The 144,179-nt window shown below is 36.3% G+C and overlaps 6 protein-coding genes and 1 long non-coding RNA gene across 64 annotated transcripts; 5 read left to right on the forward strand and 2 right to left on the reverse strand.

Annotated features, from left to right (window-relative positions):
- Positions 1-17,638: 17,638 nt before the first annotated feature.
- On the forward strand, positions 17,639-42,608 carry dnmt3ba (DNA (cytosine-5-)-methyltransferase 3 beta, duplicate a). Of its 16 annotated transcripts, none has more exons than XM_087262778.1 (26): positions 17,652-17,708; positions 19,434-19,563; positions 19,656-19,801; positions 22,168-22,366; positions 22,527-24,247; positions 24,484-24,652; positions 25,354-25,422; positions 25,726-25,790; positions 27,230-27,361; positions 30,649-30,714; positions 32,117-32,266; positions 32,547-32,654; positions 32,745-32,874; positions 33,043-33,156; positions 34,311-34,355; positions 36,045-36,124; positions 36,214-36,326; positions 36,420-36,603; positions 36,749-36,833; positions 37,033-37,178; positions 37,979-38,069; positions 38,214-38,362; positions 38,632-38,717; positions 38,833-38,902; positions 39,138-39,256; positions 40,546-42,608. In XM_087262778.1, exons 2-26 carry the CDS (start codon positions 19,440-19,442, stop codon positions 40,685-40,687), a joined length of 4,503 nt encoding a protein of 1,500 aa, XP_087118904.1. In that variant the 5' UTR covers positions 17,652-17,708; positions 19,434-19,439; the 3' UTR covers positions 40,688-42,608. The 16 variants fall into 16 exon arrangements, with proteins under 16 accessions (XP_087118903.1, XP_087118904.1, XP_087118905.1 ...); XM_087262779.1 differs by having other exon boundaries at positions 19,437-19,563; XM_087262781.1 differs by having other exon boundaries at positions 17,652-17,697.
- A 755-nt stretch (positions 42,609-43,363) lies between these two features.
- Positions 43,364-50,054, forward strand: mapre1a (microtubule-associated protein, RP/EB family, member 1a). Of its 4 annotated transcripts, none has more exons than NM_199864.2 (8): positions 43,364-43,496; positions 43,935-44,103; positions 44,607-44,752; positions 45,287-45,485; positions 45,766-45,807; positions 46,924-47,030; positions 49,510-49,662; positions 49,749-50,050. In NM_199864.2, the coding sequence occupies exons 2-8, from the start codon at positions 43,983-43,985 to the stop codon at positions 49,797-49,799; spliced, it is 819 nt and encodes a 272-aa protein (NP_956158.2). In that variant the 5' UTR covers positions 43,364-43,496; positions 43,935-43,982; the 3' UTR covers positions 49,800-50,050. The 4 variants fall into 4 exon arrangements, with proteins under 4 accessions (NP_956158.2, NP_001268962.1, XP_087118948.1 ...); XM_087262822.1 differs by having other exon boundaries at positions 43,429-43,762; positions 49,749-50,054; NM_001282033.1 differs by lacking the exon at positions 45,766-45,807.
- Positions 50,055-50,797: 743 nt separating this feature from the next.
- si:dkey-16n15.3 lies at positions 50,798-51,651 on the reverse strand. Its single transcript, NR_104072.1, has 2 exons — positions 51,485-51,651; positions 50,798-51,397 (listed from the first exon to the last, which is right to left on the reverse strand). It is a non-coding gene; the product is annotated as a si:dkey-16n15.3 (long non-coding RNA).
- Positions 51,652-52,539: 888 nt separating this feature from the next.
- Positions 52,540-56,389, forward strand: si:dkey-16n15.6. Of its 2 annotated transcripts, XM_087264648.1 has the most exons (8): positions 52,540-52,642; positions 52,780-52,856; positions 53,520-53,671; positions 53,746-53,819; positions 53,917-54,072; positions 54,152-54,263; positions 55,603-55,855; positions 55,948-56,389. In XM_087264648.1, exons 2-8 carry the CDS (start codon positions 52,793-52,795, stop codon positions 56,379-56,381), a joined length of 1,245 nt encoding a protein of 414 aa, XP_087120774.1. In that variant the 5' UTR covers positions 52,540-52,642; positions 52,780-52,792; the 3' UTR covers positions 56,382-56,389. The 2 variants fall into 2 exon arrangements, with proteins under 2 accessions (XP_087120774.1, XP_087120775.1); XM_087264649.1 differs by lacking the exon at positions 53,520-53,671 and having other exon boundaries at positions 52,582-52,642.
- Positions 56,390-56,968: 579 nt separating this feature from the next.
- Positions 56,969-68,532, forward strand: suv39h1a (SUV39H1 histone lysine methyltransferase a). Of its 15 annotated transcripts, none has more exons than XR_015497007.1 (7): positions 56,969-56,996; positions 57,184-57,329; positions 58,769-59,428; positions 61,919-61,954; positions 62,144-62,290; positions 68,145-68,218; positions 68,331-68,532. XR_015497007.1 is itself a non-coding variant. In XM_087263154.1 (6 exons), exons 1-5 carry the CDS (start codon positions 56,978-56,980, stop codon positions 68,202-68,204), a joined length of 1,032 nt encoding a protein of 343 aa, XP_087119280.1. In that variant the 5' UTR covers positions 56,969-56,977; the 3' UTR covers positions 68,205-68,218; positions 68,331-68,532.
- Positions 68,331-115,530, forward strand: foxp3b (forkhead box P3b). 24 transcript variants are annotated; one of them, XM_087264706.1, is made up of 20 exons: positions 68,374-68,532; positions 68,657-68,698; positions 76,490-76,830; positions 97,869-97,908; positions 98,435-98,474; positions 99,357-99,414; positions 100,796-101,045; positions 101,134-101,173; positions 103,731-103,876; positions 106,880-106,957; positions 107,033-107,147; positions 109,131-109,257; positions 109,336-109,440; positions 109,525-109,612; positions 109,799-109,873; positions 111,829-111,967; positions 112,485-112,561; positions 114,358-114,459; positions 115,184-115,305; positions 115,438-115,530. In XM_087264706.1, the coding sequence occupies exons 9-20, from the start codon at positions 103,733-103,735 to the stop codon at positions 115,526-115,528; spliced, it is 1,263 nt and encodes a 420-aa protein (XP_087120832.1). In that variant the 5' UTR covers positions 68,374-68,532; positions 68,657-68,698; positions 76,490-76,830; positions 97,869-97,908; positions 98,435-98,474; positions 99,357-99,414; positions 100,796-101,045; positions 101,134-101,173; positions 103,731-103,732; the 3' UTR covers positions 115,529-115,530. The 24 variants fall into 24 exon arrangements, with proteins under 24 accessions (XP_087120828.1, XP_087120832.1, XP_087120816.1 ...); XM_087264690.1 differs by lacking the exons at positions 68,657-68,698; positions 76,490-76,830; positions 100,796-101,045 and adding an exon at positions 79,881-79,977 and having other exon boundaries at positions 98,435-98,508; XM_087264693.1 differs by lacking the exons at positions 68,657-68,698; positions 76,490-76,830; positions 100,796-101,045 and adding an exon at positions 79,881-79,977 and having other exon boundaries at positions 68,393-68,532; positions 98,435-98,508; positions 101,103-101,173.
- Positions 72,386-88,091, reverse strand: gpr173 (G protein-coupled receptor 173). 2 transcript variants are annotated; one of them, XM_087263820.1, is made up of 2 exons: positions 87,025-88,091; positions 72,386-77,978 (listed from the first exon to the last, which is right to left on the reverse strand). In XM_087263820.1, exon 2 carries the CDS (start codon positions 77,745-77,747, stop codon positions 76,584-76,586), a length of 1,164 nt encoding a protein of 387 aa, XP_087119946.1. In that variant the 5' UTR covers positions 77,748-77,978; positions 87,025-88,091; the 3' UTR covers positions 72,386-76,583.
- Positions 115,531-144,179: the final 28,649 nt, after the last annotated feature.

Consider the following 144,179-nt stretch of genomic DNA (forward strand, 5'->3'; position numbering starts at 1 on the left):
ATGTGTGTGTGTGTGTGTGGGACACCATATGTGAAGACTGACTGTCTGACTGTCTCTGGACTACAGTACACCATTATAACCAGCGGTGACAACTATGACGCATGTGGTTACAACAAGCAGGGAGAGAAAGGTGTAATGCTTAAAATGAAAAAGAAAGGATAGATGGGGGAAAATGGATAAATTATTTTTTTGTTTGTAAAATGTTAATATTTCTATTCAGGATTATGATTGAATTATTTAAGGATTCACTAATTTGTGTAAAATGTTAATATTTAATCTATTTTATAAAGGTGTGATGCACATAAAGATGGGGTCTTTCAAATACAAATGGACACTTACATTTAGATTTTTTATGACAATTAAAATAAGTTAATATATTGGGATAAATAATTATAATAATTAAGGTTATTACACCAAATATTGGTTTCTCAACTCTTCTCAAGTTAAAACATTAGAATTATTTTGTCCAAAAAAGCATTAGAAATGTCTAAAAACATTGCAATAGTTTTTGTTTAATGTGAGAAAGAGCTCTAAATTTAAATGCATAAATCTTATATATCTGAAACATATACCTATATACACATCACACACAACAGAGAAAACGAGAGGGAGGGAGGCAGAGAGTATCACCTATACCTATAAAAAATGTTTCATTAGTATTTCACATACCAACCCACTGAAATAAAAATAGCTTTTCTGTTTACAGGATGATTTATAATGTTCAAACCCACTTAATGATAAGAGAATCATATGAGGATTCAACTTAGAGTTATACTTTATTAGAGGAAACTTGTGCTGTTCTCAGAGTTCATATGATGTACGGCGTCATACAGATTCCTTTAACAGCAACATAATACAGAAAAGTAACAAATATAATCTGTCATGCAGGGAATTTACATTCATTCAATAATTTTTCTTCAGCTATATTACACAGTTGCCCTTTCAGCTGCTACCCATTACTGGGAAACATCCATACACACTCATACTACGGCCAATTTACTGTAGCTTATTCAATTCACCTGTACAGTATGTCTTTCGCCTGCGGGTGAAACCGGAGAACACTGAGGAAACCCACACAAACACTGGGAGAACATGCAAACTTCACACAGAAATGCCAATTGACCCCAATAGTAACTGGATGCAGCCTTTGTGATGCAAACTGAGATTGCATCACTCAGCAATGCAATGTCAGACACAATGCACTCAGTGGAGTGAGTGACGTCACTGTGAGGGGTAGGGTTATCGGTGGGGTTAGGTGAGCACATTAAAAAGCATTGGATGCAGCTCAGATTGCACTGCACCAGGTCTGCATCCAGACCCCCCTCACTGACCCAGCTGGGACTCAAACCAGCGACCTTCTTGCTGTGAGGTGACAGTGCTAACCATTGAGCCACCGTTTCGCCCCTAATTTTACATAAATTAACAAAAAAACATTTGTTTTTATTTCACTTTCTAAAACAAACTTATATCTTCCTAAGACCCAGAGAAAAGAAAAAAATCTTTTTTTTTCTTTGATTTTCTTCATCCACAAATTCTTCAATTTAGAGTTTTTACGATTTGTTTTTGTTTTTAATTTTACAGCATGTCCACTGTAGTGGACCACAGGACCATTTTAGTTCAAAACGACAGCCACTCAGACAACAAAACTGTACAGGATAGGGCTGTAAAGGGATAATAATCCAATAATAATGTAACAAAAACAAAACAAAAGCTATTTTATTCTTTTGTATTGAAATTCCCGAAACAGTTTAATCTGAAAGAGCCGAACTAAAAAAAAATAATAAAAAAAAAACATGATGAAAAAGTGATGTTAATCCAAAACAAATTTAACATAAAAGTGATTTAAAACTGATTGTCATTCTCTAATTGTCTCTGATTATCTAATTTTCTGATTGTCAAACTCTAAATCAGAGTCTCCCTCAACTATCTTATAAAGAATCTTAATTTCTGTCCCCTACAACATGCAGATATTAATTACATTAAGATGGTCCTGCATGGTGTCCACTATAGTGGATATTTGAAAAAGGATGATATTTTAAAACACAAACAAATTAACAGCTTTGAAAGTTAAATGTATTGTTCCTGACACTTTAATAAACAAATATGTGTGTAGTAATAATAATAGTGAAAAAACATTTGAAAAGCTCAATTTTACATACCTCTCTCCTTCCCATAAAATGTTCTTGATTGTATGTCTGCCATTTTGGATTCAGTGTAGGAAGTAGTTGCTAGCATGCCAGCCAATCAAATGACATATCACCAGAAAGCTCAGCATGTCCTCTGAACAGTACAACAGGACTTGAAAGAGTAGCTCAAAAAATTCAAAGGAATTTCATGAAAACGCAATGTCCACCACTAAGGACACAAGTCAATAGGTGGGGTCTCAGAAGGATATAACTGAATGTAGGTTTGGTCCTCTATTCAACACACTGTTAACAATTTTTGTAAATTATACACAATTTAACTGTAATATGAACTTTATTTTACTGTAGTTATGCAATTTGTTACTGTATTTTAAAGTCACATTGTGAAAATAACTGTATTTTTACAGTAAAAGTATACAATATTGTAAACCTGGTATTTGTGCTGTAATTGATTTACAGTAAGTTACTGGTGAACTGCTGCCAGTAAGTTACTTTATTCTACAGCAAATTGCTAACAGTGCATATGAGGAAAACTTGCTGTAAGGCCATAAAATGTTTTTATTATTGCATATTACAGTGTTTTACCATTAAAATAATGTAATAATATAGTAAGAAAATGAAACTGCTTACTTTTATAAATTATCTAAACACCTTCCTATTGATAAATCTTAATCAAGCATTTACTCAGCAGAATAATGAAAAACGTTTTTGCACATCCAAATCATTTTATTTTACATTATGACAACATTTTCATTCATTCATTCATTTTCATCAGGGGTCGCCACAGCAGAATGAACCGTCAACTTATCCAGCATATGTTTTACACAGCAGATGTCCGTCCAGCTGCAACCCAGCAATGGGAAACACCCATATACTCTCACATTCACACACATACACTACTGCCAATTTAGCTTATTCAATTCACAAATGGGCTGTGGGGGAAACCGAAGCTCCTGGAGGAAACCCACACAAAACAGGAGGAGAACATACAAACTCCACACAGAAATGCCAACTGGCCCTGCCGGGACTCGAAGCAGACCCACTTGCTGTGAGGGGACAGTGCTAACCTCTGAGCCACTGTGTTGCGATTTTTCAAATTTAAAATAATATTTTTTTTAAGTACAAAATAAATAAGATTATTAAAATCATGTTCAAACAACCGTTTTCATTACTTTGTTTGATTTCCTTTAAAAAGTAAACATCTTCAGCTTTTCAACTTTTCTCCGTGTACTTTCCCTGGTTGGAAACAGTTATTAAAGGATCAACCTTGTCGTCTTGACAACATGTTCATATTGGCTTTCAGAGGCAAATATAGTTCTGAACAACCACTCGCTCTGCAGTCCACAAATACAAAGACTCTCCCTAATGAAGACTGACTTGTGTTAATTAAGTTGAGGAAAATAAACAGAAATAACTCCTCATATTCTGCAGTAGCAACAAGTTCCTCCATCTCACAGTGTCCCCATGGAACATGAACAACATAGAGTTGTACAAATTAAATGTGAGCTACTGGAATCATCAGTAAATCAATGAAATCCAAGAGCATTTTCATTTTCTTCATAAATGGCAGCATCACTTAACTCATTTAATACTAGAGCAGCTTTCAAAATTATGCCATAAATATTGTCCTGATGAAAGACTTAAAGCAAATATTCCATGATAGCATGGAAAGAAAGAAAGAAAGAAAGAAAGAAAGAAAGAAAGAAAGAAAGAAAGAAAGAAAGAAAGAAAGAAAGAAAGAAAGAAAGAAAGAAAGAAAGAAAGAAAATTTCTATTTTCTTTAAGGGAAATGTCATGGTCTGATTCAGAATAACAATGAACCAACATCTAATTGTGTCTAATTGTTTTGTTAGACTGTAAATAAATGATTGATGCTGTAGAGACATAATGTTCTTTTGGAGAAGTTTTGGCAAGATGTGCTTGTTTTTGAAGAAGTGCACAACAAGACTTCTTTTATACCTTCATTAGTTTCAATTGTTTTGCAGATCTCACAAAAATGTACTGCAAAAATTCAAAGGCGTTGACCACATTTCATCTTTATTTTTTAAAGTTATTTGAGAGTCAACACTTTATTGAGACAGCAACTACATTCTTAGATGTTTCACATTGGCAAGGTAATGTTAAAGAAAAGTAAAATACATAACTGTGTGGCCACAGACATATCACCCTGCAGTGCAAGACCAGTTACTCACTGAAGCTAATTAGGGCTGAGGCTGGTCAGTACCTGAATAGGAGACCACATGGGAAAATAGGTTGCTGTTGGAAGTGGTGTTAGTGAGGCCAGTGTGAGTCCTAATACCCCTAGTGAAGGAGATGCTATACTGTCAGTGAGCACTGTCTTTCGGATGAGATGTTAAATCGAGGTCCTGACTCTCTGTGGCCATTAAAAATCCCATGGCACTTCTGGAAACAAGTCGGGGTGTAACACTGGTCTCCTGGCTAAATTTCCACCCCTTGACCTCCCATCACTCTCTTTCCACTCCACCTATAGCTGGTGTGTGGTGAGTACACTGGTGCTAAAGTCCTGTGGCTGCCGTCACATCATCCAAGTGGATGCTGCACACTGGTGATGGAGTGGAGAGACCCTCCCCTCATGATTGTAAAGCTCTTTGGGTGTATGGCCATACACGATAAATGCGCTATATATGAATACACATTACAATAAATTATATGAACTGATTTTTACTGTAGGACAGTTATTCAGTATGTTAGTGTATTTTAAAGTTGCATTGTGAAAATGACTGTATATTTTACAGTAAAGATATAAAATGCTGCAAATAAATACAGCAAGGTAAAGGGTAAATCAAACTGGTGCCAGTAAGTTATTGTGGATTCTAAAGGAAACTGTTAACAGTGTGTAACTCTGTCCCTTGGAAAGTTGTTCATTGTGGGAAACGTCCTTTGAATATTTTTTCAGATGTATTATTCTTGTTTTCTATTTATTTATGCTTTTGAACTTCATTATGGGTCCTCGATCACTGCTGATTTTTTTTTTTTGGCTTAGACCCTTTATTAATCAGGGGTCGCCACAGCGGAATGAACCGCCAACTTATCCAGCATATGTTTTACGCAGTGGATGCCCTTCCAGCTGCAACCCATCAGTGTGAAACACCCATATACTCTCTTTCACAAACAAACACTACGGACAATTTAGCTTACCCAATGCACCTATTGCGCATGTCTCTGGGCTGTGGGGGAAACCCGAGCACCTGGAGGAAACCAATGCCAACACAGGGAGAGCATGCAAACTTCACAAAGAAATGTCAACCAAGGCTCGAATTGAGCCACCCCATTTAAAAGATAATTTATAGCTTTTGTGCTTTTAAGATTTGAATTGTCATCTGGTTTTACAAGCTGACAGATTTTTTTTTTTTTTGTTATTTAAATATTTATTTAGATTATTCCATATAGCATTCAACAACTGACAATGTCAATAAAAGTCACTTTGTTAAAAGTTTAGTTAAAACCCAAATTAATATTCTGCCATCATCACTCACCCTCCACTTGCCTTCTGTTATACATAAAAGAAAATATACTGAAGAATGCTTGGGAAAAAACAGCCATTGACTTCCATATAGTATTTTCATTACTGTGAATGTTAGTGGCTGATTTTTTCCCAAAATGCTTTAGAATATCTTTTATCAGAGAAAATAAATTAATAAATGTTTAGAAGTATCTGACTGTGAGTAAATGGTGAAGATGTTTTCATTTTTGGGGTGAACTGTCTGACAGAGTTAAAATTATAGCATCAAAAGTCTGACAGAGCAGAAATGAATCAAACAGAAAAGCCCCTGCTAATCATCACACGGGAAACTGTTAATTAACCTATTTTTTCAGTGTCGGTTCAAGCCCAAAACCTCATCTATCACTCTTCTGTCAATCAACATCAAAATTTCTTCTTCAGAAATGGAGGTGGTTGCTTTAAGAGTGTGTTAAATGACTGTTTCCGACCTTATTATTCTCTTTATACACTTACTATTATTATAGTTAGGGGTAAACAGACTTTACATACCAATGTGTAAGTCTTTATATGCATGCCTGTTTACTTATGTCAAGCTTCATGTGGAGCAGTGAGGTTGCCATGGAAACTCAAGGTCAGCGTGTGTGTGTGTTTGTGTGTGTGTGTGCGCGCACGCGTGCGTGCGTGTGTGTGAGATAATGTGTGAGTGTGAGTGTGTGTGACTCCTGGGGCGGCTGCAGTGAGGGCCGGTGCACGAAAGGGATCCGACAGAGGAAGTGTTCTAAATTAGCAGACCCTTTTATTAAGCGACTAAGAAATGACAATAAAAGTAATCAAACCAACAACAAAAACAAAACTTGACAAAATCAAGAAAAGAGGACTAAAATGGCATACCAATGTGCTTTTTAATAATAAAAAGTTGAATACAAAATACCAGTGTTGATGTGGATTGAAAGCATTTTATCTGTTTTTATTGATAGATATAAGTCAGATATTTACACAAGAAGGTTACGCAAGAAGGTCGCTGGGTCGCTGGTTCGAACCCCGGCTCAGTTGGCGTTTCTGTGTGGAGTTTGCATGTTCTCCCTGCCTTCGTGTGGGCCAAAGACATGCGATACAGGTGAATTGGGTAGGCTAAATTGACCATGTGTATGAGTGAGAGTGTGATTGTGTGTGGATGTTTCCCAGAGATGGGTTGCGGCTGGAGGGACATCCGCTGCGTAAAAACTTGCTGGATAAATTGGCGGTTCATTCCGCTGTGGCGATCCCAGATTAATAAAGGGACTAAGCCGACAAGAAAATGAATGAATAAATCAGTTATTAGAAATGAGTTATGAGAAATGTGTTGAAAACAAACACACACAAACACACATAGTCCCCCTGTTTATTTTTTCCCATAATTTCTGTTTAATGTAGAGATTCTTTCAACACATTTCTAAACATATTAGTTTTAATAACTCATCTCTAATACCAGATATTTACCAGATATTTTTCAAGACACTTCTGTACAGCTTAAAGTGACATTTAAAGGCTTAAGGTTAATAGGTTAACTAGGCAGGTTAGGGTAATTAGGCAAGTTATTGCATAACGATGGTTTGTTCTGTAGACTATCGAAAAAAATAATTTAGGGGCTAATAATTTTGAACTTAAAATGTTTTTTTTTTTTTTTAATTAAAAACTGCTTTTATTCTTGCCAAAATAAAACAAATAAGACTTTCTCCAGAAGAAAAAATATTATCAGACATACTGTGAAAATTCCTTTGCTTTGTTAAACGTCATTTGGGAAATGTTTAAAAAAGAAGAAATGGTTCAAAGGGGGGCAAATAATTCTGACTCCAACTGAATGTTTATGTCATTCATTCGTTCATTTTCTTGTCGGCTTAGTCCCTTTATTAATCTGGAGTCACCACAGCAGAATGAACCACCAACTTATCCAGCATGTTTTGAAACATCCACAAACACTCATTCACACACACTCATACACTAAAGACAATTTAGCCTACCCAATTCACTTGTACCGCATGTCTGTGGGGGAGACCAGAGAACCTGGAGGAAACCTATGCGAATGCAGGGAGAACATGCAAACTCCACACAGAAACGCCAACTGAGCCAACGATTAAACCAGTAACCTTCTTGCTGTAAGGCAACAGCACTACCTGTGCCACTGCTTCACCCTGTATGTATACACACACACACACACGCACACACACACACACACACACACACACACACACACACACATACATTTTTATTTAGATTTCTAATTTTATTTATTTAGAATAAAATATAAAAGGAACAGTAGACTCTAATAGAAAGTCTTTTGTTGATGAAAAAGTTTATGAATCTTGATTAAAGATAAAAGAATTCAAGAAGTGCAGTAATTATGTAGGCCTATATATATATATGTGTGTGTGTGTGTGTGTGTGTGTGTGTGTGTGTGTGTGTGTGTGTGTGTGTGTGTGTGTGTGTGTGTGTGTGTGTGTGTGTGTGTGTGTGTGTGTGTGTGTGTGTGTGTGTGTGTGTGTGCGTAAAATAGTTTGGGCAAAAATAAAAATAATTACTATTTACTCACCCTCAAGTGGTTATAAACCTTTATGACTTTTGCTCTTCTGTTAAACACACACTGAATAAAAATTCAAGCTGTGAATTCATCCAATTAAAAATGTAACTTTCATTTCAGTTTAATATTATTTGTTTGAATTATTTTGAGTTCAATATATAATAAAATATAAATGTTCATCTAAGAAATGTAACCAATGTAAGATTTTCACAGGCCTGTGCATTTATATTAAACAGAAACTCGATATACTTCGAACTTTTATGGACTTTCATGAAAATATATTAAGCAAATGATTTATTTTTCATTGGCTCAAGTGAGCAAATTTAATGTGAAATCATTACCCTGCATTTTTTTATTGGATGAATGAACATTTTATTAGAAGTGTTGATTTGATTAAATCTATATCTTCTTTAGTATAGAACAAAAAGAGAATTTAAATAAATTGATTTTTTTTTTCAACAAGACAAATATGCTTTGTACCAGGTTATGTAAAATTTTTCTCATGGAGAGAGAAAATATTGTTTAAGGCAAATTATTTATTTTTGGGTCAAGTGATAAAAATTTAGTTGTGAACCATTACCCTAATTCTTTTTTAATTGGATGAATGAACGCTTTTTTCCAGAGCAAAAGAGGATATTTTGACGAAAGCTGAAATCCGGTAACTATTGATATCATATGAAAAACATGGAAGTCAGTGGTTACACATTTCAGCTTTCTACATGATAGTTTATCATGTGTTCAACAGAAGAAGGAAACCCAATCTGGTTTGTAAGTAAAGAGTGCGTAAATGATGACAGAACATTCATTTTTGGCTGAATGATCACTTTAAATAATAGTCAAACAAATCAACAGAACGTGCACATGAAAAGGCGCTAATAAAGGTTGTTGTAATGAAAACTCATGTCCAGTAGAGGCCACTCTATTCATATATTAACCAGGCCTTCCATACATTGTGCTTCTCAAGTAATTTTTTCCCCCAACCATGTGGAGGTTTCTGTGAGGAAGTAACTTTTTCACAAGCCATGTGTTTGCCGCATGGCTTTAGACAAAGATATATGCCTGTTATTGGATTTTGAATGTTAAAATAGGACAATATATTTCCAAAGGAGAAATTTATAAGAAAGAGGTTAAATGTATTTATGACTGGTAGCCTATCTGTATTATGTGGTTACTCAAAACCACATGGTGATCAAGTGTAAGAATACAACTGTGACTTCACACAAAGCCAAAGTGTGTTTATGACCTTCTTGACCTCAACAAACACACCCCCATCTCTATGTGAATACGCTCAGTCACACATTAACAAAGTTCTGTCTGCTTTAACTAGAAGTTACACACTAGTGTGGCAATTAAAAGATTTGCATGCACACTCACAATAACAGCTTTATGGTGTTGATTTCAGTGGCAATAAACAGGTTTAAATAAACCTTTTTTTTACTAGGGTTCAGCACCAACTGCTTATTGTAACCCAACATAACATGGATTGTGTTTAAATAATATTGAATCAAATTATGTGTATACAAACAACCAGTAAAAACTTTGGAAACATTTAATTTTCAAGTCTTTTTTGCTTACCAAAGCTGCATTTCACACATATACAGTAAAATGATACTGTTTAAATTTATTTTTTATGACAATGAAGACTTATACATAAATAAATGGACAAATAAAAAAATAGACAAATAAATTCTGTTTTGAATTTTGTCAATTTTTTCATCCAAAAAAATATAACAGATTTCTTTATAAAAATAAGAATTTTAATGAATTATTTAACGATTAAACACCAGAGAGAACTGATCATACATATAACAAAGAAGCAAATCATAATGTTATATTTTTTTCAAAGGTTAACATAACAATGAAAAAATAAGTAACTATTCTGAATATTCTGCTTTCAGTCACAGGAATAAATGGCTTTTATAAAATATATTCACCTAAATACAGTAACTAATATTAAATAACCTTTCAATATATCACTGTTTTGTCTATAAAATTACAAAAACTTTAAAACTAAAATATAACCTAATGCAAAATATTAAACATAACAATTATGACACTGAAACAAAACTGAAAACACTTACGATTGAAGACACAAATTTTATCTTGTAGAAACACATGTCTAGAGCAGTTTACAAAACTACTTCCAGCTCCACTGACCTTTATTGCACGCTTTGCAATTCTCTCCTCATCCCTGTCAGTCAAACCCAGAATCGATGGAGATGATTGGCTAGAAAAGTCTCTCAGTGAGGAGACACAAACACAGGCAGTGCTCATGCTGGGGTTGTGTCTGATTGGCTGTGACAAGTGCAGTGTGACCCCCTGCGGTGGCTGTGAGTTCCTTATCCTGAGAGGCCGTGATGAGTTTGATCACACCTGTCAGGATTTGACCTCTAGTATTGTGTTCTGTCTTTTCCCTGTCGCAGCTGCTCTTCGTCTTTCTTGTAGGGATTTTATCTCCACCTTTCTCTTTAAAAACACATACAACTCCCTAAAGTCACACATAAAGCTATAGCAATTGGGAGACTAAAGATTCTCAAGAATACACTTGAATTTTTATACTTATTTAGAAGTCTGAAAAAAATCTTCTTACCTTCAATTTCATTCATTTATTTTCCTTCAGCTTAGTCCCTAATTTATTAGTGGTCACCACAGCGGACAGAACCACCAACTATTCTGGCATTTGTTTTATGCAGCGGATGCCCTTCCAGTACTTGGAAACACCCATACACTCTCACATTCACACACACACACACACACACACACACACACACACACACACACACACACACACACACACACACACACACACACACACACACACACACACTACAGCCAATTTAGTTCATTCAATTTACCTACACTGCATGTTCTTGGATTGTGGTCGAAACCGGAGCACCCGGAGATTGTGCAAACATAGAAATGCCAACTGGCCCAGTCAGGACTCGAACCAGTGACCTTCTCGCTGTTAGGGGACAGTCCTCACCACTATGCCACCATGCCGCCTCAATTTCAAATGAAATATATTGTAATTAAGAGCCCTTTTCCCCCCAGAAAATGACAGTTAACAAATATTTTGTTATTATTGCTAATTATTTTTATTTGTTTTAAAAGAAAATCAAGGTTATTCCAACAAATACTTATTTCACAATTCTTCTGAATTCAAAAAAAGTTGTATAGTGTTGTTATTTTGTCATTTTATGCAAATGAAATGCTCTAAATGACAATATTCTGAAAGCAATGTTTTCAAAAATTTGGAGAGTAAAACAAAAATTATGTAAACTAAATATTTGTTATAGAGAATTTTCAAGTGGTCTCACTTTTTTGCTCCAAATGTTCCCAAAGTACAACTTAGATGTTGTGAGACTCCTCAACGAATGTTCAATGACTAACTTAAAAACAAAAACAAATTAATCATTAAAACAAATGGCCCTATCCATGGAAGAATATGTTACTTATCTCCTGATTTACTCAACACTTAAAATTAAGATGCATTTTGATCAAACAGATCACAACTGAGCAATGGTAAGGTGTGCACAGGGTCTAAAAAATGTTGAGCTTTTCCACTTTTGAGCACTTCAAGAGTAAGTCGAAACAACCAAAAAACTTCATTCATTCTATTTGAAAACATGTCATTATTATAAACTTATGAGCAAACCTATCAACACAAACTTCACTAATTGACGAAAGTGAAGGAAAACAACCTCGAGAGAAACCAGGCTCAGTTGGGCATGACTATTTCTTCTCTAGAAAAACTTCTTGTGCAGAGCTACAGTCTTTGGAATAAAAACAGACCAACATAAGCGCAAATGGCGTTCATATTCTAATGTCTGTTGGGAAGTGTTCCCGGCTCCGATTGCTCTAAATAATACAGACTAACAATCCTTTAGAGGATTTGGATTCCAAAAGCATTTGTGTTTTATGCGTATGCAAATGCAAAGAGATGTGTCTCTAATCTAGTTTTAAACTGACAGAGTTAAAACCGAACTGTGCTAGAAAGGCTGACTCCTAGTTTTTAAACTAATTGTTTTGTCCCTTTAAACTGTTTATGCCATTTGCATGCTTTTGTGATCAGCGACATAAAATGATCTTAAAATGACAATGATATCACTTATTGCAATATTTTCAAAAATATCTATCATGACAGGCCTACAAGTACTTGTGCATTGCTACTTAGCACTCCCGTAAACATAATGCAAAGTGTGATGAAATCTGAACACAAATGGTCAAAAGACACACATTTTACCTTGTGTTAACGGGCTCCTAATTCACCTCTTTTACAAGATGTAAGATTAGTATTTAGTTTCTCCAGAATTTCTTTGTAAACTTTCAGCTCAAAATATACATCAGATCATGTATTATATGATGCTGATTATGTGAAATTTGAAGTAAGATTACAGTGCAGCTGTTTTGTTGCCTATGCCTTTAAATGCAAATGAGCTGGTTCTCGCTGCCCACCATTCACATGTGCATGTCTTCTTTCCTGCTGTGTCACATCAGCACAAGAGACAGCAATGAAACAGATATTCAGTTCAGAGTCAAAATACCAAGTAAGGTTACTTGATGTATTTATTGTGGAGTTTATTCAAGCCTTTCTGCAACAATGATGCACTCACAAATGTGATTATGAAGTTTGCAGTGAACACACCTACTTTGCACTTTTATACGACAGGATAAAAGTTTACAAACACTGCTATATTCATTATGCTACTACACAAAATAAACAAGATTTAACGTCTACAAACTGGGACGTTTTTGAAACATCCTCAGATGCAGCGGTGGTAATTCCAGCGATTATGAATTACACAGCGAATTTACTTTCTTTTCATTGCTGACAGAAAGTTGCATGTCACAATAATAAACATATTTTTGGCCATGAACTTTAACGGGAATTTTGCAAGTTTAAATCAAGAATTCTCAGTTATGATTTTTCTCCTGGCTACAGTCTAATGTTTTCAGCATTGCAGCTTTTTTCAAGCAAAACTTTCCTTTTGTGAAGGTAAGAACCAGACTCCTGCTGTCATTCAAAGGATTTGCTCCTTGATAAATAACAAAAGCGTACCTTGACCCCAATGACCCTGCTGTGGTAGACCAGGCATGACTTGTACTGAGCGAGATAGGATTTGCCATCTCAATAGCGAGGTCAGTGATGTGATGAGCTGTCTGGGTTCTTGGGTTCATCTATGGCTGAAGGCGAGACATGGGTGTTTGTGTTAGGAAGCATTTGCTATTTTTAAAGCAAGAAAAAGTGTGCACTGTGGTGTGCGATGATGCTTCAAAAAATATTTTGTAACCTCATATTATCTTAAAAATATTTGTAGTTTTAAAACTATTTTACACCTACACTAAAATATATGACTCAATGCAAAAAAAGATTTCAGTCATTTTTTTTTTTTGGCTTAGTCCCTGATTTATCAGGGGTCACCACAGCAGAATGAATTGCCAACTAATTTTATGCAGCGGATACCCTTCTGGCTGCAACCCAGTATTGGCGACGACCACGGCGAATGAAGCTCTGCACAAGACTTTTGGCCAGCGGAGAAATTAAAATGGTCGTGCCCAACTGAGTCTGGTTCTCTCAAGGTTTTTTTTCTTCACTCCCATCAGGTGAAGTTTTTTTTTCCCTCTCCGCTGTCGCCACTGCCTCGCATGGTTCAGGATTGGTAGAGCTACGCATCTATGAATTTGCTCTTCAGTGTTTGAACTCTCAGTAATGATTAAATCACACTGAACTGAGCTGATCTGAACTGAACTGAACTTAAACACTAAAACCTGAACCACACTGTTCCAGTTACTATGACCATTTATGTGAAGCTGCTTTGACACAATCTACATTGTAAAAGCGCTATACAAATAAAGCTGAATTGAATTGAATATTGGGAAACATCATTACATTCTTGCATTCACACATGCACTCATAAACTACGGCCAATTTTAGTTCATTCAATTTACCTACGGCATGTCTTTGGACTGTGGGGGAACCCAGACAACCCGGAGGAAACCCACACAAACACATAATTTTTTAATTGTTCATATTAGAAATCAAGTAATAGTTTGAAGACATCTCCCATGCAGTTATAATAAATAGTTTTTAATGTTAGTTTATAGAAAACATTCAAGCTTAAAAACCGATGTGAAACCATAACCTTACCCAGAACATTTTTAAAAACTATTTATACAATCAGATGTTTACAGTTCTAAATGATTATTTAACTAATTTGGCTGAACAGGTTTCTAGACATGACTTAACAAAATTTGGCGTACAGCACACAAGTAACTTTTGAGGCATTATTGTTGATTAATACTTTAATATCCTAAGATTATTGTGTTTTAGAATACTCTAGAGTAACACAAGCAACTAATGGCAAAGCTTTCATTTTATTATCACTATTAGGAATGTGAAAGACCAGGTATCCCAATTGTTTCTATTTCCTCTTAGCATTCTTTCATAAGACAGCTACAAATAAACACAAGAAACGGTATGTCACAGATAAGTTAAATGGTCACTTTCTCGAGCATGCCAAAAGACACATTGTGAAATATGCATGAGAGTGATTTATGTGTGGGTTTAAGCTTGGTCATAGTGAAACGGTTAATTTCAGTTTCAAACAGCAGACATCTGGAGGAGACAGGAAGCAGAGAGGATAACGTCTATAGTGTTCTTTTGTAAGTGGAAGGTGTGATAGGGATCACTGACAACTTCTTTCACTTCTGATAAGGCACTCACTTCCGTGTTTCACTGGACAGTCAGCTTTAATAAATTAACAAAATTATTAAAACAGATTGCATAGAGTGCCTTGTTCATGCCCTGTTTTCATCTCTTTTTCTGATGAGCTGTCAATGTGTTCAAATAGTAATTAAATGTTCTGCATATAAGACAAAAAAGTTTCATTATATAATGATTGAGAAGCATTAAGATTTCATACAAGAAATAGCCTATAGGCTACAAAAGATTTTATTATTTTTTATTACTTTTTTTCTGAAAGAAAGATATAGAACAAGGACTAATTGAAAGAGACCATGAGAAAGAGAAAGAAAAAACAAACTAGTCTATTGTCAGCTGTTGTCATGGGTGGAGACTCACCTGTCCGGTCTGTCCAGAAGCGGTTTTGACTAAACAAATATTTCCAAAAATATGTTGAATTGCAATTTAAAGGGACCTCTAAACCCGAATTAACCTTATCATATTAGTAGGCTTTACCTCATTTACAAAAATTTTACAACAATGATTTTTTTTTACTTTTCTGACTTTTTTTTTTTTTTGCTCCGATATATTATTACTCTAGGGCAGTGGTTCTCAAAGTGAGGGTTGGGACCCCCTGGGGGGTTGCTAGACAACGAGAAGGGGGGGGGGGGGGGTCGCTTGGTGATACTTGGTCGCTGTCATATTTTATCCATAACCTGCAGAATAAAAAAAATAGTTTTAACTTATAATAAATTTAATATATACTTAATATTTAAGATACATTAAAAAGAACATGGAAATAAAAAGTCATCAGCCTTTCAAATTAATTTTTTTCAATTGGACTGCGACTCCTGAGGTTATTATGCTAACATCACAGCAATAGTCGTAACAGATTGATTTTACGGTACAATGTTAAACTTTGACACCTTTACGGCACTCACATGCATTAAAAATAAAGGCCACTCCTGAACAAGAGGACAATTTCCAAGTGGCTCCAAGTCTTCAAATATAAACCAAGAATAGTCTTGTGCTGTAAACATTGTTCTCACCATTCTCATTAAGTAATATTAGTATTAGATTAAACAAATGAATAATGATGATAAAAAAATAGACTGTTGCACTTTTTGTGTCGTCAATAAGCTTGTTTTTATAGTTCCTATTGGTGTGTGTGCACCATTGTGTGCAATCTTTGTATGCTTATAACCACGTCCGAGCAAAGAGGGGGTTGCAAGTCAGTAGTGTTGTTATTTTATGGGTAGCAGGTTGAAAAGTTTTAACCCCTGCTCTAGGGCGTCACGGTGGCGCCTCACAGCAAGATGGTCGCTTGTTCGAGTCCCGACTGGGTTAGTTGGCATTTCTGTGTGAAGCTTGCATGTTCTCCCTATGTTCGCGTGGTTTTCCTCTGGGTGCTTCTATTTCCCCCACATTTCAAAGACATGCTGTATAGGTGAATTGAATAAGTTAAATTGGCTGTAGAGTATGTGTGTGAATGCAAGAGTGTGTGGGTGCTTCCCAGAGTTGGGTTGTGACTTGAAGGGCATTCGCTGTGTAGAACATATGCTGGACAAGTTGTCGGTTCATTCCACTGTGGCGACCCCTTATTAAAAAAGCGACTGAGCCAAAATCGAATGAATGCATGAATAAATTTAATTACTTTAGGTAGCTTATATGCTACTATTTCTACAAAAGGCTTTTGGTGCTGCTTGCAACAGTTAGTGTAAATGAATCAGTATGTTTGGTTGAATGTAGGCTAACCATTTTGGTCCTAACAGCTCTGGAATAAATTATTTACAAACTTACAGCTTAATTATTAGTTGCTTTAAGTGGAATAAAATTAACCAATTAGTAATAAATCGCAGTATTAAAGCTCACAAAACGACTCATTTGCAAGTAGAATGGAATCAATTCAAATTACTCTGGCACTTTTGGTGATGAAAAATAGTCTCTTCCTGATTCCGTTTCATGGCGCCATATTAACACGCAACGCGTGTTGCACCGCCCGCCATTTCAGTATCTCTGAACTTATATTGTTGATAGCCATTTACATCATTCATATAGGCTAGTCTTAGCCTTACGGACGTAGGCGCCGTGTGCGTTCAACAGTAAAAACGCCTTCTAATTTGACCACTGTGTAGATATTTAAATATGTAAAACTGCAATGGTAAACTATTTAATAATTAAATTTTAATGTCAGCATTTTAACTGGAGCCACGCGCGTGCCCGCCACGTGGCTTTCGTTGTCGATTTTTAACGCGCCTCCACCCATGTAATTTTTCCATCTCTCAGAAAAGGTCGTCAGTTTGTTTAAAAAGATAAGGTCAAAATTGTGTAATTTTGTTCTTTACTAATTAAACGATTGCTCAAACGAGCTAACATCACTATAACCGCCATAATTATAGCATGTTTATATATCCTACGTAAACTTTAACCGAATTTAAATATCCAGAATACGTTTCGACAGTTTAAACTTAACTGAACAGTAGGCTAAAACACTAACGTAAACGGGTAACGTAATGATTTTATCTGAGCGATAAACAGAATGGCGATTTGCATAAGAAGTGACCTGTGTGGTTTACGTCTAAAATTAAATTCAATTAAATAAGGTAAAGCTTTTAATCCTATCTTCATCTCAAAGTGAAAAAGTATATTAACTCTTCGTCAAGAAAAAAATAATCGCGCAATTTCGTTCGTGAAATTTAACATAGCCAGCAGCTATAGTGCACTAGTACCTCCCACATTTGGGTTCTACTACAGACCAATCCTCGTGCACAATGCATGTAGTGGGGGAAGGCACTGGGTAGGTTTGGGATTACCTTCAAGACTGGGGAGTAGCGAGGTCTCCGGGACCAAGGTAAAAATAAGGTAGGACATGTAATAATACTAAAACATTTTTCGATTTGTCATTTTCGGTGAAGACTTACGAATGTGCTGCACTAGAAAGCACTCGTCTTCGTTTCATGGTCCTAACGTTATACAATTTCACTGTATTGCAAGCGACCATTGGAGCTACACAAAGACATACTGACAAAGGCAACCAGTCTTAATACAACGAGAACAAAGATCTGACTTATAAAAAAGTGTTTACCTACTGAATTGCCATTATTTACAAAACCTGTTATGCACCGCATGTTAGCTGTTTACCTCGTTAGGTTGAACCGACTTGCAAACTTAAAACTATACAATGCTAATAAAGATTCCAGCTTCGTTAGCGTTAACCAATTGTTTGAAAACGTTAAAACAGACAAAATCGCTGATAAGATTATAAAATAATCGCATGTTAAATACTACTACATCATAGTGATAATGTCATCCCACACATATACCAAGCGCTAAAGGCTAAATGTATGCTATGTGTTTTATATCATGTGTTGACTTCAAGCTTTTAACGTTACTTTAGATGTCGTTAGCAGACTGAAGTGTATTGTCTATCAATTTGTCGACACCGTTGAAACCTGTAAAAGTGAAAGCTATTTTTTAAGTGTGCCTCATTCGCGGCAAAAATTACCCCGCGAGATTTTCGTGACCTGGTAGGAGTTGTTTAACTCAACACTTACGCAAGAGTGAGGCTGTAGTCTTTTTAGTTTCGCGGAAATTCAGTCTGCTGCCTGGTTACTCTTAGGAAACAAACCATCACTAAAGCACTAACGTTACATGATTTTCCCAAGTACGATGCGATCCTGGATTAACACCCGTGTTGGTCCTGGAACATCATTTTTGTTCGAAAATGTATGTAATACATATTTATTCCCCACCCCTAAACCCAACCATAACTGGAAATGATTTCCAAAATCAGAGGGGAATATTAGTTGGATAACAATCATGTAGAACAGAATAAACGTTTAAACTTGAACTTAACATAAATGGTAAACATATCTCTTAATTATGTTTTGCTGACTGGAATGTTGTTCCAGGATCAACATAAATGTGAATCCAGAAACATGTCCTTCATGATGAAATCAGGTTGACGATAAGTAAACAATGTTGCTTTAAGATCAAAATATGCTAACACATACATACAGGCGTTTCTTTACTATACAATCTTATCTGGTTGATAGTTGGCATAGTATAATCTAGTTGGTCTACTCTTTCAGTAAACATAGGATTGCAATATGTATGTCACATGCTTTACACAATAATATAATTTTATATACTTCACAAGTTTTTGAGATTACCAAGCATATACTGTAAGAATAACTTTAATTCTCATTCAGCATTAAAAAGTAGATTCAATGTCATTTTTATCCTCATACACTATCTCTATCCTGGGTCTAATGTCTGATTTCATCATAAGAAACTTAGCATGATCTCAAACAAACGTCTTTACTGCTATAATGCATGTCCCCTAAAAAAAGCCAATAAATATGCTAAAATAAATAAAGGATTACATTGCATGCTGATCATCATCCACATAATGGCAAGTTGACATCTTTTTCATAGCTATGAGCTGGATCATATAGCCTTTTCTGTCTTTGTTTAGTTTTGTTTTTTGTGCACACAAAAGTCAGCTGCCTGATCTTGCTTTGTTTGTGGTTATGATCTATTGTCTCTGGGTATTGCTGACATGCATTATTCTTTTCCCTATGAAAGCAGAAGATGGCTACAAATGTTAGTCTGGAACCTAACAATCCTGATGACAAGTGCAGTCGCTATGAGGTTTTGGGTTGGATCAACGAAACACTACAGACTAATTTTACTCAAGTGGAGCAATGTCGTTCAGGTACTGTTTACATTTTATTCTGTTGTCTACATATTGAGAAAATCTCTAAGATGAGTTTAAGAGAAAATAATTCTGTTTTGTCTTGTTTTTAGGTGCATGTTTTTGCCAGCTTATAGACCTGCTATTTCCAGGGACCATCAACTTGAAGAAAGTAAAATTTGAGTCGCAAAAGAGGTCTGATTTTATGCAGAACTACGGTCTTCTTCAGGCAGCTTTTCGGGATTTAGAAGTGACAGAGGTTAGATTCACCCTAATGAGTTTTGTTAATCTCTTTGTTGCATAAAAATTGTAAATGTTATAACATTGTTATAAGTAAAAATAAACATATTTACATTTTTTACACTTAAGATCTTTGCACACTGAAGTCTGAAATGTTCATGTGCGTTTTTTTTTCGTGTTTATATGTGTAAAAATTTGTCATGTAAACAAACCTTGCACACTAAGTTCTATGCGTAGTAATTAATCCATTATGAGAAAATGCAAAACATTTTAGAGTCAGTTCAAGCAGTGATACTTTGTTCTGCTTTCTTGTCCAAAGTAGAAAAAGGGTGCTTTCACATCTGTAGTTCGGTTCATTTGTTCCGGACCAAGGACAACAAATGATACATTGTATCATTTTCTGCTATCGTTGGGTCCTTTTCACCCCACACTAATTGCTTTGGTCCGAACCCTTTGAAAAGAACAAAAATGCAGTCATCTGACAAAACCCACATCACTCATTGGCCAGATGTTATTGAACATATTTCCTAAACTGCTTATCGATTGGTCAGAATATTACTAAACTGCGACATGGTCATTTTCTGGAAATATTACCAACGGTCTATCAGCTAATGTTTTTCCCTTTCTCTCTCTGTTTAAAATTGTTGGTAAAGCGCTGTCAACAAATATATATCCTCCACATCCCATAATGCACAGCGCATCGGCCTACGGCAGCTTGATTAGTCCAAAAAAGTGCAGTACTTTTTGCGGTTGGGTCTGTTTTAATTTGTATCATATTCTCACCACTAGCGAACTGCTCCAGGGTTTGTTTGAAAGCGTACTCCTCTTCAAGGAGGTCTCAGTACACTTTTTTGGTCCGCACTCGAGTGGGATTGTTACATTCACACTTGCCCAAACGAACCGCACCAAGAGGAAAAACGAACTCTAGTGCGACTTAACCTAACCAAATAAGGCAGGTGTGAAGCACCCAAAGAAAGAGGAATAGGCTGCATATTGTGTTCATCTAATACTGCACAGAGGAAGCAGAGCATAGTTCACTATCAAAGAGCTGCTGTGGCTTATCCCAAAATGCAAAGTTTATTTCAGGAAATCACAGGAATTTTTAATTTTTTTTATATTATTTTTATTTATTTATTTTTTTAATTTAAAGATTTACAATGACAGAACAGTGGTATAGGTGTCTCATGTCATCATATACAATAATATAGCAATCTATTATACAATTGTCCATCTGCTAATAATTCAAGTCTTTTGTGAAGGGTAAAATTAACAAAAAATTAATAAATTAAAATAAAAATTAAATAAAGATCAAGATACATTCTCCAAAAACTCCCATAGAGGATTCCAGATATGCCAGAAATCATCAGATTTCTGACGCAAGTCACAAGTCAGTTTTTCCAAGGGTAAGAAAATGGCAACCTGATTTATCCACATATTGACAAAAGGAATGTCAGGAGAGGACCACAGCAAAAGAATACATTTTCTTGCAAGATATGTACAAAAGTGTAACAGATTCTAGTCCATGACTAAGTTGTAGAGCAGTTTTACAATTCAGAAGATAAACAGCTGGAGAAAGAGCAAAAGGTTTACCTATAATCTTCTGAACTAATTTGTGAATTTTTGTCCAGTATGTCTTAATCATGTCACAGTCCCAGAATACATGCATCACAGTACCAACATTGGATTTGCACTTAAAACAACACTGAGAAACATTAGGGAATATCTTAATATTATCTTTAAACGAACTGGCGTTAAATAAGTTCTGTAAAAGAATTAAAAATTTTGCTCATGGTTTGATATTGTGGCCCCTTTAAATCACAGGAATTTTAATACATTTAAATGTTTGGACACACACATACATGCACAACAAACAGCAGCAGAGGTACATCAGTCACTGAATCCAGCATAGGGGATCTCAGCTGTCTGCCACATTCTGTCTTTTTTTATGCAGTGTCATTAGGTTGTCTGTAGCTTAAATTATGGTTTTTCTGTTTCTTTTCACTTGTACAGTGGTTCAGAACTGTCAAAACACCTGTCAGATTGCTTTTTGGATGCAAAAAGTTAAATAAATTTAATCCGGTCTGAATTTTTTTTATGACGGGTGAATGTTTCGGAGACAGTGTGTCAGTGTGATTGACACAATGTGAGGTTGAATTAATTTTTTACATACAAAATTTATGGAGAAATATTTTGGATTCAGTGTGCAATAACCTTAACTTACAATTTTTTATGTTGCTATCCTGTTTGGTCCTAGTGGATACAAATGCAGTAGAAATAGTACACTGAATATTTAAATATGGCTCTTTTCTTAGAAAATCTGAGAAGTATGTTGAAAATCAACTTATTAACTATTTTCATTTTCAATGTTTTTTATTCCTCTTTTAGCCAGTTCCTGTGAACGAGCTTCTCTCTGGGAAGTTTAGACCCAATTTCACCTATTTGAAGTGGTTTAAGAAATTTTTCTATGCCAATGTAAAGCAAGAGAGGGTGTACAATGCATTTGAAGCTCGTGATGGTCAAGAAATCGTGCCGGTAGATGATGTCATGAAGTCTCCAAAAGCCTTGAAAAGTTCATATGAATCTGGTAAGACTTAATTTTTTCAACTTTTTATTGTTTTATAATTTTTTTTTTTTTTTTTGTGAATGATGAATTTAATTATTTGATTAAACTATACATAGGTCTGGGAAATCAGCTTGGCAGTGAAATGCAAACTCTAATGCCATTTGTTTTTCTTTTTATACAGGCAGAGCAGGAGAAGAGTCTGACATGGAAATAAATGGAGGGAGGCGTTCTGCAACTTATGATCCTAAGTGGCAAAGAAACTTGAAATGGATCAGAGCTAGCGATATGGGAGACAACTATGCTTACTGCACAACATGTGATTACAATATCATCCTACTTGCAGGTTTTCATGATCTGAAGCGCCACCAGCTGACTCAAAATCATATGAAACATGAGACAGGGAGAACAAATTTACCTGGGAGAAAGCAGATTGAAGAGTCTATTTCATGTAGTGAAACCATGCTGCTCTTTATTCAATCGCATTGTCTTTCCAGTTTACCCTCAAGGATCAACAGGGTCTCCCAACGCACTGCAAGATGCATCCTTGGTCTAAAGTATCCAAACGACATTGTTTCTGCTTGTAAGCTGAACCCGTACTGTATCTACATATATGGGCAGGTACCACTTGATGTGAAGACTGGAGACAAGACCAACTGTCATGTGGTACTTGCTGGATTTTTTGAGGAAAAACAAGCAAGATATTGTATTCGTTTCCTTGATGTCTTTCAGCCTGAAGACTCCGCTAGCTCTGTATCGGGAGGATTATTTAGCATACTAAAAAAGTTTGAAATTCCTGCAAGCAACATGGTAGCTGTTTATATTAATGACCACGAACTGACCTCAGAAAGTGTAGTGTCTCAGATCCGGGAGCTCAATCCACAGGTGATTGACCTTGGTGGACTTTACAGCATACCTGACACTGCCTGCAGTGCTGGCCTACAGACTCACTCTGTTCAGGTTCAGGAGCTTATTGCCAACATCTACAGACACTTCTCTACTGGTTCCACCAGCAATGACAACCTCAAGATGCTGTTTGCAGGTATTGATGGACTAAAAGTCCACAGCAATCCCCTCTCAAACAGTGAGGAGTTTTGCGTGCTTGTCAAAAGGATTCATGAAATGTGGAGCGATTTGGTCTCATACTTCTCTTCCTGTGATGAAAATAATGACAACGTTAAGCAAATTTGTTCACAATTGGAGAACCCTAAAATCAGGCTAACCTTGATGTTTCTTGATCAAGCTCTTGGTCCACTTCGTGCCTTTGGGCAGCACTTGCAGCAAAGCAAAAGCTCTGTTCGTGCTGATCTTGTGGAGATCCTTCGAGAAGCAAGTGGGCTTTTACGATCGTATGCCTCAAGCTTTCTCCGCCCTCAAGCGGTCATACGCTATCTGAAAGAACAAGATCCAGCCATCCTAGACAATGAAGCGTTTTGCCTTCCCGCAGCTGAGCTCAGTCTCGGTGGTGTGCTAGAAGACTTCATCTCTGCCAGAGAAGAGGAACTAGCGGATTTCCTTAGCACATTTTATAATGAATGTTTGGCGATCTACAAAACTCTTACTACCTCCATCGCCGCCAGTCTCCCTCTGAGTGATAGTGTCTTGAGGGCTATTTCACAGCTTCTTAGTCCGGCTGGACGATTAAAAGTCACAGGAAAGAATATAGTTGACCTTGCTGTACGATTTGGCTTCTGCTCTAAACCTGAGGATTCTGCAAAACTCAATGATGAGTTCTTGGAGTACCAGCTTGCTGAGGAAGAAAACTTGTCTTCAACTCATTCAATTGAGCGATACTGGTGTACTGTGCTCAAGACTTTTCCACCAACATCCGTCTTTAAGAGACTTGTCCTCTGTCTTTTGGTTTTGCCCAGTCCATCCCTTGATGCAACAAAGATCTTTGCTCAGGTATAGAGCGTTATTTATTTATAGTTCTGTTTTCCATCTGTTGTTCCATCGTTCGCTCCATATATCATACCAGTGGTTCCTTCTATCATTCTGTTTCTTGCTTCATCTTGCTTAAATCTTTCATTCTGTCATTCCATCTGTTGCTCCTTGTGCTGTTTATCTTTCTCAACACCTATCGTTTTATCTACCAGTCTCAATCAGTTTGTGTAAAATTAAAGTGCTTGTATTGCTCACAGGCTATTGAAAATGGCGATGCTGATCAGTTGGATGATAGTTCAAGTGAAAGCGACACAGATATGACAAAGGAGCTGGATTCCAATGATGACAACTCCTTAGATAACTCTGAACTTCAAATTTCACCCATCAAAAATGGGATAATGAAAAAATCCAGACGGAGCACATCAGGTAAGTTTTCTTTTTAGAAGAATGAAGCAGACAATCACAGGAGGAAAATTAGCATGAACACAATTTAATACGAGATTGATGTAAATCCTCAGTTCAGCAGCAGTTAAAATACCTGGGGAACAATCTGAGAAAAACGAATGAAAAATTGGGCTTGCACATTAGCAATGATGAGCATGTTTGAGGAGGAACCTAAAACCTTGAAAAGTCACTGGATTTTAGGTGCATGCTATTCAATTTTATATTCAAAGTTCTTTTGCTGCAGAAAAAGTGTGAATCAATGTCAGAGCAGGCTGACAATGGCGGAAAACTGTTCTTTATCATTCATCATTTCTAAATGTACTGATGATAGCATTTAGTGGGTGGTTCTTGGTCAAAATAAGCAGCATGGTGAACTTTGTGGTGACTGCTTAAGGTCCTGCTCTGCAGGACTAATATTGGGAGCAGCATAATCAAAGTTTTTAAAGCATATGAAGATCCTCTGACTTACTGGTTGTTAATATTAAGTTTTTGTTGTGTTCCTCAAATTACTTGATTCATTTTTTCAATAAATTGGCATGGATTTAATTTGCCATGGAATTGCAATTTAGTGCTATCATGTGATAAGTACAATAAAGTTGTTATTTTTATAGCAGTTAAAATTCTGTCCAGTCAGATCCAGCAGAGGCTGGTTAGATTGATGGAAACAATGTGTTGTTTTCCAGAGACGGTTCAACACTCAAATGCAGTGAAGCCTTGTGTGGTGCGACTGGAGAAGATCACCAGTCAGAGAGGTGTGAATGAAATGCTTAAGACCAGTTAAGAGGTTCTAGAGCAGCTATCAAATAATGCTTTACAATCTCAACTGCTTCTCTTGGTGTCGAACATCTTTTGGTGTTAACCTTTTTACTTTGCCTCCGCTCAAGAAAATGATTTATTGCATTGAAAATACTATTTTTATTTATTTATTTATTTTTTTTGTGGGGGAAGGCAATTTTAATTGTTGCTTTTTGTGTAGACACCACAATATACAGTAGATACATTTATTCCTGACTGTTCTTATCAGTTTAACTGTTTTATTTGGTTATGCTCTGCAGAAGTGAACCTGAAGAACGATGGAGCCAAAAATGATGGCACCTTGACTAGTAACACATTAAAGGAGGTAATATTATTATTTTTTACAAAAAAAGTATTCAGACTTGTTTTTAAGCAAGGAATTAGTCGTATTGTTATTATTTTATAGACTGATGCTTACTAAAGACGTATTGTATTCTTGAGATGACAAAGCAAAGTATAACTGATTAAATCAGCTTCACAGAAGACAAAGCACTGGCACACACATGCAAAACAACCATATCATCACACTCATCTCACTTGATGTAATATCTTTATAGAGTTTTGAAGCATCAAAACAATTAAAGTATAATGCAGCTTTTTCATTACAAATGTTCAATAAATAGGGCTGGGTGATTAATCGAAGTGTAACAGTCAGAACCTATAATCGATAAAAAAAATGTCCAGGTCCGTTTTTTCAATTACTTTCCCTACCCCGTGTGGACAACGCATAGCACAAGCTCTATGATTGGTCGGCTTGATGGCTTTGTCGAGTCCGGGTTTATAAAATTAAAAATAAATAGATGAATAAAAGAATCGTTCATTAATCATAATTGAGATAAAATGTTAAATTAATTGATATTTAGATTTTAGGCCCAATCGCCCAGCCCTATCTATAAATCTTTTTACTTGCCACTATTCTTCAAGCCACTTGGTTTTACTCATTTGCCAGTGAGAATAATTTTCATATGCGTACATTTATAGTTGAAGTCAGAATTATTAGCCCCCCTTTGCTTTTTATATTTCCCAAATTATGTTTTGACAAAGCTAGGAAATTTTTACAGTATGTTGATAATATTTTTTCTTCTGGAGAAACTCTTATTTGTTTTATTTTGTCTAGAATAAAAGCAGTTATTATTAAAAAAAACATTTTAATATCAAAATTATTATCCCCTTTAAGCTATATATTTTTTCGATAGTCTACAGAACAAACCATATACAATTATACAGTTATACAATAACTTGCCTAGTTAATCTAATTAACCTAGTTAAGCCTTTAAATGTCACTTTAAGCTGTATAGAAGTGTCTTGAAAAATATCTAGTAAAATATTATTTACTGTCATCATGGCAAAGATAAATAAATCAGTTATTAGAAATGAGTTATTAAAACTGTTATGTTTAGAAATGTGTTGAAAATCTGCTCTCCGTTAGAAATTAGAGGAAAAAAAATAAACGGGGACTAATAATTTAGGGGGACTCATCTGACTTCAACTGCATATACATACATATATGAATCATATTTTAAGCTGAATGGCAATGGAGAATTATATCACCAAATTTTGATACTTTCACAAAAGTTATTTGGAACATTGAAATGGTCACATTTAATTTGCGTTCTATAAAATCTCATTCATATAAATGAGATGTTTCACCTCTGAACCCTGTACTTTGGATCCTGATAGTGATTACTTCCTTGTAGGTGTCATGTGACCTGAGTGATAGCGTACTTGTATGTAATTTATATGCCTATGTATGGGTCTGTATAGGATTCTATTAGGGGAATACACGGTTGGGAGTGCAGTTTACGGCAGAAACCACAGGCTCGTACAGTCTTTCAGGCCGGTGCAGGTACCTGGAGCAAACCAGCGATTCAAGACGTGGACCGCAAACCAGAGGCGGTATGTACCTGCACAGGTCAAGATTCTGGCTTTATCGCAGGCGTCGAGTGTCCACTTCTTCGTGTCCTTTAGTCATTTATGCTCTCTGTGTTACATTGAGCCATTTTTATAAGCGATTTAATGCCGCTTCATGAATGTGTGCATGAGTCCTGTGGTTTCTTTTTTAGTTGCTAGATGAATCTTATGTTCCTCCTGTAGCTGTGTGTTGTTGTGTTTTTCCCCTGCAGTTTCATCGCTAACAATAGCCCCTTTCACACATACAGACCTTTCCGGAAAATTACCGGCAATTTTCCGGAAAGGTTGTATGTGTGAACAGGTCCTTTTTGAAAATACCGGTAATTTCGTTCTGGCTATTTTCCGGAAATAGAAGTTGTAACATTACCGGTAATTTGCCGGAATGCTGCGCTGTGTGAATGCAGAAGGAAGATTGTCGGAAAGAGCGCGTGCACGTCTAGAACGTGCTGACGTGAGACGTCTGCTTTAGCCAATCAGACGTCTGCTTTAGCCAGCCAGACACATTCACGTCCGCGCGAATTATTAGAATAAATGCCTTTGGATATTTTTCCAGACACATTTAGCTGCTAGATGTTAGTCAGATCACGTTTATATGTTCTTCTTAATGCCAACTGTGTAAATAATCATCGATAAGATGCTTCTGATAAGCCGCTGTTTGTTTACCTTCAAGCTTTGCGTGTGCCTGTGAAACAGCCGTGAACGCCTGCACACACATATTATGAACATCTCGACATGCGAAAGTGATCCTCCATATGTTTTCATCGAAGTTGTTCGCAATACTGATCCATCCACAGAGTTTGTAATGTAGTCAAATGTTTACAAATACAAGCACAGCCGTTTAAGGCTCATTTGTGGGGAATCATGTCAGAATTTACCGGTATTTTGGAATGGATGTGTGAACGGTCTTTTCTGGAAAATTTCCGTAACGTCCTCGCCTGTGTGAACAGCGCTTTTTTGAATATATTGGTAAGTTGTTCCGGAAATTTTCCAGATATTTACCGATATCACTGTGTGAAAGGGGCTATTAACTTCTGCTTCTTCATGGTGTTTAAATAGTTTCTTGTTTTTTGTTTTTTTTTGCTTTGCTGATTTAGAAAAGGCTTTTTGAAAACTTTATGAATAAATTGAAAACCATTGCACAGTGCTTCCCACACGTTGACTTTACTTGGGCGGGCCGCCCAGGTATTTTAAAGGCCGCCTAAGTATATTTGGTGGTGACACATGAATAATACTATTATTATCATCCTTTTACACTTTTTTTGTATATTTCCAATAAAGCCAAACATTCGCGATCGATTAACCAGTGGGAAATCTTCTCTCGCACTGCACGTTTCCTACTGCTGGTTCTGTGCGTGTGAAAACTGTCAACACTCCCACTGACAGTCACGGGGTCTGGAGACCCAAAAAGATGCGCCAAAATGCGTCCGACCTTAGTTTCTAAATCTCTTAAAATATCTGGGGTTCGGGTTTTACTTTCATTCTCCAAAGTTGCCTTTATTTATATGAGTTTTTGCTTTGCCTTTTCGCAGCTGACTGTAGAGAAACATTAAATAATTATCATTTTATAATCATTTAATAAACGACTTAAATAAACTTTACTATACACTCAGAGAGAACAAAATATACTGGCTGCAAAATATTTGTACACCCATAGAAATGGCTAATCAACTAATTTGCCTTATTTAAATAACCTACACCTTTTATTCTAGTAATTATTATCATTTTTAGCAATAATCTATATTTTTATTATTTTTCTTTGTTATTTATTTCTTATTTGCTGTATACTTTGTTAATTTAATGATGTTAATATATTAATTACTTTATACATATCTTAAATGCTGTAACGAGGAGACTGACATGGAGGGATCCATTATGCAGTATTTATTAGTCAAGCTTTCACTCAAACACACAGTATGCACTAAAGTGCAAACACACATCCACAACAGTCTATGAAGTATCAAGACTGGCAATGAACAGACACAGAGGGTTTTACCAGGCATGGGTCGTGGGCAGGCTGCAATATCAGAGTCCGTGTATCAGGCGTGGGTCGTGGGCAGGTAGCGAGTATCAGAGTCCGTGTATCAGGCGTGGGTCGTGGGCATGTAGCGAGTATCAGAGTCCGTGTATCAGGCGTGGGTCGTGGGCAGGCAGAAGGCGAAGCAGAGTCAGAAAACAGGCTGGAGTAATGCACGAAGAATCAGGCAGGGAATAACGCTCAGTAATGCTGGCCGGGGCTAAACAAGACTTCGCACTGACTGAGTGTTTGGAGCTGGCTTATAAAGGGTACGTGGGTCGTTAGCTTGATTCAGAACAGGTGTATGCACAATCAGCGTAGATGGATGATGTAATGCTAGAAGTCCGGAGATGGCGGCCTCTGCTGGCCAGCGAGGGGAATGACTGGGACCGAGTCGGTGACAAATGCTTTGGCAATACTGTAATGTCAAGCCAATAAAGCAACTTTAGAGAGAGAGAGAGAGAGATAGAGCAGCCTTTACCTGTTAGTGGGTGCACATGGCTCCTAAATAACATAAAAGTAAGAGAAATTGTGAATTTCTTTTATTTCAACAGCCTTTTTTAATTACGTTTACCCACTGAAAAGTTGTATAACAGTGTCATAATAAATAAAAATATGGTTTTTACACAATTTTTTGACCATTTATGTGCTGTGGGTAAAAGGTGTTTCAATCCGGCTACCAGCACAAGTATATTTCAAACCTGTGGGAAGCACTGTTGCAGCTTTACGCATGTGGTACTTATAAACTAACAAAAGGCAAATTGCTTGTGTATTTAAGGGATAGTTCACCCAAAAATGAACGATAACATCATTTTGGTGATTTGTTTTGCAAAATGTAGGAGGAATTAACTTATGTAAATACTCATAGTTTCTAGTATTCAATTTTTTCCATTGTATTTTTTTCAATATACTGTGGAATTTAAAAGAAAGCACAAAACTTTTACTCATCCACATTGTTGAAAAATTGATGATCATTACAAACAGAAATTAATACAGGTTTGTAAAGGTAGTAAAAGATAGCAGTTTTGTTTTTGGGTGAACTTTCATGAGGTAAGAAGATTATTTCAAGCACTTTAAGCTTCAACAAGACTTTCTCTATACAGCTTGCATACACACCGATTTGCTGGAGGCTTCATTAAACTGTGTGTTATGTATGTAAAATATGTGGTTTTTAATTTTTACTAGTTACTGTGTAGTGTGTGTCCTATGCCATGTTATTTTTGTCTCCCTAATGTATTTGTTTTTTTTTTAATTGAAGGTGAAGAATGATTTATCAAATTCCACACCGAGTCCCAGACGTGGAAAAAGAGATCAAGCGTACAATGTAAGTCTTCTAGCAGTCTCTCATTAATCTTTGTTATTTTAGGGTGTGTTTATCCGTAGACAGATTTAGTTTATTTAAAACAAACTGGTAAGATTTATATTTGTGTGGTATGACTTATGAAAACTATAAAACAAAAACAGGACAGCTTACAAGATCTAACCTAAAAACACATCATGTCTGTTTTGTTTTTTACAATGCTGCCTTTTATGGTTAATTGGATGAGTCAGAAATGCAAAATGGAGTTAGTGGCACATTTTAAATTAGGGCTGGGTTGATATACAATACCATTGTTCATCACCAATATACATCACGATGCTGAGCCGGCATGGCGATTCCCCACCCCCTTTGCAGCAGCAACCCACTCACGAAAAATACACACAGCCCCGGTTTTTGTTAATACTTCTTAGTTTTAAAATGGCATTTTAGAACAAAAACGATCCACGTCCACACTGGCGTTTCACCTAGCATTCTGAAAAGATCTCTCCATCCACATTATACCGCTGAGACTGCACATCACCAAACACACAAACTCTGTCATACTCTGCAGCGTCTGAGCTCCAGCTGTCAGCCCAGAGAGCAGTGAATGTCGGACAGTTTATTTACGATGTACTGCTGGATCGCCTCTCACTATAGTTGTCAAACAAGATATTTAATTAATCTTGTCTTAATCTTACGACTCTTTCGCCTTTTTAGATCTATCAAGTAACCTGCCACAGCCTCAGTACACTGCTTCAATCTTTTGCTTTCCCGCTTGTACTTAGTATTTTAACCGCGAAAACCTCAGATACTGTTGGTTGGTTTTTGTTGGTTGTGCCCCTTTTTTACCAACCGAGTTTGTCGGCGCCATTATAACAACACAGATCATATACAACTCTTTTCCTGCGAAAAAAGTGATTGACAGGTGGTAATTTGTGTGTAACTTATCTTTATTTATTTATCATTTGGTTATGGGTTAAACAAAGACCAAGCTGGTCAGGTAGTTGAAACGGGCTAAAAATAATATATTCATTATGAATAAATTAATTTTTCATAAATAATAAATTCACTGCCACCTACAACAATGATGCCATTGTCCATTGCAGTATTTCACATTAGACATTGTACGATGGCAAATTGGTCGACATCGCCCAATTTTAAACGTTTTTTTCCCACATTTTAAAAACTGATAGAAATACCACCACATTTCATAATACACACATTTCAGCATATTGCGGAATCTTGTTCAAAGTTTTATATAATCTTTTGTTTTTTAAATTAAATGTTCTAAAATGTTTTAGAAAACATTTAAAGTAGTATTCATCCTGGTTATACGTGTAACTTATTGATTGATATAATAAATAGTAATAATACATAGATGATCTGAATGTAGTATGCGGTACTGATTGTCTGTTTCTCTGTGCAGGATGGAAAAGGTTTTGCCGTTGGAGAGCTGGTTTGGGGTAAAGTCAAGGACTTCTCTTTGTGGCCTGGACTGGTGGTGCCATGGAAGGGCAGGATAGTTCCTGTGTCTATGAGGCGTGTAGAGTGGTTTGGAGATGGAATGTTTTCAGAGGTTAAGAGTCACTTTTGTTCTCCAGATTCTCATATTATTTTCCCAACATTGTTTAGTTCAGTGGTCTCAAACTCAATTCCTGGAGGGCCAACCAGCTCCAACTCACATCTGCTTAATAGTCAATAGTAGTCTTGAACACCTTGATTAGTTGGATCAGCTGTGTTTGAATAGGGTTGGAGCAAAACTGTGCAGAGCTGTGGCCCTCCAGGCATCCAGTTTGAAACCAATGATTTAAAGAATCCAGTTTTTCATTAAAACATGTTTTCATTGTCAATCTTAGATTCATACAGATGGACTTCTGCCCTTTGGTGCGTTTTCAAAGAATTTTTGTAGTAAATCCTATGAAGGTTTGCCTACCTACAAGAATGCCATCTACCAAATCCTAGAGGTACAGCGGAAATATTCTCTTTGAACCATTATTTTGCTAGGAATCAAGAACCTGTTCTAATTGTGTTGAGATTTTAATGTTTATGTGTAGCTGGCAGCAGAGCGCAGTGGTAAGTTGTTCCCCCCCTCTGAGAAGAAAGGCGAAGAGGTAAAAGCCATGATGGATTGGGCATTTGGAGGCTTCCAGCCCATGGGTGCTGATGGCTTTTTGCCTTCTGCAGGTACGTACAAAAGCTACAAATTATTTGTATTTAAAAAAAAATGTGAACAGTAGCATGTTGTCTGTCACAAAAATAGCATAATTGTCACATTGACCAAAGAATAAAGCCTATGCACAAAAAAACATCTGCATTTATGAACCTCTGTTTCCTCTGCTTTTCCATTTACAGATAGCTCTGCCAGTAATAAAACAGAGTCAGATTCCTCTGTGTCTGATTATCAGCCTCCAGCAAAGAGAAAGTATGTCTTCAAGAACAGACCATCAACTCAGGAGTGCAACAGAGGTCAGTTATATCAGGGGTTCCCAAACATTTCAGCCTACGACCCCCAAAATAACAATGCCAGTGACTTGCGACCCCACTATCTTATGTGTAATTATCTAAGCATTGGGTGCACAAGAATAGGCCTTTATAAACACGAGAATATTGACAACAGGTGTAACAATCTAACAACACTATAAATGTTTATAGTCATTTATTAATTAGTTCAATTTAATATTAGCTTCACGTAATGAGACTGGTGGGCACAATGTTTTCAGCTTAAGTCTATTTTTGGTTTATTTTGGAGACCGCCACTTGGAGATTATCCTCATTGTTCAGTTGTAGCCTGTGTTTTAGTGTTTGATTGCCATAAAGGTGTCAGAAAGTTTAACCTGGTGATATAAAATCAATCTGCTGCACTTGACGCTATTGCTGTGTTGTTAATCTAACGTTAACACACCAGTCCTATGAAAAAAAAATGAAAAGGCTGATTAGTGTTGTTCTTCTAATGTAACTATTAACTACTATTAACTTCTTCTGTGGGTTATGAATAAAATATGGTAATTCTAGTAGTTTAATCAAACTTATTTAAATTTTGGAAATCACCAAACGACCCCCTGTCATTTTCCCGCAACCCCCCAGGGGTACCCGACCCCCACTTTTGGAACCACTGATCTGCATATTGGTCAGAAGACGTCACATAAAGAGCATTAATCATGTTTTCATCTCATAAATCAGTGAGTTGTGTGTTATGCAGCTCTACACAAAACGTTTGGCCAACGGAGAAATTAGAATGGTCGTGCCCTACTGAGTCTGATTTCTCTCAAGGCTTTTTTTTCTTCACTTTCGCCAATCAGTGAAGTTTTTTTCACTCTTCGCTGTCGCCTCTCGCTTGCATGATTTGGGATTGGTAGAGCTATGAATGAATCGGTAGAGCATCGATAAATTTGCTTTTCAGTGTTTGGACTCTCAGTAGTGATCTTAAACCACACTGAACTAAGCAAAACTGAACTGAACTTAAACACTAAAAACTGAACTACACTGTTCCAATATACTATGAGCATTTATGTGAAGCTGCTTTGAGACAATCTACACTGTAAAAGCTCTATACAAATAAAGCTGAATTGAATTGAATTATTGAGGTGTACACTTATTATTTTGTGTTTTGTTTTTGTCAGATCAAATGGTTCAAGAGGTTACCAGTAAAGGCAGAAAAATTGAAGGTGAGCACTTATTTTATTACTTTACTTATTTTCTTTTTAAATTAGTCATTTTAGCTTGTTAACTGTTCAATAATTGATTTTCCCCTTGCTGGGTCAACTGAGTTTTACATTATTTTGTATCCATTTTTTTTCCTATTCTTTTATATACTTTTATTCAAAGCGACTTAAAAGAATAGAATGGAGCCAAATATGTGTTAAAGCCCAGAACTTGTCAATTAATGCTACATTTAAAATGATCCAATATATCTGGACAATGCATACTTATATCACACCTGCAAAACCTAAACCAAGTTTAACTCAGACTAGGGCTGCTCAATTTTGGAAAAAATCATAATCACGATTATTTTGGTCATAATTGTAATCATGATTATTCAAAAGGCACACTTAGACGAGCAGAGGAGCGCAGACATCTAAAGTCATCTTAACGTGAGCGCTTTAATGGTCAAATAGGTGTCAAAACACGATGTTTAGTGATTATTCATATTAACCCTTATTTGTGTAATAAACAAACGAGTTGAGGATTAAAAGACATGTGAAAGAGTAACCATTAAAGAGACAGCGCACTATTCTTGCTGCCGCCTGTTTTTATCATTATTAAACAAAACGAGAAAATCCCTCTCTGCTCTTGACTGAAGTATTATTTTAGCTAAAGTGTTTTTCTTACAGTGAAGATGCTTATAGCACAGTTTGTTTCATATTTTTATTCTATTGTATTTATTTCTCTTTCCTTTGCAGGGTGGAAAATAATGTATACAGTTGAAGTCAGAATTATTAGCCCTCCTGAATATTAGCAACCCTTTTCCTCTCCAATTTCTGTTTAATGAAAATAAGTTTTTTTTTAACCTTTTTCTGAACATAATAGTTTTGATATCTCATTTCTAATTACTGATTTCTTTTATCTTTGCTATGATGACAGTAAATAATATTCAAATATATTTTTCAAAATACAAGCATATTCAAGATATTTTTCAAAATACAAGCATTTAGATTCGTGACATTCAAAGGCTTCACTAGAGTAATTAGGCAAGTCATTGTATAACAGTAGTTTCTTCTGCAGACAATCAAAAATATATTGCATAAGGAGGCTAACAATATTGACCTTAAAATGGGTTTCAAAATATTTAAACCTGCTTTTATTCTAGCTAAAATAAAACAAATAAGCCTAGAAAAAAAAAATATTGTAGGAAATACTGTTAAAATTCCTTGCTCTGTTAAACATAATTTTGGAAATATTTATTTAAAAAAAAATTCTCAGGAGAGCTAATAATTTTGACTTTAACTGATAATCGTTTTAAATAATCGTGATTACAATTATGAACAAAATAATTGTGATTATGATTTTTTCCAAAATCGAGCAGCCCTAATTGATATGTGTACATGTATATTTTTGTATGTGAAGTACAGTATATGGTTCTGTTTTAGCCCATGTATGACAATATACCTGTTGGAACTAAATTTGTATGTGAAAAATGTTTTTAAAAAGTGTAACTTCATGTTAAATTCAAGTGTTTTTTTCTACTATAAAAAGTGTTTAATAATTGTGGAGATTTGGAGTAATCAAAGCAATAGAAACAACAACATGCCAGTTAGTTAAATGTGGTACACTAACATATTTTTGCCTTTATGAGATGCTTATTGTTTTGTGTAATTCATCATAAAGAATGTCTTTTCTCATGGCTCTTTCTCTAGATTTCTGTCTATCCTGTGGAAGCAGCAACACTGAAATATTCCATCCTCTCTTTAAAGGAAGCCTTTGTATTAAATGCAAGGTATGAAGCAAATCTTTTTCTGTTTAGTAATAAGGAAAACATTACACTGTTGGTCATCTTGTGTTATTTTTCTCTGTGTGATTGTGCAGGAGAACTTCACAGAGACGCTGTACAGATATGATGATGATGGCTATCAGTCCTACTGCACTGTGTGCTGCGCTGGACTAGAGGTCATTCTCTGTGGAAATGCCAGCTGCTGCAGGTTTGGAAACATGCTCATTTAAACATTATTCCTGTATGTCATGATAACCAGTCAAATATGATGTTTCAATAATTGTTTTCCCTCTCTCTTCAGGTGCTTCTGTAAAGACTGTTTGAATGTCTTGGTTGGTCCGGGAACGTTTGATAAGCTGAAGGAGGTTGACCCATGGAGCTGCTACGTTTGCCTGCCATCGAAGTGCTACGGCGTGCTCAAGCTGAGGACTGACTGGAGTGTTCGTGTGCAGGAGTTTTTCGCCAATAACAGTGCCTTCGAATTCGTGAGTGTTTGTTTAATGTAGTTGATTGATTTAAAACGAGAGAACTGACCCCGACTTGACCCTAAACAACTGTTTCTCTTTTTGACATGTGATGTTATAAAATAAAATAATGTATTAATAAAAAATTAATTAAATGATTTTTCAGGAGCCGCACAGAGTGTATCCTTCTATTCCAGCTCATAAGCGCCGTCCAATCAGAGTCCTCTCACTGTTTGATGGAATTGCTACAGGTCTGTTCACTTTTCAATTTGTGTATTCTGCAGCCGAAAGGTTTGATGTGACAGAAAAGGGAGGAAATATTGACAGAATTTTAGTTTTTGGTTGAATTTTCCATTTAAATCTGCTTAATTTAAAGGAAATACTAAATGGATGTGGCACATTTTTTAATTAATCATGGAAAACCCACTATAATTGTTTATTCTCCTTCAGGCTATCTGGTTTTGAAAGATCTAGGCTTTAAGTTGGAGCGCTACATTGCCTCTGAGATCTGTGAAGACTCCATTGCTGTTGGGATGGTCAAACATGAGGGCAAGATTGAATATGTGAAGGACGTGCGCACCATCACTAGGAAACATGTGCGTATAGAGCATTATTGCATATTTTTAAAACTATTTTACATTGTTTATGTGTATAAATTTTAACAGTTAACCAAATTTGAATGACTGAACATCTATATTGTTACATACAATGTTTTTCATATTTGTTTTTATGAGCATTTTGGATAGGCGTAAAAAAAAAAAGTATAAATTCTGAAAATTTGCATCAAAAAACATATGTGCATAACTGAGTAGGATAAACTTTTTATTAGATCAAAAAAGATGCGTATAAACTGAGATGGAAACACTTTTACTGCACAAACTCCATTATGCGCATTAAAGATCATGTGATTTTGTTATAAGAGATCATGTGATGATAAAAATGTGTGTAAATTGACAAACCAGCAGACTGGGCACACTGTAAAGCATCTGAAATGTTGTTTTGGTCATTCTAAAACGCCTTAACCATTCCAGTATTAGTGTTACTATAATTATTAATTACCTCCTGAATCAAGAGTGTCTGTTTTCCACGTCTGACACCTTCAAACACCACTGCGCAATCATTGCGTGTTAGGATTACCTTCTGGGGTGCAAGTCATTTATTAAATAATGAAAAGATTCAGGCAGCTTCCCCTACCGCAGCAAATTCTGTTTTTACAGTTGGTATTTGGTGCCAGATAATCAGGAAGTGACGATTTTGTTTGCTTTGACTCGTTGGATGGAAACGCTGCTTTATTCGCACGTCATTTAGGCGACAATCCAGTTTTGCGCATACATTTAATTAGCATTTTTGGAAGGAAACATAGCTACAGTTAAACAATTGATGATCATTTTTGCAGCTGGCAGAATGGGGGCCATTTGACCTTCTGATTGGTGGAAGTCCTTGTAATGACTTGTCCATGGTGAATCCAGCCAGAAAAGGTCTTTTTGGTAAGACATTTGTTTTTTTATTCCGTGTTTATGCTACATATTTAATAGATTTGAGATAGCTCTTTGGTATTTTTGTATTAAGAAGAATTGTATAATGAAATTACAAAAGAGTTATATTTTGAAATTTCTCTTGTATTCTTTCAGAAGGCACAGGCCGGCTCTTCTTTGAATATTATCGCATGTTAACCATGATGAGGCCAAAAGAGGATGACGATCGACCCTTTTTCTGGCTTTTTGAGAATGTAGTAGCTATGAGTGCCCATGACAAGGCTGATATCTGCCGTTTCTTGGAGGTAAAAAAAAGAAAGTTGTTTTCTTTTCCTCTGGCTTGAGATGTGGTCAGATTTTTATGAACATTACTCATTTTTTGCATGCAAAAGGTGTATTGTCAGTAAAGCACATCACAAACTGAAGACACCTACAAACCTATTAAAATGCATGCAAAATCTGTAGAGAGATGTTTTCTGTGATTTACTTTCATATGAACGCATGCTATGTAGCAGGAGCATCCTCTTATTTTACTGAGATGATGATGTGTTGTCATGCATTTGTCTTTTTCCAGTGCAATCCTGTGATGATTGATGCTGTAAAAGTAAGCCCAGCCCACAGGGCACGTTACTTCTGGGGGAATTTACCTGGAATGAACCGGTATAAATGCACATACAAACATACACACATACCCATAGACATTAAACACATTTTAAAGCATGGAAATGTTCGTGTTCAGAAATAGATTAATGTGACTTTTATTTTGTGTTTTTAGACCTGTTGCGACTTCTCTCACTGACAATGTAGATCTGCAGGACTGCCTGGAATCTGGACGAACCGCAATGGTAAAATGTTCATTGTGTCTTCTGCCTGAGAAGTTAAGGTTTTGCTCACGAATGTAAGAGGAAAAATGCACAAAAACAAGTTTAATGTAGCTGCAGTTTACATTAGTCTTAGTCAGGAATCTAGAGCTATAAAACAAAGTTATGTAATAGAATGTCAGAGGTAATTGTTATACTCAGTTTCTTTCCTGTTAACAAAACCAATTAAACTCTATTTCTGTTTTCACTCTTTCATTAGTTCAGCAAAGTTCGCACCATCACCACCAAGTCCAATTCAATCAAACAAGGGAAGACGGGACCTCTGCCAGTCACTATGAACGGAAAAGAAGACTATCTTTGGTGCACCGAAATGGAGAAGTAAGATATTTATATAAATTTAACCTACAATCTAAAACATTTTTAAAATCCATATTACATTTGCAGTCAAACTCATTTGCTGATATTTAGGACCCCACTTGCCCATTCAATTGTTAACTATACATATAAAGAAAAATAAATTGGGATATTTATTAAATTTATTCATTGTATATTTAATTTATTCATTCTAACTACATGCCAACATTCTTTATCAAGCGATGAGTGCCTATGAACTTTCAAAACATGCTTTATTTATTTCATATTTACACATTGTTGTTTTTTTTCTTTTTCATAGAATTTTGCTTTTATTTTGATTTATGTGAACAAAGAAAAAGCAATGCCAGATAATGTGTGTAGATATACATGTAATAACCGATATACAGGTTGTTAAATAATAATATGAATAATAATGCCAGCAACAACAATAATTACAATAATAGGAAAAACTGAAGAATAAACGACAAAGACATACTGAAACAAATAATAAATAAATATATATATACACATATACACATGCACACACATATATACATACAGATAAAAATGTATCAAACCAAAAAAAAATAAAAAATACAAATCTGTATTTAAGATTAAGTAAGGTTAAAATTAAGCCAGTTAAAAATAAAGAAAATAAAAGAATAGTAATAGAAAAATTGATCAAGATATTCAAAACTGTGCCAAAAGACGTCTACGACAATGAAGAGGATGATGCCCAAACAGGGAACCTTAAACAAGTACTATGAAGAGAAAAGGGGAAAAAATTAATATATTAATTTAAAATAATAATAATAATAATAATAATAAATTATGGGACCTGGAACCAAAAGCTTTTTGATGTCTTCCTGATTCAAAATTAGTAAACCTTTAAGTTTTTTTCCAAAGTTTGTGCCTAAAGTCTGATTGTGTCCTCTCTTGCACCATGGATGCGAGCAGTGGACATTTCCAGATGCACAATATCAAAAAAAGTCAATGATGTTGATTAAGAGAATGTGGAGGCTTCAATCTTGTTGCAACTATTTTCTTGGCTGCTGTCAAGCCAGCTAAAAACACTCGCTTCTGAGATTTGTTAAGCTGGATACCAGAAAAATCATTTAAAATGAAAATACAGGGGGCAAGAGTGACTGCATAATTACACATTGTTAAAACAACAATTGGAAAAGTATTATAGACCATATATATATTTCAGACCCCTAGTTTGCATGCATGCAGTTTGCTATAAGAACAAAACTGAGTTTGTTCTATCGTGGCTTAACAAAATGGCTGAGTTTTCTTTTTGCTTGCACTTTCAGAATATTTGGCTTCCCAAAGCATTACACAGATGTGAATAATATGGGCCGAGGACAGAGGCAGAAGGTCCTAGGACGGTCCTGGAGCGTTCCTGTGATCCGACATCTCTTTGCACCTCTAAAGGATTACTTTGCTTGCGAGTGAAGCTGCTCTCTGGTCCAGATAACACTGGAGGTTCAACATCAAATCCCTCAGAAAAATGAATTTGATTGTTATTTTTAAAGCTTTCTGCAAATTCACAGAATATTTTTAACATTTCATTAGTTTCCAATATTGAGAACTTGTTTCAAAATCCTGGTCAGTGGTCCTTGGAATGCACAGACACTTTTGGATCTGATTTTTAAAGTCATAAGTACTGTTGTTTTTAACTGTAAACGTGGAGAAAAACACACGATTCTCCACCCCGCTACCTCAGTGCCATTCTGTGATTGGTTCTTTGTCTGGAGCAATGCCTATTTATAATTGAATGAATAAGTTAACTAGCTCTCTTTTATCTGAAATCATTTTAACCTCATGGTAGCATTTTATATCACTTTTCTACAGATATGTTCCTTGTTTAGGAATGTTATTTTATTAAATATTGCATTTTTTTTTTTTAATAATAATTGGTAGTACTAATGCTGTTTTATAATGTAGAATGTTTGGCCACCAGGACCACACTGAAAACACTTCCTGTTTAGGGTCATCTGAAAACAATATTAATATACATAGATGACTTGAATTTCAATTAAATGGATGATTTAATCCAAACAAATGAAAATTCTGTAATTTACTTACTCTTCACTTGTTTCAAAGCTTTTTAAGTTCATTTCTTTTGCTGAACACAAAGATATTTTGAAGAATGTTGTAAACTGACAGCCATTTTTTCAGATGTTGGATGTCAGTGGCGAATGGTGCCCAACATTTTTTCAAATAATTAATTTTGTGCTCATTAGAGAGAAAAAACTAGGTTTGGAACCTCCCGAAAGTAAGAAAACAGTTGGAGTGTTTTCATTTTTGGGTGAACTGTTCCTTTAAGACTGCAGCATTTTTTTTGTTTACCCCATTTGTTACCTGTGCGCACTTCCAATTTGCAACTTTTGGCTATTGGTCTAAAACTGTGGTCACTGCAGGACGCTTTTAATTTGTTTATTTTAGAATTTGTCATGATATATATTTAAGAGTAAGCCCCGGTGCTAAATTTTAAGGTTTTTTGTACAACATTATGCACACTGATCAAGAGCTTAACGTGAAACAAGTGCCTACAAGCGAGCAGGCTCTATTTTTGTGATAAACGCGTTGATTTTAACTGGCATGACTTGAGAATGAATTAAAAGGAATCATTTGAGCTACTTCGCATTTGTCTAGTGCAAGTATATGAGCATTTTGTCAACCCGTGTGGTGGAAGATGTCAGTTTGGAGCTTCAGAATGTGTGTGGTAATACTGTTTGTGTTCTGTAGTTGTGTGTTTAGCATGTGTGTTTTTAAGCCTTATGCAGATGGTGATTGTGTTCAAGGATAAAAAACTTCCAATTTTAGTGAGACACGGGCCAGCTTGAGATGAATGTGAGCTTTCGTGAAACATCAGTAACTGGATTCTGTGTCCCATTGAGATGTTTATGTGTTGTAGCAAAGCTTTAGAAAGTCCCAGAATCATCTTTTATCAATGTTAAATGTTATTAATGTGAAATGATGGTCTGTTTGTAATTTTGAGGTGCAGTATTGTCTCTTTCGGAAAAACTCCCTCAGGTCTCAACACCAGCAGGCCTCATTGGACTGGCATCTAATGTTACACTTGATTTTTTTTATTCAATACTTTGTGAACAGAATATACTATATATTTTTTACCCTTTAAATTGGCCTTAATATCTTTTTTCTGTTCTGTTTTCTTTCTGAAGGGGTCTTTAAAACCCTGTATTTTGGTGCTAAATGAATGCTTAATATTTCTGTAGGTATAGGATGGTTTTTAACTGATGAGTTACAAGACATAGATTTTGATATCTGAAATAATCTTTATCCCTAGCTTTAATATTCCGTGCTTGTACTAACATCACTGATGAAAAATAAATTGCACCAAACTCTTTTATTGACTGTCTTTTTATTGAAATGTCCATTGTATTAGCAAATAACTGTCAGATTTTTGCTTGTTATTAGATTGATCTATAATATTGTGCTTAGAAGCAAGAAATCAAATGCTTAAAAAAAAAAGATTATTACATATATAACGTTTGAAACTTTCTTTATACTTTATATTATCTTCATAGGATTTTAGTCATGCTTTTAATCATGTAAAATATACATTTTATTATGATCACTAAGCTAAATTTATTGTAATGCATTTTTTTAGACATACTGAAATAAAAGTCTGAAATAAAACTTATGGTTCACAAGGACTTTAATAGACTGATATTTTTGTTTATTTATTTTATTTACAATGCTTGAACAATAACAGGAAGGAACAAAAGACTGAGATAACAATCAATTTACATTCACAATCTTTCCATCCTTATTAATAACAATACAAAGTATATTTATTCATTCATTTTTTTTTTGGCTTAGTCCCTTTATTAATCTGGGGTTGGGACAGCGGAATGAACCGCCACAAAATTCATTAGAAATATACAAAACATTTAAATAACAAAAATTAACAAATAAAATAAATAATAAAGAAAAATACGTAGCAGGGGAGTCGAAGTTCTCAAAAATATGAATAATAGACAAATCTTTACATCGACTGTTCTCTAAAATACATAAGTGGTTAAATTTAGTGACTTTTATTTTGACGTGACTACTTTTATTTTGTTAGAAAGCGGTTTGATATAGTAGGTTGATGACTTTTATTTTGACATCTGGGGCTAGTTATCGAGCGTTTGCTGTGGTTTCAGGCTTGCTGCTGCTGCTGAAGCGGCGCTTTACGAACGACACGCCGGTGAAACGGAAGATCCCGGCAGAGCGCGGACTTTCATAATTAAATGTAAGAAGAAACATTGATTTAATAGGCTTTACACACTTTTTTTTGTTTTCACACGCCTTTTAATAGTAGTTTTGTTAATTTAAACGACGCGTTGTTTGTTTTATTGGTAGCGTAAACGTTATCGTTCAAAACTTCAGCGGATTAAAAAGCAACGGTTTTCCGTGACGCGTTAACTGTTTATATGAAGTTAAACAACACTAACAGACTAGTTTGACGCTCAAACCAGGGGTCATTCGGCATCTAACGTTAACAAAGTTCACAAAAAAGTAACTTGATTTTGTGGATACAAATATAAAACCAAACATTTTAATTGACATCAAGTAACATTCGGAAGTAAAAATTATGGTGGTGTAGGTTGAGGGTTAAAGGGTGTGAATGTATGTTTAAGGAAATGAGGCTTAACGCAATCTCTCTTCTCGTTCTCTTCTGCAACATCAGCGGAAAGAATATCTCTATCAGCTTTAAATCCTCGGTTTTGCCTCAGTCATGGCTGTGAACGTGTTCTCGACATCGGTGACAAGTGAAAACCTCAGCCGCCATGACATGCTCACATGGATAAACGAGTCTTTACAGATGAACCATGCCAAGATCGAGCAGCTGTGCACAGGTCAGTGAGCAGCTGTTTGGCCTCTTCCCTTCACACACTTTCAGCTTGAGCATCAATACATTACACACACGAGCATCAGTTCAGAGGTAATCACAAAGTCTATCTTTCATGTTATAATAGTGGGATGACATGAGTTTGTCATATGGGTTGTTAGTATATTAAAGAGATAGTTCACCAAAAAATAATCTCACATATTTACTGCCCCTCAAGTGATTCCAAACCTTTGAGTTTTTTGTTGTTGTTGTTGAACACAAATGCAGACACTTTAAAGAAAGCTGAAAATCTGTAACCATCAAATTCTATAATAGGTAATGCAAATGCCATGGAAGTTAAAGGTTACAGGCTTTCAACAATTTTTTAATTATTTTCAGTCTTAGTGAAGGGATGGACAATGATTGTAAGAATGAGAGAGGTTATTTTTGTTTTTGTTGGATGTTAAATGTGTAGTTATTTATTTATTGTTTGTTTTATTCGCTGATTCTGTTTTGTTCATGTCTTTTAAGGTGCTGCTTACTGTCACTTTATGGACATGCTGTTCCCATCGTGTCTTCCACTGAAGAAAGTCAAGTTCCAGGCCAAACTCGAGCACGAATACATCCATAACTTCAAACTCCTTCAAGCCAGTTTTAAAAAGATGGGTGTTAGTAAAGTATGTTAACCAGTTACATTTATTAACGCACACAGTTTTTGTTTTTGAAATTTTGCATTAAAAAGTTTTTCTTCACTTAAAAAATGTATATCATACACTTTTACCATGATTTACAGATAAATTAATGAAATCAGAAAAAAATCAGTGTAACAAGTAGATTATATAGCAGAAAATCTTGTCATGCATATTAAACCCAATGAATATTTTATAACGCATTAAAAGACTCTATTTAAATACTCTAACATATTAAATTACTCTATTTAAATACTCTAGTTTAACATATTAAAAGGCTCCATTTAAGGATCACAGTGGCAATAAAAATATTTATTATTTGTCCTTTTCAATCTTCAAAACACTAGGTTTTACACATTTATAGGCAAAAAGTATAAGCATTTACATTTAGACACTTGTATTTAACTATTCTATGTGTAAAATTCGACATGAACAGCAAAATAGGATTTCTTGGCATTGATTCATGTACTGCGTGTCTTGATTTTGGCTTGTTATTTTGAACTATCATCTGTCTCTTTGCAGATTATTCCTGTTGATAAGCTTGTGAAGGGCAAGTTTCAGGACAACTTTGAGTTTGTGCAGTGGTTTAAAAAGTTCTTCGATGCAAACTATGATGGGAAGGAATATGATCCGGTGGCCGCTCGACAGGGACAAGATATTCCAACCAATCAGAGTCCAGCAGCAGCAGCCACGGCTAACAAGGCAAGGAAACCTAGCTCGGGTAAGGAGGTCTCAATATAACTGCAGATTAACAAATCAGTCTTTATAGATTCAAATAACCTTTTTAAAAGTATGTTGGATTTGTCATTGTGGAAAGCTAGCTGTTCTAATGCTAACAGGTGCATGGCAGCTGCAGCTGCTATGGATTTAAGGCTAAAATATGTGGGTGTGACCCAGTCACGCACCCGTGGGCTAGTTCTACATGCTTTAGCTGCTTTTACATGTGTGAGAATAGCTGGAGCCTCACATTGCCTGTGCATGGATTTTTCTGTTTACTTCAGATACAGGCATCACACCTGCAGTCAAGCCAATGGCCCCTGTTGGTGAGATATAAGTTCTAGTGGTTTACATGACATGGTTTTAACTAAAAACAGAACACCACGTTCTGAGTGTCTGAAAACACAAATGGCTTTACGATTTCGATCTGTAGGCATATGGACGTGCTCAACATCAGCATTTCTGTAAAAAGTTGCATCGCGACCTATTGCCCTGGCATACATATTGTCGTTGATCATTTTGAGATTAGTACCATTTCCATTACAAATGTGAATTTTTTTTTTTAAATGTTAATGAAAAGCTGATGCAAATTGACAAACATTTCTAATGATCACTGTTATACATCTCTCAATTATCTCACGATAAGTCATCTTAAAAGTTAAGATGACAGATGCTGGTGAGTTTACGTATACATCTCAGCCATCATACTAGCCACTACATGGTTTTTCCTGGCTCAGAATTGGTCATTGGTGGTGGCTGATCAGCATGGTTATCCACAAAGAGAAAAGAGTAGCCTAGTACCCTTGTGATCCGCAAGTCAAATATTAACAATACATTTTAAAAAAAAAAATACAAAATAAAAACGGTTTGAAATTTGCTTATCTTATTTATTCATGAAAGAAAACAATCACTGCCAGAGCAGATAGTAAAATATTACAACTTATTTTACAAAATGGGGGATTCAGATAGATCAGCCTTTCTTTCGAGTTGTGTGCAGTAGATCCTCTTTTAGCGCTTGCTGCATCACGACCAACAGAGACCGTTTTATAACCACATTTATAGAATGTGTTAAAGAACAAGTGGCAGTTCAGGTTGCACAAATTGTAGAAAAATGCCAGCTGTTGTTATTGTGTGTAAACAAACAACATTTCATATAATTTAACGCTAGTCTGTTTTTAGTACATTGTCATGTAAACCTATCGTTATTTGATGCACATTGGTGGTATTTTCTCACAGTGTGGTGATACATTTCCAAATACTGCACTTTTCTAAAAACAAAACACTAAACAAAGAGACACAGATTGTTGGGTCTAGGGCTCTTATTGGTTTAATTTTCTATAAACATTTTTTTTATTTTTTAAAAATAAAACTATAAAACTGACCTTATCCTTAACAACAAATGAAATGTATCAGAATGTGATGGATCTCCTTATGTTGTTCAGCTCCACAGCGTTCAGCAGCAGCACCTAAATCTACAGCAAAAACATCTCCTGCGGCAACGAGAGGCACAGGCAGCGGTGATGAAGAAAAAGGCGCACTTACTCAGATGGTATGGCTTCAGCTCTTGTTGTTTTGAGCTTTGTTATTTAAATAGCTTGTTTAAAACACACTTTGTGTCCCAAATGACATTCTATGCACTTATAGACTGAACAGCGTAGTCTTTGAGTTTTCAAATGAAACTATTTAAAAGAAAAATTGTATTCAAAGACATTTAACAGTCGTTAAACTAGTGATCATCAAAGAAACGAATAGTGCCTGTTATGAGTACAACTACATTCACAATCAAGAGTCGTAATCATTCCAGTTGGGAATTTACCTTGCACAATTCAAAATTAAGTATTCCAACCTCAGCGCCAGATAGGTCCTAGTGTAGCTGCTATGTGTGCAAAACTGTGGAAAACATTCCACATTTTATCGGTTGAATAAGTAGCATTATCATCTAAGTATTTAAAGTGTACCTTTTTTAATATACTTTAGTGTAAATGCATTACTTGAAGGGCAGCTATGATAAAAATCATTGCCGCTTGGACAGAACTGTGTGTAGATATAGTGACCACAGTCATATTGGGGTGATATAAAGACAAAAAGTTTTTTTTGATTCCTGAGGTTAAAATCGTATTCAAATCCCTCCCATTTTGAGGGCCACTGCAACGTGACATAGGAGTGTTGTTTCTCTGCCCACCAAATTGATTGACAGCTGAGTATTTACGTGTCTCCAAAGTAAAGCATATAATCACATCAACAAGCCAGGACGTGTGCAAAGCAACTGCGATTAAAAAATCTCTTCAGCTCGCTGTAATCATCAATCATCATCAAATGTGATTGAGTTTTACGAGTTTAACGTTTTTAAAACAGTGCATGTTTGTAAATAATTACAGAAATGTTACTGTCTTCACTTTATCACCACAGCTGCATGTCAGTACAGTTCTTAAAGACGCTGCTTCAGTCCTGGTTTGTGGATGTTAAATCAGGTTAATTTTGTACATTAACATAACGGATAACCATACAGCAGTGGATATTAATGTAACACAGGTGCTGTGTATGTTTGGAGAAGTTGGATATTAATCTGGATATAATTACAATGGTGCATGTATGCCCTATACCACCTAGCTATATTAAAAAGCCATCTATTATAATGCACCTGTCTCAGTTTAGAAAGGAAACCCAAATCCACCCAAATTTTTATCAGTAGGAATTTATGAATATATGATGTAATCTACCAACTTATGCACCAGTGTATACAGATGGTTCAAAATCAGAGGGAAGAGTATTTGCTGCAGCAGTGATTGGTTCAGAGTGTTTCAGAAACAGTATTCCCGGACAAAGCTCGATATTCACAGCTGTAGTTTGTTCACTGTTTTTAGCTCTGGAACAAATGGAAAAAGAACAGCAACGCCAGTTTTTAATTTGCACAGATTCTATGTCCTGCTTACAAGCACTTGAATCTCTGAAAACTGATCATCCTATGATTTTTAGCATTATAGAAAAAGTGGACCTTTGAAAGACTAAAGACTTGGATATTATTTTTTGCTGGATACCTGGTCATATGGGATTTATTGGAAATGAACGTGCAGATAAAGCAGCTAAGGAAGCCCTACAGTTGGATATAACAGAATGTAATATTCCTGTGTCTGATATTAAACCTGTTTTAAATCTGTATATTAATGAGAAATGGCAAATGGAATGGCATGAATGTAGGAATAACAAATTGTATGAAGTGAATCCAGTTGTAAATGAAAGAAATAATTACCATTTTGAAAATAAACAAGATCCAGGTAGTAAATACGAGATGCAGAATCGGACACTCAACTTACCTACCCACTCAACATATTTGTGACTTGTGTAAGAATACTTTGACAAAACATATTTTAATAGTATGTGTATTTTTAAATGATGTTTTATTCTGGAAATATTTTAAGTGAAATGTTTGAAAAGGTGCCTTCTAGAGCACTTTTAGAATATTTATCTTTAATTAGACTAAAAGATTGTATATTCCTTCATGTCTGTCACTGTGCTGTATATCTGACACAGCAGAGGCGGAGACTGAAGCACACTCTGACAGGCACGTGGGAACAGTGGGCAGGGAGACTTAGCATTAAAGGCACAAGCAACAAAAACAGCCACATTGTGTTTAGAGTAGAAAATTCTAATGTTTTGAAAGCTATAATAAATATTCCAATGGGTGTTTAAGCTGTTACTTTATAGACACATTCTGGAGACACTAAAGACTTATCTTAATCTTGAAAAGGGGGTAAAACGTGCCCTTTTAAACTATTTATACAACAAAATGGTGTAAACAGGCTGCAATTGATTGATTTAATGTAGTTGAATGTATTTTATTTGAGTACATTGCTTTAAGAAGCTTCACAACATAAATTATGAAAATGCCATCATTGTTTTATATTACATGATTTAATTAGAATTTAAACTATTTGGTCAACTTGTAACGGTTGTTTTATAATTCTAGGTTTAATTCAGTATCCTTATATTGAATGTTTTACTGATTGTTGTTCTGTTCATCCGAGCAGATAAATGACTTGAAGGCCACCATTGCTGACATGGAAAAGGAAAGGGATTTCTACTTCGGCAAGTTGAGAAACATCGAGCTCATCTGTCAAGAGAAAGAGGGTGAGGGTGATCCAACACTGCAGAAGATCGTGGATATTCTGTACGCCACAGATGTAAGCCAATATCAGTATGTGTAAATAAGACTGACGTTAAACTTTCTTCATCCTGCTCAGTTCTGTTTTACTCCATCTTTCAACAGGAAGGGTTTGTAATCCCGGAAGATGAGGGTGGTGAACCAGAAGAGTTTTGACCAATCCATGGGGTGACCGTTTACATTTTTTATTATTAAAGACCCCGCTGGACACTCGAATGCACATACTGGCTTATTCCTGCTGTTCTGCTGCACTTGCCTTCAGTCCATCATTTTGGACTTTGACTTTTGAATGTCTTTTTATTCAGGGACGTTTCTATACCTTGAATTCTCAGCTTTTTTTATTGACCATCGAAACAAAACTATTTTTGTGAATGAAAAAATAAAGTACTTATCAAAGTCTGTTTCTATAAAGTAGTCCACTTAGAACTGAGTCCAACCTGCCAACAATGAAACCGACATGAGCAAGCCACTTTTATGAGTATAGGTTAGTGCATAACATTGCTGTTATTATCTAGTGTCTGATCTGCACATTTGACTGCTAGCTGACCATTTGGCAGCGACGCTCACTTCCTCTAATTAACTCTGAAGCAGGATGTGTGTCAATGGTTTGCATTTCCCTTTTATGAGCACATGAAGCAATGAGGAACCACTTGACAATAACAAGACGAAGAGCATATGTTTGAGCTGGTTGACGCCGCTTTCTACTTGTCTTTATCCACAAAGTCTTTAAGGGAATATTTTTGCAAAAACTGAAAATTTCATAATTGACCCCCAGGTCATCAGAGATTTGAGTTGTTGTTTTTTCCATAAAGGAAAGTTTTGGAGGAATATTTTTAATACATTTAATGCAAGTGAAGGCTCAGAGCAGACCATGTTTTATCATTGAAATCCATACTTAAGCAGCATACTTCCACCTTTACAATGTGCATAGGTCATGCAAGAGGCTGTGAACTGCTGTTTCATGAATGTGTTTGTAAAATTATTGTCATTTTTATTGAAAAATGACTGATCGTTTCATTGTATACTGTATGTTTTGTGGATTTCCTTAAAGCTGCCTCAATAGGGATTTTGGACCAACAAAAGTATTCTTTGATGAGCACTATTCACTTTTTTTTACTTAAAAGGATAGTTCACCCCAAAATGAAATCCTTCACTTGCTCCAAATCATTGTTTTGTATTCCGTTACACAAAAGATAATTGTTGGAAAAATCCAACCATTTACATCAATAAAACAAATGCGAAGAAAGTTGAAGGATACAGGTTTTGAACATTTTTCAAAATATACTAAACTAAGAAAAAAACTTTCATACATCTTGAATGGTCAAACGAGCCAAACGTTTTTATTTTGGCGTGAACCTTTTAAAGTTGTAGGTATCAGGCAGGTTTTGATGCTAAATCTTAAAGTAGCATGTATTATCTTACACGTATATCCACAGATCTGCTATTCATTAGTGTAAAATAATACAAAATGTTTTACTTTACAAGAGATAAACCAGTCCGCGTGTTATAATTTTGAGGCACAAGTTATTTTTCCCATGGTTTTGTTTTTCTGGGCATCTGAGAAACCGTGGGCTGGTCGTGGCAAGGCTTGATATCCAGCTTCTGGAGTCCGGGAACTTCCTCTCCCGCTTGAATCCTGCGGAAAACCTCTGGAAAAGAGAGAGACTGCGGCCCCTCTGCTTCTGCAGACTCCTGCACACCGACTGCGGCTTCATCCGGCTTTTCCATCGCTTAATTTACTTACTACCACAGCTCTGTGTTGGAGAATGAGAGGAAGTCTTTACTCACTTATCTAAGACTTAATTATTATATGTGATTCCCTGTTAATATAAATGACTTACTTATCAGGCTATCTTGAAAACTATGTGCATTTCAAATTAAACGAATAAGCACTTGTTTATTAAACGTAAGTAAATGTTATAAACATGAAAAGCTCCACACCGAAGCATGTTGTCCTAAAGTTTACAAAGTAACGTTGCATCTGTATCTAGACTTCCGTCTCCAGTCTGTTCTTCAGTGTTGGATTTTAAAATAAAAGTCCCTCAAATGCTCTGCTTTTTGCGTCCCAGCAAAACATTATAATAAGTAATAATGTGCCCTGTTAAGCTGATTTGTGTGATTGTGTTTTTTTTTCTTCATTTTATTGTATTGTGTTGATTTTATGGTGAAATACAGTATTTTTATGGGTCAACATTTATTTTTAAATAATCCTAATATATCTCCTAACTGTTAGTCAATAAGATAATTTTTTACGTATTTTTTTTAGGCAATAGACAAACATCCTATATTTAATTCCAGTTTTCATATATATATTTTTAATATATATATATATATATATATATATATATATATATATATATATATATATATATATATATATATATATATATATATATATATATGTATATATATGTATATATATATGTGTGTATATATATATATATATATATATATATATATATATATATATATATATAATATATATAATTATATATATTATAATTATAATAATAAATATATAATTATTTTCCAACCTTAATAATATAATGTGGATTCAATATAAAATATAAATTATTTAGAATATTTACATTATTCAAAATATTATGAAACATTATACAAATATCATACAAAATAACATGAAATATGCATTATCTAATACTGTTCAAATTATGTATATCTGTGATTTATGTCTGTTGCAGTGGCAGTCAAAAGCTTTCTCCTGTGATGTTCTTTATAAGTGAGAAACATATAGAGCGCTGTTTGCTACATATTTTATCGGTGAAGTACTATACAAAATTGTTTTTAAAAGTCCCATGTATATTTTCAAGGATTAAATCATTGTGAGATTATTTGCATACATTTTGAGATAGTCTGGACCTGTGAGAAGATGGACTTGGCCCTCTACACCTGCACTCTTTACCTGTGTAAGTCAATCATTGACTAGTGAGCTCAGAAAGACATGCATAGATAATAGGAAGCCACTTTCCTATAGATCTGGAGTAAGTATTGCTTATTTAAGTTCAGTTCTGTACTGCGGTTTATGCCACACCAGACTACAGATAAGTTTGTATTTACCTGTTTTGATTGAGATATTTAAAGAATCCCACTTAATGTCTTTGTGCTTCATGTTTTTCAGATTTCACTCAACAATGAGGAACCGTAACTGCACTTTAATGGGAGGTGGAATCCCTCTGTCATCTGAGTTCTTTAAAGGTAAGAAATTCAGCACACCATGATGAAAGATGCTCATAAATTAAGCATGTGTGTCTGCTGTTCTTCCAAGTTACACTATCTGAACCCCCGATAATGACAGGAATGGCAAAATATTGTAAAGTAAACTGTGTATGATTATTTGCGGTAAATAAACAACAAAGAACTTGCTCATCAGTCAACAACACACACAGAGCTGAGTTAGATGCTGCGAAAAGATTTTAAACATAAATGGGACATGAGATATTATTATAATTTTTTTTCTTTTTTTTTTCTCGCAGCAATACCTAAAATACCTGTACTAAGAACATTTTAGCCAGTCCTTCTTAAGGAGCATTTATTCCTCTGAGTAAATCCTTTTCTTATTATTTAAATGACCTTATCAAGTTAAAGAATCCTTAGAGAAATGGAGAAGTTTCACTGATGCTAAAGTTTCTCTGGAACCTTTGATGGCATATCGCTAGAACAGCTTTGAAAGTCTCAATCTTTACGTGCACCCTCTAGTCTTGGTTTAAGATGTCTTGACTTCATCACTGCAATGCACTTTGTAGCAAAGATTCTCTGTAATGGAAAAAAAAAGCTTTTTAGATTATTAAAACGTTCTTCTGAAATGGTTCTGTTTTCCTGCTGGCAGCTTCATTTATAGTTTTCTTTGATTCCTTGTAGTGATCAAGGATGATCTCTGGCTGTTCCTCCTCCCTGCTGTGTTTGCTGTGCTTCTGCTTGCTCTCTTTCTGGAGGAGATTGGCTTCTTTCTGCGTCATGTTCCCTCTCATCGACGTAAACGCCTCAGTTTGTGGATCCTGGGAGTTTATCCAGTAATGCATGACATGCTCAGTCAGTTCATTTCAAACCTTAGTTAACCTTTGCTGACGTTTCATTTTCTCGACAGGTTTTCGGAATGACGTCCATCATATCGCTATATGTTCCACGCTCATCATCTCTGTGCAATTTCATTGCATCTCTGTGAGTAACTTTCAACTTCCTGTGCTGGAGTAGTAATGCACAATATGGCCCAAATGGCCAGTCACATAAGTAATGGAAGTTGTGCATTTCTTGCCAGATATCACTCCATTACACTCCTGAAGTTTATGGGTCTTATCAAAAACTTCTTTGGTGGAAATACCCGCATGCTGGAGGCATTAGCAGGGGAGCAGGTGTCTCCAAACCCCTTCCCCTGCTGCTGCTGCTGCTGTCTTCCTCTGTTCGACATCAACAAGTACTTCATCACACATTCAAGTACAATAACTAGGTTGTCTTATCATAATGGAGAGATCTAAACCTACTTCTTTCATCAGGACTAGTGTGAGCTGGATGATGGCGGCTGTTCTTCAGCTCTCTGTGGTCAGAACAATCCTGTTCTTCCTCACTCTCGTCCTGTGGACTGATGAGCAATACGACTATGGGGATGTGAGTACAACACTATTTCTCTGAGCATACAAATGTTTTAATGAGGCCTACAGAGGAAAAAAAAAATCTTTCATTCGGCTAAATTAATTCAGCTGATATATTCAAGGTCCCATACATTATGTGCTTAGTTAAAAGGCATTTTCAGTTATAATTTGTCTACACTACATTTAGGTTTGAGGTCAGGTTTTTCTCCTATGTTTACTATAAAGCAGGGGTGCCCAAACTTTTTTCTTATGAAGGGCCAAAAACCAAACATAAATGAGGCTGGTGGTGGACTGAAGGTTAATATAGGTGCCGTGGGTGATTTCCTAATTTATTTACTATTATTTAAAAATGACTAGAAAACATTGCTTTATATTAACCAATACATATTTTTACATTACATAATAAAACTTTTACAGTAAAAACAAAAACAATCTAATTTATAACAGAATCACACTGCCTTTGCAGACAGTGCCTCGCTGATGTCTTCTGCATAGTTCTCTATCCGTCGAGTGACAGTATTCACATTTAAAAAAATCTGATTCATTCATTCATTTTCCTTCAGCTTAGTATCTATTTTAGTGGTCGCCCACAGCGGAATGATTTGCCAACTATTCCAACATATGTTTTACCCTTTCAGCCGCAACCCAGTACTGGGAAAAAATCGAGATGGGCTCTGGATGCAGAACTGGTGCAGTGCAATCTAAGCTGCATCCAATGCTTTTTAATGCGTTCATCTAACCCCACCCCTAAGCCTACCCCTCACAGTGACGTCACTCACTCCATTGAGTGCATTGTGTCTGTGATTGCATCGCTGAGTGATTCAATCTCAGCTTGTGTCATTAAGGCTTTATCCAGATACTACTGAAAAAATCCTTTACAACATTAAAAGATTTAATTTGTTTACTCTTTTGTAACTCAGCAATAAAACAAACTAACTAAAAACATTACATCAAATTAGAAACGGCGATCTGTGTTAAAGGCATTTACCCCAGCCCTCTCCATCATTCTTACTCTCTTAACAGATGAGATGGTGGGCCAAATCAAATCAAGATTACAATGGACCAACTTTGGCCCACGGGCCCTATTTGGGCATCTCTGCCTTAAAGGCTTCATGCATTTGATAAAACATATTCTGAAATGATATTACAAAAAAAACTAAAAACATTATCTTAAAATTTTTAAAAAGGTATGTTTTTCATGAGTCCCTGTATTTCCAATATGCTGATTTGGCTCTCAAGAAACATAGCTTATTAGGGTTAGTTGTTAGAATCGGCACTGTACTTTAGAAATTTGGTTTGCATTGGCTTATGTATTTATTACGAAACTGTGTCACTAATCTGCATGTCTTTCACAGGTGAATTCTGTGAATCTCAACATGTATGTCAATGCCATCATTGCCATATCCACTTTTCTGTCCTTTTATGGCTACTTGCTGTTTTATAAAGCTACAAAAAGGGCACTGCCTGGACATGGTCTTCGAGCCAAGTTTATTTGCATCATTGTTGTCCTGGTCCTTTGTGGACTTCAGAGTGGAGTTCTGGAGACCATGGGTGCGCTGAATGTCATCCCCTGCACTCCTCCCTTCTCTGACCTGTTTCGTTCTCAGTGTAAGAATCGCAAAATATTTGATTTCCTCAAGCATTTAGAGCTGAATGTTTTTTTTTATATGTGATTTTGTCTATTTTCCCCTTTCTCTAAGTAATCTACCACTACTCGATAATTGTGGAGATGTTCTGCATCAGCCTCTTTGCACATTATACATTTCGTAAAGTTGAACCATGTCAAGATGTGGCTGAAGAAATGGAAGTGGATGTTCTGAGAGTCTTCAATGAGAAATCAATTCAGACAGAAGAGGAGCTGCCAATTGCTGTGCAACTGTCCTCTCAAGAGGACGACGCATTCCATTCCAACCTGGGGTACAACAGCGACAGTGAAGACAGCAGCCTCTGTAAAATTGAACACGCACCACTGGACCGCTTTACTTTTCCCTCACAGCACAGAATGCAAACTGCAGCAAACACAGAGAAAGTACATACTCCACCACCAGAGGACTCCATGAGAGTGAAGATGCCGACCATTACTGTCAGTGCTCAAATTAACCATGTGGACAATGGCGATGTTACTGTTGTATAGAGGAAAAAGTGAATAAATAAATAAATAAATAAATAAATAAATATATATATATATATATATATATATATATATATATATATATATATATATATATATATATATATATATATATATATATATATATATATATATATTGTTTTATAGTCCTGTATTTAATTTAAGTGTTGTATTATTATTTGAAACTAATACATTAGAAGGTGTGCACAAATGTTATTCAATTAATCTCACCATCACTACAAGAATAATTCTATAAGTGTTAGACCTATAATAGCTGTTAGCTCTTGTAGTTTGTTATTATTTGTACATTTAAATAATAAAAAAATGTAGATACAATATATAATGAGCTATTTGTCACTTTCCACACTGAATAAAATATAAAATAAAATAATAAAATGAAATAAATAAATAAAATACTGACAGCAATTCATCGACTTTCCCCCCACCTCATGTACGCTATCAGAGGGACTGACCAATGAGCGTTAGATATTGTTCTCCTGGCTACAGCTCAACCAATCATTAACGCGAATACCTTAACGCGGGCTTCCCTTCATTGAGAATCATAAACAATCCATCTAGCTTGAAGTGACGAAGCGAACATGGCGCGAGATCTAAAAGGTAAGATGTCTGTGCTTTCTTTAAGTTTTTACTAACTGTCCCTTTATACACGTCCCAAATAATTTGCCGCAAATAAACGGGCTGTTTTAAATAAATTGCATTGTTAATAGCATTACTAGTGTGCAGAAAGTGCTCATTACACATGAAACTTAAACGACATCATCGAGCCATGTTTATGTTCTTTAAGATTGCAGGGTGCCCTGTAAGCTTTTGTTGGAGGACCTTCAGGCTTTGTGCCGAAGAAAAAAACTAGTTTGCAAGCAGCTGAGTGTGACAAAGAACAACTTTAATGACTATGAAGTGGAGTATCTGTGTAACTACAAAAAACACAAGGTCAGATTATTATGCTTTTAAAGTATATCATGAACGGCTGTGGTGAGGTCAGAAATGTTAAAATAAGATGGACCTGCAGGGCATCTTAATCTAAAATGCAAAATTTTACATAATTTCTATGATGAGGTAAAACTTTTCACAGATAAAAATGGCATTAATATGTTTTAGTTTATCGTATTTTTGTTAGCATTGTCTCTACTAGCAAAGCTTTTGGGGATCTGGGATCCAATCGCATTGTTTTCTTGAACATATTCAACTGAATCTGAATCTCAGGTAAGGTTGTTTGGTAGATTTATTAAATAGAGACTAATTCGGGACAGATTTACTGCAAGAGAGCGCTTCTGTTGGATTGAGCTCTGGGCTGGGCGATTTGGCCCTAAAATAAAAATCTTGATTAACGTTAATTATTAATTTTTTTTGCCCTAATAAATCACTGACAAGTTTTGTACAGTAAATAGGCTCACATATTACAAGCGAGAGATTTTTGACTAAAGCATAATTGTTTTCAAATAATTGAAAGAAACACATTATCAACTATCTGTAATTATTTATTAAACATCAACATTGAACAGCTGAAATTAAAACACATATTGCCAAAAACAGTCACTTTTTTCTTATAAAAAGTGAAAATAAATGATTTGCACTTTCGCAAACAAAATATTTTATATTATTTTCATATTAAAAGTAGATAATAAGCAGTATCTCTTCCAAAAAAAATAAGTCTTGTATATCCTGTAAGTAATATTTTGAACAGTGCTCTTCTTAAATCTTTTGTAAACAAATAATTTAATGCAAATAATAATGTGATTACTATTGAAAATATGCCGTTTCAAGGCATCTCTGCAGCAGCTTCCAATCATTGTCAATATAGTGCATATGTGCAACGTGTAGTTACAATTTTTGAGAGGTGCGCAGGTATACGAAAGGCTGCGAACCATACACATGTGCTCAATGCAGAAGTATAAATCAGCCATAACAGAGTAAGGTCTCATGACTCCACATGCGATAAGGAAAGTAATTAAAAAAAATTGACCTGTAAAAATTAGATTGATTATAGGTTCTGAAAGTGGATTACGATTACTTTGAGTAATTTTCCCAGCCCTAGATTGAGCTCCATTGAGCTCCTAATCGACAGCTTTGGCAATTACCATTTTCCCTAAAATAGAAGCTCGGATATAGTAGATCTGGGCTCATCTCTTAGAATCTAACCATTTTGACTTAATCTACACAGACTTAATATAAAGAAATGTTCTTCCTTTCTTCAATACATTTTTGTCTCATTTAATTGGGTGGACTAGCTATCAATCTGATGGGGTCAGTGCCACCCTGGCCCTTTTGTAGCCTTGCTACTGGCCTCAGCTGTTTCTACTTATCCATATTTCATATCCCCAATTTATAAGATTTACCTCACAGTAACCTTTAGAAATATGCCTGTTCAGGGTCGAGAGTTCTTCCTGGTGAAGTGGAAAGGCTACGAGGAGTCAGAAAACACCTGGGAGCCTCTTAAAAACCTTAAATGCCCAATACTGTTACACCAGTTCCGAAAAGACATGAAGGCAGCTCTGCTTCAGGCCAACGAACCACTTGATTCTGCATCTTTGAGTGGCCCTATCATCTCCTTCCTTCGCCAAAAGGCCACACAGCGCATTAGGCTTAAAAAATGGGAAGACCTCATGAACCAGACCTGCTGGCACAAGGGCCGAATATTTGTCTCAAATGAGGTAGACATGGATGGACCTCCCAAAAACTTCACCTACATTAATGAGAATAAGTTAGGGAAAGGAGTAGATATGAATGCAGTAATAGTGGGCTGTGAGTGTGAAGACTGCGTCTCTCAGCCAGTTGATGGCTGCTGTCCAGGGCTGCTGAAGTTTCGGAGGGCATATAATGAGAGCAGGCGGGTGAAAGTGATGCCTGGTGTACCCATTTATGAGTGTAACTCCAAGTGCCGCTGTGGACCAGACTGTGCCAACAGGGTTGTGCAGAGAGGTATTCAGTATGACCTGTGCATTTTCAAAACAGACAATGGCAGAGGCTGGGGCGTGCGGACACTGCAGAGGATTAATAAAAACAGCTTTGTTATGGAGTATCTTGGAGAGGTAAGATGTTGAAGTCACCATTTATTTTTTCACTTAATATTGAGTGTTAAAGAGTGTTTAAACATCAATACATCTTTTTGAGCAAATCTTGATTCTATTAAAATTCATGTTATCTTAAAGTTATATTCCTTCTCTGACAACATCTCAGCCCAAGACCAAATGGCACCCACAACCCTTGAGGTCTTCCCCTTGAGTCCATATCTTCAAGTCAAAATGCACTTTGACTGTTAGTAGATGTCTGCTGTGTGCTCATCAAGGGTGGATTGAGGCTGTAAAGGAGACACTTTTGAGTACTCTTCACAAAGCTAAAATAATAAATAAGACCCTATACTATACACGCTGTCTGCTGGGTCTTAAAAAGTCTTTAATGCCAAAAATGAAATTTTAGGCCTTAAAAAGTCTTAAATTCACTGAAGTATTGTGTTGTAGGTCTTAAATCATTTTAAACCAGTCTTAATTTTGTTTTGGCAAAGTAAAGCTACTTAATCGAGCCGACATCCATCCAATAACCAACAGTACATCAACAAATTTTTTTTTTATATATATATATTTAATTTGTTTATATTACAAACAAACACAATTCACAACAGCTGTTGAACATTTTTACAGCAAATTGCCGAATTAAATTGTTTTTATTTTTTATAAAAAAATATTGAATATAAACTGAAAATAAACTAAATACCCAGCCATTATTAAACTTCCTTAGTCTTTAACCCTGTGTAAGTCTAACATTTCATTCTTAATAGTCTTTAAAGGGTCTTAAAAAGTCTTGAATTTGACTTGATGAAACTTGCAGAAACCCTGTATACAGTATTATGGGTTTAATAGAGATAAGCCCACAGTGGCCATAGTAAGGCCACAAGTGTGTATGTGAAGTGTGCCATTTGAGATTGTTTCCTCTTCTTTTATTTGATGATTTGATTGCTGGATTGAAGGCAGGTTCCTCTCATGAAATTAACCAATAGCAAAAGACAGTTCCTAATGAACAAAGTGAAGCTCCACTCTGTTTTTTTAATAGAAATGTCAAGATGCACATAGATTTTGAAAATCTGGATAAGAGCAATTACATGCAAATGTCAACCTTGCCATGAAAAAAAAAACATAAAAAAAAAAAGCAAAAATCCCATTCTAAGTTTTTATTTTTTTGTGTAGGGTTTGTTTTACAGGATTGTAAAAATACTCAAAAATGTCTCTGTCAATGTTCTCAAACAATTATATTTGATTTACCAAAGTCACACAAGTGCCAATTTCACATCCGTCACATCCATAACCAAGCTTTTTCCCTCATAAATGCAAAATGTTAAATAAAATTAAATCAATCACTTTTTTTGTTCTATAGACAACTCTTATCCTTTTGATAAGCATTATTTCTTTTGGGTTGTACAGTTTAATTCACAGAATTTCTACAAAGTATGGTGTAGACTGTAAACTTGCATACTTTTTTCTTCACATCAAAACCGCATGTTTATTTTCCTCATGTAAAGTATAAAAAAATGTTAACAGATTGATTTTTTTATTTTTTTTTTATCGAATAACTCTGTGGTTAGTTGTTTTGGAAAATATCAGATAAATAACAGATGTTTCAATGTAATGTTAACATACGCTCTTTGTGATTTTATGTTTTTAGTTTTCACTGTAAATGTCACATCCATAAAGCTGGAATTGCTCATAAAATACTTATGGACATATTCACATCTGCTTCCATTCATGTGGTTTTGTTTTAACAGATGTTTTGATGATTAAAAAATTAGCACAATGGGATGGCATTAATGGACAGACCAACAATCTGAACACATCTGAAATGTTGTTTTGGTCATTCTAAAATCCCTTTTTCAAAGTTCATCATCAAATGGGTTCAGTATTATTACCTATCAGAAATGTGCTGCGCTCCCAAAGAGTGGTCTCATGTTTCCGAAAGCTTCCTTGATATTTGGTCTCCGTTTATGAGGAATGGACAATTTTGTTCTTTTTGATTCATTGTATTCGAATGCTTTATTTTCAAATGTTCTATGCGATATTGCTGTTTTTCACTTATTTAATTCACGTTTCTGGATGGAAGCAACCATTGAAGTTGCAGATTCACTTACATAAACATCACAATAGGGAATATAAAAGGATTTTTCATTTCACACTAATTTTACGGGGAAGTTCACCCTAAAAAAGTCATTCTAAACTTTTAAATGCAAGTAAATTGTTCATTTTAATTTCTCCAATAACCTTTGTGCAGATAAAATGTGATATTATGTGTGAAATAATGTTCCATTGGGTTTGTAGTGTCAATTCATCCCAAAATGAAAATGTATTAATTATTTACTCTCCCTCAAATGGTTTCAAACCTTTGTAATGTTCTTTGTTCTCTTGAACACTTAAAGAAAATATTTTGATTGATTGATAATCTGTATCAATTAACTTTCATAGTAGGAAAACCAATAACGTCAGTGGTTGCAGGATTCCAGCTGTCTTCCATATTTCTTCTTTTGTGTTCAACAGAATAAAGATGTCAGACAGGTTTGGACCAAGTGAGGGGTGAGTAAATGATGACAGTTTTCAGTTTTGGGTGAACTATCCCTTTAAGAATCTCACCAGAAGTAGTGGGTCATTATTTAGCCTGTGCTTTTATGAGTGCGTTTGCAGTTTTAGAAGTCAAGATGCAGACCTGTGTTTTCCTCTGTCAGTGTTGATTACTGACCTGCTGTCAGCTGTGTGTTCCATCAGATCATCACCACAGATGAAGCTGAGCAGAGAGGAGTGCTGTACGATAAGCAGGGCGTCACGTACCTGTTTGATCTGGACTATGTGGATGATGTCTACACCATTGATGCGGCTCATTACGGAAACATCTCTCACTTTGTCAACCACAGCGTGAGCACCAACTAGATGTACACTAGTCATTTAGGACAGATTCTTGAGAAATAATATTTATTTGTGGAAGGTATGTTGCATTAATATGCGTTTTCCTGATGTTCCTTAAATTCCGGTATTATAGTAAACTAGGGATGCTCCAATCGATCGGCCAGAGATCGATATTGGCTGGTAATCACATATTATGACTCAATCAGTACTCTTTAATCTGGCCGATCACATGAACCAATCACAGCCCTTCGTTTATACAATTTACAAGCAGAGGAAGATGCACTTTAACTTCTGTATTAAATATGCGCTCTAAATGTTTCCAAATTGCATTTTTAGTCACTTCTCTTACCAAGTTTTTTAACCTGTTTTATTTAATACTTTCTGTAAAACTGCTTCGGATCATGCCTTGTCCACGCTAAATGTTTATAAGAGAAGTGCTTATGGGATTCTATGCAACATCCTTCATTTATTCTCTTAGGAAAGAAGATATTTCCACTTAAGTATCACACTTGGATCAAAAATGTGCTTTATGCAATGTTAAAGTTATATAAAGCTTGAAGGATCAGAATCAGTACTCTGTATCAGCTGATCATCTTGTGGAGGAATCGGTACTCTATATGGGCTCCAAAAATCCTGATCGGAGCATTCCTGTAGTACACTTTTCAATTCTAAATAATTTTTAGGATATTAAGAAAAAATGCAGTAAAAAAATGCAAGTTAAAATTCAAAAAAAAAAAAAAAATTCAAAAAAAAAATATATATATATATATATGTATATGTATGTGTGTGTGTGTGTGTATATATATAGTCTAATTGGTGGCCTATAAGCAAGGCTATACATAATCTACAGAACTTTTTAGCTTTTTCTCTGCAAAATTTATGCAGAACTATTAAAAAAAAGACATTAAATATATATAAAAATGACTTTTGAAGGTTTACAATCTAAATCTAACTAGAACTACTTGTTTGGAAAAAAAAACATAATAAATCAACTATAAGACAAATAATATAACTTTACAAATTGCATTGTACTTAAAGTATCCAAATATTTTATATCAGTGGTTACCAACCTTTTTCTTTGGGGCCCCCCCCCATGAACATATACAAACATTGGAGCCCCCCCACCATATAAATACACACGCACGCACACACATATGTACTGTGTGTGTGTGTGTATATATATATATATATATATATATATATATATATATATATATATATATATATGTGTGTGTGTGTGTGTGTGTGTGTGTGTGTGTGTGTGTGTGTGTGTGTGTGTGTTTGTGTAATATTAATATATAGTAATATGTATAGAAAATATTAATTAATCAGTTTTAACTTGTCTTGGCCTTCAATAAAACCAAAATTTAGGTAGGCTTTGTCATACTGTCTAATCTTTTTCTTCGCCTCTGAAGAATCACTGCATTTACGTTTGTCTGCCATTTTTGTTTTGATTTTGCCTTTACGACACGTTGACAAGCAGATTGCGCGAGTGAGCAAAATTTAAATAATTATTTAAAGTTATTTATTTTAATTATTTTCACTATTATGTTGGAATTTTAAGCATGCGTTTAGATTTTTATTTATAATAGTAGGGCTGCTCGATTTTGGGAAAAATCATAATCACGATTATTTTGGTCATAATTGTAATCACGATTATTCAAAACCATTGCCAGTTAAAGTCAAAATTATTAGCGCTCCTAAGATTTTTTTTTTAATAAATAATTTAAAAATATTTCCCAAATTATGTTTAACAGAGCAAGGAATTTTAACAGCATTTCCTATAATATTTTTTCTTCTATTTGTTTTATTTTAGCTAGAATAAAGAAAGGTTTAAATATTTTGAAACCAATTTAAGCTCAATATTATTAGCCCCCTTAAGCAATATATATTTTTGATTGTCTGCAGAATAAACTACCGTTATAATGACTTGCCTTATTACTCTAATTAACCCTTTGAACTGCACTTTAATCTGAATGCTTGTATTTTGAAAAATATCTAGTAAAATATTATGTGCTGTCATTATAGCAAAGACAAAAAGAAGTCAGTGATTAGAAATGAGATATCAAAACTATTATGTTTAGAAATAAGTTAATAAAATATTCTTTCCATGAAACAGAAATTGGACAGGAAAAGGTTTGCTAATATTCAAGAGGGCTAATAATTCTGACTTCAAGTGTATACATACAGTTATTTAGAGGGTTTTCTCGTTATGTTTGTTTAATAATGATAAAAACAGGCGGCAGCGGGAATATTTCGCGCTGTCTCTTTAATGGTTTCTCTTTCACGTCTTTTGATCCTCAACTCGTTTGTTTATTACACAAATGAGGGTTAATGTACATAATCACTAAACACCGCGTTTTGACACCTATTTGACCATTAAAGTGCTTACGTTAAGATGACTAGATGTCTGCGCTACTCTGCTCGTCTCAAGTGTGTGAATGAGAGTGAATGCTGACCGGCCGCATATGCTTCTGACTGCATGATCGTGCTGCACACACACACATAAGCTTTTTCGCGCTTTTAAGAGCCATTTAAGAGCGTGTACAACTGGAACGTGGCAAAATATGATGCAATAATCATTTATCTCGATTAATGCTTTTTTATAATCGTTTGAAACCGAAATCTAAATCGGATATTCGATTAATTGCAAAGCCCTTTATAATAGTGGAGCATTTTTATGCCTTTTTCTACCTCAATACTTATCCTCTTCCGCGCCCCCCCTGTGAACTCTGGCGCCCCCCTTAGGGGGGCGCGGACCCCAGGTTGGGAACCACTGTTTTATATAATTAAAGAATAATTCTGCAATTAATATAAAAACTGAATAAATGTACATTTACACAGCCCCTTTGGATAAAAGCACCTGCTAAATGTAAATGAATAGATCTGAATGATGGGTTAATAAATGTGTGGAAATCTCCCTACCAATAAGACATATTTATTGTATATTGTTACATTACGATTCATAAACATTCACCCTAAAATATCAACTCTTTTTAGCTTTGATGATATTAAGAACTGTTTGTGTGACTGAGTATGTTTACATACTACAAAAATCAGATTAGGACAATACTCTGAATAAGCATGTAAACAAGGATTTTTGATTAATTTAATCTGGTTAAGGTCATAATCAAATTAAACAGAAATCGGATTAAGACGTAGAGTATGCTGATTTTAGTCGCATTATTGAAGTGTGGTATAGACATGTAAAAATTGCAGTCAAACTACTATTACCGTCCTGTAGGATTGAAGCCATATTTTGCGACAGGATATCCTGCCGTGTCGAGTTCCATTTATAACTATACTGTTCCAGTAGTTCATACTCGCATCCAGTATCTTGTTTGTTAAGGGGAGCATGCATAAAATGCTCCTGAATGAAAGTGAATATGCCTAACAGCAATTATAGTCGACTATTAACACCGGAAATTACTTAAAACTCTGGAAAAGATGTGGATAACGTGGAGACGCAGTGACTTTAAAATGGAATCATGAAAGGAACATTCAAAAAGCAACTCATGCTAACTCACCTTAATCATATTAATGTCTTATTTAGATTTAGGCAAATAATTGGATTACTGATTTCCATGTAAACATAGACTATAGTACTACTAGTGCTGAATATTCAGATTTGCCATCTCAGGATTACATTCAAAATGCATTATATAGAATTGTATCAGAAAAGCTTCATAGTACATGACATCATTCTTTTAAAATTGTTGTTCCAGTGTGATCCAAACTTGCAGGTGTACAATGTTTTTATTGACAACTTGGATGAGAGGCTTCCAAGAATTGCTTTATTTGCAAAACGAGGGATCAAAGCAGGAGAAGAGCTCACTTTTGATTACAAGATGACCGGTATGATTTTTTTTTTATGTGTCTTTTGGTACTATTCATACAACTATAATAAATGAACAATAACTGATATCCTATTGTTTGTAGTAAAAGGCCTACTGAGTAATTCTCATTTCTTGCTGCAGTTGATCCAGTAGATGCAGAGAGTACAAAAATGGATTTAGACTTCAGTCGAGCTGGGATTGAAGGATCACCCATCAAGCGGGTCCATATGGAGTGCAAATGTGGTGTGAGGAACTGCCGGAAATATCTCTTTTAATTCAGCTTGCACAGAAGAGTTTTGTGTTTGGATAGATTTCCATGTTCATTTAAACTTTTATTTGTATATACACACTTTTAGTAGTTTTTAACTTCATGTTGTTATTATTAATTCAGTTATTATAAGTTGATCTGTTTTCAGGACTGTTTTAATAAAGTAATGTTCACCCCACAATCACTGCTTTTATGTTCATTTATTAAGTTCATGAAAAATTTGTGTTGTATAAAAATATTTTTGTCAGTTGTTGCTGCAGTGGCTAAAAGTGAAGTACGGAGGAGTTATTTAAATTATAAGAAATGTCTTATAATGAGATGATAAAGTAAGTATAATATTTATTCATATTAATTGTTAAATGTAATGACTTGAGCTAGTAGCCAGGGTTGGTTTGGATGGTTCGAAAGACCCACCCCTCACTGACAGGTCCAGAATTTGTCCCATACATGAGCTCATTTGTCCTACTTTGAATGCTCTGCCATCATAAACTGAAAATCGAAAAAGGCTTTAAGACCAAACGGAATCCTCTGTGACTTCAGTTAATAAGTTTTGGTCAATGCAAACAAATATATATATCAACAACATCCAGCATCCAGCTATGCAAGAAAACATACAATCTGACATATTTGAAGTCTTCTTTCGCTGCTGACCTGCTGTATTGTTGTTAAATAATGAAAACATTTTACAAGTAACTTTTTACAAGTAACGTAATCTTGGACTTCTTTCTTGAAACAAAAAATGACCAATAAAATGGTTAGAAGCACCAAAAGTGGCCATTATTAAAATTTATTTGAATATTAACTAGGCTATTGTTGTTATCCATGAATATTATGATTATGATGTTTTTTTATTGTTTAAATGGGCAAATTCTGACTGAGGACAGTTAAATGCGCTGGTTAGTTTGTTACTTGCCAGAGGAACGACATTAGACCAGTTTTTTAATTTAAAACTTGAACAAATTTATATTTTTTCTAGCAATATATGATGTAAAAAAGTTCTTTTATATATTTATTTATTCTAAATCTTTACAAACTATTTACTTTAGATCAAAAAGTTTGGTGATGATGACCTTCACAAACTAATTCAGCTAATATTAATGCTTAAAGTGTCACTAAAATACAATATTTAAATCTTATAATTAAATAGAAAATAGGGCAAATAACCCCCAAAATTTCTTTTTTTTTAAAGAAAAAAGAACCATCTCTTTCCCCACACTAGTTAAAGGCCTATGACTAGAATAAAATTAATAAAGATTTAGTTCAACAGCCAATCCTAAGCTCATTTCTCGTCTTTACTTGCATTATCAGAATTAAAACTATTTACATAAGGAGCACATGAAAATTATTTACTCTTTCCAAATACAACTATTCAGACTTAAAAAAAATCAACGTAACATGTTTGATTTAATGACAAAGGTATCAATTTTTACACACTACTGTACGTACAACTGTAGCCACCAGATGGTGATATTGTATTCATAACGTGTTTAGTTCAGAGTAATGCACGTTTGGACAGTTGAAAATGAAAACAAGGGTGTGTTAAACCCGATCTTACCCAAATATAAGGTAATTGGTGTTGTATTTCAATTAATTTTGCATTTCTTAAAGGGACAGTTCACCCATAATGAAAATTCTGTAATCATTTATTGACCCTTTACTTGATCCAAAACTCCTTGACTTTTTGTTGCATACAGAAAGAAAAGAAGATATTTTGAAGAAATCTATAACCACTGACTTCCATATTGTTTGTTTTTCCTAGTCAATGGTTGCAGGTTTTCAGCTTTCTTCAAAACATCTTCTTTGGTGTTCAGCAGAATAAAGAAACTCATAAAGGTATGGAACCACTTGAAGTTGAGTAAATAGTGATTATATTTTCAGTTTTTGGTAAACAATCCCATTAAAGCACTTTATTTTTGTTATTTATTTATTTTTGTCTTTTTCACAGATGTAAACAAGGCTGTTTTATTAACACTGTGTCCATGTAATAGCTACATGAACAACACGGCAAACATCTGTGCAGTGAATATATCAGAATGCCGCAGCAGAACCTTACAGATGGAGTCATCTGGCCTCGCTTGATCCGTGGCCTGAATCCCCAGAGCCAGCGAGACGGTCAGCTCAGCTCAGCTTTAACCTCCCATGAAGAGGTGAGATTCCTCCAGGCCTGCATCTATCCTTGCGCCTTTAACTCTGCTGTTAAACCCGTCTTCCTACCTTGCTTCTGTTCGTACAAATATCCATACTGCATTTTTCCATCTATCTTCTCTGTAGAACGTAAACAAACTACACACATCCCAACATGCTGCCATGAGGGTGAGTGGTTGCCTTTATTGGATTTGCTGGATTTGCTGTGGATCAAACCTTAGTAAGCGCAGACTGGCAAACATTAATCAGCTGACCTCACACATATGGTCTGAGCGTCTAACCGTGGCCAGTCTCACGCCGAGTGGACTAATGTTCATCCACCCCATGCTGCTGATCACTTCATCGTTGAACTCACTGTTAAACCTTGCTTTTAGTTTAAGTTTTATATTGTAATTTCTGAGGTGGTCGCAGAGATGCCGAGACAGCCTTATGCTATGTGATGTTACTGCAAATATTTAGCAGCTAACCACAATGTGAGAGATGAGAGTGATGGATGCTTTTTATAGTGTATAATATAACTGTAAACGTCAGCATCTGCAGTTTCCAAGATCAAGGCGCACGATAAATAGAGTTACTGCTGTTTCCCAAAAGAAAGAGTTGATTCTGAAGTGCCTGAAACCAGTTGTCAGTTCTTTCTGTTTACTTCCTGCCCAAACCTTTGTAGGTTAGGAACTAATTTGCATAATGTCAGCCTGTCTTTATTGGCTGTCCGTGGACATTGTGTACTATGACTGTCAGACACGTAGCTTTAACTGAGGCCTGGAAGAGATTGGTTTACATTTAGCAGACTAATTTGTCCAAAGTGAGGATAAAAGAACACTTCAAATCATCGGAGTTGCAGTATATAAGTGCAGTTTTTCTTTTGAGCATATGGAGAGAGTGTGGCGTACAGGTGGTTATCAAGCCCACTCAACTATTAGAGCAAACACTGGATTGCATAGTGTTTTCCAAGAAGTATGGGGTGCTTTTAAAAATGTCTCTGGTGTTGGAGAGGAAAAGAGTGTCACCTACAGGTGGTTTGCCAAGCCCACTCACTTGCATGAAGCAGATGTAGAATTGCAATGTTTTCCAGAAAAATGGAGTGTTTATTAGAAAGTGTCCGGTGCTTATAGAGAAGAGAGTGTGTGTGCTTGTACACTCGATTTGTGGACAGAAAGAGGATGTTTTCTTCAGTTCTGTGAATGCCGATTCACTCTTTGCACTCACTTCAATGGACTTTGGCTAACACTGATATGGTACAACCATGATCATTGTTACTGTTCCTATTATGTGTTTACAAGATTTGAGGAGGCCTTTAAAGTTAAAATTCAGATATGCTTTACTATTTGGTTTCCAACTATAGATGATATGGGCAAACATTATGGGCTCGATTTTCAACGATCCAGGCACACAATTCTAAAGCGCATGGTGCAAAAGCATTAAGGGTGTGTCTGAATCCACTTTTGCTAATTTAAGGATGGAAAATATGCTTTGCAGCACTGCGTATGGTCTAACAGGGTTGGGCTTATTCTTTTATTCAGGCTTGTGCTTATTCTTCTCTATGAGTTATGGCTGTGTTTGGAGCATAATGTGCATTAAACCAATCAGAGTCTCACCTCATATTCCATTTAAGAGTCAGTTGTGTTGCGCCATCTATCCGCTTGTTAAGTGTGATGTCTTGCGAAGCGGCTTTCGGGTCCAAGTGCTCTGTTCAACTGAATGCGGAGACTCATGAAATGGTAATAATAAACGTTTACAAAGCGATTTAATACTTTCGAAAATCATGATCGCAATATATATGTCCCTGCCTAATATCCGATGGCCAGAAAGTGATTCATTTTTTTATACATTTTTTAAATTTTGGTATTTGTTATGCAGCAAGCCCAGAGATTGGTGTGTACACTATGACTTTATATAAATGTAAGTTTAATGTGTGATAGGAATAAAACGTGATCATAAACAAATGATTTCCCCACTCAAATGAATGGCGGCTTGGACCCGGAAACAGTATTACATACGTCACAAACACGTCACCACTTAACAAGCGGATAGTGCATTTGCAATTTACGTGGAGGACTTTGTAAGAAAGAAAAACTGAACGCTTCACTAGTGAGAAAACAGTTAAAGAGACCATCTGCAGTGCGAGGATAAAGAACCAGCCTCTTCCATTCAGCCTCTTTCTCTTTTACTTTTTATTTTACTCCTTTACTTTCATGGAGTAAGGAAACAGTGTTGTAGGCACTCTGCTGAAGACATCCATTAGCCTACATATTTAATTTAGTTTGTTAAGTGCAAAGATTTGTTTCAAAATTATTTCTAAATTCAGTTCTAATTTCAAGCAAATGAATAAATGAACAATAATAACATAGTGTGGTAAAAAAAATGAGTTATATCCAAACACAAGTCCTATTCTTATGCCCCTTATGGCAATGCATACACCTCCAAAGCCTGACAGATGGTCAAATGTAACCTTGTTTTTATGAAAACAAATATAAATCTGCATATAATAAATAATCAGCTAATAACAATAACATTATAGAAATGCAAATTGTCATGAATTAACTGGGAGGTAGTGGTTTTTATACTTATGTAGAACATAATTTTTGGAACATTTTAATCCTTAAATTTTTTTCATATGTAAAGATATTTGTGTGTTGATATATGACCTGTGTGTATTAAGCAATGTGTACGTGTTTTGGACCTGCATAGGTGTATAACTATCGTGCTTTGCACTGTACTTTCAAACAGTTTTTATTTGGTCAATGGCACAGTCTATCAGTTCTTTAAAATAGCAACGCACCAACAATGCACCTGAACACACCTTTTTTTTTAGACTGGAAAACCCATGAGTCCACAAAGTGGCACAAATGGAATTGCTATTTAAACAACATGGTGCAAACATGAAAATTAAGGTTGTGCTGGTATGAAAATAGCAACAAATTCTACCAAACACGTCTTGCGCCATATTGCACCTCATGTATGAAAGGGCCCCAAATCTCTATTTTTATGGCTGTCCATGTGGAAGGCTCAAGCAGAGCAAAATAGACATATTTTCATAACTTAATAACATTTTTAGCATGAAGAATATGCATGTAAAATGTAAATTAGGCTCTAAAGAAAACATCACAAACACAGTCTGTCAGCAGTATGTTATCTGTCAGAGGATTTGACAAGGAAAATTGCTTCAGACTATGATATATAGTCTATATATTTTGTGACTTGACTCATTTTTAGAATGAACCGGATTTTGCACCTTAGCTCACTTTGTATTGTTTGCTATTTTCCAGAAGAGCTTCTATCAAACTGTTGTAGAGCCTATCAATATAAACAGTACTGTCTCAATTTCAAACTATATCATTAATAAAAATATTGTGAAATAGTTTATAAATATTGTACACACAATATACCACCCGGCTCTATTTGCAACATGCTGTAAAAAGTTCTAATCACAACAGACTTGGCCTTTATGACCAATCAGAAAAAAGCTGGTTCTCAGAAATGAGAGCTTTAGAAAAAAAATGCTGAAATGTATATTGTGAAAAAATAGGCCGCTGCAAATCAACATTCTTCTAACAACATGTGCAACATATTTCCTGTGCACGTCTGGATAGAGTCATAACTAGCTGGTTAGCTTCTTCAGAGATGGACTGTGCTATGGTAATTAAGTGAGTTACTTTGAAGCTTTGGAAACACAACCCAGTATAGTGCAGTGACATATTTTAGCTGACTCACTCGTGCCTTTCTGCAGTGCAGAACATCATACATATGTCTGCTAGATTAAGGCCAAAGGTCACAACTGATAATCCAAATGTGTGAACCTGAAGTGGCTGTGAATAACTTTAGGTTACGCACATGCTAACAATAACAAGTCAAAAATGCAACAAAAGTAAACTTTTATTGTCATGTTGGAAAAAAATCCTGTTGATTTACAGATCAAGATATCTGAAAGCTGACTCGCGTTTCTTTGAATTTTTTTTTTTTTAATTTTCCTTTACCCCCTTCATTCATCATGCATTCACTAATAAACAACTCCTGAGTTGTTCCACTCAAATTTCAGCATTATTACCGTTTGATGGATATGCGCTCTCTACTGGTGTCATAATAGTGAGATGTATGAGTGCTTGTCATACAGTATCTATCTGTTCTATAGTATTTTAAGCCGTTCATTTAGTAGTACTCATTCATGTTTGTGTAATTTGGCAATTATTCAGAAATGTGATTTTGTGATCAAGTCAGGCACTATCAATCATTAATACAAAGGCAAAAAAATAAGACACAAGTATGTTAGCTAAATCTTTCCTGATTCCAAGTAAATAGTTTTAAACTATTTTAAGCAAATATATTCCTTTATTGTTTACCTTACAACATGGTACATTTTTACTCCACTCTAAAAGTGCTGGGATGTTTCAAACTAAATTTGGGTCACAAAAAATAACATTTTCAACAGCTGTGGTAAAAATGTTAAACAAATTAATTTAACCTTATCTTCGGGTTGAAACAATCCAGCACTTTAGGATGTGTGTATTTTGTTTTAAAGACCCCAGAATTATATTTAGGATGATCTAAAACATAGGTGTCAAACTCCGTTCTAAGAGTTTAGTTCTAACCCTAATTAAACACACCTGATCAAGGTAATTAAGTCCTTTAGGGTTGTTTGAAACCTACAGGTAGTTGTGTTGGAGCAGGGTTGGAACTAAACGTTGCAGGTCTGCAGCCCTCCAGGAACGGAGTTTGACACCCCTGATCTAGAACAATTGGTTGTTTTTTATATCTAATGAGCAAATCAAAGTTATTTAGCCAAATTAGGCTTTTTAAAATCTACTTAAGATAAAATTCCTTCATAAGATAATTTCATCATTGTAAAGCTAGAATTGTTGACCCATAACTGTCTGTTCTTATGTAGGTGTTGTAGGTGTAGTAAACAAGATCATGATCCATATCCCCTGTCGATTTGAATCAACATTGTATCATTTAAGGCTCAGCTCACTGTAATGTTTACAGTAGTGTTGTAGCATTGAAATTTTAGTGAACCAACTTCAGGAGCGTTTCCTATCAGATGGTGTATCTCTGACCTTTGCTTTGCTCGTCATGAGTGCCCAATTCAGTCCACACACTCATACTCGGCGTAAACACTCACACACACACATGCGTGGTAAAAAGATGACGATCAAGGGTCGTAAACCCACCCTTCACTCCGCCCCCCACTTGAAGTTAGTGCGCTGTCCATATAATACACATGAAATTACACAGAGGTTCACAGTTATTTTACAAAAGATAAGATGCCTGAAGCAACTAAAAATGTTCTACCAGGCATTTTTGCTTGTTACAAAATCACATCCATTCCTCCCAACCCCGACACCAACCCAAGCGATTTCCTATTCACAGGTGAATACAACAATAGCCCAAACCATCATTCACGTACTGTCCCCCACCCCGAGCCCGCCCAAAGACAAGAAGAAGAAAAAAAGTCTCAAAGAAATCCTTAAGAATCCTTTTAAAAGTTCCTTTTAATTCCACGGAAAATCAAGTTGTGTCTCTCTGTCGTAATTTTTTTTCTTTTCTTCGTAAATTCAAGTCTCTCCAGAGAACTGAGCAAAGTTGTACAGTCCCGCGTGTTGCAGTTCGTGAATTGGTTATCACAACCGATGACTTCTCACTCGCAGGCTTGTGAAGGGCAGCAAGACGTGTCCTCCGGTAATCCACTAATACACAGTGTTGTGTTTTCCCCAGCATATGTTTTAGCATGATTTATTGGTGTCTGTAGAAGCATACAGCTTTCATCTCATTCTTGCATTGGTAACATTAAACCTTGGTAATGGAGTAAGGCATAAAATGCAGACAACAGAAAAAAATATTCCTCTTTTTCTGCTCATCATAGATGCTGTTTTCTGTGTGTTCGGTCGCAATGACAGGTTTCAGAAAAAGAAAGTCTGGTCATTCTTACCAATCCCACGCCTACTCTACAGAGAGATCTCATTGAACATTCACATAAATATTACAATCTGTCCTGTCTGCATTGGTCAGCATTCTAATTCAAGTCAAAATATGCCAGAGAAATCAAGTAGCTGATCAATGATTTCGTGAGTTATGTGCAAAATATTCTTTCAGATTTATTTGACACTGAGGCCTTGTCTACACAACCTTTTTGCGTGAAAACGCAGCTTTTTTCCTTCTGTTTTGGCCACCAACACTGAGGTGATTCGCTAACTATGTGGATATATTTGAAAATGCTGTTTTAGTTGTGTGACTCAGCCGAAGGCGAGATGGTGTATGATGTTATACCACCTTGTTTTGGCTACTTTTTAGTTTGAATCATTGCTAATGTCAGTTTGTATACTTCAGAGTGCATTTCTTCGATGGGAGATGTAATGCTTACTTGCAGTGAATGTTATCGTTTTCAGACGTTTCATTGTGGATGAACAATAGTGTAGACGGAGAGCAATTTTAAATGAAAGCACCATTTTCAAATGTATCCAGTTTATATGAACACACTTATTTGCTCCTATTAAAATTTACTATTTTAAAAATAATTCTAAACATTCCTCTAATAGCTTATATGTTTTTCCTAATGTCAAACACATTCCATTTTTTTAAATAACCATTTGTATAGGCCGAATTATACATTAGACTTCAGTCCAGCACAAACATTCAACTTTAGGTTTCTTGACACCTCTTGACCAAATTGTTCCTTGCAGGAATCCTCTCGTCATTTATTAGTCTGTAAATACAAACTAAAATACCTCTAATGCAACCTACCTGTCTCTTACAAATGCTTGAGAAATTAAAGGTTGCATTAACAACCCACCAAGATATGTGTATGAAAAAACCTTTCATATACATCTGATAGACTAGCGAACTTTCATTCAAGTAATTCAAGACACCAAAGACTAAGTGACTTTGTTTTCAACATCATCTGTGCAATCATTTGGAAGGATAAATGATTGGTTGGTTTAACCTCATATCACATTTTTCAATCAATCCTGATCTATCACTTCACATAGCGAGACCAGATACAGTACTTTACCTTTTCATAAGACTGATCATAGAAATTATAAGGGCATGAGTTATTTTGTGCAATGCTATGAAACAATTTATAAATGAATAAGTAAACAGAGTTCAGAGAAAGAGAGAAAAAAAACATAAATAAAAAACAATAATTTACAGTAAAATGTAACTCAGGGAAAACCTGAATAGGCCATAATTCACGCAGATTCATTCACATTTTCAGTCAGCTCCTTTCATCTACAATCCCTCTGAATCATCTTGAGAGGAAAAATATTATTTCTTCTGGAAGTTCCTTATTTTTCTACACACTGTCTTAATTCCTGCCTGAGTCACAGGAAGGATTCAGCCCAACCAATTAGGACAAATTATAGGAACTTTGTCTTTTTTGTCAGCCTCATTCATTCCCAGAGGCGTATGCTTGGCACTCTTTCTCAGAAAATGTTAAATCTCAAGTTTGTTTTCCCTTAAAGATAGGGTAATACACATGCACATTGAGTATTTTTGAATCAGTAGTTCAAATAATATAAATTTCTCTGCCAGGAGTGCAGTTGTTCACAAGGCATGAATACTATTTTTGCAAATCTTTGATTTGAGGCCCTCAGGATCCATGTAAAGGGATACACATACTGAGCCAAATCAAAAGGTAATGTTTGTAGCGATCAATCATAAAAAAGCCATTTGACATAGCCTTCATACATTCACCAAAAAATATAACACCGGCTTGGCTGATCTGCAAATTTGCACCACCCAAATAAGAAACATATGGTTCTTCAAACCAGTTTAGAGTTGATTACCAAACCACACATTAGCTTAGAGCCCATTTTCCCTTTAAAAATCATTAAGGTGACAGTAGATGCTTATTCAATGACATCCACCCCTTTAAAGCATCTTAAACTGAATCAAAGGCCACAACAGAACAACTCTTAAAGTTTGTCCATGTCTCCATCTTTAAAGACCTCTTATTCCCTCCCCCAGGCTGTCCACTTTTCAACCATCCAGAAGAGAAAGAACAGAAAAAACTAATAAACAACAACAACAACAAAAAAACATAATGAATGAACACTCATCTTCACATGACACAGTAAGGCTCACGGGGCAGTTGAGGTGGAGTTCTACAACAGGGAGGCAGGTGGGCCAGCAGACCCTTCTTCAGGTCCTTGTTGAGGAAAAAGCAGATGATGGGGTTCACACCTGCCTGGGCAAAACTCATCCACACAGTGGTGGACAGATACCGGTGCGGGATGGTGCATGCCTTCACAAAGACCCTCCAGTAACAGGCCACAATGTACGGGGACCAGAGCACCAGAAAAAACAAGGTAATGACATAGAACATCCTGCCAAGCTGCTTCTCAGCCTTAAACTCCTCCATGCCCAGTAGGCGTCTGTTCTGGTTGTGCAAGTTCTGCCTTATGCCCAATAAAGTGGGAGGCATTGGGCCACGGCCAAACCCAGCTATCCAGTTTGCAGCCGCCTGACCGGTGGCTCCAGGTCCATGAAAGGTCCAGTTTTGGCTGATGGCTGGAACCATCTGGACCGGCTTCATCTTTCGGTGCTTGTATTCAAACAGCAGGAGCTTCATGTACACCACATGAGTGGCCAGGATTAGCACAGCCAGCATTAGCATGAAGCCTAGCGTGTCGTTGGCCTTGAAGTAGCGATGTTCAAAGATACATTGGTCCTCCTCACGGATGAACTTGTACGTGCCGACGTCAAAGACAGGCGGGAAGGCCATGGCGACTGACAGTGTCCAGACCATACACACCACCGCAACACAGGTCCAGAAGGTCATTCGCTTGGAGTAGAAACGATGGTGGGCAATGGCCATGTAGCGTGTGACACTGATGCAGAACAGCATGAAGGCAGCATGGAAGCAGAAAAGGACGGCCATGAAGGCCACCACCTTGCAGCTGAGCACGCTGTAAGTCCAGGCCGAGCCGTTCTTGATGGACACCAGCACGAAGGGAAAGCAGACCGCTGAGCGAATGGTGTCGGCGAGACAGAGATCCAGAAGAAAGTAGTATGGTGCCTTGTGTAAGGCTCTGTCTCGTAACACCAACAGGGATACCACTAAGTTGCCCACCAGGCTGATGCAAATGATCAGGCCTAGAAGGACGAGTTTCACATAGGTGGAGACGGCAGAAGAAGGTGCTCCACCCATCACTCCACCTGTTGTGGACACCACGGCCGCCAAGGGGTTCCCAGGCCCATCGCTGCTTGCGTTTCCGTTGGCCATACCTTTTGCTGCTGGAATCGCACCCCTCCTCCTTCAACTCCTCCTTTACCTCCACTTCCTCCACTCCCTCCTCCACCTTCGCCGCCTCCGGCTGAGCTGTCGTCCGTCCTCGTGGTTGCCTTTCGTTGTTGTCTCAAATGGAAGGAGAGAAGCTTGATCTGCATTGCCCCATTTTGTACAGTTCTCTTTGGAGCGTCCTTTCAAATGTGCCACCTCTCTTGGCCTCGACACCTATGAATAAAGGACAAAACATTTGTTACTGTTGTTTTCTCACACACAAATGCTAGTTTTTAAATGCCACAAACTCTACTGGCTTTCAGGGACAATTTAGCATTTGTGTAATGCCTGGGAGAAAGTTTTTAGGTCAAGAAGATTGAGCGAGCATAAAGTGATACTGATGCTGAGGGAAAAAATATTCTTCTTGATACCTTTAGAAACACTTTTTTTAATTATTATTTTTTACTTTGAAAATAAAACATGTAAAGTTATTAGTCAACTGAGGAAGGCACATATGTCCAATAGCAAACTACCAGTGTATATAGCGTTCCTAACTAAACTGAAACTTAAATGACTTAAATGAGAAAGGTTCAGGTTTCAAGCTAACCTAATTATGACGCATTATCACTCCTATAAAAGATAAATAGCAAGCTAATGTTAATGCAGTTTTGGCCTAGATGTAATGATGTAACCTTCGATTACATGTTCGTTAAATGTGCTTAAGGTAAACTGCAACTGTTTTTCTCATGTTCACCAGGTTACACCACCCTCATTCCTGTAACCACAGCATATGCTCTCAAAACAGTTTCTCACTATTTTCTAATGCTTAAAGGGGTGTCATTCTAGCCAGACAGAAATAATAATAAACTTGCCACTTCTAGAAAATCTGTATGGAAAATAATGCAGGGTATGGAAATGTTTTAAAGGTTTAATATATGAAAAAACAAAACAAGAAATACAGCTTTGATTAAACCGAAATCACACCAGCCCACGTGCGTAGTTTAGCGTCATGCCGCATGAAGAGGCCTTACTGACCCGGTGTTTTGCACAAGTTGCACATCTTCTCTAAAGTGCTTCACTTATAAAAGCTCATGTTTTACACTGCTCATAATGTACCCAAGTTTAATAATTAATTTGGGGTATTTATAAGCTAGAGTTTCAAACTGTACAGTCTTAAACCCTGGATTGACATCCATTTTTGCATATTTATAGTGTCAATAGGAGCTTCCCACCCATTTTCCTTACTTCCTGTGGCTCTGGTATTCTGTGAAAATGTAACATCAGTTTTTTGGGGAGGTGGCCCAGGAGCGCAGTCGACAACCACTGGGTTGTTTAAAAAAACACACACTCAAATTCGCATAAACACAGTCAGTTATGTATATTAACCGAAACAGGTGGTGTTTACACACTGTGGGTATACATCAAACAACATGTAAAAATGAATTTAGCATAATAGGTTTCCAGCACTGTGTGAACAGCCTTGTGAAATTGCAGTCTCACACTAAACCTTGTAAAGAAAAAAAAAAACACTGGCTCAGCTCCGAGTTCAGTACCGCTGTGAAATGTACATTCATGAAACATTTATTTCTAAAATGAATAAATATTAACGGTTTTAAATGAAAAGCAAGGCATACATTCATATCTGTCACATTTCAAAATATATAATATAGGATATAATAATAAACAAAGCGTCAGTTCTTTCTTAAGTTATGTACTTCCCAAGTCCCCATAAAATTAAATAGATTTCTTTGGGTTACTGTGAATTAAAGTCTTAAAGTGGAAGTGAAGCAGTCAGTGATGTTTACATTATTTTGTTAATTGATCTCCACTTTAATGAAAAGATATTAAGCAAATTCGATTATTGAGTCCATTTTGCAGAAAACAGATATGTTTTGCTATAGTTTTAAGAGCTAGGGCACCGCCATCTTGGAATATTGCTGTATCTGACATTGGGTTGGTTCTGTTTCCTTAGCTAAACAAGTACAACGGAAGTAATGGACTGAACACGGAGATGGCAAAGCCTAGTTTACTCCCAAAGTTGTGGGTTTGGAGCTGGTGCAAATACAAGCATCAGATGTGTGTCTAATATAAAAAATATATTTATTCTATTTTTCCTTTTCCCCTTTTAAATTACAGATTGTTTGATGCACTTTGGTCCACTTTCTGTATTACGCTGCCTGACTGGGTTTCAACAATTGTTTCAATGAGGTTCGATGCCAACGTAATGAAACAGGTACTTTCACTTTTCACTACTACAGCCCCTCTTTTCATGTTCAAACCAAACAATTGCTGTTTCTCAATATGCGTTCTTCAGCGATCTTGTGTTCTCGTCTAACGTCATCATCAACTGCCAAAGCTCAGTTCTAAAATTCAAGAATAGTGGATGCGTAAAAGTTCCCAAAAGTGTTCTTGATATCGAGGATGCACTGATGCAGACTTGAGCACAAAATTTACTCGAAGTCCCAGAAGTCATTGCGGCTGAATAAAGGAAGTGGGAAGTGCAGTGTTTAATGTAGAGTTATTGTTAAAATTCAGAAATATAACTTGTCTCAGGAGTTTCCCTAAATGACACTGTGAAATTAAATATTACCAGGGAAATCTTTATAAAGAAAAATAAACACATTAAAGGTGTTTATTTGATAAAAATTTTATTAAAGTTACTTTTTTTTGTATTGTGCAACGTTTATTTGTAAGATATTTATGCATAGTATATATTATGAAAAGAGGAAAAACAATAAATAGTTGTATGTTTAAATCATTCTCTGATGAAAACGTATGAAGGTCATGTGACCATCAGAAAGAATGCAGCATCTCATTTCTCACAGGACGCGTTCTCCTTTCTTGCGGTCTCCCGAGTTATTCCGAGATAACTTGGCAAGACCGGTCTCTACAAAAACACAAGTCCGTTTTCTGCGTTCTTCGAATTGAGAAACAGCCTAAGATCGCCACTGTTTTTCCTAAGATTGCTGCTGGTTTACCTAAGATCGCTGCTGTTTTTTTACATGGCATTTTTCTACGTCCTTCATGTTGAGAGATCGATTTGAAAAGGAAAAATGCCTTGACATAACCCACAAAAACGTGACTTAGTAAAGCATAAAGTCATGTGCTTTAATCGTTACATTAGCCTGAATGTAAATCGCCTCGTCAGGCACAGCTAGACCAGCATGAGAGTGGACCAAATCTCATCAAATGAAAGGTATTAAAAAATAGTAAACGTTTAACTATTTTTGTATTTATTAGACAACTTTAATGCTTGTATTTGCACCAGCTCTGTGATGCACGTCCAAAACCTCACGCATTGGGTTAAATTAGGCTTTACAGTCTCAGTCCATTAACGAAAGAAACCAGGGAATGAAACCAACCCCATGGTGTCAGACACAACTATATTCCAAGATGGCGGTGCCCCTGTACTAAAAGCTATTTAGAAAAACATGCTAATTACTTTAAAATGGTTTCATTAATAGTTTAATACGTTTTCATTAAAGGGGTGGTCCACTATGATATCATATTTTAAACTTTAGTTAATGTATAATGTTTATGTGTCAAAATAAACAACATTTTAGAAATATGTTTAAAGTTCAATGCAAAGGGAGACATTGGCTTTTACAGAGTTAGCTTAGCGAAGCCAACAGTGAACAAAGTTTGGGGACTACAAAAAAATACATCCGGGTTAATGAGATTATAAACCCTTCAGGCTATGAGCATACACCCTGCACCGCGAAGGGGCGTGGTCAGATGCATTGTTATAGCAGACACGCTTCCTGGTGACATGGAGCCGATCCACAAATCACAGCAAATTATGTTAGCTGACCAATCAGAGCCTCTTGAGGGTGGGCTTTCGGAGGAACTGGGAAATATGACAGTCGTTTTCATGTTAGCTGAGTGGCTGCATATAATCAAAGTAAGATATATGAAAAAATAACGCAATTTTTTTACGAATGAAGTATGAGCACATTGCTTAGCACACCATAAACACAACCAAGCTGTGAAAATACACTCTGGACCACCCCTTTAAAGTGGAAACCAATTTACAAAATAATGTAAACTTGACTGACTGCTTCACTTCCACTTAAGGTTATCTATACACTAGTAAAGGGGTTGCCAAACTTTTCAGCCCGCGACCCCTAAAATATCATTGTCAGTAACTTGCGACCCCCATTTTTCAAGGTGGTTATACTGTAAATATGTAAACGTTGCAGACACAACTATAGGCATACAAAAACATAAGCATATGACAACACAAAAATGCAACAGTCTATTAACCATATAATGTTTTTTTATAGTCATTTATTAATTTCATTACATTTTAATATAAAAATTAAAGTCGGATGGCTGATTTTATTTGTATGTTGTTGTTTCTTTAACGCAAGTATTAACTATCTTCTGTGTATTAGGAATAAAATATGGTAATTTTAATAGTTTAATAAAATTTATTTGAGTTTTGGAAATCACCAAGCGACCCCTTGTCATTGTCCCGCGACCCCCCCAGAGGGTACCGACCACCACTTTAAGAACCACTGCACTAGTATGCACCAAAACAACGAAAAATATCATATTTTAAAGATAACACAATTTTGATAACATTCATAGCTGCCCACCCACAAAAAAATGGTAAAGCAGCAACTCAAATCATCCACCTATTCATAAAAATACTATTTTCTAGGGATGCTCCGATTGATCTGCCATAGATCGGAATTGGCTGGTAATCACAGTTCAAGACTCAGTTGATACTCTGTAATCTGGCCACTCACATGTACCGATTGCAAGTGTTCACTAACAGGTTTACAAGCAGGAGAAGCTAAAATGGATCTTCCTATGCATTAAATATGCACTACAAACTTCTTGATTGAGACGTTAAATCATTCTTCTATTATTTGCAATGTTTCCAAATTGTTTTGTTTGTCATTTTTCTTAATTTTTTAACCTGTTTTATCTATTATTTTTTTGTAAAGCTGCTTCTGACCATGACATGTTATAAGAGACATGTTTGAGGGATTAAATGCGGCATTCTTCATTTAACTAAAGTTATATAAAGCTTGAAGTATCAGAATCGGTACTTTATATCAGCCGATCCTCATGATGAGTTATCGGTATGTGGTATCGGCTCCAAATATCCTAATCGGAGCATTCCTACTTTTTTCATATGGTGAATGGGACGTAGTACCCTATATAGAGGATACAAATTCAGACATTTATTCATTCATTCATTTTCTTTTCATCTTAGTCCCTTTATTAATATGGTGTTGCCACAGCAGAATGAACCGCCAACTTTTTCAGCATATGTTTTATGCGGATGCCCTTCCAGCTGCAATCCATCTCTGGGAAACATCCATACACACTCATTCAGACTCATACACTATGAACAATTTAGCCTACCCAATTCACCTGTACCGCATGCCTTTGAACTGTGGGGGGAACTGGAGCACCCGGAGGAAACCCACGCGAATGCGGGGAGAACATGCAAACTTCACACAGAAACGCCAACTGACCCAGCCTAAGGTTTGAACCAGCAACCTTGCTGTGAATGTGAAACGACAGCACTACCTACTGCGCCACCGCGTCACTCAAATTCAGACAATGTACAGTAAATATGCTTTCCATAAGGGTGAGTGAAATCTAGTTTTGCATTTAAGTCAACGCAGACCACAAACCATAGCAGACCCATTTGAATTCTATTCGGAGAAGATTTGGATACGCGATGTTTAGAAAGGCTCAACATTACTGTGGATGTCATAAGCTCTCAAATATGGCTTCAGTGAGATGAATGGCTCTGATCGAGATGTGATATAAACAAAACACTACTGGCTTTTTTTTTTTTTAAGGGAGAAGCTTCTGTCCTGTCTTCCAGGAAATTTCCTGACATACTGTATTGTAAGAAACATCCATCCAACAGACTGAGCAACATTGCCTACATTATGTCACTTCAGGGAAGCTTTAATAACATTTATATTTTAAAGAACAAGCGGTTTCATTTGTGTCCACCATCAGTAAACACAGATCGATCAATAATCTGCTGAATGGGATAAACAGGGGTCCTGTAAGCATCTGCTGTGCCATGCTGAGGAGCATCTTCTGCTTCCCCCTTAGAGGCGAGCAGATCAGCTGTTTCCACCACACGCTACATAGCATGCCAGCAACTAGTCTTTCATGGTAATTACCTCATTGTTGCTAGGCTACAACGCATCACTTTTTATGTGTTCAGTATATAGGCATGTGGACCGGGATGCTGGGGCAAGGGGGAGGTAAGGCAATGGTAAATCGTTTTAATCAACATTTAAGGCTGTAGCAAATCTTCAAGGCAGATCTTTCGAATATACAGCGACGTTATTCCACAGCTGCTGATTTCTGTCTACTTTTTACCACATTACTGGAAGTTACGCCTCATTTCTGCTCGCATATGAAAAAGCCCCACCCCTGGTTGAGGTATTTAGACAAAGGCATGTACACTTGTCAAACAGACACCATGAAGTGTCGTAGAACAGCTAACTAGCACATTCTGTCAACGCTGTTGAATTCAGGTGTATACCATGCGGTGATATTGCCAGCATTTAAAGAGACACTTGAGCTAGCTTTCACCAGCTAACAACCTCTGGTAAAGAGAAAGCTATATGTAGATGACGGCTGATGACAAAGTCACTAGTACCTTAGTTCAACAGGAGATAGAACTGCGCCGACCCATTGTTTTAGAGCAGAAACACTAATTCACTTGTGTCACAGCAATTACAGCTGCTTGTTGCTAGGCTACAGGGTCCTTCTGCCTTGTGCGGTGTATGTGTCTTTGTAAGCCTGAATGCAACTCAGAATTGTATGCATCGAGGTGAGGGAAGGGAAGTGTCACTCATGAGGAATAATCAGCCGGAATGGAGACTCGAGCGAATGTTTCTGTCATAGAGAGGACAAAATGTTACAACCTCATATCGTGACAACCTGTTGTAATTGGTTTGCGAATTGTACAGCTTTGTATCAGTTAAAGGTGTTATTTGAATAGGCAGTTTCACTCTGATTCAGTTTCAGAATGGTAGTCTTAGCATTGATATCATTAAAATGTTTCCGATTGTTGGGTAGAGATAGATCGATGACAATTGATATTCAAAGTAATTTATCAAATGTACTACATGCATGTCATTAAACTTTATGCAACTGAAAAGATAAAAGGAGCATGAAACCAGAAGAGTTTTCCCAACTGCTTAATGTCACAATTTTCTCGTGTAAAATGGAGGTATGTCGACCTGGTATTGGGGGAAGTATTAACGTTTTTACAGTGCGCAGATATGCAGATTTTCTCGATTCGCGTGCGGATTGTTCCCACAGTCACTTTTTTTTTTTTGGCTCTGATAAATTAACAGCTACACAAATATGCGGCTTATTTGGATGCGTCAGAGCTTCATTCATGTCACCTACATCAGTGAAAGTTCACCTCTCTCTGTTTTCTCAGCTCTAGATAGACTCGTGGGAGAAATGCACGCATTCCAAAGAGGGCGGCTGAGAAGTTTCATTCGTTCAATGAAACAGAATTTACCCTCCTCCACAATACTTTTGAAAAGGCCTTTGATGATCAGTCTCTCAGATATTCAGTATCTAATATGGGCTATCTGTCTTGAAGACAAACTGGTCTTGATGTTAATGAATTTAAATGTCCCTCGTGGGGCTGTATGGTAGAAAAGACCCCCTGGGGCAATGGCCCTCTCAGTTTTTAATTACACAGCAACACAGTCCTTTTCCTAAATGCCTGTTTATCACTATGCACTGCAACATTATTATACTGCAAAGGACATTATTTGTCTTCAAAAATGAATATTGATGACTTCAATTAAATATATCTGTACTAATATTTCATGCCTCATATTATCTAAAAACATAATAATACAGACAAAAACATGAGGTAATCATGCTGGATGTGATTAAGCAGATAATTATTAGCTAAAGTGTTTGCTTTTGTGCTTAAATGTTTTATTAATATTGTAAGACATTCTGCCAGAGTTACTTACAGCCCTCCTGTAAATAAAATGCTGGGTTATTTCTACTCGAATTTGGTAAAAAATGAACAAACCCAAGCGTTGGGTTTAAAAATTAATCCAGTTGTTGGGTTGACACAACCTATCATTTTTTTGTATACGAGTAATTTACATAATGTATTATTAAAACAAAGAAATTTGACTTAATTTGAAATGAAAATAGATTTTCTTAGACAAATTAAATTAAGGAAATGATAAATGATTAAAAGAAATGCGTTATCACACTTGACAGCACACAAACAAACATTTTCCTTAAGGGAGGCCTTTGTGCCATTACAGTTGTCATCTCCTGGGTTATCATTATGTTGAATTAATTCTTCTGACTCTTTAATATTTCCCTCCAGAGGTTTAGTGTGCTCTTATCTCGCATTAATAGTGAGAAGGCCCTCGATGTCGTTGGGAGGAGTCAGATGTAAAGGGAGTTGGTTGGAGGTGGAAGGCTGGATAGCAACAGCAGTGAATATCGCTACCGTGGTCTCGGTGGGAGGAGGCGACGCGGAATTCACCAACCAAACGAGCCTGAATCATTTCGACTCTCCCACACCTATCGTTTTGATACGATAGAGAAAGAACAATGTGATCCCGTCGTTCGTGGTTAGCTTTTATAAAATGTTTCCTCTTTATCTCCATCATCTTTATTTGCGTTGCGCTTGGTGATGCGCAATACTGATGTTGAACCGTTTAGTGAGCTGGAGGCTGGTTTACAGCCGCGCGCGTTGTCGATGGCTTTCCGTGAGACACAAGAAAGAGCATGAAAATAATGAATTTCTTAGAACTAAAGACGTGACCCGCACAGCCAATACGCAAAAGAGCAAATATCCCGTATGGACACTGTCAGAGCGACAGTCCCAGACTGTGTTACACTGATATTTCGTTATCTAACTCTCTTGGGTGCGATTCACATCTTCTTAGATGCACTGAGGACTGTGACCTGCATGGTTATCATTAGATATCATGAAGAACTACGGCGCCCCCCCCCCCTCTCTCTCTGTGTGTGTGTGTGTGTGTGTGTGTGTGTTATTCCGTGCGCGCGCGTTCGCGTATGTTTGCATGAGGGACAATGAAATAACAAATAGGCTACATAAAACAGGCCTGCATTTCACTTCAGTACACAGTATGCGTCATGCCGAGAGTCATCGATATTTAATTTGATCATTGATTTTTAAAAAAAGTATTATTATGTATATCCTCGAGCGCCTATCCCATTATAGTTAATTATAAGGTTAACATCAAATAGGACATACATAATGTTATGAAGCTCTTACCTATAATTCTCTGTCTTCCTTCAGACAATGGATCTTGTGTCGATGGTAGGCCTTAACGGGACCTTGTTGTAAATATAGGGAAAATAAATAAAAAAAGAAAAAACACACAAAAACTTGCGAGTAGGTTTTTTCGTCCCGACACAACGCGTTCAGGGAATCGCACATGAATCCAAATTATAATCCAAGACGAATCTCGATGTCCTTTATGAACAACAGAGAACGAAAAAAATTAATGAATTAATTAATACAGGGAATGGTCACGTCTGACAAACAAGACCTGTTTGGCTGGAAAGTCGTTTGCTGAACGGTGTGAAGGATATTATGCCCGAAACTGGAATATTACACACATACGGGTTTTAAAAAACAAAAATATCGTTTCCTCTTTTTTCGTGTGCATGTCATGTCTTCGGGTTTTCCATAAAGCTAGGCCAAGCCTTAGCAGTATATTCCCATCACACGGTGACTAAATCAAGCAGAGTTCAATAGCACAATTACTCTATTTCTGCGGTGTTCTGTGGTTTAATCCTGAGACACGGCGTCAGTATCATTATCTTGTGCGCAGATTTAGAAGTGTAAATAACGACTGGCTCTCGCTACTGGGCTACAGGACAAGACGCTTCTTCCCATCTTCATTTTCTTGCTGGAGCCAAAGACATTTTCTCCCACGCCACAACGATACACATCTTATCTTCGACGGGAATAAATCCGCTTTATCAAGCATCATCCCCGGGTATATCCACTGGCATCAGCGTTGTCCTCTCACATACTGTAGGCTTTCTATGTAGAGACATGTACACAGTACATGTAAGCGCCCTATATATTTAAAATGCATATGCCTGGTACGGTCTGTGATGCAAGGCGCAGAAAAGATGGATCACACATGGCAATCAGACCCGATTCTGTCAATTCGCCGTGACCGTCAGTATCCCGGTGCCATCGTTAATTTTAGAATGTTAACGAAAAAAGAACGAAATGAAATGGGTTCTTCTGCGATGGTCAATTGGAAACAGCGGCTCCCGTCTCTGCGCTCTACCTCAGTTTTCTCTGGATCGGATCCCTTCGGAAACGTCTCGGGATTTTTCGGCAGCCTCATTGACGCTGTTCTCACCACCACAGTCACTCTCTGGTGCACTGGTCACAAACACAACTTTTAAATGGACAGTGTTAAAAAATATATCTATCACTTTTACTAACACGTGAGATTTGTAGATGTGAATATATTTTATTTGCATTTATTGTTGTTTAATTTGACAAAATATTTTATGAAAGCTAGATGATGGAGTGAGCTTGGTAGCCCATATTACACTCAAAGAAATTACTGTAAAAATGTTAAAATTTGCAATATGCATTATAACATACAGCCTAAGATAATACAAAACATATTTCTCCTTTACAGTTTACAAGTGTTTAGTTTTGAATTAATAGGTTTCATCATGCATGATTTATTTTAGGGTTTGAAGGGATAGTTCACTGAAAAATGAAAAATTACTCACTATTTACTCTCCTTCAGTTGGTTCCAAACCTTTTGCATTTCTTTTTTTGTTCAATACATAAACAATATTTTGAAGAAAGCTAAAAACCTGTAACCATTGATATCCATAGTAGGAAAAAAAAACAGACAATGGTCAAAGGTTTGCAACATTTTTAAAATATCTTCTTTTGTGTTCAACAGAAGAAAGAAACTCATAATGTTTGAAACAAGTAAAGGTGTGATTAAATTATGAGTTTTATTATATTATTATTTCTTCACCCTCCAACCCTAAAAAATATTTTAAGGAACAGTTCATCATTTATTTGTCCTTCAAACTTGTTTGACTGTTTTTTTAGGTTATTTTTAGCACAAGGGTGCTGGAAAGCACACACACACACACACACACACACACACACACACACACACACACACACACACACACACACACACATATATATATATACATACATGCACACACACACACACACACAATTGAATTCAGAATTATTTGCCCAACCCCCCCCCCCCCCCCCCGTTTTTTCCCCCCCTCAATTTCTGTTTAACGGCGAGAAGATTTTTTTTCAACACATTTCTAATCGTAATAGTTTTAATGACTCATTTATAATACCTGATTTATTTTATATTTGCCATGATGACAGTAAAAATATTTGACTTACATATTTTTCAAGACACTTCTATACAGCTTAAAGTGACATTTAAAGGCTTAACTAGGTTAATAGGTTAACTAGGCAGGATGGGGTAAGGCAAGTTTTTGTATTTTGATGGTTTGTTCTGTAGACTATCGGAAAAAAAAGTTAGCTTAAAGGGGCTAGTAATTTTGTCCTTAATGTTTTTAAAAAAATTAAAAACTGCTTTTATTCTAGCCGAATTAAAACAAATCTTTCTCCAGAAGAAAAAATATCATCAGACAAACTGAAAACTCCCTTGCTCTGTGCTCTGTTAAACATTGTATGGGAAATATTTTAAAAAGAAAAAAAAAATCAAAGGGGTCCTAATTTTTTATATATAAAATCCTGGTTATATTAAAAAATCCTGGTTGCTTTAAATTTTTAAGCTGAATTAATCAAATTAACTTTATGAGTCCTTTAAAATTATATTATGTTAAAATGACTTAAAAAAGCTTGTGTAACTTATAAAATTAAGTTAGACCATGATTAAATTGCTTTAATAAGTTACAATGAATTAAAAAACATCAGTTATCATGACTAATTGATCATATAATTTTAGTAATCAGCATTTATATGCCAATTATGAAATATTTGCATAATTCAGACTTATTCATAGAACGTCTGAATAAAAAATGGCTTGTATGTCTAAGCCAATGAATATAGAAATGCTTCAAAGTATGATCAGAAAGAGTTTACAGCACACCTGGGTCTCCTCCATGGCTTTTGGGTGTCTGGCACATTTTTGATTGAGGAGCCCGATGTTTTAGCCAGCTCACTCAGTAGGCCCTTGGCGTGAGAGCGTTTAATCTATCTGTAACTTCCTGGTAAAAAGGTGTTTTGTCTCTGCATGACACAGAGATCCGCCGTGTGCCCTCATGCCCGGCCAAACAGCTGCCTGAACCGCTGGAAGCCACAGGAACAGATGGCCTTACCCAACAAAGAGGAAACCGACCTGAGGACACACAATCATTCACCTGAAAACAGTGAAATACAAAAATAGACAAGATTTGCTAATAGCCCACTTTTAAAGTTGTTATTATTTATAGGCAGATCAGAATGCTGGATAAGTGTATACTTTTACACTGAGTATTTTATAAGTTTGATGATAAAAGATCATTATTCTGTGATGTTTTATCATCTGCTGCTGTACAATGCAGCCTTGGTCACAGAGCAGGTTTAAGCATCCTCTCAACTTCTTATGTAGTAGTTTCTTACTTTATTATGATTATTAAGAACACTTTATGAAAGTTTCTTAATCAATATTTATATGTTTATTATAGCACTAGGCTAGCCACAATAAAAAAGCTAAGTGTACTCCATTGAATCGCGCCCTCTAGTGGACAAACTGACAGAACGCTGCTGTGCTCATTTCTGCTCGACACTAGTTTTTTTTTTTCTTCAATGAAACGATCTCCTAAATATGACAGTTCTCACACGAAGGAAATGCATCCTAAATAGTAAAGGCAATTTTTCTTGAAAAAAGCCAGTTTCTACTGTGAACATTTAATATTATTACTGGATAAAAATATTTTGTTTAATTGTTATTATTATTATGACTTCTATTTGTTGTAATACTTTACTACTTTATTTTCAAGGTATAGCTCACCATTTACCCGCTCTCATGTGGTTTATTTATAGGCTTCATTCTGTTGAACACAAAAGAAGATATTTTGAAGAGAGTTGAAAACCTGCAACCATTGACTTCCACAGTAGGAACAAAAAAACAAAAATACTATAGTTATAGCTTTTTTCAGAATATCTTCTTTTACCAGAAGAAAGAAGCTCAATACAGGTTTGAAAGAAAGTGAAGGATGAGTGAATGATGACAGAAAGTTTTGGTTTTGTGTGAAAAAAACTCTCTTTTAAAAAAAATCTGTTTCATGGTTATTTGTTTCAATCTAATTTTAGACTTTCCTTTTTGGGTGCTTGTATTTTTGGAATTATGATCTGTTAGATAATTTTAATCCTACTTTTATTTGTTCGCCACTTTACATTTTAACATTTATTTTAGTAAATTAATAAACATATTTATTTAGATTGATGACATCAGTTATCGCAGAAAACATTTTATTTAATTTCTCTTTAAGATCATATTTAAAACCGTAATGATGGATGTTATTCATTGTAAGTGCTTGTTGGTGCAAGATGGGCCAGTCTGAGTATTCCAGAAACTGCTGATCTACTGGGATTTTCATGTACAACCATCTCTAGGGTTTACAGAGAATGGTCCACAAATAAGAAAATTTCCAGTGAGCCAGACTGATTTGTGCTAATAAAAGACAACAGTAACTCAAATTACCACTCGTTACAACCAAGGTATGCATAATGGCGGCCATAGTCACCAGATCTCAATCCAATAGAGTACCTTTGGGATGTGGTGGAATGGGAGATGCGCATCATGGATGTGCAGCTAAAAAATCTGCTGCAACTGCGTGATGCTATTATGTCAGTATGGACCAAAATCTCTGAGGAATATTTTTATTGCCTTGTTGAATCTATGCCACGAAGGATTAGGGCAGATCTAAAGGCAAAAGCGGGTCCTAGTAAGTTTGTAAGGTGTACCTAATAAAGTGGCCAGTGTGTGTGTGTTTATAATTTTTAAAATGACAAAAAAATTAATTTTGCAATACATTACATTTTTCTTTAAAATTTGAGTATTTTGTGCCATTTGTTTTTTTTTAAATACTCTTTAAAACTGAGGAATTCTCAGTAAAACTACATTTCGACATCATTTGAAAAAAGGACTCAAAGGCCAGTTTGAGGCAAAAATGATTTGACTCAAAAGATGACTCAAGTCACTCTCAAGGCTTGTAATGAATGAACATGCTCATCATCTGCATCAGCATCCAATCCATCACACATAATGCAGTTCAGCCCTTGAGTGCAGGGCCTGCCCCAAATACCAGATCTTTTAATGAATAATATTTATATCAATAACACAATCAATAAGAGAAGGAATTTATTCGTTTGCTCAATAGATATAATTAGTGATATGTGAGAGTTCAGTTTTGGTAATTAGAAAGAACATTTGTCACTCGTTCCAGTGAAAGTGTTTGTCTGTGCAGATTTTTCTGGCATGTAACTTGTAACATTTAATCATGTGACTGCCGATGGTGAGTGACAGACTTTCAGAGGAAATCAGAATGTAGCTTATCAGAAATCAAAAACATGACATGTGTGACATTTACCAACCACAAAAATAAGAATTCTCATCAAAACAAACTTGACGTTTGGCGAGGACAGTCCCATTTATGTAAATCGCATCTTTTTCTCGGTCTGTGATCACAGCAGCCGTTTTAGTTGCTTGCTTTAAATAAGGCTTAATGTTAAGTCTCTTTATTGCAAAATGTATGTGCTTTATGATTCTTTAATTAAATAGGCCTGAATGATTAAAATGCACATTTTCACATTCAAATTTAAAAACAAAACAGGTATGAAAATGTATGAGTAAAAAAGTCATTAAAATAGTAAAAACTGTAAAAATGCTACAGTGAAAATCTGCAACCTGTTTAACAGTAAGTTTCCTTACTATATATATATGTATATATATATGTTTCCTTACTATATATATATATATGTATATATATATATATAGAGAGAGAGAGAGAGAAATAACTGTAAATTTCCCAATGATACTTCACTTTTTATGCTTTTTTGTTGACATTACTTTAGTGCTTTAAAAAAAAAAAATTTAATTAATTTTAAAATTAATTTTAAATTTAAATTTAATGTTGATAAATAATGTTTATTGCCTAACTTAAATTTTATGTGTGTTACCATGATGTGTTTAGTCCAGGGGTGCCCAAACTCGGTCCTGGAGGGCCGGTGTCCTGCATAGTTTAGCTCCAACTTCCTTTAACACACCTGCCTGGAAGTTTCTAGTAAACCTAGAAAGAGCTTGATTAGCTGGTTCAGGTGTGTTTAATTGTAGTTGGAACTAAAATATGCAGGACATCGCCACTCCAGGACCGAGTTTGGGCACCCCTAGTTTAAAGGGGTGGTCCACTTTGATATCATATTTTAAACTTTAGTTGATGTGTAATGTAGCTGTGTGAACATAAACAACATCTCTGAATGTAAAAAGTTCTAAATTCAATGCAAAGGGAGACCTTAGTTTTTACAGAGTAAGCTTAGCAAAGCCTACAATGAACGAATTTTGGGGACTACAAAAAATACTTCCGCCCCCTGTGAGATTGCAAAAGTTCGTTACTTCGCATCCAAACTGCCGTTGCAGGTAAGGGGCGTGGCCAGAGGCGATGTAACAGAAATTAACCTAAAAATGCATCTAAACACAGCTGTTTCCACAGAGCTTCGTCTGTTTCTGTATTTGGGCTTCCAAAGGACACGACACAAAGACAGAAGTGCTTAGTATTCAATAATATTTATATTCCAGAGAATTATAAAACACACAGCAAGCATGATTTGACAAAACAGCTTCCAGAATCTCTCCCAGTTCAGTGCTGGATTAGGCTAAAATCTCCTCAGCAGAAGCTGTGATCTACAATCAGTAAGTGTTTTTATTAGTTGAAATTGATCGTGACATGTACAGTGTCTAGCGTTAACGATATGCTGTAGCAACAATGTAAACAATGGGAAATGCTGCTTTGCGGGCAAATGATTGAGCTACAAATTCATATTTATCAGTCAAACTGCTGTAAACACACACACACACATTCCACCAGCACGTTCGCGTCGCACCGGACTGCACTGATTGTCTTCAGGCAGCTTTTCCATGTGTTTCACATCTCAGATAATGAAGTCGCAAAAGATATGTGGATGATTAATATTACTTACATCTGCATATTCCGGATACACGTGAAAGCCGTTGTGTAACGCATAGAGTTAAAAAAAAATACAGGTTAGCTTACCTGACTCGTGGTCGCAGCAGAATAATAAATCAAGGCTCAACAGGTTGCATCCCACATCTTGTGCTTTATTCTTCTGTCACGATATATTACTGAAAATAACTTAATCCGAGCATCAGAGAAAAAGAAAGTTCCGCACACATGCGCTTTTTACAGAAAGTTCACACATTCACTCACACAGAGGCAGACAACATTCACACTGCACACACAATGGCAAACTCTTAAAGGAGCCGCACCCCATTTTCACTCGTTACAGACACTTGTCAGATTTTATTTTAGAGCAGGCAGGAGGTTGACTGCATGTTTACACAGCAGAAAAGCGCGTGCTTTTACGGGCGTGACGTGGAGCCGATCCGCGAATAGCAGTACATTATGACGACGACCAATCAGAGTCACTTAAGGGCGGGCCTTTCAGAGGAACTAGGAAATTTGACAGTCGTTTTCATGTTAGCTGAGTAGCTGTGTATAATCAAAGTGAGGTTTATGAAAAAATAACGCGATTTTCTTTAAGTGAAACATAAGCACACATTGCTTTACATCTTATAAACACAACCAAGCCTTAATATTACATTGTGGACCACCCCTTTAATTGTCTGAATAAGTAACTTTTGTACACTCACATTTTATTAGGTACACCTTACTAGTACCGGTTTGGGCCCAATTTTGCCTTTTGAACTGCCTTAATCCTTTGTGGCATCGATTGAACAAAGAAATATTCCTCAGAGATTTTAAGCCATATTGATAAGATAGTATCACACAGTTGCTGCAGATTTGTCAGCTTCACATCCATAATGCCAATCTCCCCCGTTCCACCACATCCCAAAGGTGCTTTTTTGGATTGAGTTCTGGTGACTGTGGAGGCCATTTGAGTACAGTGAACTCATTGTCATGTTCAAGAAACCAGTCTAAGATGATTCACGCTTTATGACATGGCGCGTTATCCTGCTGGAAGTAGCCATCAGAAGAAGGGTAAACTGTGTTCATAAAGGGATGGACATGGTCAGTAACAATGCTCAGGTAGGCTGTGGCGATGGCACAATGCTCAATTGGTACTAATGGGTCCAAAGTGTGCAAAGAAAATATTTCCCACACCACTACATCACCACCACAAGGCCTGAACCATTGATACAATGCAGGATGGATCCATGCTTTCATGGTGTTGACACCAAATTCTGACCTTACCATCCAGATGTCGCAGAAGAAATTGAGACTCATCAGACCAGGCAACGTTTTTCCAATGTTGTATTGTTCATTTTAGGTGAGCCTGTGTGAATTGTAGTCCATCCATCCATCCATCCATCCATCCATCCATCCATCCATCCATCCATCCATCCATCCATCCATTAACTATCTACCTACCTACCTACCTACCTACCTACCTAACCAACCCTAGAGATGGCTGTGCGTAAAAAATCTCAGTAGATCATCAGTTTCTGAAATACTTACACCAGCATGTCTGACACCAACAAAAATGCCACATTCAAAGTCACTTAATTCAGCTTTCGTCTCTATTCTGATGCTCGCTTTGAACTGCAGAAGAGCGTCTTAAAAATGTCTACATGCCTAAATGCTGTTAACGAGCAGTGGGACAGGTGTACCTAATTAAGTGGCCAGTGAGTGTACATTGTGTTGCTTCTTATCTGCCTGTGGGAAAAGTTGTTTGTGATGTTTATATATATATATATATATATATATATATATATATATATATATATATATATATATATATATATATGTGTGTGTGTGTGTGTGTGTATATATATATATATACACATACATACACATACTTTTGTAACTATGGAGACTTTGTTTTCTTTTTTCATAATACTTTTGTTCTCGTTATTACTGAACGCATGCTAGTTAGAATATTAAGGTCAAGGTTTCACATGTAAAACAAAACACTGTGAGACCCAGTTTTTAAAATCCCAGCCAGTTTCACAATGTAACAACAACGTTTGCACTTTGGTTGGTGATTTGTGTGATAAATTCTCACATATGAATACTATGTCATGTTATTTCAGTGGGTAGACTACAGTGTAGAATCAGCCTAAAACGCCTACAAATGGACCCGAATCAGCTGAATCAGAGAGCACCTAGAAGAAGAAATACTGAGTCATACTACTGAAAACACTTTGACTCGCATTTGTGTGAAAAAAGATAAATATCTACAGAGGCAGATATCCAGAAGATGCGTGCCAAGAAAATGTCATTTTTTAGAAATGCAGCCTTCCTGCTGAAGAACGAAAGGGTCAAACCCTTCACAGTTCTGGCCAGTGCAGCGGAAAGATTTTATTGGTTGCCAATAGAATGAAAGCACTTTTTCATCTTGTTTCATTCAGTGAGAATGTGCAACCGGTCTCATTTATGATATTTCATAAGCACTGTGATATATTAGTCAGGGCTTCGACGTTAACTGTTTTTGTAAATACTCTGACTAGTGATTTCCCAAAGTTCCTTTGCACTCGCTGCACTTTTATTGTTGGGAAATTGTGTTTAAAAGTATATAATTAAAGTGGATGATTGCTTGCTAAAATTGTACTTAACATTTTACAAATCATATGGAAAATATATATTAACAAAAGTATTCTTCCACTTCAGAGGAAACAGAAGCAGCTTAAGGGATAGTTCAATAAAAAATAAAAATGTAAGTTAGAACTAACCCTCAAGTGATTCTTTATTCTCTTGAACACAAAACAAGAAGGTATTTTAAAGAAAGCTGAAAACATGTAATGGCTGAATTCCATTGTAGGAAAAACAAATACTATTGAAGTCAATGGTTTCTTTAATATTCTTTTATGTTCAGCAGATGAAAGTCAGTCTAGTTTAGAACAAATAAAATAAGAGTAAATGATGACAGAAGTTTCATCACTATCACTTTAAGTAGTATTTAGATTTAAATTTAAAATAACAACAGCATAACCAGAGTACATACACAGGAGTCAAGAGAGTGCAATTCAACAACGTTTAAGACCTTTTTAAAGATGCTTTCCATACATTTTAAGACCTTATAACCACTTTTCAACTGAAGACACTGTCAGGATTTTAACTTGCAGTATGTTTACTAAATATTAATGTAAGAAACTAATTAAAAACTAAAACATTATTCATATACTGAATAACAATCTATTAAATCTAGCTAATTCAGCAGGCTGGCGCCTATAGAACCGCAGAAATAACGGTGTTGCCTTGGTTACAGCAGTAACCAGTTTGCAGATTTAAATCAGGCAAACTTTAGCCTACAACCATACATTGCATAATCAAAAATGATGTAAAATTTAATACCTTGCAAAATAGCATTTAAGACTTTTTAACACTTTTTAAGGGCCTTAAGTTTCTCTCCATTGATTTATCAACTTTTAATACTTTTTAGGACCCTGCGGACACCCTGATAACTAATGAATTTAAAGGGTTAGTTCACCCAAAAATGAAAGTTCTGTTGTTAATTTCGCACTCTCCCAAGAGCTTCATTCATCTTCATAACACACACTAAGATACTTAATATCTCTCTGATCCTCCATAGACATCAATGGTCCAGAGAGGTTCAGTGTCCAGAAAGAGAACTGAGGTTCAACTGTAATCATAAAGTTCCAAGAACACTTTTGTGCACAAAAAAAAAAAAAAAAAAATGTAAAAAAGCTCTTCGATTTTAATCGAATTTTGTGATCTGAAGATTAATGAAAGTCTCAGGCTGTTTAAAAAGTGTGTGGTTCTAAGTAACAACTGTTTTTTTGTTTTTTTTTTGCCCAACCTTTTCGTTTTTTAAAATTCTGATTGCCATTTTTATCCAGAAAAGATCCCCTCACTCTTGTTTTTACCCAGAACAGGACAGGAAGACACCGGCTGTCAACTAAAGCACAAGGTAGAACGCTCTGCTCTTGTTAATGATATATTCTCAACTTAATATTTAATAATTGATGACAAAGCAGACCATAAGCAAGCTATAGATTATGATATTTGCAAAATATCCTAAATTTATGTTTTGATCAAATGTGTGTTCATGCAAATATTATAGATGTATGTTGGTTTAAACAATTCCAACAAAATGAAACAAAAAAGTTCCTAAATTAAAAAAGTTCCTAAAATAAAAGTTGGTTTTGTTCATTTTGCTTTAATATATGAATATACAATATGCTGTTTACTTAATTTTGTGTTGCAATATTTACCAAAATCATTTTAAATATTTTCTGTTTAACACATTGCACTCAAACATTCAAACATTAAAGTGGGCGGATGAACGACTGCAATTATGGTCACTTTTGTTTTCTTTCCCTCAAAAGAAAGTGTGTGGTTCAAAGTAACAACTGTTTTTTGTTTCATTTTCTGCATGAACAATTTGTTTTTCTAGCATTATTACAGTGTTAATCTCTCTCTTTTTTATTCCACAGAAGACAGCAAGTCATACAGGTTTGGAACGACATGAGGATGGTATGTCGAACAATGACAACATTTTTATTCTTAGGTGATTTATCCGTTTAAAGTTTTGTAATGTGTCAGATATTATTACACTTCTACAAACATTGTCTTGGTCTTCTACTGTATTGCTTTCCCTTTATTCTGCATTATGACTGTCTTCTACCGCATACAGTAGGAGAGAAATGACAATAAAGCAGCTTTCAGTTGAAGTATGGCTCAGTAAGAAGTCCTTGACACAGATAATGAATTCTCTTTTCCAATTGTCTCTTAATTATAGTTATTAGAGTGACACAAAATAAAATAATAAAAATCGGCTCTTCTTTCTGTTAAAAAATATTGAATTAATATTGTTGTTTATGTAAGGACACAAAATAAATGACAAGAATAAATAACGGCTTTATGCCCAATGAAAACTTTCTATACTGTGTTTCTCTTTAAATATATTCTCTCTTGAGACAAATAAAAAAACATTTGGCATTTTATGTACTGGATTTTACTGGAAGTATTGATGCTGGAGTCATTACCGATTTTTATACATTTAAAAAATATTCAAGTATATAGTATAATTATGCTTTTTTAAATGCAGTAATTAATATAAAAACAAAAAAGTACATATCTCTTAACTAGATATCTATTTATAAGTCAAAATAATGCAGAAAGGATGCTGTCCGGAAACTTAATTGTCTCTTAAAGGTCAAATACGAAATGATTTTTATTTCCTTTCGTAATTATTCTTTTCAAATTGCAGTCTTTTGGTTGATACCAGATAAACAGACATTGCACATTGCGCTTTTGTTAAATGCTAGAGTTGTTTGTGAATATTCACTGTTGATCGTGGAACGTTTTGGCCCGTTTCCTTTTTGATGACACTGAGTATTTTCTGGGTATAAATAGGTGCTGGATACTAAATTCTGCCAATGACACGCTGTATGTGGGAAGGTTCCAACTTCAGGTGAGTCTTAAAATGCAACATCTGTATTCTGTGAAAGATGAACAATTTCCTATAGTGCAAATGAGAATTTTTTTTCCCTTATTTGATGCAATATGGCATGATGTAATTATTACGCATTTGCTAATATTTTCCACATGCAGTCAATTTGTATGATTAATGATGTTAACTTCATATGTATTGACGATTAATTTCTGTCCTGACTGTATATGGAAAAAATAGGAGATCTCTTGAAAATGGTGATTTTGTGTGGATTTATTAGATGTGAGTTTGAGTAGAATATTTTTTTTATTCTATAAATGTCTGATAATATTTATTCCAAATTTGAAAGAGATAATTTTGTCATTTAGAGAATTAACTTTTTTCCAGAAAATGACAAATTGATCGAAATTTAGACGACAAAAGAAATAAGTTTGCAGAACAAAAACAAACAAAACAACAACGCCACTTAAACACACACTTGTGTTGTGGTCTCTTGATTTTTCCCTTAGATTCATATAGATCTATTATTTTTCTTTCAAATTGTTATCGGATCTTACAGTATAATTAATCTGTGTAATTGTTCTTGTAATCTGCTTTATATAGTCACTGTATTTCCATTATAAAATTACAAAACAGAAATTCAATGTTTCAGCTTCAGCTTATTAATTTAATAAAAATTTCATAGATTTAAAAAAAACTTTATGGACCTAATATGTATTAAACCCCCTGAATTATTAGCCACCTGTGAATTTTTTACCCAATTTCTGTTTAACAGAGATATTTTTTTTCAACACATTTTTAAACATGATAGTTGTAATAACTCACTTCTAATAACTGATTTATTTTATCTTTGCCATGATGACAGTAAATAACATTTTCATTCATTCATTTTCCTTTTGGCTTAGTCCCTTTATTAATCTGATGTTGCTACAGCGGAATGAACCGCTAACTTATCCAGTATATATGTTTTACACAGTTGTTGCCCTTCCAGCTGCAACCCATCACTGGAAAATTAAATAATATTTGAAGACACTTATATACAGATTAAAGTGACATTTAAAGGCTTAACTAGGTTAATTAGGTTAACTAGACGGGTTAGGATAATTCTGCAAGTCATTGTATAACGATGGTTTCTTCTGTAGACTATCAAAAAATATAGCTTAAAGGGGCTTATAATTTTGACCTTAAAATGGTTTTAAAAAATTTAAAAACTGCTTTTATTCTAGCTGAAATAAAACAAATAAGACTTTCTCCAGAAAAAAAATATTATCAGACATATTGTGAAACTTTCCTTGCTCTGTTAAACATCATATAGGAAATATTTTTAAAAGAAAAAAGGTTCAAAGGTGGGCTAGTAATTCTGACTTCAACTTTGAATAATGTTTTTTTTTTTTCCTTTTAGATGAAATGAAAATATACTTTTGGTAACCCAAAACTAACCGTAACCCTAAAAAGACAGAAAGACATTTTACCGTTACCTGAAGAATTTTTTGCACGTAACACAAATTGTCTTTCATCTTCAACAAGAAAACTCAACCCCTAAAAAACTGACGTATTGGTCTTTCTGAAGTTTGTCCATTCTCAAAAGAATAATAGTTCTGCACGCCATGATCTATGACCTCTGAAACAAACATTGCATCTACTCCTTTGATGTGAGATTTTATCTTTCACCTTTCTTTTTTTAAATTCTGATTGCCATTTTTATCCAGAAAAGATCCCCTCACTCTTGTTTTTAACCAGATCAGCACAGGAAGACAACGGCTGTCAACTAAAGCACAAGGTAAAGAACGCTCTGCTAAAAATTGACTTGTTTATGAGATATTCTCAACTTAATATTTAATAATTGATGACAAAGCAGACCATAAGCAAGCTATAGATTATGATATTTGCAAATTATCCTAAATTTATGTTTTGATCAAATGTGTGTTCATGCAAATATTATAGATGTATGTTGGTTTAAACAATTCCAACAAAATCAAACAAAAAAGTTCCTAAATTAAAAAAGTTCCTAAAATAAAAAGTTGGTTTTGTTCATTTTGCTTTAATATTTGAACATACAATATGTTGTTTACTTAATTTGACATCCCTTTGTACTATAATATTTACATATATAATGATATGCGTGTTGCAATATTTACTAAAATCATTTTAAACATTTTCTGTTTAACACATTGCACTAAAACATTCAAACATTAAAGTGGGCGGATGAACGACTGCAATTATGGTCACCGTGAGTCATTTTGTTTTTTTTTCCCTCAAATCTTTGTAACGCCTGTTTTACAAAGACTAACAAAAACCTATTTTATGTGGTAGAGATGGAAAGGAAAGTAGATGACAAATATTCATTGGTATGTAGTTTCACTTAAATTCTTCTGAGGCAAAGCTGAAGTTATGTGAAAAGAGGAAAAGAGTGGAGTGTGAGTAATATTCCATTGCTCGATGCCGTGAACCTCAAAACTCAACTACAAATAGCGTGACAGGCCACACATTGTCTAGAAAAGCAAATGATTTGGAGTAATAGTGAAACAATTTCAAGTGTTTGTTGCTTTTTTTTCAGTGGATGAAATTAAAACTAAAATGCTTTATTTTTAGGAACTTCACTTGCGTTTGCTCATTTGACTAGTGCAGAGGAGTGCAAAGTAACAAATGCTTTTATTGTTGAGACACTCTAAACTGAACATCATTACTTATATCCCTGTTGCATCCCTCGTGCATGTTTTTGCAAAATGCAAAGTGTGTGTGTGTGGTTTCCTGAGAGGTGGTGAGAGGTTTGTGTTTTGTATGCCAGACAGACGTCATGCATATTTTGGGTTCAGATTGCAAGCAATTGTCATGTTTAAGTCTAGAAATTTTAAACCACAAACATTGACAGAATGTCAGTAAATATGTTTATCTTTTGGCTGCTTTAAAAAATTAAGTCTGTCCTTTAAAGGCAGTAAGTGTCATTGATCTTGCTTGCATTTAACCTTGTTTAAGTGAGCCTTTTGGTCCTTTTTTTTTTTTTTGCATGCATGCTGTACTAAGTGCAATTTCATGTTATCATGTCTGCACTATCCTTCTGATTCCTCCAGGTTTTCTGTGAGATGCCCAAAATACTTAATTCACCATAGCTTTTGGCATTTTTCTCATTTTGCCATTTTAAATACATCCATTAATTTCAGCTTACATTTAGAAATTGTTTCAATTTTATTACATTTCTAATGGTTTTGAATGAACCAAGCTAAAAATAAATGCATACATATTTTAATTGCTTACTAAATTCTATTTGTTTATTTTATTTGGATTATTAAAACGTCATGAAGGTTTAGGCAATAAAAACATTATTATAATTAAAATAATAATAAAATAACATAAACTTAATAATAAAATTATATATATATATATATATATATATATATATATATATATATATATATATATATATATATATATATACATATATACATATATACATATATATATAGCTGAAGTCAGAATTATTAGCACCTATTTGAATGTTTTTTCTTTTTTAAATATTTCCCAAGCAAGGACATTTTTACAGTATGTCTGATAATATTTTTTAAATAATATTTTTAATAAATATTTGTTTTATTTTGGCTAGAATAAAAGCGGTTTTTAATGTTTTATAAAGCATTTTAAGGTCAAAATGATTAGCCCCTTTAAGCTATATATTTTTTCGATAGTCTACTGAACAAACCATCATTACAGTACAATAACTTGCCTAATTACCTTAACCTGCCTAGTTAACCTAATTACCCTAGTTAGGCTTTTAAATGTCACTTTAAGCTGTATAGAAGTGTCTTGGAAAATATCTAGTAAAATATTGCTTACTGTCATCATGGCAAAGATAAAGTAAATCAGTTATTATAAATGAGTTATTAAAACTATTATGTTTAGAAATGTGCTGAGAAAATCTTCACTCAGGTAAACAGAAATTGGGGAAAAATAAACAGGGATAATAATTATTTTTAATCATAGTTTCTTTTAAAATATATAATTTATAGTATATAGTAATTTGAAGTATATAGTATTACAATAATATTAATATATTTGTACATGTGGTATCTTATATATAAAATGAAAGCATTAAATGAAGTAAATTAAGTAAAACTAAAATCCTTGTAAAAATCTATAACAGATTTTTTTGTTAAACATTCTTAGTAAAAATACAAAATGTTGTGAAGTAGTGATATTTCCAGAAGAAACACTAAATAATCTATAAACATAATATAAATTTAGGAAGTCCAGTTGAACATTTCAGTGGCTGTCCCACATCTTATGTGAAATTTAAATGTATGTCAAATCTCTTATATGCACCTCTGCATATCTGACTTCAGAAATGCCTCATTGTAAAAGAGAGACTGATAAGAAAATGAGTGGGAGAGAAGACGAACAACAGAAGATCCTAAAAGAGGAGCTTGACGCATCTCCTCTTTTAAAGCAGCACGCTTCAGATCAGTGCGTGGACGAGACTTTTTCTGAGGTATGTCCTTCATCCTCTACCCAACACTATTGTTTACATCAAAATTATATGGCAGTTTCTGAATTTTGCAAAGCTTTTTTAATCTGTGATGATGTCTTTTGTTTCATAAAACTGTTGTTAATTTTATTATTTGAACTGTACTACGTGTGTAGATCACACTTCATTATGAGAGTCTTCAGATATATTTTATTAAATTATTTTACATACATGTTTGTACATTAAAAAGTCTGTAATAACTTGGAATATGCCAGTTTCCCCCCCTAATAAAAAGCTATTCAGTGCTTTGGTCGTATGCAGTTTTAAAATTAGATGAGGTGTTTGTTAATGGTGAAATTAAAGCTAACTCTGATAAATACATTATTAAAAGTGTTTTAAATGTTAATGTAGTTAACTAACGTATTACCAAGTTTGCTTCCTAAAAAACAGGTTCAGAACAAGAGAAAGCTGAGTAAATGATCGCAATGATCATTTTTGTGAACTATCCCTTTAAGATCATAGGAATAAATTATATTTTAAAATAGATTAAAAAAAAAAACAACTTAAAATTGTAATATTTCCTTTAATATTTCATATAGTTGAGGTCAGAATTATTAGCCCTGCTGAATTATTCGCCCCCAGGGTATTTTTTCCTAATTTCTGTTTAACGGAGATCAGATTTTTTCAACACATTTCTAAACATAATAGTTTTAATAACTCATTGGTAATAACTGATTTCTTTTATCTTTGCCATGATGACAGTAAATAATATTTTACTAGATATTTTTCAAGACACTTCTATACAGCTTAAAGTGACATTTAATTAGACAGACAGACAGACAGACAGACAGACAGACAGACAGACAGACAGACAGACAGACAGACAGAGAGAGAGATAGATAGATAGATAGATAGATAGATAGATAGATAGATAGATAGATAGATAGATAGATAGATAGATAGATAGATAGATAGATAGATAGATAGATAGATAGATAGATAGATAGATAGATAGATAGATAGATAGATAGATAGATAGATAGAGATTATTGGAAATACTGTCAACTGTACATGCAGTCATACCTCATCACAACAGGCTACTATTAAAACACACACACACACACACACACACACTCACATCACACCATGCAAAAGCTGTGACCAATAGTACATAACCTTAATCTTAAATAAATGTACAAATATATTCTGACTATGTTACATGTGTTATTGTTCTTGCCAAGATTTTGATAAGTCTATGGTTTTGATATTTTTGAAAGTATTCTGTAAGGCTGAATGTATTTGAAATAATAAAACTAGCAATTCTTTAAAAATTTTTATATATTGTATATTTTAATTAATATCTGTAATGACTAAGTGGATTTCTCCAGTCTTTATTGTCACATTATCCCTTGAATATCATTCTGAGTACATTTAAATAAACACTTATTTGTCTTTTATTCAACAAGGACACATTAAAGCGATCAAAATTACTACAAAATACCTCATTTCAGATAAATGCTGCAAAATATTCTTATTTTGAACTTTCTCTTCATCACTCATAGTTTAGAGAAAATGTACACTGTAAAAATGCACACAATTCCTTCATATTGTTTTTACCAGTTTAAGTGGATTGAACATGAAACAATTAAGTTGTCCCTCACCCCCCCAAAAAACTTTAAGAATTGTGTTGTTTCAAATCATTTAAAATAAGTAGTTTGAACAATCAGCAAAAGCATTTTTGAGTCCATAAAACATTCAATACCATATCAGCATATAAGAACGATTACTGAGAGCATTCGTGCAACATAAAGGACTAGAGTAATGACACTGAACATTCGCAGAAATAAATGCTATTTTTAAAATACATGACCCTGGATCACAAATCCTCAAGCTTAAGCTGCAGGGATATATTTTTGGCAGTAGCCAAAACCACACTGTATGCGTGAAAACTTTTTATTTGTCTTTTATGCCAAAAATGATTAGAACATAAAGATCATCTTCCTGGCATTTTGTACAATTCCTACTATAAATATATTATAACTTAATCTTTGATTATTAATGTGAGTTGCTAAGCACTTCATTTAGACATCTGCCAATGTGATTTTGTTCGATATGTAGATTTTGTTGAACTTTAGTATTCCAGATTTTGAATAAGGCATGGGATGATACCGTTTTCAACATTTCCCACATCTTGGAAAAGTCAAGGTTTTAAAACCACCAAAACTTTGTTATAACAGTTAATGTAAGTTTTTTTTTTTTATTATTTATGTGTTTTTTACAACTATTTTATTTAGTTTTTTAGGGCAACAGTATCTCCAGCTGAAAAAGACCCTCCACATCAAAAGCTACTTTTCCAAAATATTTTAAATGTTTCTTAAAATAAAATATGTGGTGTTCAATGAGGAAAATGTTGTTGTTTTTTAGATGACATTTAAAAACAACATGTTTTAGAGCAGTAATCACAATACTGTGATATCGTGATATTTTTATCCCAGGTTATTATAGTGTCAGAATCTTAGACTGGCCCATGCCATGAGATAATAGTTGTATCTCGGCCAAATATTGCCAAATAATATTTCCATTCACAATACCATTCACATTGTTTAATCAAACAAACCCTCAGTGAGATAAAGAAACTTCTTTCAAAACCATTTACAAATCTCAGTTATCCCAAACATCAGACCAGTACTCATTTATTAATTAATTCATTTTTCTTGAGCTTAGTCCCTTATTTATCAGGCGGTGCCACAGCAGAATGAACCGGCAACAGTTCTGGCATATGTTTATGCAGCGGAAGCCCTTTCAGCCACACCCAATACTGAGAAACACCCATACACTCTTACATTCACAGACACACTCAAACACTATGGCCAATTTTAATGAAACCAATTCACCTATAGTGCATGTTTTTGGACTGTGGGGGAAACCGGAGCAACTTGAGAAAACCTGCAAGAACATAGAACTGACCAGTAGTGTATTTATTTATATTATTGAATTCTTTTATGTATTTATATTTCTGTCCCTCAGTCAGTTTCACCAGTTCAGCTTAGTAATACTGCCTCCTCCAACAACAACTCCTCAGTCTTTAAACCTCCTCTACGCCAGGTAAACTGAAACGCCACTGATGTTTAAAGCTTCAGCAGCTGTCAGTGAACGGCCTTCATGTGTGTGTGTGTGTAGGTGCAGAGATCTGCTGATGAGCAGCGAATGCAGTTTCTTCAGCTGCTGGTACAGAATTCACGATCAGGTCAGATCAGACCGTCTGTACTTCGGTCTACGGCTCTCCTGCTTCAGGGTTTGTGTTTCAATCAATTATTCACACCTCACTTTTTTCACATAGTCAAAGTAGTGAAATCCTCAGAGATATCATTATATTCAATATATGTTCTGTCAAACCGCAGTTTTTAAAAAAATATACTGCTGCTGCTTCATGTAATCTCTTTAATGTGTTGGAGGTTTCAAATGAAGTAAAAAGTTTCTTTGAAAGACGTGCTAATTGTGTTTAAATGTGGAGTTCTGTTTTTTAAAATACTGCTGAGCTGGTCATATTTTTACAGTATTGTTTGGAGAATGTAATTTTTTTGTTTCAGTATTGCATGTAATAAAAGAAACGTGTATATACAGTGCTCAGCATGATTGAGGACAGCCCATTTTGAAAATGAATATCAATTGAAAATGATTGTCAATTTCTCAGTGAAAACAGATTTATTAAACAGATATATTTATTAAAATAATATTTTAGTACCCAAACATATTTAGAAATTGAAAGATAATACAATTAAATCCAAGCAAAATATTGCTAAAAAAAATTACCACCTACAAAATTTCAACTAAATTAGCTTCTCTTGAATTTCCCTCTTTTTAAAAAAATTGTATTTAATATTTTCTATAACATATAAATTTGGGTGAACTAGTTTTTGGATCATTAATGTAAGGTATTTTGTTAGATAGGCTTTGGCTTCAGTACTGACTAATTTGATGTATATGCACAAATATAATATTGTACAGCTTCCTATTAAAAATATGAATTTAAAAGATACATTTGTGAGGGGTGTACTTATATATGCTGAGCACTGTATATACAATTATTAGAAAAAATGAGTAACGTTTTACAAAAAGGTTCCATTAGTTCATGTAAGTTAATGTATATACCAACATGAACAAACAATACATAAATTACAGTATTTATTAATCTTTTAGTGAATGAAAATAAAGCTGGTGTAAGCTCTTTTTAGCTCACAGTGCATTAACTAATGTTAACAAGAATAACTTTACATAATTAAAATGCTGTTCAAGATTGTTCAAGCTTAGTTCTTGTAGTAGGTACCTGAACTAACAGTAACTAATAGGCTGTTATTTTAGAGTGTTACCTAAAAAAAATAAAGAATAACAAATGAATATAGACAAATTTAGTTGTTCAAAGATTTGCACAGCATTGGTGTAATATACAATGTGCTATGACCTGTTGTTCCGATAAAACCTGGTCTGCATATTATTTAATTCTGCCGAAATTTCTACATATTTGACCACTTAATAGCAGTGGTTATAACAATAATATCAATATTAAAAATTTATTCATTCATTTTCTTTTCGGCTTAGGTCCTTTATTAATCTGGGGTCGCCACAGCGGAATGAACTGCCAACTTATCCAGCATATGTTTTACGCAGTGGATGCCCTTCCAGCTGCAACCCATCTCTGGGAAACATTCATACACACTAATTCTCACTCATACACTACAGACAATTTAGCCTACCCAATTCACCTGTACTGCATGTCTTGGACTGTGGGGGAAACCGGAGCACTTGGAGGAAACCCATGCAAACATGAGGAGAACATGCAAACTCCACACAGAAACACCAACTGACCCAGCCAAGGCTCGAACCAGCGACCTTCTTGCTGTGAGGCTACAGCACTACCTACTGCACCACCGCATCGCCAATAATAATAATAATAATTATTATTTTTTGAGTACTGGGTTGCAACTGGAAAAGCATCCACTGTGTAAAAAAATATGCTGGAAAAGTTGATGGTTCATTCCGCTGTGGCGACCCCTGATAAATAAAGGGACTAAGCCAAAGAAAAAAATAGAAATAATAATAAGTTGTTGTTGTTTCAATTTTAAGTTATTTTCTTTTAAACCTAAACCTATATTTTATTTCATTTTACTTAAAAGTTTTGATAGATTCACATTTTTTCAAATAATATATTAATAATCAAAATAAATAAATAAATATAGAAGTGAGGTAATCACAAATATGAAGTTTTTTTTTTTTTCAGGAAATGAGAGCAACCCAACAGCCATGAGCAGAAGAAAAGACACAGGTCACAGTGCGCAGATTTCCATCCAAGCTGTCGCTGAATCAAGCCAACACAGGAAACAATCTGCCAGCTTTCACTTTCACAGGTATTACTGGAAAAAGAAAAGAGAATTAAAACTGAATCAATCTTCATATCCTTTAAGTCCTCCATGTGTCCTCCTCAGCCCAGTCCAGTCAGAGATCCAGAGATCCAGTGCACTTTTCATAAATGGACATTGTCGCTGGCCAGGCTGTGAAAAAGCCTTTGATGATAACACACATTTTCTGAGGCAAGTCTAGCATTTTTTAAAGTATCTGAAGTAATGTCAGCACACCTCATTGATCTTTTTCATTATGACTGCTAAACTGTCTAGACATCTGAACCGAGACCACAGCACAGACGATAAAACTATCGCACAATGGCGAGTTCAGCAAGACCTGGTGCACCACATGGAGAATCAGGTAAATCAGCAACGCAAAGTCTTACAGCCACGAGTCCTGCTCTGTGCATCACTGATCATTGTGGATAATGTGTAAGAAAGTGAATCATGGTTTCATTGGTTTTGAGTCACTGAATGCCAACCCAAAAGACTTAAGTTTCTTTGTAAGTGTGGTTTGATAACCCACTAACATGTTATTTGTGTTTAGCTCATCCAGGAAAAGCAGAAACTTCATGCCATGCAGCTCCATCTCCGACTCTTCGAATGCATCTCCACATATACGGTATGAATCCTGTAACAGGTTTCACAAGAGCGTTCAGAAATCAACATTCTCACAGTGAACATCATATTTCCTTTTCACGATTTCACACAACATCCGTAACTCTGTACAAAGTGCATGGGAAACAATCTATCCAACTTTTTGCGTGTTTATTGCATCATGGGAAAACTGATATATTTTAACTGATACAATTAAATGACCTGCAATTTCCACCTTATAATTCCACCTATAAACTACACTGGAAACAAATATTTGTTAGTTTGACTAGGAAAAGTAAGTTCCCTGGTTACCTGATTTTGAGTTCATTGAAACTTTAAATAACAATGAGTGATTTTGTTGTTTCAGCTTTGTATTTTGTATTACATCAACTTCTTCTAGTAGTTTAAGTTGACTTACAAATTTAAGTACACTCAACTTAAAACTGTAAAACTGTTGAGTGAACACTTTTTTAAGTCAACTTAATTAATTTCATTGCTTGAAGAAGTTACAATATACAGTATAATATACAATATATTTCAATATAATACAAATATAATTTAATACAAATATACATATTAATTCAAATATAATATATTAATTCAATACAATACAAAGATACAATATATTTCAAAGTTATATAAACAAAAGATTTGTCAACTCAACTACAAATAGTTGTAACAAAAAACTAAAAAAATTACCTGGTTGCCTTCAAATTGTGAGTTGAATGAACCAAATATAGCTTGTTCTAACAATTAGCTAAGACGTTTACAAGGTTGCCTTAAAATTATGAGTTAAATCAACTAAATATAGTTTGCTGTCTTAAAATTATGAGCTAAATGAATTCATCCAATGTTAACATGACAAGTGCATTTAAAAAAATAAATCTGGAATGTCCGCACAAATACACTGTAGTATCATTTATTATAACTTCAAGAAAATATTGTAATTCAAGCAGCAATAAATCCTATCTGTTCAATGAGTTAATATTAAAACTGCTGTATTAACAAGATACAATCTGTAAATATACTTCATATATATATAATATCACTTTCTACCATATTATGTAGGGTGAGAGTTGAAGAGTTGAAAATACAATTTTAACGTAAATAAATATTTAATATACAATCAAATATAATATTATTATAATAATGTAATGTTATATATAATATATACATATATATATATATATATATATATATATATATATATATATATATATATATATATATATATATATATATATATATATATATATATATATATATATATATATATATGAATTTTACTGCTGGTCTGCTCCATCCATGGTGTGTGTGTATATATATATATATCCATCATGGACGGAGCAGTCCAGCAGTAAAATTCATAAAGATATATATATTTGTTAGAGATGCTCTGATCATTGGCTTAGTACCAAGTACTGATTCTGACCTTACCTAACCTAAGAGAATAAATTAAAGACATTGCATACATGTAATGGTCAGAAGCAGCTTACAAAAAAACGAGAGATAAAAGAGATAGAAGAAAATTGTAAGAAAAATGACTGACAATGCAATTTGGAAACATTGCTCATGTGTTGTAGTACTGTGGATGTATAACCCAGCTTGTAAACTCCTAAATCAACACTTCTGATCTGTTCATGGTATCAGTTCATAAGATCGGCCAGATCCGCGAGTACTGATCGAGTGTGATTATCTGCCGATCATTTGGAGCATCCCTAATTTTTATTATTTTTAGTTATAAATAAATTTTTTGAAAACTTATCATTTAAATTGTAAAGATTGCAATATTTTAAAATGTCCAAAATAAGATTGAGTTAAATCTACCCCTGATGATACCTCAATGTACCCTGTTTCTCAAACACTTCACTAATTGTTTATTGCTGTCACTCCCATAATTCACTTAAAGCATAATGTGGAGAAAAAATTTTGGACATGTGCTCGATAGCGCTCTCATACTACTTGTGTGCTCTCCATCAGGGAGTTGCTGGAGGCTGGTGGAGGCCGCTGGCACTAAATTTTCCCCCATTGGGTGAGCCAGATGGCAGGACAGAGAGAGCTTGTGATGCACCGGTACAACAGGAGCCTTGGCACATCCCACCACCACACCTGCTGCCAGGTAAATCCTGCTAAGATCCAAAATACACCTCTTGCTGTGCTCCTTAACACAGGAGCGCCATTAAACAAGAATAATTGAATCTGTAATGGTTTAATGATGAATAAGAATGTACGTTGATCTGTTTACTTCTGCTCTTCTATTTACTTCCATTGGCCTGACTCTAGAAAGTTGGTGGCCTACCGCTATGGCTACAGCTGATTTTGTGATATTGCTTGTTTCCTGTTGCCATATTTGGCAGGACTGCAGACCACAAAAGGTTGAGATCTGGACCAAAAGTAACTCAGCTGGAGCTCTTGCTCATAAACCGTCTATTACAAAGCCTTGATTTGGCAGTTTCGAGGTGCATTGCACAAGCATGTTATTGAAAATGCCTGACTCATTTGCATTACTCGGATGTGTGTTTTGTACTTGCAGTAAAACACATCAGGTTTTATGCAGTTATGAGTGTTTGCGCTCAGTTTTCCAAGAATTGTTGTGTGATGTTCAGCTTAGTCATTTTCTTTTCTCCAAATTACAGATTTCGTTAGCAGTGCTGAATACTACAAATGTGCCAATATACGTCCGCCCTATACGTATGCGTTCCTAATCAGATGGGTAAGTAATCACATTATTGCAGATAAAGCAAGAGATGTGTATATAAAATGTTTTCCTATGCTGAATTTTGAAGTTTAACTGTCTTATGCATCTTTTATACATCACTCTAATATTGATTTGCTGCTGGATTTATTTATCAGATTTTTATGACAGTTCAACAAACAACAGTAAAAGAGAAAATAACTGTAAAAAATGTAAATAAACCACATTATATACCTCATATTGTTCAACACACAGTATATGATGTGCATAAACAATATATAATGTGCATTCATTTTTACAAATCAAGCATATAAAGAGGTCAGTACCGGAAGTTAAGGTTGGCAGTATGGTGTATGAGTAAAACTGATGAGTCAATTCTCATCTAAACGGTCAAACTATTCATAACGTCTCAGTCATTTTTCATTGTGTTAGACATCACACTCAAAACAATCCATTCACTTTTCAAACATTTGTATATGCATACGTTTATACCATAAATATTGGATATTGACATTGTTTGTAATGCCTGTTAAATTGGTAAATGACCTCTAGTTGCAATAAAATTTGTGTTATCTATTTATCATATATGTTACCATGTTATACATCCAACATATACAGATTACCCACAGCACAATCACTATATTCGCAATCCTATCTCTGGCAAGGCCAACAAAAGTGACAGGATGTCCACCAAGAATTAGTTTTTTTTTAATGGATGATATTTTGTAGTCTTTTTTGTATTTGTGGTAACATAATAAATATGAAATATACAAAAAGTATGGACAAGCAAGATTGCACTTTGCATGTAATACATTTATACACAAATAAATTTACTGTATAAATACTGTACAAATGTTAATTCATTTAAAATTGTTCTACTATTCACTCTTCTCAACAAATATCAGATTTTTTAAAACCTTAATTTCCATGGTTGGCTGTCTTAGTAAAAAAAAACAACTAATCATTTTAAGCAGTGTGGCTCACACAATGATAAATACACCTTATGTTTTGGTGGCCTTGGCCAAATTACTGACAACAATAACTAGGTTTTAAAGCATTAATAAAATATTTTTTGGTGGAGTAACTACATTTTGCACACATGCAATAAAGTACTGAAAATCCAACAAACAGTTTTGTGATTTGGACTCACAGTTTAGAAAATGTTAAGTCTGTTTTGAAAAACGTGCCAAAGCAATTGAGAAAAGCTGTAACATGCTCAAAGAATGGCAACCAAATGGTAGAAAATTTGATCACTGAACCTCAAAGACTAAATTTATTTTTTTCATTTATTATGTTATCATTTATTTATTATCAATGTTTAACGGGACAATGTGGATTCTTTAAGAATTATGAGACAAATCGAAATCAGTTGAGGTCAAACCTATTAGCTCTTCTTTTTAATTTTAATTTCAAATTAAATATTAATTTTAAAAGTGCTGTTTAACTTTTTTTTTTTAAACACTTAGCTATAATGGAAGAACATAATATTTCCCTACTTATTTTGCAAGATACTAGTAATCAGCATCAAGTGCAATTTAAAGGTTTAACAATTTAAAGTCTTTAAAAGCCTAAAAATTGTTAAAGGGGCTTATAATATTGAACTTAAAATTTATAAAAACACATTTAATAACAATGCAAACTGAATGAAATAAGACTTTCTCCAGGTTAAAAAAATATTATTAGAAAAACTGTGAAATTCCCTTGCTTGATTAAACATCATTTGAGATCTATTTGAAATTTAAGGGCTAATTATTTTGCTTTGAACTGGATATATATTTTTTACTAATGTGATTTTTCATTCCATGCTATTTTAGTCAATCTTGGAAGCCCCAGACAAACAACGAACATTAAACGAAATCTACAACTGGTTCACAAGAATGTTCTTCTACTTTCGTCATAGTTCCCCTACATGGAAGGTACTAAAATTCTAAATTTGCTGCTAATACAGATTGATTTCTGAAAAAGCAATTTGTGTTGTAAAAAGCTTAGTATCTTTAGTAATAGTAATAATATTGTGCTGGTATTAATTCAATGTAAAAAAATATTCATTTAAAATTAACTTAGGCTGGGCGACACGATTGCTCAGGAGTTAGCTCTGTCGCCTTACAGCAAGAAGGTTGCTGGTTCGAGCCCCAGCTGGGTCAGTTGGCATGTGTGTAGAGTTTGCATGTTCTCCCCGTGTTCGCATTGGTTTTCTCCAGGTGCTCCGGTTTCCCCCACAATCCAAAGACATGCGGTATAGGTGAATTTAATAAGCTAAATTGGCCGTAGTGTATGTGTGTGAATGAGTGTGTATGGATGTTTCCCAGTGCTGAGTTGTGGCCTGAACAGCATCCACTGTGTAAAACATATGCTGGATAAATTAGCGGTTCATTCCACTGTGGCGATTCCTGATTAATAAAAGGACTAAGAATGAATGAATGAATGAATGAATGAATGAATGAAAAAACTTGTGCAAGTTATCCAGATACTGATATTAGTACAATATATTGGGGAGATTATATTTGTGTCCACATGGTGCCGCTATTGTCAAAATAAAATCCTGAAGTCATGATAAATATTCTCACTTTACAGTAACAGACGATGTTTACAACATAAAATAATATTCTCTAATTTACAATCACTTCAAACTTTTCTCAGAATGCCGTGAGACACAATCTTAGTCTCCACAAATGCTTTGTCCGGGTGGATGGAAAGACAGGGGCCGTGTGGACGGTGGACGAGGAAGAGTTTCAGAAGAGGAAAGGCCAGAAAATCCACAGGTCCTCTCATCCTCAGACAAATTACACACACAATGGATCATCTCAGGATTATCAAAATAAGAATGTAATTCACAGCTTGTGATATTGGAAAGTCTAACAGTGTGACAAGTAACGTCTTGCTTTGTTTTACAGGGACTACACTTTAAAATGGTCGACACCCTTCTCACACTGTCCACCTTATGAAGCCTCAGATGTACCAATAAAAGCCAAAGATTCTCAGTGAAATATTTGTTTGTTTGTGTGTAGTGTAATATAGAGACAGACTAGGCTAAAATTTAGATTTTTAGTTTTAATTTTAGGCATTACCATGAAGTATTGATTGTTTGTTTGTTAATATTAATTGTCAATACTTTGTTAATAATCTTTCTTATAACATTACTGTTGCATAAGTATTTTACATACATAGTCATATATGCAAATTGTAGGTTTTTATTTTTATATACAGTGGTGGTTATAAAATGATGTATTTCTGACTGTTATTTTGTATGTATTTTATTATACCTGATTAAAATGAAATAGCAACAATATGTTAGAATATTCAAAATTATTCTGATTACAATATCGAGACCAATAGACCAAACTACAACCTGACCAGGAGAGGGCATCTGCGTGTGCTCACAGTTTTTGGGTGTGGTAATTCTGTAACAGAGCAGACAGACTAAAAAAAAAGACAAAAGAAAAAACATAAACAAATATGAAGGAATGAGGGGCAAAGAAAATTCACATGTTAATTCACATAATCTAAATCAGTCTATTGCACTGCAAGTATTTTCAGAACTGAGTGACTGATGCAGACAAGAGGAGACTATTAAATCAATTATATATCTTAATAAATTTCTCTCAATGTTGGTTTGAAGAATTACCGAAGACTTCCATCATATTTATGCTTCTTAATCTTCCTAAAATGTGCAAATGGAAGTCTGTGTTGCCCTTGTGTAACTGAATCCATGGTGCAGTCTAAATAGGTGGAGAGTAAATCTGCATCTGATCTCCTGTGGTTCTCTGTTTGTCTTCCAGCTTGATGGGAACATATCCATCCCTCATTGTGCTCCTCTGCCACCGCAGGCTTTTGTTCACCATAACATTCCTGTGCCACTATGCCATTGATGGTGGTTGGCACTGGATTCTGATGAAAAATGAATATTAGTTTTCTGGATATGTGTGAAGCCGCCTTGATGTGGCAGTTGTAGTCTAGAGCAAAATTTAGTTTTTTGGATGATTTCCAATTAAAACCACGTACTATATTAATAATTGCTTAGATAGTTTTGTTTTAAGTAAGAAAAAGCATCGTTAATTTTCATATGGTTACTTACATAAACATGCCAATATATAATACAGATAGTTGAATTGTTTTATAATCTTACCTGTAGGTCTACGTCATCATTCACGACACGCCTCATTACGCGAATTATCATAGCTGGGCCCTACTTCAGTTTTACGATAAATAGTGCTGGTTAGTGTACAAAACCGTGAACTTGTGGTTGACATAGTATAAGGCATTTTTGGGTTTTATATGTAACACAAATATGGTTAATTTTTGTAGGGCAGTAAAGTTTATGAAAAACGTAAAATAAACAAAAACGAAAGTTCTTCGTCACTTCTATCGGGTAAGTAAAGCACAAGATGGCCCCAAGCAGCTGTCTTTCAGTGTGCAGTAGCGCGGTGTGACGCTAAAATATAGTTATGTCAAGTTTCGATGCACTTAAAAACGTGCTGATCAAAATTTTCTCATAAGGAGTCATTTATCTACAAATAAGTAAGTACAAACAAATACTCTGCTTTCTTTTGTTAATTTGTCTGTTTCTTTTTGGCATAATATTTGGCTGACAGTGACAACTAATCACAAAAAGCTTCTTATTGTCCAAACATTAATCTTAATTGTAAAGTTATTAGGAACTACATTAGAAACTAGCCTAAAAAATGATAAATAGCATCAATACCCTGTAATTGAATCTCAAAACGTTTAGAATATTATGGCTGCATCTGAAGTTAGGCTATATAAAGCAAGCAGGCAAAACAGTATTTGACAAAAATATAGGCTATCTCTGAATTCACAGTAGGCTACTCTTGGAAAAGTAAACAAAAAGTTCTGTTGGCACAAATGCCCTGTTGATGCCAAAGTCTAAGAAGAATGGCCAGACTGATTCGAACTGATAGAAATTATACTCCTTTACCACTTATTACAATCGAGGTACGCAGAAGAGCACTTCTGAACACACTACATGTCGAACTTTGAGGCAAATGGGCTACAGCTGAAGAAGACCACACCGGGTGCCAACTCTTTCATCTTAGAACAAGAAACTGATGAAACAGTATGTTGTATTTGCACAGGCTCACCAAAAGTGGACAATAGAAAACAGAAAATATAAAACAATGGAAAATGTTGCCTGGTCTGATGAGTCTCGATTTCTGCTGCGAAATTCAAATGGTAGGGTCAGGATTTGGTGTCAACAACATGAAAGCATGAAACCATCCTGTCTTGGATCAACGGTTCAGGCAGGTGCTGGTGGTGTTATGGTGTAGGGGATATTGTTTCCTGGCACACTTTGGGCCCATTAGTACCAATTGAGCATCGTGTCAAAGCCACAGCCAACCTGAGTTTTATTGATGACCATGTCCATCACTTTAAACCACAGTCTACCCATCTTCTGATGGCTACTTACAGCAGGATAATGCACCAAGTCATAAAGCGCGAATCATCTCAGACTGGTTTCTTGAACATGACAATGAGTTCACTGTACTCAAATGGCCTCCACAGTCACCAGAACTCAATCCAATAGAGCAAATTTGGGATGTGGTTGATTGAGAGATTCATATCATGGATGTGCAGCCGAAAAATCTGCAGTTATCATATCAATATGGACCAAAATCTCTGAGGAGTATTTCCAGTATACCTTGTTGAATCTATTCCATGCATGAAGGATTAAGGCAGTTTCTAAAGCAAAATTATATATATAATATTTATATATTTTTTGTTAGTCCCATAGCTGTTTAAAAAAAATGAAGGCAAAAATTCAAAATTCTCTGATCTGGAACGGCACAGATAAAAAAAAAAATCAATGTTTGTTTTTAAAATATGCTGTTTTTGATGTTTACCGAAGCTAAAGAAAAGGATATTCCCCTGATTTTACTGCACAGTTTTCCAGCTGTCTCTACGGGACTCCTCATGCCTGCTGATAATTTTATTGGTTCAGCACTGATCTGACAACATATTTCAAACACATTTTTTTTCACTTGTTTCCATGGCCTTGAGTCCTGCAGATGTATTATGATGAAAAATAAGCAGTTGACAGCCGCGGGCTACAGAGTAAGCTGGACCCTAATTACACCTGGAGCATTTCCTTCAGAACAGTCCTCATTACAGCGGCCTCTGGACAGCCTCACTGTTTCTGACAGCTGCCTCTCTCTGTGTCAGGTGCTTATTACTTGCTTTTCCTCCCCCTGTTGACTTCCAGTGCCAAACAGGTGTCTCAACCCCTGCATCCAGTGTGTTATACCACTGCTGTGTTTTCATTACCTGAGTCTCCCATAGAGAAATGCAGCGGAAACAGAGGATGCTATGTCTTTCGGGGACTTTCTGAAAAATTTTACAGCCAGAGAAAACATTCAGCTTTAATAGGCAGTGTCCTCTTTTAGTGTTTTTCCAGATGAGATAGTTGAGTGTAATCACAGCTCTATTCTTTACCCTCAAAATAGGTGTGCTTTGGTCGAAAGTGTGTCATCTCTGAGCTTTTTCCAGATGCAAATGTTATGAATGCAGAATGCTCTATAATTTTGGTTTCAAAGTATTGCATTGGAGTGCAGACACCTAAAATAATTCACGTGCATTTGAATAAACTGTGCTGGTTAACCGATTACTTGTCATCTGGATTACGTAATCAGATGTTAATACCTGTAATTATATTCCATTTTAAAATTATCATAATCTGAACACAGTTACTTTTTATGATTTATATACAAGGTGGGCCATTTATATAGATATACACTAATAAAAAGGCAATGGTTAGTGATATTAACATCCTGTTTGTGGCACATTAGCATATGTGAGGGGGCTTGTAAATAACTAATGAAAGAATAAAGTTATGTTTAAAACCAAGCACACCATTGTTTTTCTTTTGAAATTCCCAATAAGTTTATTAAGGTGTATCCATATAAATGGCCCACCCTTATTGCATATTATTGACCCAATAGCAGTAAACTATTAATAATTTATAGAATTTCAATAGTTCCTCTTTGTAACTTGCCAGTGGCCCACTGGGGGCCCATTTGAGATTACAATGTTGTTTCATCAGATTTTTTATTAACAAACTATTACTGTTATATTAATACTTATATTATTGAAATTATAAATTCCAAATTCATCAGTGAAATCCATTTTACAATTGCATTACTTTGAAACATTTTATGAGCTCTGCCCCCTTATGAACAGTATCAAGATGTACATGATTTATATGAGATATAATTATATTCATGTAAGATTCATTTGATCAAAAGTGATTATACTATTTTAAAAATAAAACCCAAGTGTGACAGAATAAAATACCTAAAATAAATAATTTTGTTGATTACATGATTATAAAAGTACTAAGCCATTTTTATTATTCAATTTGTAAGCACTCAATGTAACTCAATTGTTATCAATGACTGTTATTGGCCATGAAGGTCATCAGAACTCACCTCTGTTTACTGAGTGTAACCACAGATACAGGAGCACTGAAGCGTTGTTGAAACTTGTTTTTCTATAAGCTGACATATGAGGGATCTGCTGATGAATCGCATGATTTAAAACGCTCCAGTGTCCCTGTCTCTGTGGTTACACTCAGTAAACAGTGGTGAGTTCGGTCAACCAATGACCTTCACTGCCACTCACAGTCATTTCTGTTGAGCACATAAACACAATGCAAATTAGCACTATTTAAGAACGTGCTTCACAGCACTCAAATGTTAGCGGCAAATGGAAATTTTTGAATGTTTACAAATTTCAGTACCGATTAGGATCGAATTTCAGTATCGTGACTAGGCATGGGCCCGTATAAGATCTTCACGGTATGATAACCTTGGTTAAAAATGTCTTTACAGTATTGTAATCACTGCTATAAAATTGATTCTTTTTAAATGTCTGGGTAAAATACTAAAATGTTTTCCCCTTTGAACACAATATATTTTATTTTGAGAAACATTTAAAATATTTTGGAGGAGTAAACATGTCAGGATAAATAGTCCAAATGAATCATTGACTTCTGCTGTCTTCGTTTATTTCAAAAACACAGATTTTATTACAATTTAAATCGGCATCTTTAAATATCTTTTCTGCTGGAGACACTGTTGTTCTAAAAAATGAAGAAAAAAAATGTAATACAAAAATCTTACACATACCTTAGGAACAGTATATTAGAAAATTTTGGTGGTTTTAAAACCTTGACTTTTCCAAACCGCGGTATACCTTGAAAATGTTTATCGTCCCAAAAAATGCATAATAGTCACAAAAAATGTAATCAAAATGAGTGATGTATACATATACTTAAACCGCCAAGGGGTCACTGGATATCTCATGAGTTATAGCTTTGTCAAATTAATCAAGAAATTGACCTCAAGTAGCCAAAATTTTTCGTATGGAGCTAGACCTTAAAAATCTCTTCATCTGAAAAACAGATATCATGTCGGAAATCCAGTTCTGGAATGAAGGAGATGAAGATGATTTGCACTTGTTAAGCAAAAGTCGTTTAGCCACGACCATGCCTTGCATCTTGCTTTGTTTTGAGGGAGAGAAGACGTATTTTGTTAGAAGCCAAAGATGGCAAGGTTGGCATCTGGTAGAAAAGGTCTGCTATAAGCCTTGGAGTATCAGTCAAATATGTTTGTCCAAAATCTATTGAGTCAGGGACAGAGCCAAAAGGTGTGAGCAACTGTGTTCTCTGCTGTCTTGTATCTATCGCACATTGGTGAGACAGAAAGATTGTACAGTATGTGGCTTGGATTTAGAGTAGTATAGGCGATGTATGACCTTGAATTGAATCATAAGCATGACTATATTGAAGTCGAACAATTGTCCCATCTTATAGAGGATACTGTAACACAACTTTCAAATAAACACAAATTTAGAAATAAGATGTTTAGAATCAGGGGGGTTCGTAAAGGTATCATAAAACACATGTTTGTCTGGTTTTAAATTCGGAATTTTAGACTTCACAAAATAACAGAAAATGTGTATGAAAAGTTTGTGGTTAAACTCATCAAGGCAAATATCAGAAAGCACTGCACAATTTCTGATTCAGATCCAATTTGTTCCTCAGAACATGAGAGAAACTATTTCATCTAGTCATAAAGCACAAAAGTGAATGTCTCACACTTCATTATAGAGACAAGAAAGACTCACCAGGGAACTGGCCTTGTAGATTTTTTTCACCTCCGTCTCGTCGCTACCTGACAACTTCTCGTCTTGGAGACATGCAAACGCTCGACACAGAGCCAACGGCTGGTATGTTTGACAGGCCGGGACAGAGATAAGGAATAGCGTAAATGACACCCCTTCAACTAAACCACATCATAGAGAAGACGTAAATCACTCAGCACCTGTAAAACCTCATGCAAGCAGCTGCACTATAAAACTTCATCATTCTCATTTGCTGGGCAGAAAAGGCATTGGAAAGTGTCCCGAAAGTGAAATGATTTATCAGACACATTAACTGATTTGTGATTCAAAAGAGATGCTAAAACGTCCCCATTCACTAGAGTCTGGAAAAACACATGTATCCTGAATTTATTTGTTAATAATCTTTGTATGTGTCTCTGCTCTGTCAAGTGTTTCTGAGTTTGTACTGCTGTGGGCCCCACATTGGACATACCGACCGTAAAGCATCCGTATTCTCTGGTCTCAGCAGGAGGCCGCAGGCAGTAGTTTTCTGGTAAGTTCAGGACTCTTTCTTTACAATGTAAGCAGGATTATGAGGCTAAAGGCCACTCTTTACTTTTGGCCTGCCTGTCTATTTATCTTCCTAAAAATGGCTTTTTGCTAACAATACTCCCACACCTTCTTCAAATATGATCATTGCGGTTTTGTGGACTTTCCAAAAAGGATTTATTTATTTTTTTAATACACATGGTTTTATAATTTAAAAAAAAAAATTGTATTTATTTTTGTTTTGTATATGGATATAGTAGAACTTGTTATAAACGATAACATGTGCACTTTATTAATATGTGTCCATTTCATTATTTTGTAAAAATATATTTGCCCTCATGATCTTCAATCCAAAATCTTCCCCTTTGAAACAACTTCTCTTCACTTTTGGACACATGTAATGCATAGCTTCCTCCGTTTTGTTAGCAACTGCCATCTTCCAACAATCCAATTTGTTCCCAAAGGACGAAATCAAGCACCACCCTACATTTTTTTTTCTCGTTTCAGAAATAGTTTTAAGGGATGTACCGTTGACACCATCTAAATGCTGTTTCATTCTGACTTTAAAATCATTTATCTACACTGATGAAACACAATATGTTTATCACATTATATGGACAAGAAGCACTGCATTATATTATCTTTACCCGCGACATGTCTTTAAATTATTTTTATTTACCACAGTATTTTTAAATTGCTCAGCTGCTGGTCTTTGCAACTAAACTAAACGAATGCTGAGGTCTATTTAACTGACTCTATTTTGATTAAATCAACTTCAGTGTTGCCAGATTGGGCGGTTTTGAATTTGATTGTGTGTCAAACAAATCATCATTTCAAGAGTTGCCAAGTGAATTATTTTTAGGCTTACCAGAATTACTGGAGACACATTGGTGCACAGCTAATTGATATTCTTAAAACTAACAGAATGAAACCAACATCTTCAATACTATGGTTTAATTTCACAGGAAATTTAATGCAAAGAATTTATAAACTATTTAAATATCATTTTTAAACAAATAAATCTAAAATATATAGGTGAATGCAATCTACAGAACAATTAGTGCAGTTTTGTGATGTGATCCAATTATGTTGTAATTGTACTGTATAATTGTGGTTCTGTGACTGTTGATGTTGTTTGCTGTATGGATAAAAAGTCTGACAATTAAAGTAACTTGGCTAATTTCTGATTTAAATAAATTAAAATAAAATAAAATATTAATCTAATATTCTGGGTGTTTTTTTTTTTTTGGACAGCTTTTGGACTGAAAAAAGGTCAGCTATATCTGGCATCACTGATTACATTATCTAGGCTGTTAAAGGAATCTTATGAAATAAAAGACTGTCACATCAACCTTTAACCAGAGGTTTTTCAGTGGGTGAAAAGGACTTCCATGCAAATGGCCCATTGGGGTCTTAATTTAACTATGCTGGACATTTTTGGCACCCTTGCTCTAATCATTAGGCCATTATTACTTTGATAACAAAAAGCTTTTAAATTTTTTTTTTAGCCATAAAGCCCCATACTTAAGAAGTAAGAACAAAAAGCTTCAGTATGTTCCCTGTAATTGAACTAATCAGAGGAATTTTAATGCCTAACGAGTCCATCAAAAAATTAATCTTCTCAAAATGCAAAACCATCCCCCACCACCATTTCTTTTTCTGAATAATTGACCAAGTGAACCTGTTTCTCCATTAAATTCTATTCAATTTACTGTAACCCGTCAGATCCCTGTGGTCTTCAATTAGCTGAAGTCTGCACATTTTCTTCTGCGTGTTTAATACAATTTTCTTCTTTTTTTTTCTTGCTCAAGGATGTCACGTGACGTTTTACAGTTTTGAGCTTAGTGTCTACAAACTATACCAACCTTAATTACATGAGTACACATTTATCTAAATTGCCACCAGTTGTGTGACCTTGAAAGAGGAAAATCATATTTAGCAGAGAGACACATTTAATAGGCTCTGCTAGACCTCATTAATTTCTCATCAGGAAAGGCCCTGGTCATCCATTCAGGTTTGCGAAACTTCAAGCTGGGCTTTTCTCCCCAAACGCAGGCGTCGCTATCTAAATAGACTATCTAAATTCATTACACCAATCCCCCATGTGTTTGATTTTTTTATTTTTTTCACAACTCTTTGTTCCTTCCAGCTTCCCGTTTGCACAGCAGAATTTCCTGCATGGCATCTGCAATCTCTCTCACCTTGATGTCGTACGACATGAGAATGAAAGAGTGTCTTTCTGCAGGAGAGGATGAAAGAGCGCTGGCCTCCATCTTAGCCGAGCGAGAGACGATCTCACCGCGGGGCATCGCTGCTCTCTGATGCCTCCTGACAGCTCAGGACTTTCCACAACTTTCAAGTCAAGATACTGTAGTCAAATAGCTCTGGGGGAGAAAGAAACCATAATGGGGAGAGAGAGAGGGAGTGAGAGACAAAGAGAGGGGGGAATCTTATCTCTTCTTCTTTTTTTTTCTTTAGCTTAACAAGTGCTGTGATCTAATTACCTGGACAGAGTCGTGTGGAGATGTGAGAAGAATTTAGGAAGATGACAAATATGGACATCGGTATGGATCAATCTTACTAAAATTACCTTTTAGTTTAACTGTTAACAATCCTTTAAACAAGTGGCTTGCAAAGTAGGGTTCACAGTACAATAACGAAAATCTAATTAATTTCATTAAACCATTAGAATTACCATATTTTATCCATAACCTACTGAAGATAAATCTTCCTTTGGTTTTAAAGCATGCAAGGGCAGTTGTGTATGCAGATGATGCAACATTATATCTACCAGCGGCATCGATTGAAAAATGATCTGCTGATTTAGATGAGGAGTTACAAATAGTGGTAAAAAATGAAGATGGTTTTAAATTTGACCAAAAAAAAAAAAAAGTATTGTGTTTGGATCAAACTTTTAATTTAAATGAAAGCCACAATTAAATTTGTCTGTAATGAGTGTGCCTATTGAACAGGTAGAGGAAATTAGGCTTCTTGGAGTTCTTCTTGATAGTAGGTTAAAGTGGTCAAAACAAATCGATGAAATGGTAATAGTTATGGGGAGAGTTTTATCGATGTGTCAAATTTTTACCACAGTACTGGATCTCTTTTAAAGTGGGCAGATGATGGTTCTTTTCTATCTAAAATTACTGTTCTGTGATATGGTTAAGACTTTGATAAATAACAGTTAGTCCAGAATAGAGCTGCACGACTAATTTTACACTCCAATCAAAGGGTTACATTTTAGAAAATGCATAAAGCTTTAGGTTGGTTATTGGTAAAGGATAGGGTAATTGTTTCTCTGTTGTGTTTCATCAGAAATATTTCTGTGTCAAGAATTCCATGCGTATTGTACTGACAACTTTTGTATAGTAATGCAGGCATGCATCAACAGAAAATTATTGCTTCCTGTTTCAAAAACGAATGCAAAGCGATGGACTATAATGTATAGAGGAATTAATTGCCATTAGACATTACATGCTTTGAAACAAGTAAAATGAGGTTTAAAAATTGTTAAAGGAATATTTAATGGCACATTTTTAAGTGGCTTGTTGATCTGAATGTTATGTAAGAAATGTGGGTTTTTATGTTTTATTAATGTTTTTAAGTCATTTTGTTTTGTGTTTTATGGACCCCAGGTAGAATAGCCACTACTTTGGTAGTGGCTAATGGGGATCCTGATAAGTAAATAATTAAATTAACCCCTTCAGACCTGAATTATGTTCCAAATTTCAGAAAAATGGGATGTCATGTGATGTCCATTGTAATGGACGCAGGGTCTGAAGGGGTTAAAATAGTAGTTTATGGTAACAGCCTTTACATTTATTTCTACTGGATTACGATCCATGGGGTGATTACATTATAAAGATGCAGCAGATTTATTTATTTATTTGACATGGACATGACAATTACACTGGACAACCAAATGCATTTGTTTAATTGTTTTAGCAAACTTGATAATTCTCAACACCTGTCCACAGGAGGCTTCAAAAAATTGACAAAATGGAAATATAATAAATTACAGTATACACAACATTATAATTCTTTACATAAAATTACTAAAGGCAAAAGCAAAGGCAACATGATTCAACAAAATAATAGTAGACTATTTGTGTAAACACTGCTGTTTTGTTTTGCTGTCGACTGATTAGATCAGAAATCAGGATTGGAACATGATTATTTAAACATTTAAAAACCAATTTAAGATAATTAAATTTAATAAAACTATCAAAACTAAAACGGTTATGTTTACATAAAATATAAAACACAATGATGCCATTGCATAGATTGATAAATTGATTTTAAGGCTCCAGGTTAAACTTTCTGGCACATTTACAGCACTCAAACAAAGATTTACTAAGACCACCTCAAAGGATATTGGGGGCCGCGAGTCACTGGCTTTGTTATTTTGGGAGTTGCAGGATGAAAAGATTTCGAACCCCAGCTTTAAACTGATATCTCACAAGGAAACGTTACTATTTTACGTTTTGTCGGCTTAGTGGCTAATTTGTATAAATACGTACAAGTTCAGTCGTATAAAAATTTACGATTTTAAAAAGGAGGTGTGGCACCCAGCCCCACTCCCTAAACCCAACCATCATTGGGGGATAAGCAAATCATACTAAATTGTACAAAAGAGACTGTAAGAATTCATACGAATTAGCCACTTAATCAAAAAGTTACGAATTGCCATGAGATAGCATTGGATAATCACTATAATTAAACAACTAAGAGCCTTATAGGGAATTTTATGAATCAGAGTAAAAAAAAAAAAAAAGATTATTTATAAAAAATAAATTATTTTAATTTGCTAAGAATATAAAACAAAGTTTACGCCTGTTTCTAATATTCAATAATACTAGTTCCCCTTCGGTTGGGGAACTTCAGTGCCATGAATGGGAGGATTCGGATCAGAAGCCGCTTATCTGGAGAGTATTGAACGGGCCAATGAATGAAATTAATTGGCAGTGTAAGCTTGCGCAGGTGTGCGACATCTGCAATTATCTCAGCATATAAGCACACCTGAAGCCAGCAGACGCCATCCTTTTCGCTTCAGATCCTTTCTGAGTGAGTCGATGAGGGTTCCTCTTGCTGATCAGCACTTCAGAGCGAACGAGTGTGTCTCCCGGTCCAGAGTGGGTCTTCGCGGTGGCAGACGGTCGAGCTGGGTTACTCCCTTGCCTGCGGTTCTTTGGGTCCGGTCCTCCAGAGCGGTGCGTATAGTTGCAACTTTCCTAAAAGAGCAACACAGTCGTGCAGCACGTCCTTTTCAGGATGGCGCTCCGACTGTGCGTTTCTGGATGCGGGGGTTTCCTGTCACCGGATGATGGACACGATCACTGCATTGCATGTTTGGGGGTCCAGCATGTTAATGCGGTGCTCGCGGGCGGTTCATGTCGTCATTGCGATGCCATGACCGTTGCACAGCTAAGATCGCGGCTAACTTTCGCAAGAGAGCGAGCCACCCCAGTTGCCTCCTGCTCTAAAAAAGCAGCGGGCGCTCGGGCAGATCTGAGGGTTTCAGCGGGAGCTAATCCGCCGCCCACGGGCTCGCGGACCTCTCGCTCCTCACGGCGCTCCATCCAAGCTTCGGGTGGTGAGAGTGATCCGTCTAACCAGATGGTAGCTCTCACACTCGCTGACACCGGAGATCAGATGTCCTCCGCGGCATCGGAGGGTGGGCTTTCACTGTCCGACGAAGATCCGGACCCGCTCGCCCCCTCCGGGCAGGTGAGCGCTGTCAAATCGGATTCTGAAGCGGACATGTTAGCCGTGCTTTCCCGGGCTGCTTCGGCCGTGGGGTTGGAGATGGTTTATCCCCCAGCTCCGCGGCCGGACCGACTAGATGGGTGCTACGTAGAGGACCAGAAGGCGAAGCCTTCGAAGCCTCTCGTCCCCTTCTTCCCGGAAGTGCACAGTAGGCTCACGCAGTCCTGGAGGGCACCTTTCTCTGCCCGTGCTGCGAGTGCCTCCGCCCTCACCGCCCTTGACGGCGGAGCTGCCAGGGGGTATGAGGCGATCCCGTCAGTGGAGCGCGCTATCGCGGTCAATCTTTGTCCGCGCGGCGCCTCTACGTGGCGGGGTTTGCCCCGCCTCCCGTCCAAAGCCTGTAGGTTGTCTGCCTCCCTCGGAGCCAGAGCTTATAAGGCTGCGGGCCAGGCTGCTTCTGCTTTGCACGCGATGGCCACCTACCAGCGCTACCAAGCGCAGGCGCTGGCCGAGCTGCACGAGGGCGGGTCCAACCCAAGCTTATTACATGAGCTGCGCACCGCGACCGACTATGCTCTTCGGACTACTAAGTCCGCCGCGTGTGCGCTGGGGAGGACGATGTCCACACTTGTGGTTCAGGAACGCCACCTCTGGCTAAACCTGGCCGATATGCGCGACGTTGACAAAGTTCGCTTTCTTGACTCGCCCATATCCCAGGCTGGCCTGTTCGGCGACACCGTCGGTGAATTCACCCAGGAATTCAAGGCGGTGAAAGAGCAGTCGGATGCGATGGGCAATGTCATCTATCGGCGTGGCCGTAAGCCCGCTCCGCCCGCCGAGCCATCCACCTCCGCTGTTCCTCGCCGAGGGCGCCCGCCAACGAGTGCTGCCCCGCCCCCGCCTGCGCCTCCGGCCAAGCGGGCGCGGCGTTCACCTCGAAAGCAGGCAGCCCCTCCTGCCCAGGGCGCCGTTAAGTCCGGTAAACGGACCGCGAAGCGTCCCTGAGACAGGCCATCCGGAGAAGAGGAAACTTGCTCTTTCCCCGCTGGAGGGCGGGGCCCCGATAACAACGGTACTTTTCAGTGCCACCAAAACATCAGTAAAAGAGCACTTTTTCCCTTCCCCGGATGTGACTGCACGAGTTCTGCCAGTCCGGGACGCGCTGCCTTCCGGCTCGCAGACTCTACGTGCTTCGCCAGTGGCTCACGAGCGCTGGGGGGACGGTCTCCCTTTCCTCAGCCCTCCAGCCCCCTCTCCGGAGTCAGGGTGCGGAGCCAGAGCGAATCGCTCTCCTCCAGCTCTTCCGCGGGACCCTCGTGCTTCCCGGATCAGCACACCCACTCCGCGCTGCCCCACCGCTGGTACGTCAGCGATTGTAGCGATGACTCCATTAGCGAGGGCTCTGCCTGCCTGGTTAGCGCGGGCCAGCCCCTCGCGGTGGCTCATACGCACAATCAGACTCGGTTACGCGATTCAGTTCGCGAAACGGCCCCCCAAGTTTACGGGCGTGTATTTCTCCAGGGTCAACCCCCTGTCCGCCCCTGTCTTGCGAGAGGAGATTGCTGCCCTCCTGGCGAAGGGTGCAATCGAGCCGGTTCCTCCAGCCGAGATGGAGAGTGGGTTTTACAGCCCATACTTCATCGTACCCAAAAAGAGCGGTGGGTCACGGCCAATCCTAGATCTGCGCGTTTTGAACCGCTGTCTGCACAAGCTGCCGTTCAGAATGCTCACGCAGAGGCGCATTCTCCAATGCGTTCGTCCTCGGGATTGGTTTGCAGCCATAGACCTGAAGGACGCGTATTTCCATGTCTCCATTCTTCCACGCCACCGCCAATTTCTGCGGTTTGCGTTCGAGGGTCGAGCGTGGCAGTACAAGGTCCTCCCCTTCGGGCTCTCTCTGTCTCCGCGGGTCTTCACCAAACTCGCGGAGGGTGCCCTAGCGCCCCTTCGGCTCGCGGGCATTCGCATACTCAATTATCTCGACGACTGGCTGATTTTAGCCCACTCGCGGGAGCAATTGATTATGCACAGGGACAAGGTGCTTCGGCATCTCCGCCTACTGGGGCTTCAGGTCAACCGAGAAAGGAGCAAACTCGCCCCCGTGCAGAGGATTTCTTTTCTCGGGATGGAGCTGGACTCGATCACCATGGTAGCGCACCTCTCCGAGGAACGCGCTCGCCTGTTGCTGAACTGTCTGAGGGAGCTCGACAGCAAACTAGTGGTCCCACTGAAGTTCTTTCAGAGGCTCCTGGGGCATATGGCATCCGCAGCCGCCGTCACGCCGCTCGGGTTGCTCCATATGAGACCACTTCAGCACTGGCTTCACGATCGGGTCCCCAGACGCGCATGGCACGCGGGCACACACCGGGTCTCGGTTACTGCGCTGTGTCGCCGCGCCCTCAGCCCTTGGAACGACCCCTCGTTCCTACAGGCCGGTGTGCCTCTAGGACAGGCGTCCAGCCATGTTGTTGTTTCAACAGACGCTTCCAACACGGGTTGGGGGGCCGTGTGTCGCGGGCATGCGGCTGCGGGCCTCTGGAAGGGTGCCCAGCTGCATTGGCATATCAATCGCCTAGAGCTGTTGGCAGTGTTCCTCGCTCTCCACCGCTTTTTACCGGTGCTGGAGCGGCAACACGTGCTGGTCAGGACGGACAGTATGGCGGCGGCGGCGTATATCAACCGCATGGGGGGTATGCGCTCTCGCCGCATGTCTCAGCTCGCCCGCCGTCTGCTCCTCTGGAGTCACCCGCGGCTGAAATCGCTGCGCGCCATTCACGTCCCAGGCACGCTCAATCGTGCAGCCGATGCGCTCTCACGACAGCTGTTACGCCCTGGAGAATGGAGACTCCACCCCGAGTCTGTTCAGCTGATATGGGCGCGATTCGGGGAGGCCCAGATCGATCTGTTTGCTTCCCCCGAGAACGCTCACTGCCAGTTGTTTTTTTCCCTGACCGAGGGCTCTCTCGGCACGGATGCACTGGCCCACAGCTGGCCTCGGGGCATGCGCAAGTATGCGTTTCCCCCAGTGAGCCTGCTCGCGCAGTTTCTGTGCAAGGTCAGGGAGGACGAGGAACAGGTTCTGCTAGTTGCGCCCCTTTGGCCCAACCGGACCTGGATATCAGAGCTCTCACTCCTCGCGACGGCCCTCCCCTGGCGGATCCCTTTGAGAGAGGACCTACTCTCTCAGGGACAGGGCACCATCTGGCACCCTCGCCCCGATCTTTGGAACCTCCACGTGTGGTCCCTAGACGCGAGGAAGACTTAGGTAACCTACCGACTGCGGTGGTTAATACCATCACTCAGGCTAGAGCCCCCTCCACGAGGCGCGCCTACGCCCTGAAGTGGAGTCTATTCACTGAATGGTGCGTCTCTCGCAGAGAAGACCCCCGAAATTGCCAGATTAGTGTTGTGCTCTCTTTCCTTCAAGAGAAGTTGGACAGCAGGCTGTCGCCCTCCACTCTCAAGGTTTATGTGGCCGCCATCTCCGCTTATCATAGCGCGGTAGCTGGCGGCACCGTGGGAAAGCATAACCTGGTCATCCAGTTCCTTAGGGGTGCTAGGCGAATTAATCCATCTCGCCCCCCTCTCATGCCCTCTTGGGATCTCGCCCTCGTTCTCACGAGTCTGCGATCCGATCCCTTTGAGCCACTCGAATCAGTATCTCTAAGATTTCTGTCCCTGAAGACAGCTCTGCTGGTTGCGTTGGCCTCCATCAAGAGGGTCGGGGACCTGGAGGCATTTTCGGTCAGTGACTCGTGCCTGGAATTCGGGCCGGATTACTCTCACGTTATCCTGAGACCCCGCCCCGGTTATGTGCCCAAGGTTCCTACCACCCCCTTTAGAGATCAGGTAGTGAACCTGCAAGCGCTGCCCCCGGAGGAGGCAGACCCAGCCCTTTCTTTACTTTGTCCAGTTCGCGCTCTGCGCATTTATGTGGACCGTACTCAGAATTTTAGATCATCTGAGCAGCTCTTTGTCTGTTATGGCGGTCGGCAGCAGGGAAGTGCCGTATCGAAACAAAGATTATCCCACTGGATTGTGGATGCCATTTCACTCGCTTATTCGAGTCGAGGTCAGCCGTGTCCCCCGGGAGTTCGTGCACACTCCACTCGGAGCGTTGCATCCTCTTGGGCGCGTGCACGCGGCGCCTCTCTAACAGACATCTGTAGAGCTGCGGGCTGGGCGACACCCAACACATTTGCAAGGTTTTACAATCTGCGAGTGGAGCCGGTTTCCTCAAGGGTATTAGGTAACCCTTTGGTGATTGAGGAGACAACTCGGTAGGGTGTTGAAACACGCTTGCTGCGCCATTCTCCCTAACACGGAGGTACGTGCGCCTTTTTTATCTGTCAGTAAAGTTCCCCGTCAGGTGAGCCCTGCAGATTCCTCCGTGGCCCCCAGCACTGACTCAGCGGAGGAGTCACTTGCTGGCCCACTACGTTGTAGGTCTGCCCGCTGGTCAGCCCGCGTTTTGGGTATAGGTGCCTGCTATGCGTGATCCCCACTAGGCGATCCCATATGCTTATTCCGCCACGGTTAAGTCCCCCCCCTGGGCGGACCCGTGTCTTCCCTCTCCGCTAACCACTCTTTGCTATGCGTACTCCCCCTTTTTAGGGCTAGTCCATAGGTAAATTCTGCCATCTATCCCCCCCTTGGGTAACGGATGGCCTCCGCAGCGTCCTCCCTATCGGGATTGCACGCTTCCCAACGTACTGTCGTATTTCCTAGAATTATCTAGATGCTCACGACTTCCCAAAAAATATATCTAAATCCGTAAAACTTCTGTTGAAGTAGGATAAATTAGGGCCAGGGACACGTTGGAGGACCGCGCCCCCCATGATGTGGGTGCGTCACGCTTGCTTGACTATCTCCTCATCGGGGGTGTTGGTAAGGTGCAGTCATTATGGCGCTTTCCATATTCTCCCATTCATGGCACTGAAGTTCCCCAACCGAAGGGGAACGTTCGAGGTTACAGAAGTAACCCTTCGTTCCCCGAGGAGGGGAACGGAAGTGCCATATTCCGTCGCCATAATGACTGTCCCTTAGCTGTTTGAAAGTCTCTTCAGCTTAAAAGGATGGCGTCTGCTGGCTTCAGGTGTGCTTATATGCTGAGATAATTGCAGATGTCGCACACCTGCGCAAGCTTACACTGCCAATTAATTTCATTCATTGGCCCGTTCAATACTCTCCAGATAAGCGGCTTCTGATCCGAATCCTCCCATTCATGGCACTTCCGTTCCCCTCCTCGGGGAACGAAGGGTTACTTCTGTAACCTCGAACGTTTTGTGCTCATATTTGGTTTTTGCTTTCCAGCAAACAATTTTGGTGTTTAATAGACGTCTAATTGTAGACAGCTTGGCTAAAACAATAAGGTCAAACTTGGGCTGTCAGGGAAAATCGAATAAACGTCTAAGAATAGCTCAAAACTAGACTAGTCGTTGAATAGACAGATTAGACGGCTTTTAAATGTGTAGTCATTCATTTCTGTTTAAGTGACGACTAGTCTAGTTTTGGCCTATTCTTAGACATCTATTGGATTTTCACTGACACCCCAAATTTAGCCTTGTTTCAGCTATGTTTAGATGTCTATTAGACATCTTTTAAAATAAAAAAAATGCTTGCTGGGTTATTATAGTTCATAATTAACTATAAATCTAACAGTTGAAGTGCTCACATTGCTAATCAATGCAGAATGCATTCTTATTTGCCTGTGGATGTGAATTCTGCTTTTCTTTAAATCTTTATCTTCATCATAAACTCTTTTTTTTTTTACAGTGCACTATAAAGAACAACTCCATCCGCTGGTGTTAATTGAATGCGTACGCACGCACAAACACAGAGAAAGCAGAACGAAGAGGGGATTTGAAGCCTGCTTGATTGGTGATGTGAACACAGGCACAGACATGTCATGTTTAATTATGGTCCAGGGATTTCCAATGGATTTGACTCTGGCAGACTGGTGTTTCTGTTGATGGGACTTTAAATGAGACAGCCTGGCAAAGCAGAGATCATGATACGAACAGCTTCCCTATAAACAATCTTACATGCATGACAACACACATTCATGCCCAGACACACACCGTGAGATGTGGGAACACACATATACACGCATGCACATACAGCGAAGTGCAAGGGAACGAGGGAGGGAGAGATTAGGATGAAGAACGGGAAGATGAATAGCAGGATAATTAGCCTCATCTCCCAGGACCTGACAGAAATATGCGGTTGAGATGGATGGAGTCCATGGAAAAAGAGAGCCTATACTCCACCCCCTGCCCCCGGTTCACCCATCCCCCCCCTAAATCCTCTTCCAGTCCTGCCATTCATACGGGACACCAGAGAGAGGCAGAGGCTAGAGAGAAAGAGGTAGAGCATCCCTTTTGGGCTGGTAATCAAAAGCCCCTCGTTCAACAGAAATCCTCTCTGAGAAGTCAGTGAGGAGAGTTTGAAAGAGAAGAGCACAGTGGTTTAAACCTAGATGACAAAGAAAGCCACAGAAGCTCCAGTAAATCACAGCAGAGCCCTGGAAGTGTATTCAGAGTAGTTCCCTCTGCAGCTTTTTTTAAGCATCTAAAAAGTTTGGGGTCAGTAGGATTTTTTAATGTTTTAAAATAAGCTCCAAGGCTGCGTTTATTTAGTTAAAAATACTGTAAAAATTGTAAAATTTTGAAATGTTATTGCACTATAAAATAACTGTTCAGAAGCAGTTTATAGTTAAATTTAATAATTTATTCCAGTGATTTTAGATGTTTTTTTTAGCTTCATTACTCCAATCTTCAGAGTCACATGATCCTTTAAATATCACTCTAATATTAATTATCATTATGAATATTAATATTATTAATGGTATGATATAATAATAATGACAGACAATAATGACTGATAATAATGACATTAATGACTGGAATAACAACAGAAACTACGTGCTTTAAGAAAGCAGTTATTTAAAATTTGTAAAAAATGTTTAACAATTTAACTTTTTTTTTTTTTTTACATTTAATAAAAGCCGCCTTGAAAAAAAAAACTGACTCCAAATTTTTTTAACTTTTTTTTTAGAAAGCTACAGTTGGCCAGAATAACATGTTTTAATTTGTTGAAGTTATCTCACCAAATATCTAAATGTACTGTAAATTAGTATAATTGCCTGAAAACATGACACCTTGCCTTTTTTTTTTTTGCTCCTTTTATGCAAGGAAGAAATGTCATCAAAAGTTTACAGATAAAACAAAACTGGCATTTTAATCATACTGAAAATAAATTTTTAATGTATATGTAAAAATGTATTGTCATTTCTACACACGCTGTAATAAAATGCTAAGTTCCACACAATTTCTTTACGTTATCCCAACACAAACCGATTAAAGTTAGCTTAATCGTTTGTAAATAATTTAAGTGTATGGAATAGGGAAGCTCCGATCAGGATTTTTGGAGCCGATACCAAGTATTAATTCCTTGTCATGGTGATCAGCCAATACAGAGTACCGATTCTGATGCTTCAAGCTTTATATAACTTTAACATTGCATAAAGTGAAAATGTCTGTAGAAAATAATATATAAAACAGGTAAAAAGACAAGACAATGCAATTTGGAAACATTACAAATGATGGAAGAAGAATTCAACGTGCCTCAATGAAGAAAAGTTTGGAGTGAATATTTGACTTGTTAACAAACACTTGCAATCAGTTCATTAACCTACCCAATTCACCTGCAGCATGTCTTTGGACTGTGGGGGAAACTGAAGCACCCGGAAGAAACCCACGCGAACGCAGGGGGAACATGCAAACTCCTCACAGAAATGCCAACTGAGCCGGGGTTCGAATCAGCAACCTTCTTGCTATGAGGTGACAGCACTACCTACTGCGCCATTGCTTCGCCCAGATTAGTGAGTACCTATTGAGTACCTTTTGAGTCATTATTGGCTAATACCGATCTCCGGGTGATCAATCAGAGCATCCCTAGTATTGAACATAAAACAATGAGTTTGTCCCAAAAAACCTTAAGAACTGTGTTGTTTCAGCTCATTTTAAATTTGAACAAGCAGCAACAAATCATTTTCTCATTTCAGTACTGCAATTTCTACATAATATCTACAACATTTGTAAAATAATTTTGTTGTTTTACTGCTGAATAAAATAAATGACATCTAGAGACCTCAGGCTTATTAGGAACAGAAGCTGGTCTTGTTGCTTTGAGCTTTTCGCATAAGGATGGCTTTCATATAGAGATAGACATCGCAGAAAGATAACATTGTAAGGCAGAGAAAATCCTTTTAGATGTTTTTCCAAAACAAGACACAATCCCTTTGTTTCCCAGACAGAAAACTTTGCAGTTTTGTGTATTCATCAGTATCGGTCTAGTTAGTTGAATTTGCCAGTCTGACTTTCTTTGAAGCCGACTGAGAAAATAGATTTTTAAATAACTTATAATTCTCTGTCATTGTTGAAGACACATGGGAAGATATTCATCCCTTATCCATGCGAGCATCAACGTTAGCTTTTATATTCCACATAGACGTTTACTTGATAAATGTGTGGTCAAATTACTTTTTCTCATTTAAAGTTAAAAAATAAATAAATTAATAAAGTAGTAACTTTATTTTTGTTTATCTTGCTTTAAGTTAATGAAAATAAGACTTTTTACTTTTTCTCTTTTTTTCAGAGCCAGATATCTATGTTTGGGTGGCATGGTGGCTCAATGGTTAGCACTGTCGCCTCACAGCAAGAAGGTCACTGGTTTGAGCCTCGGCCAGGCTATTTGGCATTTCTATGTGGAGTTTGCAGTACTGGGTTGTGGCTGGAAGGGCATCCACTATGTAAAACATATGCCTGAAAACTTTACGGTTCATTCTGTTGTGGCGACCCCTGATAATCAGCGACTAAGCTGAAGGAAAATCAATCAATGAATGATATCTATATTCTACAAGGCTGGACACAGCATTCTTGAATTTCTTGTTACTTATTGATATTTAAACAATCATTTCCTATGTCTTAAATGTCTTTGCACAGCACTCGGGTGTAGGAGACATATTAAATCAATATGACACATGTTGCTAATGTTCTGCATTACAGAGTGTGTCTGGCACATCACTTCACCAAAATTGTTAGATTAGATAAGAGGTATTAGTTTGAACTAAGGCCTCCGTTATAGATTATCAGAGGTTGGGTTTTTATTAGAAACAGAAACTCATATATCTTTGACCTTAGGTCAAATTCTTGTTGCAGAAGAGTTCAACCACTCTTTTGTATTTGCCTTTTAATAAAAAAAGGGTTTGAATTGTTTTTGGTAAAAAGGGAGTAAGGTTTTTTGCTCTTTTCTCACCAAGGACATTGAATTACGAAAAGTGTTATATATCGATATATAGTTTACAGTATAGAGTTTGAGAATCGAGAGACTGATAACTTGATTTCGCTTGCTTTGCTCACTGAGAATCTTCATGCTTTTGGTGAACTCGGCAGAACCAGAATTTCTTGCTACGCTTCTCATTGATATAATCAGAGACTCTCATTGGCCAGCGAGAAAGAACGGAAAGAGGCTTCTTCTGGGAAAAGCTGATAGTTTCAGGTGGGTCTTGTTGACTTTTTCCAACCTTTTTCCTGTTCTCTGTACTCCTGTTGTCTGATTTGGGAAGTTGTTCATATCCGTTGGAGAAAACTGACCCTTGCAAAACTCTGTGAGGGTAAAGACAGAATATCAAATTCCCATTATTCCTTTCCCTGTTATTTTTGCTCATGACTCATTATTTTGGTTTAAAGAAAACTTAACCAAAGAACAGAATTTACAATAATAGAGTTTGAGTGTATCATTGAGTGAAACTCACACATTCTCGGTGTGATTTAGCTTTGGGAACTTTCCATAAGGCTTTTGCAAAGCCAAGTGGAGTCAAATATAACACATTCTGTATGCTGTGTGTGAGTGTGCGTCTCTGACTAGACAATAGGAATGAAAGTACAAAATGCTGCTGTAAACACTGGATCCTCATGCTCTTCCTTGCAGGTTTTGGACAGGGATATATTTCCATGGCATAGCTGCCAAAGCCAAGCGTTGATGTTGGAAAAACCACTGGAAAAGTTTAGAGCAAATACGTAAGTCTCATGTGCAAACTTGGAACTAAATGAAAGTATGTCTTTAATATTATAATATCACAAAATCACTTTGGAAGTAAAAGAAGAGCAGAAAATGGATTTCACGTGTATAAAATTAAACCTTTATATTGTAAAGATCTTTGGGCCAACCAAAATATAGACTAAATGCATTTTGAAAAAAATCGAAGAGATTAAAAAGCTGAGCAATGTTTAACACTTAACAATGTTTTACCCTATTTCCTCTTGTAGAGGAAGTATGTAGGTGTTTCAGAGGCGTCTGTTGCATGTGACTCAGTTACATCAGACATCAGGTTTTCAGAGGAAATCCTAGTGACAGTGGCCTGGGTGGGAAATTATACTTCACCCTTTAATGATACAGTCTCTCATCCTGTTCAACACAAAAGCAAACAGTAGCACCAAATACTACAGTGAAGATCTTTTCTGACTGCTTAAGCACTATGATCAATTTCTCAAGAAATACTAAACATTTCCAAATATGAAACAAATCATTAAACAATGGGGTATTTTTACACAATATTATAACTAATAATAACTGGTTTTTAATTTTTTGAGATGACAACTTAAGTAAAATTATCAAACAAATCCGTAAAAATTATATATAAAAAAAAAGCTGCATTATCCAAGCCATACCACATTTTTTGTAGTTTATATGGAGATAATTGTCAAAAATGTACATTTTGAAACACTTTTAAAATAGGGGCATCATGGTGGCGCAGTGGATAATTCTATCGCCTCACAGCAAGAACGTCGCTGGTTCGAGCCTTGGTTGGGTCAGTTGGCATTTCTGCGTGGAGTTTGCATGTTTTCTCAGTGTTCGCATGGGTTTTAGGTTCCGGTAAATTGGGTAAGTTAAATTTTCCGTAGTGTATGTGTGTGAATGAGAGTGTATGGGTGTTCCCCAGTGATGGGTTGCAGCTGGAAGAGCATTTGCTGCACAAAACATATGCTGTATAAGTTGGTGGTTCATTCCGCTGTAGCGACCTTTGATTAATAAAGGGACTAAGCAGAAATGAAAATGAATGAATTAACACTTTTCAAATGTTAGCATGAAATATAATCAAATGCATACAATATTTTCCATTCAAATTTGAATTGATGTTATAGCCCATCTCTATTGAAGTGTTAATTTCTTCTGAGTAGGAAAAATTTAAATAACATTACCATAAAATCCAGTAGGGATTATGGACAACTGCTAAATGAGACGCCTGAAAGACAATCGGATGTGGTGTAGGTTTACAACATTTAACTTTTTACTAGACACCATGTATGAACAGGAAAAAGAGAGAGAGGGAGATTCCTAATGTCAAATATACAGAATTCAGCATTGGAACAATGTTTTTATAGTCTCTAGTTTGAAAAAGAAAAAAAAACAACAGTTTAGGGCAGCACGGTGGCGCAGTGGGTAGCACTCTAGCCTCACAGCAAGAAGGTTGCTGGTTTGAGCCTTGGCTGGGTTGGCATTACTGTGTGGAGTTTGCATGTTCTTCCCGTGTTTGTGTGGGTTTCCTTGGGGTGCTCTGGTTTCCTCCACAGTCCAAAGACATGCGGTACAGATGAATTGGGTAGGCTAAATTGTCCATAGTGTATATGTGTATGGATGTTTCCCAGTGATAGGTTGCAACTGGAAGGACATCTGCTGCATAAAGCATATCCTGCTGAGACCCAAAGATATTTTTTTCTTTTTTCTGTGATTTCCTACATCCTTTGGGTTTAATAAAAAAATCTACAATTTAGAGTTTTTACATTTTGTTTTTATTTTTAATTTTACAGCATGTCCACAGGACCATTTTAGTTTTAAACGACCTCCACTCAGTAAAAACAAAACTATACAGGTTATGGCTGTAAAGGGATATTAATCCAATATTAATGTAACAAAAACAAAACAAAAGCCATTTATTCCTTTTGTATTGAAATTCCTGAAACAGTTTAGTCTGAAAGAGAGCCAAACTCAAAAAAAGAAGAAAAAAAGAAGTGATGTTAATCCGAAACAAATTTACCATAAAAGTGATTTAAAACTGATTGTCATTTTTGTATTGTCTCTAATTCTCTAATTGTCTGATTGTCAAACTCAGTCTCCCTCAACTATCTTATAAAGAATCCTCTCTGCTTCAGTTCTGCCTCCTACAACGTGCAGTCATTAATGGTCCTGGTGTCCACTATAGTGAACATTTCAAAAGGATGATATTTTGAAATACAAACAAGTTAACAGCTTTGAAAGTTAAATGTATTGTTCCTGACACTTTATTAAACAAATATATATGTAATAATTATAGTAAAAAACAATAAAATAGCTAATTTTTACATACCTCTTCCTTCCCATAAAATGTGCTTTTTTGTATGTCTGCCCTTTTGGATGCAGTGTAAGAAGTGGTTTCTAGCATGCCAGCCAAACAAATGACATATCACTAGAAAGCCCAGCATGTCCTCTGAACAGTACAACAGAGTAGCTCAAAAAATTCAAGCACAAGAAAATGAATGAAAACGCAATGTCCACTACAGAGTACACAAGTCAATGGGCGGGGTCTCAGGAGGATACGCTGGATAAGTTGGCGGTTCATTCCACTGTGGCAACCCCAGATTATTAAAGGGACTAAGCCAAAAAGAAAATGAATGAATGATTGAATGAACAACTTAACATTACAGTCCAAAAACTAGTACACCCAAATTAATATGTTGGAGGAAAATATATATATGTTAAATGAATAACCTAGAAAAATCAAGAGAAAAGAAAGTTAAAATTGTGTTGTTTGTGATTTATTTTCAATAACTCCTTAGAATTTAATAAAATTATTATATTATTCCTAAAAATGTTCATTGAACAAACCCTTTTTTTATGGATATAGTTTAATAAAACTGTTTTATTTAAATGCACTTAGATATATTGACTATATTCACAGAGAAATGCTTAAAAAAATGTATTGTCAAATGGTGTAATAATTTATTCTGAATACTGTATATGCAAAAACCACTCGATAGTTCTCCAGCCTTCGGCGCCTAGACTGCATCTCGGCACAAGAAGTTTGGCCAAGGAGAAATGGTTGTGTCCAACTGAGCTTGGTTTCTCTCAAGGTTTTTGTCCTTCACTTTCGTCAATTGGTGAAGTTATGCTTGTTTTGGGACTTGTGGAGCTAAGCGTCTATGGATTTGCTCTTCATTGTTTGGACTTTCAGCAGTGAAAATTAAATGAAGTTTCACAAACTAATTTCGAGAGGAGCAGGTGATATGATTGACTGCAGCTGGCCACTCATCTACACTCATTGGCTAGCCAATCGGATTGATCCAAACTCACTATAAGTAACCTAGCAAAGAACTACTCCCTTATCTTCGTTTTCCAAAGAAACCCCCCATCCACCCCTTCTCCTCCTTTCCTATTTTGCTGAGCGGAGCTCTCGAGAACACTTGACCTCATACTCTCCTCACATGCTTTATGGACCTGGCGGGAGCCCTGGGCTCAACAATCTCCGAACTTAGGGTTCTCTCCCGGGACAGCATGCCAAACCTGCTAACTTGCTAACAAGTTGTCAAACAGTATCTAAGTGAGAACTCTTGAAACCACACTAAACTGAACACTTCAACTCTGAAAAAGACTGACATGGTTTCAGTTTAAGTTTATTACAACGTCTATGTTAAACTGCTTTGACACAATCTACATTGTAAAATATAAATACATTGTAAAATACAATTCATCTATAAAAATAGAGATGAATTGGGAAAAAAAAACAGAATCTGAAGGCTTAAACAAACAACTGAACATCCCTTTTTCATTGAGATTTATTGCACGTTTACAGTCTTGCTCTCCAGTCAAAAGGCTTCCAAACAACAAGCGGTTTGTGTCATTGCCAATATGACCTCCCGGTTCATTTCCACAGTGAGCCGTCTGCCTTCTCGGAACCCCTTCACCCAGATAGCTGCATACCTGTGCCGTCCCAAATCATTTTCTTCTTGTGAAAGCAAACAAGACCAATCGATTCATCCTCCCAGCAGGTAGTGGAGTCCTGCAGCAGGCCTGTCAGTAAAATCGTGAGCATCTACAGGCGTGAGGGATTGAATAGACTGTGTGAGACATGTAGGCTTATGACCGACTCGAAAGGTGAAGGGTCTTGGGCTCCACTGGAGAACAGGGTGACCCCTACATAAAGAACCAAACAGAGACATGGGGTTTGTTTTGAGAGCATACAGGGCTGATACACACACACATACGCACATAGGAGAGGAATTTGAGAATGCCCTGATGTGAATGCTGCCTTTAATCCTTTTCCTGGTCACCCAGCTCCATTCGTTGTGGGCCACTGAAGCTGGACTCTAAGGAATCTCAAGAATTTCCAGAGAGCTTTTTACCCTATTCCTGCTGGAGACACCGGGCACAATGACGGCATTGGCCCATCTGTGTACAGGGTCAGATCCCCCTCAGTGTCTTTCTCTCGCTCCCTGCCACCGCTTTCCGCTCTCTTACCCCTCAACAGTGATTTGCCAGGACCCCGTTTGCTATTGTGGTTAGAAATTGTAACAAGATACAGAGAGTAGCAAAATCGGTGATCTGGAGGGACATCGCTTACAGTATCAAGAGTAACTGAGACTCAAGAGTAGGAATGTAACCAGATATTCAGCAAAGTGGGGCCAAAGATAAAAACATTTGGAATGGGGGATAAGTGCGCCTCAGTGTCTGTGTCCTGCCATTTAATAGGATGGTTTACTCAGAAATGAACATTCTGCTATCATTTAATTTGCTCACACTTGTTAAATTTGGTTCTACAGAATGCATTTGACTACACTGTGAACCCAATAAGTTAAGGCAACTCAAACCGTTTGAGGAAACTAATTTGCACCGAACCATTTGAGTTAAAAAACTAATCTATATGAGTAAGGTAAACTTACTACATTTAAGTTGAAGTCATGAGGTATTTAATTTACTCATTAACTTCAACAATGAGTTCAAAACTTTTTTTGAATGAGTAGAATTAATTTTCAGTAAATTTCGAGTTAACTACATTCATTTCATTTGATAACGTTGACTGTTTGATTTTACAGTGTAAGAATGAATGTGAGTCAGATGGGTCTGTGCCTGATTGAAAACAAACTTGGGTGGTGAAACTCGAATATGAAAGCAGTGTGGACCAAAGACATTTAAACAAGCTGAAAGCAGTGGATGATGTCACAAGATGCAACAAAAGACAATGTTCAAGCGTACTTGTTTTTTTTTTTTTTTTTTTTTGTGATATAGTCACAGACTAAGTGTCAAAAAACACTGCTCCACAAATCAGATCTTCGTTTGCGATTCTGGCTTAGAAATTCCTATGTACAGTTTTGGCTCTTTTACAGATGTATTCTTACAAAAATCCAATCAAATGTATAATGCTCAGCATAATTGATTACAACCAATTTTGAAAATGAATATTTGTATTTATTTCTCAGTGATTATAGGCAATATATTTTGGTGCATTTAAACAAAATTGATTTATTAAACAAATATTTTTATTAAAATAGTATTTCCGTCACCAAACATAATTAGAAATTGAAAGATAATACAATTGAATTCGAGCAAAATATAGCATTTTTTTTCTTCTCTTTTTAAATTTGTATTTATTATTTTTCCATAACATCTAAATTTGGGTGAACTAGTTTTTGGACCATTATCGTAAGTTATTTTGTTAAATAAGCTCCAGATTTGGCTTCAGTACTGACTAATCTAATGTACATGCACATATATAATATCGTATAGCTTCCTATTAAAAATATGAATTTAAAAGATAGATTTATGAGGGGTGTACTTATATTTGCTGAGCACTGTATACAGTGAGTACGTTTAGCCCAGCACATACAATTGTTTTGGATGTTTTGTAAGTTTTGTCACAAAACTATATGTGAACCAGCAGTAATTATTTATTTTTCAGTTCTTTAATTTGGTCTCCACCAAGCAAAGCAAGATTTGTCTTAATTTAAACATTGTTGGAATTATATTGGATAATAAATGCACTCAATACACACAAGCAAAAGTGCACGAGTCTGCAAAATATATATCTCTCTCTCACTAGTTTTTGTATGATTTCATGCAAAAATCATACATGTGGGCTTTTAATTTAAAGAGATCCTATTATGAGTTTTTGAAAATGACCTACTATGCAGTGTGTAACACAGCACTAAGTAAATGGAAGCATCCAGCTGAG

This window comes from Danio rerio, chromosome 8, assembly GCF_052040795.2.
Source record: "Danio rerio strain M-AB ecotype USA chromosome 8, GRCz13ab, whole genome shotgun sequence".
Taxonomy (NCBI): Eukaryota; Metazoa; Chordata; class Actinopteri; order Cypriniformes; family Danionidae; genus Danio; species Danio rerio.

Bases quoted from the DNA above. Each gene is read 5' to 3' on its own strand.
- dnmt3ba (XM_087262778.1), top strand. From the start codon at position 19,440: ATGGCTACAAATGTTAGTCTGGAACCTAACAATCCTGATGACAAGTGC. The intron at 24,653-25,353 runs GTAAGTTTTCTT...GTTGTTTTCCAG, and splicing joins ATCCAGACGGAGCACATCAG to AGACGGTTCAACACTCAAAT. The intron at 33,157-34,310 runs GTCAGTTATATC...TGTTTTTGTCAG, and splicing joins AACTCAGGAGTGCAACAGAG to ATCAAATGGTTCAAGAGGTT.
- mapre1a (NM_199864.2), top strand. From the start codon at position 43,983: ATGGCTGTGAACGTGTTCTCGACATCGGTGACAAGTGAAAACCTCAGC. The intron at 44,753-45,286 runs GTATGTTAACCA...GTCTCTTTGCAG, and splicing joins AAAAGATGGGTGTTAGTAAA to ATTATTCCTGTTGATAAGCT. The intron at 47,031-49,509 runs GTATGGCTTCAG...TCATCCGAGCAG, and splicing joins AAGGCGCACTTACTCAGATG to ATAAATGACTTGAAGGCCAC.
- si:dkey-16n15.6 (XM_087264648.1), top strand. From the start codon at position 52,793: ATGAGGAACCGTAACTGCACTTTAATGGGAGGTGGAATCCCTCTGTCA. The intron at 53,672-53,745 runs GTAATGCATGAC...TTTTCTCGACAG, and splicing joins GGATCCTGGGAGTTTATCCA to GTTTTCGGAATGACGTCCAT. The intron at 54,264-55,602 runs GTGAGTACAACA...TGTCTTTCACAG, and splicing joins AGCAATACGACTATGGGGAT to GTGAATTCTGTGAATCTCAA.
- suv39h1a (XM_087263152.1), top strand. The intron at 57,330-58,768 runs GTCAGATTATTA...ATGCCTGTTCAG, and splicing joins GTAACTACAAAAAACACAAG to GGTCGAGAGTTCTTCCTGGT. The intron at 59,429-62,143 runs GTAAGATGTTGA...GTGTTCCATCAG, and splicing joins TTATGGAGTATCTTGGAGAG to ATCATCACCACAGATGAAGC.
- gpr173 (XM_087263820.1), bottom strand. From the start codon at position 77,747: ATGGCCAACGGAAACGCAAGCAGCGATGGGCCTGGGAACCCCTTGGCG.
- foxp3b (XM_087264690.1), top strand. From the start codon at position 98,477: ATGTCGAACAATGACAACATTTTTATTCTTAG. The intron at 103,877-106,879 runs GTATGTCCTTCA...TCTGTCCCTCAG, and splicing joins TGGACGAGACTTTTTCTGAG to TCAGTTTCACCAGTTCAGCT. The intron at 111,968-112,484 runs GTAAATCCTGCT...TCCAAATTACAG, and splicing joins ACCACCACACCTGCTGCCAG to ATTTCGTTAGCAGTGCTGAA.